This window comes from Euprymna scolopes, chromosome 14 (assembly GCF_053919585.1).
Source record: "Euprymna scolopes isolate OS-2025 chromosome 14, ASM5391958v1, whole genome shotgun sequence".
NCBI classification, from domain to species: Eukaryota; Metazoa; Mollusca; class Cephalopoda; order Sepiida; family Sepiolidae; genus Euprymna; species Euprymna scolopes.
Window position 1 is genome coordinate 44,930,323 of NC_136495.1, and position 144,179 is coordinate 45,074,501.

At 33.6% G+C, this 144,179-nt stretch overlaps 1 protein-coding gene and 1 pseudogene across 1 annotated transcript; one reads left to right on the forward strand and one right to left on the reverse strand.

Moving 5' to 3' along the window:
• The first annotated feature begins 8,666 nt into the window (after positions 1-8,666).
• On the forward strand, positions 8,667-62,726 carry LOC145292966 (dehydrogenase/reductase SDR family member 12-like). Its single transcript, XM_080139196.1, has 9 exons — positions 8,667-9,186; positions 26,068-26,201; positions 38,178-38,260; positions 51,266-51,361; positions 53,277-53,358; positions 56,185-56,246; positions 57,954-58,149; positions 58,826-58,963; positions 62,005-62,726. Exons 1-9 carry the CDS (start codon positions 9,131-9,133, stop codon positions 62,220-62,222), a joined length of 1,065 nt encoding a protein of 354 aa, XP_079995322.1. The 5' UTR covers positions 8,667-9,130; the 3' UTR covers positions 62,223-62,726.
• A 4,040-nt stretch (positions 62,727-66,766) lies between these two features.
• Positions 66,767-66,884, reverse strand: LOC145293390 (5S ribosomal RNA; annotated as a pseudogene).
• Between the last annotated feature and the right edge of the window lie 77,295 nt (positions 66,885-144,179).

A 144,179-nucleotide genomic window follows, 5' to 3' on the forward strand; every position in this document is an offset into this window, starting at 1 on the left:
GCTTCCCTGATCAGGAAGAACAACACACATCACTATTAGATCTGTTTTTGACCACAGTTCCTGATGATTGTGTAACGAAAGCCGACAGCCCACTTGGGAACGCTGATCATGCGGTAATAATGGTTGAAATCGCCCTAAACTCTAGACCCAAAACTGAAGAGCCAGTGCTCAAAACAACGAGATATTATAAAAAGGCTGACTGGGAAGCTATCAGAGATCTTATCAGAGACGCCCCATGGGGAAATATTTTTTCTCTTCCTGCTGAACAGTGTGCAACTGAGACCACTGAATGGTTCAAAACTGCAATCGAAGCGCATGTTCCCATGCGGAAATTCTATAGCAAGCCCCACTCTCCCCAATGGTTTACTTCGACTTGCGCGACTGCCATTGCTCAAAGGCAGCATGCATTCCGCAGGTTTAACCGACATAAGTCCAGTTCAAACAGACAAAAGTACATAGAAGCTAGAAGTAACGTTAAGAAAGAAATAGCGACAGCTAAGAGGGAATTTACGGAAACCACTAAAAAACGCATCGAAGCACAAAAATTAGGAACTCGTGACTTCTGGAAAATCTACAACAGTGTAGTAAATAATGGGCAATCAACAATTCCCCCACTAACCAACAATCACGAGGTTCTTTGCTCAGCAACCGAGAAGGCTAACATGCTTGCCAGTTGGTTTGCCTCCAACTCTACACTGGACCCTCTAAACCACCCCCTACCTGACTTTCCTATGCGGACAGACGCCAAGCTAGACGATCTGGAAATCACCCCTGCTCAGGTGCATGCTATCATAAAAAACCTTGACACTTCCAAAGCATGTGGACCCGACCTCATCCCAGCTGTGCTATTAAAAAAGTGCTCAGCCGAAGTAGCTCCAGTTCTCTCCAAACTCTACAACAAATGCCTTAATGAATCTTGCTTTCCGAGCTGTTGGAAAACTGCTTCTGTGGTACCAGCATTCAAGAATTCTGGCGAAAGAACTGACCCATTAAATTATCGCCCTATTAGCCTCCTCCCACTTTTTGCCAAAATATTTGAGACCTTAATTAACAATGCTCTAGTCCAGCACCTTACAGATGCTAAACTTCTGACCGACCATCAATATGGATTTAGACAAGCCCGTTCCACGGCAGACATCCTCACTGTAATCTCTGAACGCATATACCATTCACTGGACAAAGCGGGAGAGGGCAGAGCGGTAGCTCTAGATATATCTAAGGCTTTTGACAGGGTATGGCATGAGGGTCTCCTCAGGAAGATTAGATCTTACGGTATCACTGGTAGAATACTTAACATAATTAAATCCTTCTTAGATAAGAGAAAAATCCAGGTTGTCCTCGACGGTCGTACGTCTAAACAATATAATATAAATGCCGGAGTGCCCCAGGGATCTATCCTTGGTCCTCTGCTGTTCCTGATATTCATAAATGACCTCCCCGACAAAATTGCCTCTGAGATGGGTATATATGCTGATGACACCACACTCTATAGCAGGCACGACAGGAAAACAAATGAACATATATCTAAAGTAATGGCAGAAACACTAGAAGATGACCTCCAATCAGTAGTGGAATGGGGACAAAAATGGATGGTAACGTTCAATGCCACCAAGACAAAACTGGTTTCATTCAATAATTACAAGAAACCTTCTCTACCACCTATAGCAATGGCCAACAACTCTTTAGCTGAGAGTACGTCTTTCAAGCTCCTTGGCCTAACGTTTGCAGGAAACATGAGCTGGAACAATTACATCGAGGGCATTGCCAGGGCCGCTGCAAGGAAGGTGGGCTCTCTCTACCATGCTAGAAAACTTCTAACACCCGAAAGTATCCTGTACCTCTATAAGGCCACTATTCGCCCATGTATGGAGTATTGCTGTCATATTTGGGCCGGTGCATCGGCTACTAGTCTCTCGCTCCTTGACAGGGTTCAAAAGAGAGTCGCAAATCTGATAGGCCCTAAACTGGCATCTAAACTTCAGCCTCTGTCCCATCGTCGAAACGTTGCATCCCTCTGCCTGTTCTACAAGTATTATAATGGTGAATGCTCTGAAGAACTGCAAGCACTTGTGCCCCCACGACGTGAACACCCTCGACAGACCCGACAAGCTGCAAAATCCCACCCCCACACTGTAGAGATCCCTAGATGTAAAAGATCTTTCTACTCCAGTAGTTTCTTCCCCAGAACTGCTAGACTTTGGAATTCCATTCCAGGTCACTGCTTCCCCAACTGTACTGACATGCATAAGTTCAAGTGCAACGTGAACCAACATCTCGCTGCCCTAATCCCTACATAGTACCCCAGTAGATGTTTCCCCTGATAGTAGCCCCCTACACCAAAGTGGCAATGTGCCTTGTTTGGGGTGAAAATGTAATAAAAAAAAAAAAAAAAAAAAAAAAATTGTGGGGTCTGCGTTCGCGCCAAAGAATGGAAATAGGCCCAAACTTTAATAAAGACTTTTCATATCTGTCTGTGTAAGTATACTTTGATAATTATGTTTCTGTTTGAAGAAATATGGTATAATAAAATTATGGGGTGTTCGTTCGCACCTGACCTCCATAGAATGAAAATATGTCACAAAGTTTAACAAGGTTTTTTAATATAGATCCACAGAATATTGTGATAAGTGTTTCAGTGTGAACAGGTATGGTATAATAAATTATGGGGTTTATCTATTTTATTTTTACTTTCATCATATTTTGCTTTGGTTTTGATACCCCCAAATTCAACCCAAATTTACAACCTTTCCTTTTCATAACCTATCATACTTTCATAAATCAGAGTCCATTTTCTGTAGGCTGTTTTTTAACCCAGTCAACGACGGTTACTTTTTACTAGTATACATATATATATACATATATATATATGCATATATATATATATATATGCATATATATATATATACATATATCTATATACATATATATATATACATATATCTATATACACATATATATACATATATCTATATACACATATATATGCAGATATCTATATACAGACACACACATATAACATTTATACATATACTAGCATGGGTGCCCGACGTTGCCCGGGTGTTTGGAAGTGTATGCTGAGCAGCAAAAAAAACAAAAAAACAAAAACGGTCAATTTTTTTAACTTTGACCCCTATTATGCCCCCTTAACATTTATTGTTTTGGGTTCAAATCGAGTTATTAAGTTACATCCATGTCCAAGGAACCTATATCTAAAATTTCAAGTGTTTAGACCCAAAATTGTCGGAGGAGTTTGGTAGAGTTCTCAAAGGTCAAATCATTGAATTTTGACCTCTTAACAGCCAAATTTCTGGTTGAAAACCGATCACATAGATTTTCCCAAATCTCAGTACCCTGTATATCAAATTTCAAGTCTGTAGACTGAAAATTAACAGAGTTATTGCGTAGGGAAATGTCATCATCGGCGGTCACTCGTGTCCGAGTAAGACTGTCCTCCATTGTGGCTTCTGTGGGTCCTCAGGTGAGCATAGAGCCCAATCGTAGACTGAATTTTTCTTGTGCAATTTGGGCAGATAAAGGTAGTGGTGGTGGGGTGGGGTTGGGTGTGTCTGGTTGATAATCTGTCCTTTCTGTGCTTGCGTTTATCCTCAGCAGCTTGATTTAGGTCACTGCTATAAAGTGCAGCACTTCGTGGACAGCGCTCCTCCATGCCAACCTGCTCCCAGCCACGTCTTCCCATGTCTCAAGGTCCATATGAAACCGCTTTAAATTTACTTTGATGTTGTCCTTATGCCTCATCTTTTGGCCACCCTGGGCACGCTTTCCCTCAACAAGCTGAGAGTAGAAAATCTGTTTTGGGAGGCGGAGATCCGGCATTCGGACAACATGACCAGTCCATCTGAGCTGGCATTGAGCAATATGATAGTAGGAATGTCAGCCTCACTCAGGACGCTGGTGGTGTTGCGTCGGTCCTTCCAACTGATTCTGAGGATTTTTCGGAGGCATCTTTGGTAGTACGTCTCCAGGGTTTTTACGTGCCTCCCGTATGTGGTCCAGGTCTCCGATCCATAGAGAAGAGTGGGCAGCAAGACAGCTTTGTATACCATGATTTTGGTCTTTGCCAGAAGGTCACGGTTCTCAAATACTCTCTTCCTTAGCCTTGAGAAAGCCCCACTGGCACAGCTGAGACGGTGTTGTATTTCATCATCTATGTTGGCTTTTGATGATAGGATGCTGCCTAGGTATGGGAAGTGGTCCACATTTTCCAGTCTAGCGTTGTCGATGGAGATGTTTGGGGGTGAGACTGGAGTACTGTTTGGTGGTGATTGATGGAGGATTTGAGTTTTTTTTATATTGATTGTTAGTCCTAGCTGTTTGTACGCCCTCGTGAAGGCAATCAGTGTACACTGTAGGTCCTCTTCTGAGAGGGCTACAAGGGCGTTATTGTCTGCATACTGTAGCTCCATAATGGATATGGTGTTCATTCGACCTTTGGCCCTGAATCTGTTGATGTTAAAAAGTCGTCCGTCAGTTCTGTACATAATCCGAACTCCACGGGGAAGATGTTTGTCCGTGAGATGGAGGATAGCAGTAATGAAGATGGAGAACAGGGTTGGGGCAATGACACATCCCTGTTTCACTCCTGTGTCAACCCTGAAGGGGTCTGTTTCATCTCCACTACTACTGAGGACTGTAGCTGACATATTGTCATGTAGCAGTCTCAGTACACAAATGTACCTCTCTGGGCATCCAAACCTTGCAAGAACCAGCCAAAGGGCTTGACGGTTCACCGAGTCAAAGGCTTTAGTAAGGTCTATAAAAGCCATGTATGATGGTAAATTTTGCTCCCTACACTTTTCTTGGAGTTGACGAGCAGTGAAGATCATGTCTATCGTGCCTCTATTTGGCCGAAAGCCACTTTGGGACTCGGGAAGGATGGTTTCTGCAAGGGGTGTAAGCCTGTTGGCCAAAACCCGAGCTAGGGCTTTCCCTGTGATAGAGAGAAGAGAAATGCCCCGGTAGTTCCCACAGTTTGCCTTGTCTCCCTTCTTAAAGATGGAGACAACTAGGGCATCTCTAAGTTGTGCAGGGATTTTCTCTTGTTCCCATATTTTGAGAAGCAGGGCATGGATGTGTCTGAGAAGATCAGGTCCGCCTTTCTTCAGGACTTCTGCTGGGATGCCGTCAGAACCAGCCGCCTTGTTGTTTTTCATCTTCCTAATTGCATCCCGCACCTCTTCCAGACTGGGTGGTTCTCCCATGCTCTCAATTATGGGCTGTTGAGGGAGTTTTTCAAGGGCCTCTATCTCTGGAGTGGTGTCCCTGTTCAGAAGATCCTCGTAGTGCTCTTTCCATCTATTTATTATTTCTCCCTTTCCTTTCAGCAGCGTGAGCCCATCCTTAGACCGAAGGGGGGGTCAGAGAACGGTAGCTGGGGCCGTATACCACTTTTGTGGCTTCAAAGAATCCTTTGGTGTCCCCAGAGTCAGCAAACTGCTGGATCTTATGAGCCTTCTTCATCCACCAGAGGTTCTTCAGCTTCCTAACTGTCGATTGGACAGCCGCTTTAGCCTTGGCATGGGCAGCTCTTTTAACCTTGCAATTGATGTTATTCTGCCAGGTGATAAAAGTTTGCCTCTTGATGTCTATAAGCTGTTGGATTTCGGTATCGTTTTCATCGTACCAATCCTGATGTTTCCACTTTTTCTGTCCTAGGATGCTTATACTGGAGTCCATGATGGCAGAGGACAGCTTGTCCCAGTGCTCTTCAGCGTCATGCAGATACTGCTTGGGCAGGTCCGCGCTAAGAGCCGCCTGGAGGTGTTGTTGGTAGGTGATATCGCCCAACTGCTCGATGTTGAGCTTTGGTCGGCTCTGTCTTTTTTGCATCCTTTGCTTCCGCATTAAATGGATAGACATGATGGAACTAATAAGATGGTGGTCGGTCCAACAATTGTCTGTACTGGTCATTGCCCTGGTGTTCAGCACATCACAGCGGTCTTTGGCACGGACAATGACATAGTCAATGAGGTGCCTGATTTTACTTCGAGGGTGCATCCATGATGTTTTGAATGCGTTTTTTTGTCGGAAAAGTGTGTTCGTGATGATCAGGTTATGTTCTGAACACTTTGTCAGTAGGAGTGTACCATTTGAGTTAGTGTTCCCAACCCCCTCTCTTCCAAGCGTTCCTCTCCAGTGCTGATGGTCTTGTCCCACTCAGGCATTGAAGTCTCCAAGTAGGATTATCTTGTCCCCCTTGGGGGCCCCGGATAAAATGGTGTCAAGGTCAGCATAAAAGGTCTCCTTTATTTCATCATGTGCATCAAGCGTTGGAGCATACGCACTAATCACAGTGGCCATTTGGCTGCCCGCAAGCATCAGGCGCATGGTCATTCTCCCTGGATCGCGCCACCTTGTCGTGGTGGAGAACCTTGTGTGTTCCGATGAACCTGAGAGCGATGCCGTCCGGAGCCTAAGCTCCTAGTAGGGCCACCCATGGCGGTAAGGTTGAAGGGGAGGTTCCAGACAAAGAGTGATCCAAAAGACCTCAACGGCTGATGTGGCAGATGATGACAATAATGACACAACGGCACTGAAGGTGGATGAAGGCTGCAACAGAGGAGGGTCTCCAGTCGTCATGGTTCTCCATGCCATTGGAATCAGGCCCTCCTCTGCCAAGGGACTGTGTGGTGGCTGCAGGCGCATCAGTCTCCCCACGTTAAAAGACATCATGCGCAGGCATCCTCCCGAAAGGGAACACATCCTACTCTACATCATGGATGGAAAAGTCTTGTGACAGTTTTAGTCATTAAGCTCCCGGATTGAGGCAGAGAGAGCGCTCCCTTAATTCCCGGATAGAAAAAGTCCTGTGGCGACCAGGAAGTGGTGACGGGAGCAGGACAGTGTAGTCTGGCAGCTCCTAGCTACAACCTGGCACATAGGCGGTGGGTGCCAGATTCAGTCGCTAACCTCACGGACCGAGGCAGAAAGAGTTTTTCAGCAGCTGCATCCATGACTGGGCAGCCCTGTTTAGGATCCACTCTGCTCACCCCAGTAGGGGAGGGGGGTTAGAAAAGGTACCCCTAAAAATAGCCTGCCTCAAAAAAAACCCTGTCTGGACTACCGCATCCAGAAGGATCACCACCACGCGGTCGGAAAAAGAAAGAAAACCTACGCCTATATTTTGGAACCTGGAATGTGAGGACCCTCATGGACAACAAAACAAGTGATTGACCCAAAAGAAGAACTGCCATTATCTCAAGAGAGCTAAGGAGGTTCCAGATTGACATAGCTGCGCTCTCTGAAACCCGACTGGCTGAGGACGGCCAGCTGAGGGAGGAGAAAGGCGGGTACACCTTCTTTTGGAAAGGAAGGCCTGCAGAAGAGCCACATATCCATGGCATGGGCTTTGCTATAAAGAACAGCCTCATCCGCCACCTCAATCAGCCCTCTGTGGGCATCAACGAACGCCTAATGACCATGGAAATGTACACACACATACACACGCACACACACACATACACACACACACACTTTTATAGATATATAGATAACAGATATACACATATATACACACATATATATACATATATATATCCATATACATATATATATACATACATATATATAGATATATATGTATGCATACACATATATATACATATATATATATATACATATATATGTATATATATACATATATATACACATATATACACACACACATATATACACATTTATACACACACACATATATACACATTTATACACACACATATGTATACATATATATATACACATATATATACACACACACATATATACACATGTACACACACATATATACACACACACACATATACACATTTATACACACACACACACACACACACACACACACACACACACACACACACATATATATATATACTCACCTCATGCACTCCACCCAAACGTTTATCCAATTAAAAATATAGAGATTATATAACACATAACTTGTTTCGCATTTGTCAGTCTGCAATCCGGTTTTTAACGACGTCGGTTGTTTTGATTTTTGTGCCACTATCCAGTCCAGTGAGTCCACCTACATACAGCGTTTGGTATTGCCAAATGGTCAATCATCTGGCACTGACCAGGACTCGATTAATTAAGAGAACTGTAAATTCATGCCGTTATCTGTTAATTGAAATCAAAACTGTAAATAACTTATGGAAACTTATGTAACAACTTACGTAACATTGTAATTACTTTTAAAAAATCATAAGTCCGTAAACATTAAAGAAACAAAAACAAAACAATCTGATCACCTGATGACGGGATAATTATTGAGGGTTTGTATCGTTGGAAAGTTAACAAAAGTAGTTAAGTAATAGTTGCAATAGATAATTAATCTCTATAATTCTTTTAATTTAACTATTAATATTAACGTTGAACATTACAAAATTTCCAATCCGTTTCGCGCACGCTATAACAGTACGTGCTCGCTTGATTCTTAATTCGATATAACCGTATTATTATTATTATTATTATTATTATTATTATTATTATTATTATTATTATTATTATTATTATTATTATTCACATTCATTCATTAGTTTTCACACAAGTCTGTATACGTGATTGCTCACTGGCAACAACAATTGTTGTTCGTTGTCATAACAGTGACAGCAAGTCTCTCCCAATATCCATCACTCTCCGCCCCTTTCAATAACCGTTGTAAACTAATTTGCATCCTCGCAACAGCCATATTCGTTTACCATTGATACCGTCGGTTTTCTTTCGAATTTGAGTGAAAAGTATTAATATTAGTTGTAGTAGTAGTAGTAGTAGTCGTATTATCATCACCCTTAGTTTCTGTGTACAGCTTTTTCAATATTCTCGTTTTCTGAATTAAGTCATTAGAAAAGTGTTTGCTTTCTGTTTTCTTGTTTTTATTTTTAAGCTACAGTTGTGCGTTATTGTAGTCACCTGAACTACTACCATTACTATAACTACTACTACTATTCATTATTAGTCTTTCTCTGGACATAATTCGTTTTAAATCCTCACCCACGGCTTTGAAAAGGAGGATATCTTTCGAACAAAAAAGAGTCTCTCTTTCTCTCACTCGCTCTGTCTCTCTCGTCCACACCAACACGTTCTAAACCTGCACTGTCTGTCACCCCCTAAAACCATGTCTATTTACAGAAATGGGGTTTGGTTCCTTAAGGGAATTAAAGAATATACAAAGTAAGTAACAAAAAAAAAAAACTTTTATTATTTTGCATTTCTTCCGAATTTCATCGTATTTATTATTTTCAGTGCTGCACTGCACGGAAACGCCGATAAAAACGATGGATCAATTTCATCTTCAATTGTCAAAGTTGAAAGTTACGCATATTTAAAATTCCTCTCGATTTGTTTCAAGCGACATTTACTGCTTACATAACACGGTAACTGCTTTTTAAGGTAAATAAAGGTAGATAAATTAATTTTCGAACGGCGAAACCACCTTTTGAAATTATTTTCCTGTTCCACCCACGCCTGATCACAACAATCATTTTCTGCACAAAATTCTCCCGAGCAATATATAGATTAAAATAAATATGCGTCCACCCACGGAAAAGCTTTAAACATATTTTTGAATTTATATGTAATGCTACTGAAAAATGCATTCTTCTTCTTCTTCTTTTGAAGAATGCTTCTTTCGTCAGCTAAAAAATATTCATTTTCGTATTTACAAATTCGAAGAGGAAAGAAATTATATATGGACAAGTGGGTGCCTTGGGTTTCATCGCCAATCGATATTCTTGCTCTATCGCAATTCTGTTCAAGACCGGTTTCGATTTTAACCAGGAAGAAATATTGTTTACTCCTCATATGTTTTATTATTATTTTTTTCTTTTAATAATGCAACAAATTAATAAAATAGCCATCGACATGTATATTTTTGGGTCCTAAATTATTGATCTCAAGGTCAAATATCTGCAATTAAAAACAAATCTGAATAGTTATTTGGTCCCCTCTGGTCATCCATATTTACCACGAAAGCTTTAAGAAAAATAGTTGTATATAGTTTAAATTATTTTCTATTTATCTATTAATATGCAAGGAAATAACAAGTGAAAGGCTATTTAATATAGAAAATCGAAATTAAAATCGATTTAAACAGATCCATCAATTGCAGATTTCCCAGTAATCAATCTCTATATTATTATTGTAATTTTATTTCTAAGTTAAGTAATCTTCATGATTTTTTTTATTTCCTTGTTTAAATAGAAAAAAAAAATAAGCTGGAATTTTTTTTTTTTTTTTTAACTATTATCAATGTTTAGTGCGATAAGTATGGATGTCCATAGGGACCTTATTGATAAAAAAAAAAAAAAAAAAAAAAAAAAAATATGTATATATATATATATATATTTCAGAAAACACTTGATTATTGGCAAATTGCAATTAATTTTTTAGGGTATGTTTCAACGTTTAGTAAAATGTTTTTACTTCTACAGAATTTGAACTGAACTTTTTTTTTTTCATGTTTAGTTCAGCAAAAGTCTGTTTGATTCAAATTATATAGAAACACATTTTTTTAGTGTTTGGCTGTAAGAATTTCTGGTGCTTCTTCAGAACAGTGCTGGACTGCTGGACGATGTCATTTACGGAACAAGCCGGAAATGGCCGAAACAGTTTAGTTCGATTTGAAAGTTGCGAAAAAAAGAAAATGGAGAAAAAAGGCAGACGACACTAAGCATCCGTATGCAAAACCAAAAAGGTTAGGGTATAAGAAATGTTTAGCCCCCCCCCCAATAGTTTTAAAAACAACTTCCTCGAAAACAAGACATAAAGTTAATTCACTTCCAATCTCAACCTCGAGGAATGAGGGTAACGGACCCGGACCCTAACTTTAAGTCGAAAAAAAATTGTTTCATTTATTGTATGTGCTAATTGACCATTCGGTAACGCCTCGGCTATTTCTGTTCTGTTTTGTAAATCGCAAGGAAGATTTTACAATAATGAAATTACATCATTTTATACAATTGTTTTTTTTTGGGGGGGGGGGATTTTAATTCAGTAAATTTCTTAATGTATGGGCGTTAATTATTTTTATTCAGCATTATTCCATAACAAACAACTTTTTTTATATAAAATTATGATTTATAACTATGTTTATTTAGTGACTAAAGTAATACATTTAAAAAGACTAAATTTTAGTCTTTTAATTTGTTATTTTAGTGAAGTGAATTATTAAGCTAAAGTTTTAAAATTGTCTTAATTTTTTATTATATTAATTCTTTTTTTTTTCAATTCAAAATAAAAGATGCCATTTGTTTAAAACAGGCGTGTGTAAATGTTTAACCGGTCAACTCTTAAGCTACTGGTACCATAACAATGAAATTACCAAAGATGATTTATAACGAGTAAAAATTTTGTTTGGATAAATAACGCATGCAGAAACATGTAGACAAAATGTTCGTTTCAACATTTCAATTACTTTTGCGCATGCGCAAATTCAAATATAGCTTGAAATAGTTTAACTTTACATCGTTCGTATCTATCCGTCGATAGCTAAAATGGTAGGGAACGCGGTTGCAACAGTAAATGTTTTGGTTTCTATTCTAGCTGATGGCACTCAAGTCATTTTTTTTTTTTTTTTAATTTTTGAAATTAGCACTTAGGTATAAAATAATATTCAATAGAGAAATGGATCTGTAATAATAAATGCAAATAAATGCATGAATTAAAATATATTTAAGCGTATTTTACGACCGGGCAAGGCCGGGCCCTTGCTAGTTGAAATAATAATTATTAATTATTCAATAATTAATTACTATGTTTTGTATTTTTATAAGAATAACCCCAAAGCATTTATGCATTTATTGAACCGTGCTGAAATAATAACGTTATTTAGAAAGCCATTCTTGACATGGGGAGAGGAGGAGAGGCTGTTTTGTAACTATTCTGTACTTTCGCCTAACGATTTAATAAAAAAAGATATCATGAAACTTTTAATTTAACTTGAAAATACTATTTAAAAATAGCGCGGCTCAATAAATGCACAAGCACCTTTTTTTCTTCTTTTTTTTTTGTGTGTGTGTGTAGGGCGGTACCACTACCACTCTGACTTGGGATGAGCGGGAAAAAAAAAACTATAAAACCGCCCAATTAGAGACCGAAATGATTCTATAAAAATTAACTTAAAAAGAATGCAGTCACCAAACTTGAAAAAATGCTAGGAGTGACGTTTCGTTGAACATTAGCTGACCAAGAAGTGGGTACTTATTTTACGTTAAATTTATATAGGAAAGTGACTCCCCCACTCTAAAATGTTAAATTTTATTTATTTATTTGCAAAATTTCGTTTCATATTATTTTTAAAGACCGTTTAAACGTATTAGGCGAAAAAAAAAGTGTATGTATATATATATATATATATATATATATATATATATATATATTAGCGGGGGGGGGGGGGTGTAAACCACACTGGGTCGCGTTGTAAAAAAAAAAAAAAAATTTTATTTGCACTTTTTTTTTTTTTTTCGCGCTATCTTGCTCCCGTCTTTCGCACAGACACCTCGATTAATGATCGAAGAGGCAACCAGGAACGCAATATTGTTCTATTAAAAACAATAATCGATTTAATTATTATTATTATTATTATTATTATTATTATTATTATTATTATATCTTTCACCTGGTTTCAATTCAAATAAAAAAAACTTGTTCCGTTAAATTTTGTCGAGAAATGTTAAAATCGTAAGGAAGTTGTGACTCTTTTGCTGGTTGTGGGAGGGGGGGAAGAATGCGTGGGCGTTTTTATTTTTAATTTTATTATTTTTTTTATTTCGTTGAAACTAAATGAATGAAACGCGTTTCAGTTTTACTTCAAAAAAGGTTAGCAATCCGAGATATTTGTTTGCGGAAGATTTGAGTAAAATACATGTAATTGCATGTCTTTATTTTCAAAGTGATAAAATAAGTCCCTATTTACTTACCAAGACGAACTTAGATACAAGATTGGTTTTTAGTGGGGGCTAGGGATGAGGACAAAAAAGAAAAAAAAAAAAAGAGAGAGAGAGAGAGAAAACAAGCATCTTTTATATAATGTTTTATCTTGTCATAAGAATCCGAGGACAAAAGTGAGTGGGTGGGGGGTAATCAATATAATAAATACATTATTACTTTTATAAATTATAGAGAAGAATATCCGTCTATGGGCGAGTAAAATGAATTCCCCGAACTGTTTTGCACCACTCTCAGGTCCCCCCCCCACCTCTCACAAAAATTAAAGTTTAGTATCCTTATCTCTTAATTTTATGTCGAAATTTTATTCCAATTTTGATCAAAATCTACTACATAATTCTCCAAAATGTATAAAATTTAATGCTTAAGCTTAAGAGGTTTTGAGAAAAAAAAATGACATTCAGGGAATCTACGAATCAAATTTAATATAAATCTTCAATATTTGAATTTTCAAATAGGATGTTGTGCCCATATTATGCCTCCTGAAAACCGTTTAAAATACCCTAAAGAAACTAAAATATGGAGATTATTTAATAATTAATATCTAATAACTATTGTTAAATTTCCGCACAAAGTTTCCACCCTCTTTTTACCTATTTCATAAAACTAAATATATCTCATATTATGACCTCCTTATGCCTAGCGGTCCTGGATATGACCTTAAACTATATCCAGTGGTGAGGCCCCAGCTTGCGGGCTTTGGGGAGTGTGGAGCCACCCTTTAATTGCCATTGCTCCCAGGTCCACTCTGACCCGGAGTGGTAGTACCTGTTAGGGTCCCAACTATGGGTTAAATAGAAACCGACTTGAAAACAACAAATATATTAAAAAAATTTTTTCTTCAAAATCTTTGGATTCTGCATTAAATAACCTGAAAAGGGTTGATATACCGTAAAACAACCAACCAACCTCATGCCTAGCACCTGTTTTCCAAAATTCATAATTAGCCCAGAAGTGAACCTGCACATACAAGTATATAAACATATACACATACTTAATTTTATATAAATATTGATATACTCGCATTGCCCGGTCATAAAATACGCTTAAATATGATATTTTGATTAATGAAAATTTTGTATTTATTATCATATTATATTGGATCCAATATATAGTAATGATTTAAAAAGTTAAAAAAAAAAAAAAACTTGTGCGCCACCAGTGAGAATCGAAACCAAAACGTTTAGCTTACAATTTACTTTTTCCTTTGATGCTAATGCCTGAGCTATGTTCGTTGCAAGGCTAAAAATTAAAACATGCATGTATATAAAATGGTGTTCTAATTAATTATTTGTAATTAATGGTTCCCATATTGTATTTAATTCTATACTAAGTTTACTTAGGATGTCCTTGTTGACTAACATGTGTTGCTTCTTTTGACAAGTCTTCCTCTACACTGTTTCACTCCATCTAAAATTGTTACTTGGTCCCACAAGAGCAGTTGATTTCCTTCTTCCCCCTACCTAACATTTCAATATTTCCACATTTTCAGGTCTCATCTTTGTATATTTTTCCACCCTTACATAGAATGGCATACAGACAGTTCTTGATGATGTTTGCTGGAAAGAAAATCTTTACTCTACTAACTACAACCATTATATATGATTTTCCCCCACTCTCTAACTATGCCTAAATCTAAACGCAGATTCCATGAACAAAGCTTCTTTCCCAGAACTGCCTACCTGTAGAACACTGTTCTGTTGGCCTGCTTCCCGGTTGTATACAACATGGCAGCCTTCAAATCCAATATAAACAAGTTCTTGTTGAGCCGTCCCCATTAATGATCAAATTCTCCCTAATTTGCGCTATTAACGATTACTACACTACCACCTTACATTCACTAACCCTTATCCTCGAGTGGCCTTCGGATCTTAAGTGGTGACTCCCAAGTAAAAAAAAAAAACAAAACTCAGATTCTTTCAGAAAGTTAAGTTGCTCCTGAATATTGTTTGTTCTGGTGTCATATTGATATATATCCTCTAAAATTTTTTGGACAAGCTTGTCAATCATGTAGAAGCAAGGAAGGAAAACTAACCAGTATTTAAATTTAAACAAAGTGTATTATGAACAGGTATAAGGATGTATCTATTTTGATCTGTGTAGTAGGTTTGTCAGGATAGATGGTCCCTCATTGTTGACGTTCGCCATAATAAAACAATAGGCACATCCTCTTAGGGTCAAGGTTTGATATGTCTACTTGATGGGTCTTGTGTCAAGTTCTTGGTGTCATTAGAAATCAGTAATTCTCTCTTGAAACCTTTGGCACTGGAATTTAACGCAGTACGAAATAAGTGGATCTTGGGTTTACTTTCAGCAGCTGCGTAACTCTTGCTTTCCTTATTTTGTCCTTGCATTCCAGGAGTGATGTTTCTGACAAAGGGGGGGAGAATTTCTGTTTTCTGAGTTAGAATCTATTCTAGCTAACACTTATCATTAGCAAGTTTTTTACCTTGAAGTACATTTTTTTGATTCCTTACATCAAGTGGCTCCATGCTTTGTCTGGAGCAATGTGAACAAGGCATGTTTCTATAAAAATATAAATTCTATTTATTTTAATGATTGAAGATCATTTTAAAAACCGGCAAACATTGAGCTGGCATGGAACTCATCTCTTCTCTACAAAGTCGAAAGTTCTGGTTATCTCTTTCTCTTGTGATGAAGAGAAAGAGAGAAGTGCAGAGAAACGTGAATGCATACATTTTTTTTTTTATCAAATTTCAACAGATTGTTCTAAATTAACCCTTTTAGTTAAACCATGTCAGCCATGTTGAGCTGACCTTTTCACCTGTTAACCTCGATTGCATAAACAACATGACCTGCTTATGTGCGCTGACTTTTTGAGATGATAACGGCACCGATTTGATTTTACTGATCTTCCCTCGAGGACAAGGAAATATGGGTAAAATCTTTTAAATGTTGGAAACTCAAGAAAGGTCTCTTTATTGTTGGAGGACATGACGCGTAAGCATGAAATTGTGGAGGACATTACTTTTGGAGGTAATGGCACTTTATAAAATGTGGTGTAAGATATAACATTTTGAAGAAATATGCATTAGAGGAGTGTATCAAATTAAAATATCAATGAATTGTGGATTATGTGCATTGGTAATATACAAATGGTGCATGACAAAGAATTGGCACTTAACAATGTGTGTTGCATACTGGGTTTATTAAAGAGATGACGTATGTATAATATATTTGTTGTTCGTGTTAGAGTCTTAGAGTGTTCATGTTGTGTGCAGATATATTGCATATATATCAAGAGAGGGACAATTCTGTATATATAAAGAGACAGGGTACATGTTAATACAGGAGAGCCAACGGCATGTAATACACAATGAGGAGATTTGATATATAGCTAGATAGACCGAGAGATAGTGCTTTTGACATTTATACTTTTGACAGTTCTGTGAATGGGAGTGTTTCTATAACATTGACACATATTTCTTTACCTATTTTTGAAATAATGATTTTCACAAAGTATTATAATATAAATTGACAATACCTTTTCTGTTGAATAACATAACACGAAGACGCAGATACAAAAAGATGAAGCTGTTCGTTTATTCCATTTGACCAGTCAATGGCTTTGCATCAAGGAATTCAAGTCTTTACATGATTCTTTCTTCTTCTAACCTTCACTTCCAAGGTTCGATGTCAGCTCTGTCTCTGACTCACTCTTACTTGTCCCCTGACTAACTGACTGACTCTCCTGCCTGGCTGACTGACTGACTTATCTAACTAAATTCAAAACTCCTGACGTCATTGCATGACCAACACGTGCATATCAGACACATGGCATGACATGCCTCCGTGTTTAAGCATGCATTGTTACTCACATGTTTCAACCCGATTTCTCTAACCTACTTTACAAATATGTTTAATATTTTCTATTGTTCTGATCTAGATTCCTTATTTTAATTTCATTTCATTGCATTTCTATTTCAATAAACAGATATCTAACTATTTTATGTGAACCAAACAATGGTAATTCTACATTCCATTTCCAATAACATTCTGTATTTTAACTTATGATCGGAATTCTCAATTCCAAATCTAGCTTCGCAAGTTTGAATCCTTGACTATCCTATCTCTTATTTACTCACTTACAAAAACAGGCGGCTGTTCTTTAACATGTGAAGTTGATATGTTGCAAGACAGGATGCTTAATGATGCACAGACGGTGCACTGTAAGTTAAGACCAGATAAGACATAATCAGATATATATTTTCAACCTAATTTGGAGAAAGTTTCAATGTGTTTACACCAAAATGTAAACTGTGCAGTATCCTGTTTTAGTATTGTTTACAAAAGGTCAGTTATATTGGTTTTCTTTTTTTTTTTACACAGTGATCACCACCGGAAGCCACTCAGGGATAAGGGTTATTGCAAGTACATTACATTAGTGTGGAGATTTGATGAAATGTTTACTTAAGGGGGCGGTTCATTAGGAATTTGTTAACATTGGACTGGAACATATCCAAGTTGTAGTCCGGTGGGAAGCAGGCAGACGGAACAGAGTTCCACAGGCGTGCAGTTCTAAGAAAGAAACTTTGTTCATGGAATCCACGTTTGGATTTAGGCACAGATAAACTTCATGATCTTTGGATGCATCAGGGATATTTAGCCTCGAGTGATACTTATAAACATAGATATAACAAAATCATTGAAAACATTTCTCACAAAGTGGAAGTCGATGCCTTTTACCATGCATGTGACTTTTCTTTAAGCTGTTTATAAAAAAAAGAAAGAAATGACAAAGAAAGCAGAAGTGGGATTAGCTGTTTTATATCATTCATCTAGAGAAATTGAGTTATAACTAGGGCTTGGACAACAGCATATTGTTTTCATTGTTTTGACTCTCAAGTGTGTATTTGTTGATATCTTATATGCTTTTATATAGTGATGTGGTTCTCAGTTGATTAACTGTGTCGGATATATACTCGAGTCAAAACAATGGAAAGAATATGCTGTTGTCATAGCCCTAGTTATAACCATCCATTGCATATAAAACATTTTTTTGTGTTTGGTGGGACCTGTAATACCAATTAGAATAGTGTAAGGTGTATCTCTAGTTTACGTTGAGAGTTTAAATACTGATAGTCCACTGCCACTGTTCTTCTCGTTTTTCTTTTCTTTTTTTTTTTTTTTTTTTTGTTGCGATGATTACACTAGTGCTGCGCCGATAGGTAGGTGTACCAATAGACATTGGGATAAGAATGCCTCTTAACTAAAACTCTCCAGTTATTGCTCTAACATAGGAGCTCCTGTATACAGATGGTCTTGCGGTTATTACAAATTCTCCGGAGAAGTGCAATTCCAGGTTGCTAATGGAAGACAGTAATTAAAAGCAAACAGCATAAAGAAAACAAAATTTCCCTATGCGTTCCACAACAAAGATATAGGTGTAAACTTTATATGCTCCCAGTAGAAACTATAGGTTCACAAGAATTGTAGTGGTCATGGTGAGAGATTGGCTGTTGGCGTGGATTATGTTTGTTGCACTGCCAATAGATGGTCAAACAGTAGTACTTACAGATGAGGATGGAACCCCACTTAGTGTTGAAACTACTTTCTGCTACATGGGTGACATATTGAGTGCTAGTGGTGGTTGTGACCTGCTATCACTGTTAGTGTTGTTATTTGGTTAAGGTTCAATAAGGTTCAGGGCTCTGGGCAAGGTCTTTTCAACCTTTGTTCACTTTGCCATTTTGCATGGCAGTGAGACCTACGCCCCAAACGCTTCTGACTTGCTATGACTTTCACATAATGAACGTGATCAGCTGGATGTGCGACAACAAACTAGAGGAGGGAAGTCCTTCAGCTTTGCTCTATCAGAAGCTTGGTATTAGTTTTTTCTTTTCATTTTCTTATTTTGTTCTAGCTGAGGATGGGGCATCCAGTAGGATGTCAGACATCCATTCACTATCTCAAACATTCCAACAAGAGATTTTTTTAAAGATTCTGTCTCTGTAAGTGCAATTGTTTTTTTTTTTTTTTATTTCTCTTGCACTTGGTTTACCATTTGCTAGATAGTTTTTGAAATTATTTTTCATGAGTCCCCTTGCTCCTATAATTACTGGAATGATGTAAATCTTCCTAAGATTCTAGTTTCTTTTTATACCTTAAACCTTGGTATTTCTTTTATATTTACCTTCTCAGTTCTATTTAATCCAGCATCATTGGGAATTTAACTTTTGTTAGGATTATTTTTCGCCCCTTTTATCCCATATCACTGTCAGGTTTAATAGCCCCGTTTTCTTGGTGTGTAGCTGTAGGAATGGCATAGTCATAATCAATGATTATTTAAATGTTTTTTTTCTTTTACTTCAGTTGAAATTCTCAAAAATCAAGTGACCCCTTTCTAAAGGCTAATACTTGATCTCTATATAACATATATAATAATATCTATATAAGATATATATATCTTATTTGAATATTCAAATATCTATATATCTTATTTGAATATTCAAATATCTATATATCTTATTTGAATATTCAAATATCTATATATCTTATTTGAATATTCAAATATCTATATATCTTATTTGAATATTCAAATATCTATATATCTTATTTGAATATTCAAATATCTATATATCTTATTTGAATATTCAAATATCTATATATCTTATTTGAATATTCAAATATCTATATATCTTATTTGAATATTCAAATATCTATATATCTTATTTGAATATTCAAATATCTATATATCTTATTTGAATATTCAAATATCTATATATCTTATTTGAATATTCAAATATCTATATATCTTATTTGAATATTCAAATATCTATATATCTTATTTGAATATTCAAATATCTATATATCTTATTTGAATATTCAAATATCTATATATAGATATGTGAATATTCCATTAAATATCCTTTACATCTCATTTGTTAAGCATATTAATATTAATTTTCTTCTCCCCAATTAGCCCGTTAAATATTTTATAGTATATATCTTTGTGATCTTTTCATTTTACTGGATTCCAGGATAAGAATTCATTTTGTCTGCTGGGGTATTCAGCTAAGTGCTGTTAATTGAGGCAGCATCACTTGGAGAAGGTGCACCATTCCTTGTAAAAGCCAATGTGGGTTAGCCATACTGAGAAAATCTTATTTGGGCGACGAGTACTATGTGATTTTGAATATTTAGTCAGGGTTTACTTGTAGGGAAAAAGTATCCTCATGGCAGGTTGTCCTGACAACCCCCTGTACAGAGAGACTTTAGACACTCGAGGATAGTGTCTTGTAGGCATTCCAGCTCTTTCACTTCACATGTTAATGCTGAAATGGCTTTCAAACGAGCACTGTTGAATATCATTCCTAATACTCTTGGCATTTACATAGACAAACCTCTGATAATAAAGTGAGTGCAAACTCCATATGTCCATTTTCTTAGGTGCATAGCTGTAGGAAATGTATAATTGTAATGCGATTTGGAATGCCTTATGTGCTTGGTGTCTCAAATTATTTGGCCACTCATAACAGGCATCAACTCTATAATACATATGGATACTCTAGGTACAAGGGTTCATGGAAGACCAAGGAAAACCTGGTTTGAGTGTACAAAATGACTCTATTGCTTGCAACACTACTGGTATCAATCCGATGGAGAACAGGTGTGAGACATTAACTGATGTTGCCCCCCCCTCTCCCAGAGTCCAGGACACTCACAGCACCTTAAATACCAAAACCAGAGGATGATAAAGTGTGAGAAATTGAATTTTTTAAGTAATGGCCTACTTGTCTTATCAAGACTTATTGCAATTGCATCTTCCAGCCACCAGGAATGTTTAATCGAAATTAAGAACATAAAATAATTGTAAATTCTATAGTTCTGCATCTATTTACAGAGGATGGTATAAGTGTTCACATGCAAGATAGAATGCGTAACAATGTGCAATAGTAAAAGTAGCTGTTACATCACGTGTCATCCTTGAGAACCTTGAATTGAATTAAAAAAAAATGTGTTGACTTAGTTACGGCTGAACCTGATCTATAATGAATGCTCAAGAAACATGACCTTGTGCCAACATTGGCTTTGTCTGAATGTTTTAGACGTTCATTTTTATTCACCATTAAACATGTGCCAAATTTTGAACAACAGTTCCAAGATATTTGATTTTGGACCTAGTCCAAAAATACTTTTTTATATATATATATATTTATATAAAATAAAAATGACCATGGAACTTTCTACAAAGAACTAAATTAGTTTCTACAGATACTTGCTTGGAGGCTTTTTTTGTAAATTTATTTACTTTAGTCCCAAGCCTAACACTAAATTGCTAAGTTATTATTGTACCTACCCGGTATTGTTCAGTAGTGATTATTTGTGGTTTATGTATTTGTTTATTTATTTGCTTAAAGTAAACTGTGTTTTTTTTTTCTCAAAGATTAAAATTTTGTTTTCAAATAATTTTAAGTTTAATTTTTTTAGTACAGTACCGTTTGGTTATGAAATTGTTAGAAAACTTTAAGTATTGTTATTAAAAAAAATATGTGGATATCAAACCTACAATTGAAAACAGGGCCCTTACATTTACAATTTGAAACTTATGACCTATTCACTGAGCTATATATAGCTCTTTTCTAATCATGTATTTTTCAGCAACTGCCAATAACTGCTTTAAATCTTTCTTTCTCTCTCTGAAAAAGGAGATTCACAGAAAATGCAAGTAATGATTTTTTATGGCCTCCATATGTCAACATCTGTACAGATGGACTTATTATATTTATTAAAAATAAATAATGCTGTATGTATTAACATTTTTAACCTGTTTGAAGTTGATATCAGATTGCGTGGCCTTATACTAGTACATAGAAATACTGTCTCTTCTCAAATTAAATATTGATTGGACTAAGTATAGAAATCGATTGCAACCAAAATATTGTTTAATAAGGTAATCAAGATGAAATGAAATCTTTTTATCAAAACAAATTTAAATATCGCATTTGTGTTAATAAAGTTACTAATGATCAAAACAATCAAGTATTGAAAAAATAGTGTTTTTTTTTTGGGGGGGGGGACCACAAAGATATTTGAATTCAAACGATAAACTATTACACTGTTTCTTCTCGCATATTGTTTAGTGAGATTTATTTTAGGGTGTGATTAAGAAGAAAATTACAATGTACTGCCATGTACAGGTGTTATATTTCCACTTATCACTGTGTGTATAAACTATTATACACCTGTATTGTTGTTGTAACAAAAAACCAATCTGACACTGGTGTGAATTTTTCTAAAGGTTTATGTAAAAAAAAAAAAAAGACCCTCACAGAAAACATCAAAGCAATGGACTACTTGTATATGAATGAAAGAGAGAGAAATACAATCATATAACTAGATAGATAGCTTGTCTTGCTACTCCCCATTGAGGACAGCGCTAAAATACATCATTTTGCTTGAAATCTTGCCAGCCAAAGAGAAAATCTTCACCTGGAAATCACTTGGTTTGCAGCTTCTGTCTGGAGTCACCTCTGACCCTTAAGGTGTCACTCTAACTTTTCCATTTAAACACAGCCCTCGTTATGCAACATGGGCATTGTACTCAAAGACCTTATATTATAAGATTTTGGGGTGCTTATTTATAGTGAGGTACATGTGAAATAAGGCAGTTCCAAATAAATTAACAGGAAAACTTATAGATATACTTACTTATGAGGTGAAAATATTAATGTACACTAAAAATTACTGAAAATTATCAAATAGAATTTTAATGAAAAAATAACTTTATTATTTGGAGTCAACAGACTTTGAATTAGAAGACCATGTGGTGTCTTCATCTTATTCTTAGATGAGAGATAATCTTTTACAATGTGCTGATTAGATGTAAATGTTGTTTGGAGTTAAAGGATTACGAATAGTAAATTAATTTTTTACAATGTTACTAATTTTTTAATAATTTTTGGTTTGTACAAATGGAGAGAAAAGATATGATGGATGTGTAATGTGAGTTTTAAAGACGGATTTAGTTTGATAACTTCAAAGCAAAATTAAAGTATAGGGAGATGTGTATAGAACAGATTTTCATCTTATAGCCTTGTTGAAAGAATGCATAGAGTTCTTCGATTAGTAGATGTAGAATACAGGGTGGAACGATACAGCTTTATTTGCATATTCTTTTAAACATTCATTTTAATTAATTCTATATTAGTTTTTTCAATTTTCTTATGGGATGATCTTTGGTTAACTATTACGTGTAATTATATTCATGCAGATATTTTACATGATTTTATACTTTATATATCCATTTATATCCATATTTGTATATAAAGCTTATAGTAAACATAAACCTTTCTATATATATATATATATATATATATATATATATATATATATATATATATATATGCGTGTATATATTCGTTTTTAAAAAGTTGCCTACCAAACTCCTCTGTCAGGTTTTGGTTTACATACATGAAACTTAATATATAGGGTATTCGAACCCATGCAAAACTTTATATTTGGGTTTTAACCAGGGAAAATTGGTGCAAAAGAGTGAAAATTAAATGGAATTTGGTAAGTAAAAGTTGAACGACATCATTATGAATATGCATGCATAACATAATAGGTCATGTGTTGATTTTTAGCCTCGCAGCAAACATGTTTTCATAGCTCAGGCATTAACATCAAAGGAAAAAATAAATTGTAAGCTAAACGTCGCACAAGTAATTTTTTTAACTTTTTTAAATCATTACTATGTATTGGGTTCAATATAATATAATACAAAATCTGCATTAATCAAAAATATCATATTTAAGCGTATTTTATGACTGGGCAATGCCAGGTGGCCTACAAATATATATATAAGCAGAAAGTCATTATCACGGCACTTTTGATTAAATACAACAGTTTTCTTTCCTTATGTTTCTGTTTCTTTTTTTCGAGCCTCCAAGCATTTATTCTCGCTTCAGTTAATAAGTTGTGTATTAGGTTTCCGAGTGATTTTTTTTTTTTTTTTTTTTTTTTTTTTTGTCAACCATTTTCCTAGAGCGCTTTTGATGCTTGATCGTAGTTAGGAGCAATTTTGTTGTTGTTAAAGAGGCTTGTTTTCTGTTGTCTTTTATATGTAATTAATTTTATTTTGTTTTTTATTTATTGGTTAATTTTATTTAGTTATTTTGAGTTAAGTCGTCTGTTGGGAACAGGCAAAAACAGGCAACAACAAAAAAATTGCTCCTGATGACAATCAAGGATCCAAAGCGCTCGAGGGAAATGGCTGACAAAAAAATCACTTGGTAACCTAATATAATTTACCAACTGAAACGAGAAAAAATGCTCGGCAAATTGAGAAAATCAACAGAAAAATAAAGAAAGACAGAAACTGTTGTATTTAATCAAATATGCCTTGATATATATACACACACACACTTGAGTAATGAAGGCCTCTAACTTTCGGATGTCTATTTTTATGTTGGTTGTTATTTTCACAATATTTCAGTTGTAACCTCATACCTATTTGTGGCATAACAGTTAACTGTTAACAATCAGTTCTAAGTGAAAGTCTACTGAAGATTGAAGGTTCAATCTTTACTAAAGGCTGGAAATAGAAAAAAATAACACTTTTATCTGGTCATGGAAACAAAGCAACCTGAAAAAAAAAAAAAATTAATTAAATGAACAAAAACAATTCAATGTGGTTTCGATAAAGAGCTAAGTTTAAAATTTTGCCCCGGTTCTTGAGTTTGGCTGAAAATCCCCGAGTTAAAAAAATTAATCTGAAGATCAGATTACATCGGCCGAAATGTGGTGAAAATAACAACCAAGATGAAAATATTAGTGCAAATAATCCAAATAAAAAAAGTAAAAGATTAGACTACTTCAACAGAATCAATGTCTTACCTTACATAACAAGATTTATCAACAAAACATTTTCTGACATGTCAATCTATTTTTTTGGTCTGTGTTACATAACAGAAGCCATTGGTTGAATAGAGGAATGAATGGTGGATGGGAGGTCAGAATTTAACCTTTAGTTAACGGAAAATGATGAAACCTGACTTCTAAGGAAGAGGGAATTCAGTTTTTTCCTGGCAACATTACAAGCAGAATGAACGTGTAAACATGCTGTCCTTGATAAGGAGTACAATGTAGTTAAATGAAACGTGACACAAGCTATCTATCTATCCCCTCCCCCTCTCTCTCTCTCTCTCTCTGATGCGGCAGTCCACATGTTAGTCTTTGTATTTCGTTCACTCTGGATTTACGAAAGATTCAAATTATCTACATTAATAAACCTTCTTATAAACTAAAATTATCATCCGAGTGTTTTTTGTCAGACAACAGATGTATAAGCGGTTATAGCCACTAGACAACTGAAACTGTTACACTAGAATAAGTCTGCTAATTGTACTGGTTTTGTTGAGGATGCCATCATCCAAGGCATTTTGGAGACTGCAAAGGGCTTACACTCTCCGTATCTCCTCCGTGAGGTGGAGATTGATTTATTGATTGCCTGAGGCACCCCTACCAAGGAATTCAAGTAGGTCCAATTCAAGCAATTTTATGATTTATGGGTACTATGTATCGGTTAGATGCCTTTTTGGTGCATATGGTTCACCTCACATTAAGCTCAACCTGGTGTCACATCCAGTCTTCGTGGGGAAATTGTAAATCAATCTGATTTTCACAAAGTCAGAATGCATTATATCATACTCGACCCTCTCTCTATTCCCTTTGTTTCTATCTGTCCCCTCTCTCTGTCTGTCTCTCTCTCTCTGTCCCCTTCATGCTCTCTCTGTCTGTCCCCTCTATCTACTTTTTCTCTCTCTATCTATCTATATCTACCATCTTTCTCTATCTCTCTTTGTCTACTCCCTCCTCTTTTTACCTTCTCTCTCTTACCACCTCTTTTATTATTTCCTCTTGATTTAGGTCATTTGCTCTTCCTCCCACCATTTAAAGCATTCATGTATAAACAAACATTAAAATTCCTCAGTTTTAGAATCCAAAAGATGATTAATAAACGCATCATTATTTTTATGCATCTTTTGTTATCCAAAACTTATTCATGGTGGAGTGATTCTATTGAAGCATTCGTGTGTTTTCTAATTTAATTTAATACGTTTTTTTCTTTCTTTCATTTTGTAGAGGTGGATATGAAAAATCCAGTCAACATTTTAAACCAGGTGATTTGGAAGTAAACCTGAAAGACCGAATATTTATGGTCACTGGCGGCAGTAGCGGAGTTGGGAAATCGATTGTAGAGGATTTAGCTAAAAGAGGTAAGTGCCGATTCTTTACCATTTTTGTAATTCATACGAGTCATAACGTTACCATAGCATAATTTGTTGTGAATGCATAAAAATATAGTTACAAAACCGTTTTCTCTACAAAAGCTAGAATAAGGAAAAATCGAAAAATTCCATTTTTTTTTTTTTTTTTTTTTTTTTTAATTGCATTTTCACCCTAACCAAGACACATTGCCACTTTGGTGTAGGGGGCTATTATCTGAGACATAATTTGCAAGAATACTATGTAGGGGGTTGAGCAGTAGTTTACATTACACTCTAACTTCTACATGTTAGTACAGGTAGGGACCCAAAAGGGAATTCCAAAGTTTAGCAATTAAAACTATTAGCGTGGATGGCTTTCCGGCATCTAGTGTGTGTGTGTGTGTGTATATATATATATATATATATATATATTGTGTAGGTGTGGGATTCAGCTGCTTGTTGGGTTTGTCGGGGGTATTTACATCAAGGAGGAGGGACACGGACTTGAAATTCGTTGGAGCACCTTCCATTAAAAACTTGTAAAACAGATAGAGGGATGCAACATTTCGTCGATTGGACAATGGTTGAAGCCTAGCTGACAGTGTAGGACCTATTAGGTTGGCAAGTCTTTTAAGCCCTGTCTAAGTGTAACAGACTAGTAGCAGATGTACCAGTCCAAATATGACAATATTTTTTCGGACGTTGTGCCATAGACTGTTTGTGTGTGTGATTTAGGCCTATTTTCTGCCCACCTGGATTTATAACCCCGAATGACATTGGACTCCTTCCGATAATGGACTACCCAGGTTGTATCAATTTCTCTTTTTGTATAATTTTCTCCATATAATTATCCACAACCACTCAAAAAACTATTTTCAATAATTGTGCTGAAAAGCAAAATAGCATCCATTCGCAGCTGAACATTTTGCTAACTGCATTTCATTTCCTCTGATGATATGAACCATTATTGAAAATCCATGGATTAAGGAAATTAAAATAACCCTTTCTATATATTCCTTTGTAAAGCAATAAATTTTTAAGTCCAATATATGTCTCTATATGTTGTTTTGTCAGAATTTAAAATTGAACCACGAAACTTATATATTGCTCTATTCTTAAATATTGAGCTTTTCCTTTTTGGCTTGGATCTCCTTGAAAGTATTACTTCAATAATATCTATCAGGATTTTTCATCTGAATTTCTATTAGTGTCTTATCGTGCTTATTTAGTTTTTTTAGTATAGGAGAAATGATCAGTGCTAAATTACATATTTAAGAGCATGTTGTGTATTTCTGTTATAACTTTGAAGGCCCCGATATTAAGACAACATAATATATTTATAGAAGTACAAAAATAGTATGTTATGGAATGCTTGCATCTGATCCTATTTAAAGAACTATATAGTTTGATTTTTTTTTTTTTTTTTTTTTTTTTAATCCTTTTATGGGGCCAAAGATATCAAATGTAACCTTTCTTCAATTGATGTTTTGATTATATAATCCTCTCCTCCCTGTATAACTTTCTGCTTGGCAATAAAAAGATATATATATATGCATACAGTAGCCCTAGGATACGTTTTTTCAGGTTATGATGTTTTTCTGGCCCCGGTTACAGTATTTACCCTACCATTACGGTGTTATTTATAATGTTACTTTTATTATATGCATGTGTATTATATATTGTACTGTATTTTGTTACTAATTTTTAATGCCGTATGCTGGGGTTCTAGTGTATATGATTATTCTTCCTTTTCTTTATTATTAGTTATTATTAAGATTAAGTTTCCCTTGTATTTATATTAGCAGGCTACCCATTGTTGCCTGGTTGTAAAATATGCTTAAACATGATATTTTAATTTATGCAATTTTTATGTATATTATTATTAGTGTTGGGACGATTAATTGGAATAAAATTGGAACTTTTTGGGGTATCGAAATTGGTAACATTTGTGCATGGTATCCGATGCCAAAAACGGTTCCTTTTGATTATCCTTTTTGATTTTGTTTAAAACAAAATATTCCACTGCTGGTGGTAATAATAAACTAATAAATATATATTGATTTTGAATTACCATTAAAGCTAACATCTATAGATCCCCTCCAGAAGCTTGTTTTTACGTTTTCAAAAATATATGGTCATTTAACATGTGTTTTCACAGTAATCAGGGAAACATAAGTTTATAGTTAAATATTTAGAGTTTTATAAAGAATCAGAATGGGGAATTGTATTGGAATTGGGAATTTAGTACAGAATTGGTAATTGTACAAAATCTGGGAAAAATATTGAAATCGCTCCATCACTATTTATTACAGAGCCAATTCTCTTCTGATTATTATACGCAATATATAGTAATTTCAATAGTTAAAAAATGACTTGGGTGCTATCAGCTAGAACCAAAACATTTAGCTCTCTAGTGTGAAAAATTTCCCCCACTCTATATCTGTGCCTAAATCAAAACGCAGATTCCATGAACAAAGCTTCTTTCTTAGAACTGCACGCCTGTGGAACTCTGTTCCGTCTGCCTGCTTCCCTCCGGACTACAACTTGGTTGCCTTCAAGTCCAATGTTAACAAATTCCTAATGAACCGCCCCCTTAAGTAAACATATCAGCAAATCTCCTCACTAACGTAATGTACTTGCAATAACCCTTATCGCTGAGTGGCTTCCGGGCCTTGATAAGTGGTGATCACTGTGTAAAAAAAAAAAAAAAAAAAAATTTGTTACCATCTGAATTAACTACAAATGCATAGACAAACTTGACAAATTAAACATACAAATGTATATTTGCATGCAGAAAGCATACGCATTACATGAAACTATGCCTGCCAAGTTCCAGTTTTTCAATGTTGACCCCTTAACAGTTGTTTTTCCAGCTAAAAAGAACAAATTGATTATATTCCACATGTCTAAATATCCTATATATATCAAGTCTTAAATTTGTAGACCAAAAACTGACAGTAGTTTGGTAGAGATTGTTCTGCACACACAGGGTGGCTTTTATAATGTACTAGCAGGGAGACCCGATGTTGCTCGGGATTGAATGATGATCAACAAATATTTCACACTACTATATTTTTATTGTCATCAAAATCCGTTCCTCCATGCAGTAAATATGTTATTCTACATTGCACTATAGAGAACCTTCTGTTTCTTTTATAAAATTATTTTATATAAACTTCTTTCCAGTTAACAGAAAAAAAACATTAAGAAATTTACATGAGGGGTTTGAACCTACAGACCATGTCATGCAAAAAAAAAGCACATTATCGACTTGGCCACAGTAGAATTTTCACGGCCCATTGTTCTATCATTGTTGCTAAGCAACAACATGGAAAAAATGACTTCACTGATGATAAATTAAAATAATGGTTTCGATTATCGAGGCTCATGCAAAAAAAACAAAACATCCAAAATGTAAATTTTCAAGTCTTATTAAATTCTTTGTAGTTAATGAAAAAAAAAATTAAGAAATTTACGTGCAGAGTTTGAACCTATAGACCATGTCATGCAAAAAAAACAACAACAAAAAATGCTATCATCTTACCCACAGTAGAATTTTCACAGCCCATTGTTCTGTCATTGCTGTTAAGTGATGACATAGAAAAAACGGCTTTTCCGATGATCGATAAATTAAAATAACGGTTTCGATTATCGGGGGTATTCTAAGACAAAAATTAACTAAGGTCACTCCCAGACTAATGCTTTTGACCAATTCAACTAACAGCAAAATCCCACCCCTTCACTTAAGAGACCTGCAGATGCTGGAAACTTTCTACTCTAATAGCTTCTTTCTGTCAGATATATTTTTTTTTCTTTTTGGAATTCACTCCTTATGCCAACATGCAGAAATCTAAAAATAATGTGAACAAACATCTCATTATACAAGTGGGGACATTTAGAATGCCCCCTAAAAATCTGGCTCTTAATTGCAATAGCCCCTAATGAATAAAAGGAAAAAAAGGTTAGAGTAAGGAAAAATCGAAAAGTTCTATTATAAGTTTTTATAATGAATGTTGCATGTTACAGCCAGGAAGTCATCAGAGATATGTAATGGCTAAGCTGATAAAATCTCTGTCGTTTTGAAGTATGAAAGAGAGTGGTTGTGTTTGAGACAAAGAGAGGGGGGTAAGGTGAGGAGGGGGAGGAGTTTCAATTTTTAGGTTTTAAATTTTGACTGCTTTTTGCTTGTTCAGCAAGGTATATTAAGTAGATGAGAGAGAGAGGGAAAGAGAGGGAGAAAGAGGGTTAGTGTAGATGTCATGTGTTTGACAAGTACAGACACATAGGCACACACACATATGTATATGTAGACATACATGGATCTATATGCAGACATACACTCACATACATACAACTCTTATACACATACGTACTCACATATCTACACAGGCACATATATATACACACACACACATCTACACCTGTGTGTGTGCCTATGTGTCTGTATATGGATGTGTAGAAATGTACATATGTATGTATATGTATGTATGCATATTTGCGCATGAATTAGCATATGTATTAACTCTTAACTGCCTAAAAAAAACAACCCATTGTAAACTTAAATGAACAAGTTCACTTATAGCGACTACGAAAATTTTAAATGGAACCCTGTACTTGTCAAACACATGACATCTGCACTAACCCTTTCCCTCTCTCTCTCTCTCACTCATCTACTTAATATACCTGGCTGAACAAGCAAAAAGCAGTGAAAATTTAAAACCTAAAAATTGAAACTGCTCCCCCTCCTCTCCTTACCCCCCCTCTCTTTTTTCTTTACCATCCTCTCTCCATCTCCCTCTCCCTATATCCATATATCTCCACCCACGCCTACCTGAATCTGCTACCCAACACCCACAATACAATCTAATGTATTTTAACCTTCAAAACTGAAATTTTGTCAATACCCGTCTCCCTCCCCCTTATTATCTCCTACCCCCTTTTCCTTTTTTTTTTTTTCGTATTTCTTCTAAAACACTTCTTCCTAATACTAACAACCATTTCTGTAAGGTCTGACGAGGCTGTTGGATCGTAAACATGGTCCAACATCCCAAACATATGTAACCAAACAGATAAAACGGTAATAAAAAAATAAAACATATCTATAAAACATATATATATATATAAATCTCTCTCTTTCTCTCTCTCTCTCTGTCATCCTTCCTTTTCTCTCTCTCTGTCATCCCTCCTTTTCTCTCTCTCTGTCATCCCTCCTTTTCTCTCTCTCTGTCATCCCTCCTTTTCTCTCTCTCTGTCATCCCTCCTTTTCTCTCTCTCTGTCATCCCTCCTTTTCTCTCTCTCTGTCATCCCTCCTTTTCTCTCTCTCTGTCATCCCTCCTTTTCTCTCTCTCTGTCATCCCTCCTTTTCTCTCTCTCTGTCATCCCTCCTTTTCTCTCTCTCTGTCATCCTTCTTTTTCTCTCTCTGTGTCATCCCTCTTTTTCTCTCTTTCTGTCATCCCTCTTTTTCTCTCTTTCTGTCATCCCTCTTTTTCTCTCTTTCTGTCATCCCTCTTTTTCTCTCTTTCTGTCATCCCTCTTTTTCTCTCTTTCTGTCATCCCTCTTTTTCTCTCTTTCTGTCATCCCTCTTTTTCTCTCTTTCTGTCATCCCTCTTTTTCTCTCTTTCTGTCATCCCTCTTTTTCTCTCTTTCTGTCATCCCTCTTTTTCTCTCTTTCTGTCATCCCTCTTTTTCTCTCTTTCTGTCATCCCTCTTTTTCTCTCTTTCTGTCATCCCTCTTTTTCTCTCTTTCTGTCATCCCTCTTTTTCTCTCTTTCTGTCATCCCTCTTTTTCTCTCTTTCTGTCATCCCTCTTTTTCTCTCTTTCTGTCATCCCTCTTTTTCTCTCTTTCTGTCATCCCTCTTTTTCTCTCTTTCTGTCATCCCTCTTTTTCTCTCTTTCTGTCATCCCTCTTTTTCTCTCTTTCTGTCATCCCTCTTTTTCTCTCTTTCTGTCATCCCTCTTTTTCTCTCTTTCTGTGTCATCCCTCTCTCTTTCTGTGTCATCCCTCTCTCTTTCTGTGTCATCCCTCTCTCTTTCTGTGTCATCCCTCTCTCTTTCTGTGTCATCCCTCTCTCTTTCTGTGTCATCCCTCTCTCTCTCTCTGTGTCATCCCTCTCTCTCTCTGTGTCATCCCTCTCTCTCTCTGTGTCATCCCTCTCTCTCTCTGTGTCATCCCTCTCTCTCTCTCTCTGTCATCCCTCTCTCTCTCTCTCTGTGTCATCCCTCTCTCTCTCTCTGTGTCATCCCTCTCTCTCTCTCTGTGTCATCCCTCTCTCTCTCTCTGTGTCATCCCTCTCTCTCTCTCTGTGTCATCCCTCTCTCTCTCTCTGTGTCATCCCTCTCTCTCTCTCTGTGTCATCCCTCTCTCTCTCTCTGTGTCATCCCTCTCTCTCTCTCTGTGTCATCCCTCTCTCTCTCTCTGTGTCATCCCTCTCTCTCTCTCTGTGTCATCCCTCTCTCTCTCTCTGTGTCATCCCTCTCTCTCTCTCTCTGTCATCCCTCTCTCTCTCTCTCTGTCATCCCTCTCTCTCTCTCTCTGTCATCCCTCTCTCTCTCTCTCTGTCATCCCTCTCTCTCATCCCTCTGTCTTTCTTTTTTTATTCCTCTCTGTCTTTCTTTTTTTTTTTATTCCTCTCTGTCTTTCTTTTTTTTATTCATCTCTGTCTTTCTTTTTTTATTCCTTTCTTTTTATCTCTTTCTTTCTCTTCCTCATATTCTTCACTCTATCTTTTTGTCAATGCATACAAAATAACATAGCTTTCAAAATATATTGTGTATAGATTTGTATACAACTTCTACATTCAAAATAGTTCTACTCAATTCCAACCTTTTTCTAAGTATTAATCTTGTGAAATGGTTTGCCAAATACATGTGTATTTTTAATGCATAAATTAATGATTTATTTATTTAATCTACTTAATCCCCCATCCTCCAATAAAATTAAAACCACACAAAAAAAAACTTGCTTCTAAACCAAGATCGTTGCATATTTGACTGGCTGCATTTCATCATACACAGGATCACACATTGTAACAACCTCACAATTGCATAAACACTTCAGTATTACAAGATCAGTTGAATTGTTTTCTTTTTCTTTATTAGTTATAGTCATAGCTGCCTCGTTTATTCTTTGGAAAATATTATCTTATCAAACATTAAATATATCCTATCAAACATTAAGCTGTTTAATCTATTCAAATTTTGTTTCACCCTATATTTCCAATTCTTCTTTCTGGTGCTACCAGATCAGACTGTCTGAAGATATTGGCTTTCTGACTTAAATGCACTAAATATTGATGTTATTGTTTTTCCCCCTTTGCAAAACTCAATAGTTGATAACAAAAACAATTTTCCAAAAGCTAATATCGAAAACAACAATTTTTCTCTACAAAACAACCAAACCAAACACTGTAAATAAATATTTGAAAATATAAAGCACTTAAAGCATAAAACTTTATCAAAATGACCAGATTTGGCATAAAAAAGGGTTGATATGACATAAAATAGAACAGTTAAATCAAACTAAACAAATTCTTTTTTTAGGGAATGCTCCCACACGCATTGTTCTGAAATATGAGATTTTAATTTCTTTTCAGGCAACTTCTGAAAAATATAGCTTATTGTTCCAATCATTTTGCTAAATAGTAATTTCCTTAAAATTATCGATTTCAATCTGGTGGTATACAGATGTAAAATCTATTTTTGAAAAGTACTTTATCCTTGCCAATTCAAAACTCAGTGATTAGGAAATATCTCTTTGTAGAAATTTGTATGCTTTTATGTCCTTTTAGTGCTGATCACAATAAAGAGTTAAGACTAACCTGCAGTTAGTTCTATTGACATAACTGGTACTAAAAGGTAACGATGTTCAGATGTGTACCTAACATTTACTCAACTGGTATATTGGTACGTTAGATGTGAAGGAAAAACGCTCTGTGCATCTATAAAAAACTATTCTCAAACCACCCTATTCACTATAAAGCAACCATGTTTCAGATCTTCATTTTACCACAATGATTCATGCACTTAAAATCTCGGAATTTCTGTGGGGGGAAAATAGTACCAGTTTGTCTGTACACAACTTGAAACAATTTAAAAAAATTTTTTTCATTTTATCTTGATCTAGCTGGAGATGGGGCATCCTTCCAGATGTCAGACATTCATACACTTATCTCATACATTCCAACTGAGAGATCCTTTTAAAATTCTAACCCTCCTTTAGGTGCGATTGTTTATCTCTTTTGCACTTGGTTCATCAGGTATATTTGCCAGGTAGTTTTTTTTTTTTTAATTCTTTTTTTTTATGAGCCTTGTTACTCCTATAATTACTGGAATGATGGAGATCTTCCTAAGATTCCAGTTTCTTTTCGTGCTGTACATAAGACCTCATTTTATCTTTTCCCTCTCAGCTCTGAGGACACTAACTTGTATAAGGATTGTGTCTTCTTGTCCCATATCACTGACAGGTTTTAATAGCTTCATTATCTAGGTCCGTAACTGTAGCAATTACATAGTCATAGTGGATGGTGTATGGTTTATTTTCAATTATTTACAATATTCACTTCACATGTGAATGACGAAATGGCCTATGCAATTTCAGCATTTCATTCCACCAAGCTAGCACAGTCAAATACTGTTATTAGACACTCAAATGCACAACACTGATATTATTATGCATATGCACTTGCCCATGCACAAATTCGCACATAGACATTATGCAGAATACCTGTGACCCTCAGGCAGTTAGCATGAACTCTTATCAGCAATGAAGATTTTGAGATATGGTATATTTTATACATTGATTTAGTAGTCATTGACAAAGTTAAAACTTGTAGGGGACTAAGATATATAAATCCTAATCCTGTTACAAAAGAATAATGAAACGAATTGGAATTGAAGGAAACAAAAACTCAATTGATGGATAAGATAAACGTGTCGTTTATTTATTGTTGAAAGAATGAATGTTTTAGATATAACACGTGTTCATGTCCGCGCGGGTGTAACCATCGTTCGTTGCGGGACTGGTGTTGTAGAAAGAAAAGGAAATGTGTGTTCATCTCAAGTTCGGGTCACTATCGTTTGTTCGCGTGTGGGAAGAGAAGTGAGTAATGTAATAGAACGAGAAATGGCAGTCCATCGTGTAGACAAAGAAAAGGATAGAGGGTTGACGCCAGTCAGCTACGCGAAGGTGTTCTCAAGGACCAGTAGTAGATAGAGAGAGAAAAAGTGTACGTACTGTCTGTTGGCCTTTTGTCCCACATAGTAGTAAATGGCGTGAGGTACGCGCATGCATGCCGAAAAGGCACGCTGTCGGTCCGTAGACCGGACAGCTCGAAAGCTGGTCCTAAAAAAGGAAGAAGCCGGTTATTGCTCTTTGTTTTCCGGTGCTCTTTGCGCATGTGTGGATTTCCATTGAAAGGAAGTGTGTGTACGTTAGCGTGTGTGTATATACACGTGAATGTGAATGTATATACGCGAACGTGAATATATGTACGTGTGTGGACGTGTGCACGTATGTATGCGACAAGTAATATAGCTTGAAATGTGAACGTGTTTTTGTGTGAGACTAGGAAAGGCTCGCACAAACTGAAAAGGAACAAAAAGGGAACGTTTTAGAAACCCGTAAATACAAAATGAAAACAAGACAGAGACAAGGAGTTTACTAAGACCTTAAAGAAAGTTGTAGACTTGATAAACTTACAGAATAGAAAGCATTTGAGCATAAAACACTAGACGAAGATCTCCAATCTGTAGTGGAATGGGGGCAAAAATTGGTCACATTCAATGCTACTAAGACTAAGCTTGTTTCCTTCAATAATTACAAGAAACCTTCTCAACCACCAATACCTATGACTAAAGATACATTACATGAAAGTACTTCTTTCAAACTCCTTGACTTAACGTTTACAGGGAACATGAGCTGGAACAGATACATTGAGAGCATTGCCAAGATCACTGCGAAGAAGATGAACTCTCTACCGTGCTAGAAAGCTACTTACACATGAAAGTATCCTGTATGTCTACAAGGCCACCATGTATGGAGTACTGTTGTCACATCTGGGCTGGTGCATCTGGTACTGGTTTCTCCCTCCTAGACAGGGTTCAAAAGAGTCGCCAACCTGATAGATCATGAACTGTCATCTAAGCTTCAACCTCTGTCCTATTGACAAAATGTTGCATCTCTCTGCCTATTTTACAAGTATTTTAATGGTGAATGCTCTGATGAACTACAAGCCATTATACCCCTTTGATGTAAATACCCCTGACAAACCTGACAAGCAGCAAAATCCCACCCCTACACAGTAGAGATCCTGAGATGTAAGAAAGTCTTCTACTCTTAATAGTTTCTTCCCCAGAACTGCTAGACTTTGGAACTCCCTTCCAGGTTTTTGCATTCCCAACTGTACTGACATACAAAAGTTCAAGTGTAATGTGAACAGACATCTCGCTGCTCAACTCCCTACATTGTATCCCTGCAACTTATGTCCCTGATAGTAGTCCCCTACTTCAAAGTGGCACTGTGCCTTGTTTGGGGTGAAAATGGAATAAAAAAAAAAATAAAAAATACTCCCAGAAAGGAAAAAAATCCAAAATTTGCTAAGTAATAACCAAGCAACAAGAGACTATATAGAGGTCTCATAAGTGGGCAAAGGGTAAAACAAAAGTTGTTTCGATAAATCATACTTAAGAATTATGGTTACATTATTCAATTCGATAATTAAATAGAAGAAAGGCAATAATTCTTACTAATGTTGATGTTTAAGAGGATAGAAAGCTATACCATATAGTTGTGAGAAAGACAGCTAAAATAGATCAGGGACGATCAAAACAAAACAGGGACGAAAAGTTCAGCCGGTGTGAGTCAGAAAGAAACCCCTAAGCAAAATAGGGTTAGCAAAGGGAGATAAATGCTAGGTAATCTATTCTATGCTAACAAAACAGACACAATCACCCTCAACATTTCATTGACATAAATACCCTTGAATTGTACATCTATTGTATTACTGTTTGTATCTGTTGTTTTATTATTAGTATTATTTTATGATCTTTCAAGAACCCTGAAAATTTCCAGATTAGCATCCAGTAGGCAGACAAAAAGAAAACAGGTTTTATAATTCAATATAAACCCATATAAAAACCAACAGTCAACCAGAATTAAGATAATAATCTGTCTTAATTATATTTTGAGTCTACCATTCTTTTTTTTTTCTTATCGCCTCTTGCTCCAAAAGCAGCCGCGTTTTTCTTTAAAAAAAAAAAGATTGAATGTGAAACACATAAGCACAAATTTTTGCTTAGGTGATGACTCGACTTTCTTGCTACACTCTCTTCTGATCCCATGATCATATAAGTGGGAAAAGGGTCACACCTGTTTTGGTCAAGGTGATAAATCGACATATTCACTGCATTCCCTCCTGATTTCATAATCACATGTAGCAGGAGGATGGTACCCATTTTGGCCCAGGTAGTTGACTTTATATCATTACTAATAGTTCAGCCCAACTTTGCTCAGGCCCTATGTATTGTTCATAACTTTATGTGCATATATATATATTAAAGTTTGACTCCTGTCCAGGTAACCTATATCTAAAATTTCAACTGTTTAGACTCAAAATTGGTGAACGAGTTTGGTAGTCTAAAAAGGTAAACTCTTTCAACTTTAACCTATTGACAGCCAAATTTTCAGCCAAAAACCGATTAAAAAGATTTTTCCAAATCTCAATACCCCTTATGTCAAATATCGAGTCTGTAGACTAAAAATTGACAGTAGTTTGGTAGGGAAATATACACACACAGAATTTCACTTTTCTAGATATATAGATTAAACTTTTTATTTTTCTTACCCTCTCCCTTTCAGCAATACACATGGCACCTATGTTTGTGAATCTTATTGTTTAAAATTCTTAAAGATTTTCTTTGTATATAGAACCTCTACACCCCCTTCCAAAATCTGATTGTCTAAATTTTATTTTTGTATTCTGTAGGTGCTACTGTTCACTTGCTGTGCCGAAACACAGAAAGAGCCGATGCTATAAAAACTCATATTAAAGAAACCACAGGGAATGAGGTAAATTACACTTTTTCATTTTATTTTTCTCTTTGTGTTTGGGGAGGGAGTTGTTGATATTGGAATCTGAAAACGTTTCTGCCTGTAGTCTGAGCCGGAGTCGATGGTAGCAAGAATTGAGGAGCCAGAACTGAATGTACCAGAAATGGTCAATTCAGTCACTGCTTGACCCTATCATATTATGAAGCTTATCTAGCCTTCAAGCTGTAATATTTATTCTCCTCAGGGAGAAGAGTAATCCTTCTTGACAGGAAGAATTTTTATTTTTATCCATCTAGAGTGACCTTTTTTGAAGTGCTGGATAGAAATCAATTAGATTCCAAGGATCCCAAAAATAAGCAAGTTCTAGTTGATCTGCACATACTGTAAACTAATGAATAAAAAACCAGAGTTTTTTGTTGTTGTTGTTGTTTTGTTTTTTTTTGTTTTTTTTTTTTGTCACAATGTGGATGATTTTTTTAATGTAAGGAAAAGTTTATTTCAAGTAAAATAGAGCGAGAGATATTAAATATTTAGTTTTTGATGAGGTTTTATTTATTTATTTTTTTTTCATTTACCATGATTTTTGATAAACAAAAGAGCGTCCCTATTTATCAAAACAAAATATTTTATTTTTCTGGTCGTGTACATTTTCTAGTATTTGAAATTCTCATTTACTTCATTCTCTACAATTATTTTGTTTATATTCAAACTATCAGGCCACCTGATGTTACTCAGTCAGAAAATATGGTTAAATATGATACCTTAATTTATGCAGATTTTTTAATTTATCACAGAGCCAATTGTCCATTGATTATTATATTATACCCAATATACAGTAGTGATTTCAAGTTAAAAATATTTATATATGTATATATATGACTTGGGTGCCATCAGCTACAATTGAAACCAAAACCTAGTTCTCCAACGTTATTCATTACCATCTGAGCTAAGTCCATGCACATATGTTAACTTAAATAAAATCAAAGATATAAATTTATATTTACGCATGTGCAAAAGTAACATGTTTAATTGATTTATGCATTGAACATATTAAGAGAACATTATTTATCAAAAGAGAAACCGAAAATATATCACTATATACAGAACTAACGTCTCTGAAACGTTACGAGGATGAAACTATTACCGACTACGTCATAAGGGCAGAAGCAACCGCCAATGCCTTAAAACTCTCAGGTGAAATAATAAGCGATAGCGTGTTGATATCAATGACCCTCAAGGGACTTCCAGCCGATTTTAAACTATTTACAACTGTTATAACGCAAAAAGACAAACCCATAAATTTCAGCGAATTTAAAGTGGCATTACGTAGTTACGAAGAGACTAATCATATGCTCGTGGACAATAATAACTCCAGCAATATTATGAAGTTCAAAAATGCTTCTCGAAAACAGACACCACCTAATTACGCACCGCACCGCACCGCAATGTGTTCCCCAAAAGTAATTTTCCCAAGAAAAATAATAAAATTATCTGCTATAATTGTGGATGACCCAACCATAAAAGTTTCCAATGTCGATATAAATGCTCTAAAATGGACTCTGTAAAAAAACGTTGAGAACTTTGAGGAAGAACATACATTTCTATTCACATGTAACTTTGACAATACCACAAACGGTAAAAATCTCTTTGTAGACTGTGGTGCTACAGCACACGTTATCACCAAGGAATCTGATTTTATTAATTTTGATTCAAACTTTAATCCACAAAGTCATTTTGTCGAACTTGCCAACGGTAGTCAAATAAATGATATAGTCTTGAAAAGAGGCGATGCTAAAAAATCCCTAAAAAATAATAAAGGCGAAATCTGTAACTGTATTCTAAAAAATGCTCTGTTCATACCTACATTTAAGCAAGACATGTTTTCTGTGCAGACTGCAATTAAACAAGGCGCGAATATAAAGTTTGGCCAAACAAGTTAAAACTGATATACCCCAATGAAAGTGTATTTGACATTAAAGAAAATGACCGACTATATTATTTAATAAGTATGGTTCTCTCAAAAACTGCCTGTCATGACTTAGAAACCTGGCATAAAATTCTAGAACACTGCAATACAGCTGATATTAAAAAATTACCAAATGTAGTCGAAGGCATGAAAATAATACCTTCAGATGATCTCCCAAATTGTGATGTGTGTTCACAGGGGAAAATAACAGAATATATAAGCCGAATGCCAGACAAAAAAGCTACGAAAATTCTCTCACTGGTGCATGCTGAAAGAGCATGGCAAACCCTTTTTGAGATGACAAGATGCCTACTTATCGAATCGAAATTAATGCATAGTTTATGGATGTACGCTTTAATGGCAGCAGCATATATCAGAAATAGATCATTCAATAACAGACAAGAAAAACACCGTATGAAGCGTTTTGTGGTGTAAAACCTAAAATGAACAGAACGCATCTATTTGGTTCTGATTGTTTTGCATTTATAGAAAATACCAGTAAACTAAATACTAAAAGCGAAAAAGGTACTTTCGTAGGTTACGATAAAAACAGTCCATCATATTTAATCTACTTTCCAACCCAAAATGCCATAAAAAGGGTTAGATGTGTAAAATTCAATGATACATTAAATTTAAAAAATGGCGATCTAGTGGATGAAAAATATGAAATATTACATAGCATCTTAATCGATCATAATGTAAATATTAATGACAACAATTACAGTAGAACTTCTGATGAAAATATTAACCAGCTACATTGATACTCAATAAGGGAGCGAAAAAGGCCAGACTTCTTACAAATTAAAAAGATACAAGATTACACAGTGGATTACTGTTACTTGTTGAACAGCACACCGGAAAGTTATAATGAGGTGATTAATTCAGAAAATCACCAAGAATGGGAACAAGCTATGATATCCGAATTGAAAGCTTTATCTGAAAATAACACATACGAAATAATGGCAAAACCAACAGATAAAAATATAATTTCTTCACGCTGGGTTTTTTCCAAAAAAATCACAGCTTCTGGCAGTGAAACTTTTAAAGCAAGATTTGTTGCAGAAGGTTTTTCACAAATTTCTGGAGTGGAATATTTTGCAACATTTTCACCAACGACAAATTTAACAACACTTAGAATATTATTACAACTTGCCACTCAATACAATTTAAAAAAATACATCAAATGGATGTAAAAAATGCTTATTTAAATGCTCCAATTAACTGTGAAATGTATATTTACCCTCCAGAGGGATTTAAAATGAAAAATAAAAATTGCTTATGGAAATTGCATAAATCGTTATATGGACTAAAACAAAGTGCACACAATTGGAATTTAACACTTCATGATTATTTAATAGAACAGGAATTCAAGCAATGTTCCATAGACGTATGCATGTATAGCAAAAATATAGGTAATAAATTGTTGATTTTGGTTTTTTGGGTTGACGATATATTACTCGCCTCAAACTGCGACAACACTTTAAAAGATGTTAAGAATAAATTAAATAAAAAAATTTAAAATGGCCGATCTTTGACAACTGTCATGGTTCCTTGGTATAAAATTTACCTGTGAAAATGAAACTATAACTATGAACACCTGTCAATTTAGTTCTTACTTAAATAAATTCAAACATCTTTCAGTAACTCATTCTGGCTGGCCGATTTTATTTTCAAACATCTCCTCAGGGCTTCGGGTTCGATCCTACCAACTTTTACCCCCCCCCCCCACCGGTTTCTTTTTTATTTAACAGCATACACACCTCCAAACACCCGGGCAACGCCGGATACTCCCGCTAGTTTATACTAAAAAGCAGGACAAACAGTTGACAGAGCGAAATAGCACGAATCTCATAAAAGTCGACGTAAATAAATGTAGAGGCAACCCACGTTTCCAAATCCTGTATATTATTATCTAGCAGGTATTTAATAGTTCTAAGCGATCGTAACCCCCCCCCCTTCCCGGGAGCGTGTGCAAAAGGAGCCTTTGCGAGACATACATGAAATGGTCACACATATTTTGCCTTTTATATATATAGACTGGCGGGGGTACCTGGCGATGCCTGGGTGTTTTGAGGTGTGCGTGGTTTTGGGTAAATTCAAACTCTCGGGGGGGGGGGGTTTAAGTAAAAAAAATGTTTTGGTAGGTGAGTATGAGGATCGAACCCGAACCTTTGAGGCAAAGTTAGAAATTAAAATGTGAAAAAAAAAAAAGTGCAACGTTAACCATTGGGCCACCGCGACATACAACAGAGACACGTTTGAATTTATTTATTTAACTATTAAAAACAGGTGTCCACAATAAAAGTTAACTCTGCTGCTTCCATTTGATCTAATTAAAGAGGTCAAATAGAAGTCACGCAGTTAACTTTTGCTGCGAGGCAGCGTTTGTGTTTGTTTACCCAAATTTGACTGTTTTTTTTCCCCCAACAGATGTTGGGGAAGGGGAATCCAGCTCCCAATTGTCCAGATTGAATAGCTATTGTCTGATATACAACATTGATCAAAGCTGATTGCTTCTGGACGTTTCCCGGCGCGATGTCGAGAACACCTCCATTTGAATTAGTTTTGCTTTTTATACGAAAAAGCCCAATCAACACGCGAGAAGCCAAAATAGCAATAATTTTGTAAAAGTCGATGTAAATAAATCTATATGCTACACGCTTTCCCAAATCTTAGATATTATTATCTAGGGCCTATATAAACACTTCTAAGCGATCGTACCCCCCCTCCCAGGACCATGTGCGAGAAAAGCCTTTGCGAGATATACACGAAATGGTCACGCACATTTTGCCTTTTATATATATAGATTAGCGGGGGTACCCGGCGTTGACCGGGTGTTTTGAGGTGTGTGTGGTGTTAAATAAAAAAGAAATCGGGGGGGTAAAAAGTTTTGGTAAGTTGGTAGGATCGAACCCGAAGCCCTGAGGCGAAGTTGGAAAATAAAATGTGAAAAAAACATGAACCGTTAACCGTTCGGCCAGCCAGAATGAGTTACTGAAAGATGTTTGAATTTATTTAAGAACAAAATTGACAGGTGCCCGCACGGAAGTCGTAGAGTTCACATTTTGTGCGAGCGTTATGACGATGACGTAAGCAATAGCTATTCAGCAGTTAACATTTTCTGCGGGACAGTTTTTAATGAGGTTAATGACCCCAGTTTGTTTATTTTTACTTAACTTTGGGGAAAAACAACTCCCCCTCCCGTTTATTAGGGGAGTGTATCGTCTCAAAATGAAAGCAACCATCTGATATGACGCCGGTATGCCGACATTGACCAAACGTTACATCGCTTTCTGGAGACCATTAGCGCCAGTGATTAAAATCGCGTTTCGCTTTTTTTATACTGAAAAACGAAAGTAACATGCAGCGATCCCAAAATGTCGAATATTTAACGTTTCAGAGTCGGGCAAATTAAATAGACGGGCGACCTCAATTCGTAACTCGTAGATATTATGATTTCAACGTGATATAAAAAGTTTTAAAAATGAGCGACAGCTTCGAGAAGCCGCCCCAAAAAATCCTTTTGCGGACATACAGAAAAAGCGAACACACATACATACATTTTCGCTTTTATATTTATAGATGACTACTAAATTTAGGAAGTTATCCATGAACTTGAAAGTCATTAAATAATCTTTCTTTTTTTTTCTTTTTTTTTTTTTTTTTTTTTTTCAAAATTTTTCTGTTAATCTAAAGTTTAAGTCTGTAATCAATGTTAATCTCTGGAAAGTGAAAAGGAATTCAATTACAGGCATGGGGAAACTCCTTCAGATCTGTTTTTTAAAGGGCTGAATAGAAAAGTAGGTGATATAAAAATGTTTCACTTACAGAATGGGACTTCCTATTTTAGTTTGAAATAAGCAACTTGCCTACACTTAATATTTTACAGAAATATAATATTTTGCATAAATGTTTTTTTACAATAGTTTGAATCTGTTTTTAGAATTATAACACTATATGTTGTGTGTACTAGAGTGGGCAAACTGCACAGAAAATATAACAACCAAAAGTATTGTGAAATTATGCATATAGGATGCATGCACTTTTTTTTTATTATTATTACACTAAGACACAGTAACTAGTGGACGAGCTGTATATGTATAACTAATGGGGGTGCCCGGCGTTGCCCGGCATTGCCCGGGTGTTTGTAGGTGTTAAAAAAAAAAAAAAGCTGGAACCCGGACCACAAAGGAGAAAAAGGTGAAAAAAGAGTTGATAATTAACTTTTGGCCGGGTAGAGGAGACAAAATAAAATAAATTTAAAAAAAAAAAAAAGCTAGAGGGAGAGGTCTTTCTCACTAACCATTATGCTATAACAGATAGCGAAATGAATGAGTTGGTAATTAAGTTAAGAATCACGCAGATGCAGAAATGAACATCTGGCTGGAGGCCAGTTAAGCTTCCTGCTTTCTGCCGTTTTATTTGTTTCTCCACGATGTTTGGGAAAACCAGCTCCCCCCAAAAAGGAGGAACTTTGGCAGTATCAATAGCAATTGTCTGATATGAAGGGTGTTCTCCACATTGATCAAACCTAATTGCCTTCAAAACGTCCCGGCCTGGAAGGCCAGGTGGATGCCTTTGCTTTGATTAGTTTCACTTTATTTATACGAGAAAGACAAAGAAACACTTGAGACAAGGGAATTTTTTAAAACTCAATCAAAATAAAGATAGACGATGTCTGCAAATCTGAGATATTACGATCTAGGAAGTATAAAGAAACTTCTCCATAAATGTAACCACAAGGAGCCCAACGAAAAAAGCCTTTTGCGGACATACACAAACGCATGCACCTATTTTGCCTTTCATATTATAGATGTCAGCCCTTTAAGAACTCGGTTTTTATTGTTGAGCACTTTACAGTTGAAATGAAAGTTGGTTACTTAAGCTTGCATGCGCAGATCATGATGTTATAATCATTAGATCACTCTGATCAGACATCTCGACATTTAAAAAAAAAATAAATGTTTAAATTCGAACAATATTTGTCATGGTTAAAGTTGGCTGTGTGGGTTTGTTCCTTGCTAATGGAGTCAGAGATAACTTCATAGCCAGGTTCGAATATCCCAACCAGTGGTAATAGTGAAACCCTGCACTTATGATTCCCAAAAGAATGAAACAATAGTGTCTGTAGGTATTTAAAAATTATGATAATATATATATATATATATATATATATATATATATATATATATATATAATTTTTTTTTTTTTTTTTTTTTTTTTTTTTTTTTTTTTTGTAGTTTTAGTACATTTCAACTTATTTACTCAAATGCATTGAACTAAAAAACAATACTTCAAAAATGTTCCATACATATGTAAAGTTTTTTTTATAAGTAAAATTTTACTTATATATAATCTTCATTTTAATTTTTGTGTCTGTCTGTCAAAAAGCATGACGTTTAACCTTGACACTTTTTAAATGTTCTAAAATCTGGGATGCTCTAGAAAAGAGAATTGTTTTCACTGTTTATGGATTAAGCTACTTGCAAAGAGATTAAATTTACTGGACTACATTTTTTTTTGTTCGAATGTAATTAGGTCAAAGAGGCAGAGAGAAGAGTCCAACGTTTTTCATAATTAACCTAGTTAATATGGAATAAAAATCTTTTTTAGTGCAGGTGAAAAAAGAAAAGCAACAAAAGTGTTTAAACAAAGATAATTTGTTAATAGTAAATCCAATACTCAACACAAAAAAAAATGGACATGATAATTTTGCAAAGAACATGTTAATTTTTCTGAAGAATTTAACTTCATTTCAATGCAATAAATTCTTATATAGGACTAGATGGATGCCTAGTGTTGCCTGATAATACAATATGCTTAAACATGATATTTTCATTTATGCAGATTGTGTATGTATTATTATAGAATCAATCCTCTATTGATTATTATATATTATGAGAAATAATTTGCCCAGTGGACTAATTCACACAGTAATGTTTAAAAAATAATAATAATGTTGTTCATTAAATTCCATCTATGTTTGTTTATAAGATCATGTTAGCTGGTATTTCGGCTTGATAATAAAAGAATATTTACAGGGGAATATTGTATGTTACAGCGGCCAAGGTTATACTGGTGTAGCATAAAATATTCCCCTGTACAAATTCTTATTATCTATAAGAGAAGAAAGATTATTTTTAAGATCACATGAATTTCTGTACAAAATATATAAACATATCTAAGAACACTGCCAGAAATATGAATTGTGTCTGTGTGAAATTTATAAAAGATGCGCTCAGCTGTTTCGGGACCTATTAGGAAAGAACTTGCGTACACACACACACACACAAACACACAGTGACTTTTATATAATAGTAGAGAGATACTTTTAAGCCTAAAACGTTTTTGTCATCTTAAAAAATTGAATCCATCTTAAATATATATTTTTGAAATCTACATCCCTCATATGTAGGAAAAATTCTGTTTGCAGATTAAGGTCATCCTGACATGCACTAAATGTGACACTTACCAAAATTCCCACTAGCTAACATGATTGCTACTGATGTAGGGTATAGATTTCTTTTAAACCAAAAAATAATTTTATGATTTATGTTTTTAGAACTTTAACTTCAAACTATTTTGAAAGAGATTCATGAAGACATGTTTTCTTAGAAACGAATTTAGACAGTCTAGGATAGAAAGTAGGGATTAGATTGTTTTTTTATCATAAATAGTTTTCATGTTTCCTTCACTCCTACTCTTCAATTGTCTTTCTCCTAATTACCCTTCTCATCTCATTACGCTAATTTCATTGATACATTAAATTCGGTTCTCACAACAAATTCAATTAAGAGAATGTAGTTTGCTTGAAGCATTGTTTAATGTATATATAAAGGTAATTTACAATAGGCAATAGAGGTGTAATGGATCGACACAAACTGGAGCAAATTAAGGAATATAATCGTGAGAGGCTATGCAGATTAATCTTTTATTAATACAATATATATGTAAAGAAATTAAAAAAATGTAGAAGGATCGTGGAAATGATTCAAGGACAGCCTAAAGATCTCCCTAAAAGATTTTAGTCTGTATTCCAATTTGTGGGAAAACCTAGCTCAAGACAGATGTTCCTGGCATATTGCAAGCCACCATTGGGCTACAATTGTTGACTTTGCATGCAAGAGAAAATGCACTATTAATAAAGACAGAGCAGTCAACACCTCGGCTATAGGATCATCTTGCAGATGAGGTGAGGGATGCTCCAGAGCTTGAATTGAACTGACGAGCTATCTCTGTTCTCACAGAACAACTGCATGATCCTGGTCATCTTTGTAAGCAATGAATGAACATCATCTTCATATACATATTTCTTTTTTTTTTTTTTTCTTTTTTTTTTTTTAAATACTTTTAAGATTGCATTGTTTTCTTACTTGCATTAGTATGGTCTGATAGAAGTTTTGTATCGCATGATATTTCGGGAAAATTTTCCTATTTCAGATATGTGTTCGATTCTAGTTCAAATGGGCATACAATTTCCACAGCACCTCAAAAATATTTTTTTAAATCTCATTAATAAAAGGTGAATCTTCATATCTTAATGACAAAGGAAGTGGGGGAAAAAAAAAGCTTGAGAGAAAATGATAAAAAATCTAGTTGGGAAGTTAATTTCTTAAAGTAATCTAATGCATGTCTGCAAGGACCTGTGGTGTGTAACAAATTAAGTACTAAGTAAAAATTAATTTCCAAGTGACACTCTTCTGGAGGTTGAAGGTTCAATGCTGGTTGCCGACGATGCTAAGTATACAATTACGAATTGCATAAGACTTCTGCCTGGTCATGGCTGACAGAATGAGAGTATGCTAATGCCATGGATTAAATGTGTTCCATTCTGAATTCCATGCAGATTTCTGAGTTTGACAAAAGGTCAGAGGTTATATTATCCAAAATGCTTTGAGAAAAACTCAAGATGACAACAGTAGTCTGAATAATACAAATAATCCATGCCAGCATGTAAAACTAATGGTTGTCTTATTCTAACATTTTTAATTACTTTGTTTTAGGTATTTGTTCCACCAACAAAAGAAAGAGGTTATGAAAATATTTGGCATCAAAGGTTCAGAAAGATTTCCATGGCGCTGGTGAGTTGGATGTGCGCACCGCATGTCCGCATGGGTTGATATCTTAAAAGTCGAACTGCCTTGATTGTGAAATGGAAAAACTGGAAATAGTTCAGCAAAAGTACATGTGCCACACAAAATGTTTTCATTGAATAATATATTGATTCACTTTGCATTGGAACATCCATTCACATGGAAAATAATCCATGAAAATGTATAGTTACCCTCTAGTAATTATTACTTCCATGTCTACTCTGACATCAAGCGTCAGTACTTGCCAAGGTTAGCATAGCACTAAAGTATCTTGGACACTCTTATGAAAGGTGTTATAACCTATGTCACCACACCATTCAAAATACATAATTCTTGGACATTTATTACTCTTTAACTTGTCTGCCATATCCCTCGTTTTTTTTTTTTTTTTTTTTTTTTTAACCCTCATTATATCGATGAGGATGAGTCTCCTGGCTGCTTCAATTGCTTGGAGGCCTGGATAGAAAGTACCAGTCAAGAATCTGTTCTTCACAATCATGCAAACAGGTGAGGGCCCATTTATGTGGGTCAGTACTTGTCGGACTGAGGTATGCTGTCTGCGTATTACCTAGGAGGTCCACCTTTCCTGACCTTGCCACCTGGCTTTCAGGTGGGGGCAAGTTTGTTGCTTAAGGCGCCCCTATTGAGGAATACTGATAGGAATGCCCAGGCAATTTTTGCTTGGCCAGAATGCCACTCCTGTAGAGTGCTGGCTTGACATCCTCTTCTGACCTTGTCACATCTTGATGTGGTGGTCTACCCCTCTTTTTGTTTTTCTTTCTTTCATTTTTTTTCTTTTTTTTTTTTTTTTTTAACAAACAAGCTACAACTTATCAAGACCCACGAGCCATTTGAGGCTACAGGTTATTGTATTTGACAGATAGACAGTGAAACCTGAAGAGAATTAGTAACGATGCTTGTAACTCGTCAGAAATTTACTATTTAAAAGGATGGACCAACAAATTGTTTACATTATACTAGAAAACAGCAATGTTATAGCCAGCCGGGAAGCAGCCCTGTGATCTGTTTTCCATAGACAGGTATTTCTTGGAAAGAAGCTTTGCTCATCAAAGTTCCATTTAGTTCTATGTACACAAAGATAGAATGAAAAATTATTTGCAATGTTTCTGTGGATATTTCCATTTTTACCCTGATTTTTACACCATGCCATTAATGTTGCTATATAAATTTATAACCTGAAAAATATTTTTTTAAGTAATTGAAAACTTTATAAAACATAAGTTGAATTCCTATTTATTTACCTACGAATATATATATATATTCGTACAAAGGCAGAGTTAGACACAATGTTGGTTTTAATATGGAGAAAATCCAGCTCCTCCCAAAAATGTAGTTTTATAGGTTGAGACAAAAGTCCCCCCCCCCCTCAAAAAAAAAATGCCAGTTTAGAAATATCTTTCTTTCTCTGACTGAAGACAAAACAGATGAAATGTAATATCAGAAAAATGTTGTGTTTTTAAGATATATGAAAATTTTGACAAAAAAGGTTATTTTGTTTAAACATGTGGGGTCGATGAGGATATTAGCACCCTTTCTCTAAAAGAAAATCTGACTAAACACAACCAGAGTCAAAAGGCATAAGTATTATCACCAAGTTTTATTCTCTGCAAAAAAAAAAGATAATACAGGTAGTTGCTTCATTGCCTTGGTTCAAGTAGGTGTCTTCGTTTACTTTTCTGAAAAGGACAATTTATAGTGGTACGTGTGTGTAATAGTAAGATTTTATCATAAAAATACAGTTTGATAGCAGTTAAGATTTCATTTGCTTTTCTAGAGAGCTAGAATTGACTTCAACTTTTGTAATAATGATAATTATAAGTAGCTTAGACAAGTTGTTGCAAGGTAAATTGCTGGATCGACTGTAAAACTAAAAAACTAGACACGGCAAAATCCAACAAAAGACAAAGAAGAGAAAACAAACACAGATGAATAGTTGTAAAAGAACCTTCTATATCATCCTTTAGTATTTCACGATAAAGGATGATATAGAAGAACAAGCAAAACTCGAGCAATGATGATTCTGGGAACAGGAGGTTGAAGAACAGGAAATGTACCTGGACAGCAGCAGAGATTAAATAGGAACATATTTGGAGGAATAGGCTAGAAATAAGGAAACTAGATCGTGGACAGCATGGTATGATGTCCCACAGTGATTGACTTGGACATCCCTCGAGTGTGGTGAAATGTCTCTGATAGGGTCTGTCCACATGAACATTGCCAAGGGCTTGATTGACAGAACAAAGACTGCCGGTACAGTGTTGCAGGAATGAGCTGGATGCTAATAGGCACTGGAACATGGAGATGGAAGCTATAGACAGGAACCACTGGGAGGAACTGGAGCAGGAGTCAAATCAGAAACCATTGGAAAAGCTGGTGCAGGAAGGAGTTAGAACAGGTACTGCTGGATGGGCTGCTGAAAGTTGCTAAAGGATTGAACTGGAGCCAAAGAAGGATAATTTTCCAGGGTGTTTTGGCGGTGTGGCTTAATGTCTACGCTTCGGAAAAGAATATCATTTTGAATTTTGTAATGTTCTAATGTAAGCAAATGGAGTTGTGAACCAATACCATGACAGTCATTGCTGATATGAGGGTTACTATTGGTGCTTCTGTGTTCGTCACTAGGGAAGCATGCAGCAAGTGATATTGCTGGTGGTGACTGTCATACTGAAACCAGAAGTTAGGGTTTAGCACATGCCCACTTATATGGTACACAAACACATATTTTGGATTTCTTATTCCCACCACAGTATCCCATGTATAAATATTGACTGTGTTACTTCATTCTTGATAAAGTTCTGATTTATGGCAGAATATTGAATCTAACATTAAGTTAATTTTTTCTTGTTATTATTTAAATTTTTTTTTTTTTTTTTTTTTTTTTGCTTTTCCACTACCTCCATGTTTGTTACCTACCTATAACAAATATTCTTTTTGTCTTTACAGAATATAACTATCCATGCTCTAGACTTATCAAAGCCAGCAGAAGTTTACAAATGGGCTAAAAACTTTGCAGAATCACCTCATAAATTAGATGTTCTTGTGAGTATTTACTGTTATAAAATCCTTTTTCTTTTCTTTATCTTTTAAATTTTTCTCTTTTATTGTTCCTTTTTTCTTTTCTTATATATCTTAGACTATCTGTTCATTCCACTTTTTTTTTTTTCGGAAACTATTGAGCTGATCTGGCTGAAATTGTGTGTGGACCTTTATGATAAAATGCAGCAAACTAAGTATTATGGTGTCCATCGGAAGGAATTAATAGGAATTAGTCAATACCACATTTACTTTTGAAGTTTTCTTGGAAACTAATAGACCAATTTGGCTGAAATTTTGTATGGATCTTAATTATAAAGTGCAATGAACTGAAATGGTGTGCGAGTGAGTTAATGTTTGTTAACAGAACATTTAAATAAGTTTCAGTAAGTGTTAAATTCTTCAACGAATATAAAAACACATTTAAAATGTTCCTCTATTTTTATTTTATCTCATTATTATTATTAGCAGTATTCATCTGGCATTACCCATACTCAGGGTTTCTTATACTTCTAAATATACTCATTTTCGCAATTTTTGTTTAAAAGAAAAAAAAAAAAAAAGTAAAAATTAGATTTGTGATATGAAGGCAAGTATAAAAAAATGGTTTATTGATGTTTTGAAGATGTCATTTTATAATAAGGGATATTTTTCTTACTTTTCATCTTTTCTTCTATTTTGTAAAATTCTTGCAGTTAGGTGAAAATTTAAAACTCTTGAAAAAAAAAAAAAATGTTGACACTGCATTTGCTTTGTGCAGTTTTAAAAATGCAAACAGATTTACCAAATAAAAACAGATTCGTTTTTTATTTTTGATTCTTAAAAATAAAAATAAACATTTAAGTGTGTAAGATTTTTTTAAAATACATTCTTAGATGAGATATTCTTTGTTTAATTTTATTTTTGTTTTATGAAATGAAGAAAATCTATTTGAAATAGAATGAATTTCGATAATTTACATTTTAATAGAATTCAGTTGTTTTATTAACCCAACTTATAATTTCCCCTAGTAACTTCAGTTGGAATTGAAAGGAAATTTCAATAGTGTCTTTAAATTCTGTAAAAATTTTTATCCTTATTGAAATTATTTGAATGTTCTAGCTATTAACATATCGATTTCCTTAACACACAAACAAATCAATAATTAAAGAAAATTTATTGCTTTAACTACATATTGTATGTATTTTTTCACAATTATAAAATCCTCCCAGCCTCAAAAAACAAAGAAATGCAATTGAGAGAAGTATATATTTACTAGCTTAGATAAAAAAAAATGTATTCTAAATAAGAGTTTGATCACATCTTTGAAAACATTTCATAAGGTAAATTTGAAAAGTTTAGAAAACCAAATATTATAAAATATTTAATTAAATGATTAAAATCATTAGAAAAAAATATGGATACTTATAAATTTTCTTTAATTATTAAAATAATTTTCAACGCTATTCATAATGTTTAACCGTTCATTTATTTTTATAATCACTCATGTTTGAATTCATCTTTTGAAGCATAATGTAAATCATAAATCTATGATGCCATGCCAAAGCTATAATTATTTTGCTAGGGTAATGTTTTAAGCTCTATTTTATAAGAAAGTTCTAATAGGTCAGTTGATAGAACCACACTGAAGATTTGAAGCGTTAGACTTTGATTTCCGGTCATGACCTTCATTTTATTTGTTGAGAATTTATTATTTACTATTAATGCAATATTTTTCACTTCTAAAAATAGTCATTATCTTTTATAATTCCAAATGAGACAAATTCTGCAGTGTATTATGTTTTTTAAAAAAAAAATGTGACAGACAGACAAACAGTCCTTATTTAAATAAGATGGTCATGGAAATAATAAAATTAAAACTAAAATTTCTACAAATTAAATCAATTTCTAATGATGCTTACCATTTTATTTATTTTCACAGATTAACAATGCCGGCGCCATGCTAAATGTAAAAACTGTTACCTTGGATGGCTTGGATGCAGGTTTTGCTGCAAACACTCTTGGTATGTGAAGCCATTTTGTCTGTAAATTCATTGGATGGGATGCTTTGCTATAGCACAATAGTTAACATGTCTATTCTTTAAGATCTGTTTTATGATTCAGAATGCTTTTTAGATAAGGATCGATAATTTGTATTAACTAAACTACTATTCTCATTTTGGTTATTATTTTCACAACATTTCAGATAATTTAATCTCCGACCTTCATCAGTGTATCTTTACAAACTCTGAAACTTATATAGAATTTTGAACCGAACTGTTTATTTAATCTACGAGGGTATCTTGTTCTTAAAAAAATAATTTAATATTATTATCATTGTCTATTAGTTGACTATGTTACCATAGGGTTATTCCCTAAGAAATGTCACTTATGGACATTAATAAAATTTGCAATTCTTCCTACAATCCATCCACATATCTGGTACAAATAGACTTATATGCAGGGACACTTTGGTGATCATCTTATCTGTAAGAAAGGTGTGGTCATAAATGGGCTTCACGTTCACTGGAATTTTTCTCCCAGATCTTTATATAGATATAAAATAACCTCATGTAATTTTTAACTAGCAGGACCTGTGGAAATTCCCCAGCAGACTCTTATATATACTATATTGATGGTGGCATTCTGTAGATGTTCAGTGTAAATGGTGACACCTGATGTTATTGTAGCTCTTTTGTTAAAACTGCAAAAGTATTTTTCCAAGTTAGCAAGGATGCCCAACATGATCCGGTTGTAAAATATGTTTAAATATGATATTTTAATTTATGCTGATTTTGTATCTATTGAGTCAATTTTCTATCGATTCTTATATATTATAAAGTAATGATTTCAAAAGTAAAAAAATGTATCCGTATGACTTGGGTGCATCTGCTTGAATCGAAATCAAAACTTATGAAGAAAAATAAAATGGGTGTGTGTAATATATATATATATATATATATATATCACTATAAAAGTGGTGCCGGGTGTCTATTAAAATAGACATTCCGATGAGTTATTTACGGGCGTCGATTTCATGGTCGAGTGGGGGAACTGCCGACTGTCAACACGACGGTTCTAGGTTCAATCCTTGGCTTGGGAGAGATGCTAGTCTAGCGGCATTGATGAGTTGTGATACAACGAAACAGGACTGTATGTCGATTACTACAAATATATATATATATATATATATAAACTTGAGTTCTTTAATCTATAACTGAAACCAAAACTTCAGATATTTTTGCTAAAGGGTCAGTTTTGTTTTGGATACCACGTTTGTGTTATGTTATTTGTGAGGAAAATAAACAAGGACTAGTGCTGATATTACAAGCAAATGTTGCTACTGTTATTAATAGTGAAAAGAATAATTTACTCAGACCCATCTAATGTAAACAAGTGCTTGGGTTGCAATATCAAAGCATATAATCATTTGTCATCGCTTGTTTGAAGATGAGAATGAATAGTTAACCATGATTAGTAGTGAGTACTAACTAGTGGCTGTTAAGCTGTTGAACTGAAACTTTAACAAATCAGACCTGAATTAGTGTTTATTTATATTAAACATGGTTGAATTCCAGAAAAGATTATGACTTTCATTAACAATTCCATATGTGGCAGTTCTTTATCTGAAATTCTCTCAAAGATAATGTTTATCAAAAGAATCTCCAGACAATTCCTGAACTGTAGAACTGTAGCCATTACAACCGAAATCGTGACAGTGTATCTGTTATTGACAATTTTGCATGTCATATGCAATCCAAATATGTAGCCAGGTATGTTTGTCATTGAATGGGACTATAACCAAGGAAGGACAAAATTAATGACAGGAAGATTGAGGGTTTCAAATGTTTAATTTATTGGATTATTTGGATTCTTTGAACTACTGTTCTCATCTTCAATGTTATTTTCACAACGTTTTGGCCGATGTATCCTCTGACCTTCTTAAAGTGTATCTTGTTAAACTTGAAGCTTTCTGTTGATTCGGAATTGGGACCTGCAAGAACCTGTGGCGTAACAGATAAAGTGCTACAAAAATTCAGTTTTAAGTAAAACTCTTCTGTGGGTTCAGTGTTCAGTTCCCTCAGTGTGAGTGATACTCAGAATACAATTACTACCTGGTCATGGTTGATAATAAAAGAACATGTAACCTCCATGGATTAAAGAAAGGGTTCTGTTAGAAATTCTGTGCAGATTCCAGAATTCAACAGAAAGCTTAAACATTTGACCGGATACACCTGAAGGTCAGAGGTCACACTAACCGAAATTTTGTGAAAATAACTCATGATGAGAACAGTAGTCTGAATAATACAAATTATCAATCCTTATCTGAAAAATTCAACAAGATAATATCAAAGTTTCATTTCTCCTGAGATGAACACTGAACATCAATTGGGACAACTGATTCTCGACATCTTTATAACCACATTCTATTCAGCTTTCCCAGTAACATGTTTTTTTTATACATCTGGTCTTTAGTCGCAGCAGTAAGAAAAAGAGATAGTGCGCCCGCTATTATATGTGACCCCACAGCCATACATATTTTGGCCATGCTTCATTTTATTCAATCATAGGTAATATGAAAACCTAGAGTAGTTGCAACTCTTTTGTTTGTTTGTTTCATAACAACTTTCAGCTGGGTGCATGAACAGTTTACACGTTGGTTGTGGTAGCATGCATAGTCAGCATAGCAACCATAGTAATAATCATTGTGAGTATAGAATTGTTCTTTTTCTTTAGACGTTTGTACATTTTTTCGTTTCTATTTTTTTTTTTTTTTTTTTTTTTACATAATATTAATGTTTTTCTTTAAATTTTTTTTTAATTTTACTTTTATTTTTTTAATATTTCAGCTCCTCATATATTAACTACTTTACTGATACCCAAGCTGTCAGAAAGTTCCGATCCTCGAGTGGTATGTTTTGCAATTTTGTCATTTCTTTGCAGGCATCATTAATTGGTGGAAATCCGGTTTTTGAAATGTAAAATAGCGAATTTCCACTAACAATTTTTCTAGCTGTAGCTCCTCTGCCTTTTCTATTTGGCTGAAATCTGTTTTTATTTTCTCTCTGTATACCCATCTTGCATTCCTCCAATTTATCACCAGTTGTAAGACTTACCAGTAGCACAAATGACAAATGCCTGATTTCTTTGAAATTGAAAAAATAATTTTTTATGATTTTTGTTTCTAGAATTTTGACCTCAAACTATTCTGCAAGAGATTCATGAAGACATATTTTCTTAGAAATAAATATAGATTGCTTGAGTTGTTTATCATAGAAAGTTTCTGTATTTCTTTCACTCAGTCTTTCTCCTGATTATTCTTTCCTTAATATAAGACTAGTTTCATTAACGCAGTAAAATATAGACCTCTCTTTCACAGACATGATGTTGCTAGTCTCAGTCATTTTTATAAATGCTACTATGGCATATATTCTATAGAATTGTCTGATCTATTTTCTGCTTCCTTTTTCCAACTCGGTTGACTTGTTTGTTTAGTGGTCTTCATCAATTATTGTTTTGATGCCTCATTGTAATACAGCTTCTTATTCCAGCAGCTTATTTGCAAAACTGCAAGCTTGCGAAACTCTTTATGTTGAATGTGTTTCTCCTACCTATAACCTTGGTCTTTTCAAGACTAAGGCCAATGAACATCTCCTGTCTTTGCAATAATGATCTTTCATTCTTGTTAGTTCCTTACACCAATTTGCCTCATGCTTTAACTGAAGCAATTTCTATAAAATAAATAAAAGTAAATAAAAAAAAAAGTAACATAATCTCAATAATATTGTAAAACTTAAGGGGAAAATTATTATTTTATGGATAGACTTTATCATTTTTTTTTTTCATTTGGTAATATCTTTTCTACAGAAGAGAGAAGCCAAACAGCAGAAACAGAAAATATTTGAAATAAAAACCAACAAAATATGCACGAGATACCTCATCTCAACAATAGTAACAGAACTTAAAAAGGAAAATAAAGGGAGATAATTTACTAAAAATCAGTGCTTATTTAGAATTATATTTTTATATAAAAAAAACTACAGAAAAATCCTTATAATTACATACTCATCACAGAACGAAGATGTCATATTTAAAAAATCTCATAAATTAATTCTTTGATTTTTTTTTTGATTTTTTTTAAAAAATTTTTTTTAATTTTTTTTAAGAAAATCAAATTTTACCATCAGGTGACTAGAAGATTTGCTGGGCGCCATGTTTTAAATTTTGCCAAAATTCAATTCAGCTACAGAGATTTTGTTAGTGTTCAAAATAATTGAAACTTTTTAATTGCTAAAGATTTGATTTTATTGTTTCAAAATTATAAAAATTGTCGAATTTTGAAATCAATCAGTTCGCCGTCAAGTACGCCACGGACTGCATTTGATTCTTGGCCGCCATCTTGGTTACTGGTTTGAACTACGCCACCATCTTTGTTCAACACAATGTCTGAAAACTTAACAAAAGAAAAAAACTTGATCAATGTGATTTTTGGGATATGACATTTTTTAATCAAGTGTAATTCTAAATAAACACCTATAAATCCAATAAGCTTTTATTAGTTCTTTTAAATGTTTTTTTCTTATTTCTCTCTCTTTCATCTGATACATTTATTTTGTAGGTAATGGTAAGTTCTGGTGGCATGCTGGTACAGAAATTAAATGCAGCCGATATGCAATGTGATCTGGGAGAATATGATGGCACCATGGCTTATGCCCAGAACAAGCGTCAACAAGTCATTATGATTGAACAGTATGCAAGAAAACATCCTAAGATTTACTTTTGTTCAATGCACCCAGGTTGGGCTGATACTCCTGGTAAGACATTTTCTTCTGTCAGATGTGGGACCCTTTCATGAGCCTCATGTAGTTTCATAGGTGATGGGGGAAGGAGAGGCTCATTGTTGGCTGTTTTGTTTTTAATGGTATAGCAACTAAAATTATCTCCCTTTGAGAAATTATTTTATGTTAAATTATCCCCTTTGGTAAAAACGGTTTAGAGTCCTTTGGTTTAAAAAAAAACAAAACATGTAGGTACAAGTCCTAAAATACAAGCTAATTAAAAAATAAAAGTACAGAAATTTTTTATGATGTATATACCCATCACGGAATGTAAATAGCATATTCCAAAAATAATATTAATTGATCAAGTATTTTTTTTTTATGTAGAAAATAAGTTTTTAATAACTGTTAGCAATTTACTATTAATTGTAGCTATTACAAGACTGAACCCAAAAAGAGTTGATATGCCATGAATAAATAAATTTGAAGATTTGAAGCATGAAACCTTTTTTTCAAAATTACTGTATTGAGCATTAAATAATCTGCAAAGGGTGGATCTGCCATCAAACAAAACAACCAAAAGAACCACAATGATTGGGTCGTCTAAGTATTTTATAAATATTAAAAAAAAATGGTTTCAGGATATCTCTGCTGGTATTTGCTCTCCAACTGCTTTCGTTTTATCTCCATACATGTTTTTGTTTATTTGTAGGAGTTGAACAAGCTATGCCTGGATTTTACGCTAAAATGAAGGACCGCCTTCGCACTCCTCAACAAGGAGCAGACACCGCACTATGGTTGTCAATTTCAGATGCAGCTAAGAAGTTTGTCAGCGGACAATTTTTTCAAGGTGAGTCCTGTCACATTTTTCTACTCATCATTTTCAGATGGAACACTTTGATGATCGTCTTATCAGTAAAAGATGAAATCCTAAATAGTCTTTATACTCTTAATCCCTGCCCCTGCTACTCACCAGATTCTTATATATGAAGTTATAGTATCTACCAAAACAATCCCAGAATATTGCGAGAGAAGGTCGTCATGGTGTAAATAAAAACAGTATGTCAGGAGTTTATATTACTTGTTTTGATCAGATTATTGTTCTCATCTTGACCCCCCCCTCTACCCCACTGTGTCAATGTCGAAAAGTCAGGACTAGCTGATCACATATGGAAAGAAAAAGGAACACCCTTCCCTTTATAGAACGAGGTCAAAATAATTGACAGGGATGCAAGATGGAGAGTCAGGCAACTGATAGAAGCAGCACATATGCTAAAAAAAGAAAAAATACTAAGCAGACCAAGCTTAGAAATTAATAACATTTGGGAACCTCATTGTAGGAAAAGAAAAATTGTACACCCTTAAAACTTTGGTGATGGAAGGGAAATAATCCCCTGTCAAAGTTTTCTTCCCTTTGTCAACCAATTTTTTTCACACATACAAAACTGCAGCCATAAAACAGAGACCAACTCCAAGAATACGAAAATATCTACAGAGCCAGTAACTTTTCTCCTTTCTTTTCCAAGACAACAACCAACATGCATGAAGATGGTTGAAGATCAAACTGACCAAAACAATATTTAGAACTAATGTCAATAATTGACAATTTTCCAGATATCCTTACCATTGTACTAAATATTCTCGGGTTGCAGAAAGAACTGTGAATTTTATTAACAATTACATGAGATTTCTTTTTTTGGGAGGGTAGGAGGTCTCCCTGTATATATTTTAAATAATTGTGATCTGATCCTGAATGGTCTTCACACATTTCGAACATATTATTGAACAGTGATAAAACTAGATGGGATGATTTCAATATTTTTTCCGATTCTGTACTAAATTCTTGATTCTGATTCTTTATAAATCTCTAAATATTTAGAGTTATTTTTTGTTTGATTATCATAAAAACATCTGTTAAATGTACATATATTTTCTCAATTGTAAAAACATACTTGTAAGGGGTGATCTATAGATTTTAGTTTTAGTGGAAGTTTAGAATCAATAAATATTTATTTTATTATTGCTACCAGCAGGGGAAGATTTTGTCTTAAACAAAATCAAATAAAAAAGCAATTAAAAGAATCGTTTTATGGCATTAGGTACAAATTTTTCCATTTCTGATGCGCCTAAAAGTTCCAATGTTTTTAATTCCGAATAATCGTCCTAACACTAAATAAAAGAAAAGCTGTTAAACTTAAGTTTATTGTTAGCAAATATGTTTGAATTGCAGAAAGAATTATGAATTTAATGATTTCATGGGTGGCAGATATTTATTTGTGAAGTTCTCAAAATAATATCTACCATTACAGCTCAAATTAGGACAATGCCAAGAATGAAGTGTGTCAATTATTGACAATTATTGACAATTTGTGCTTGTCATTGAACGGTGATAGAACAAAAACTAATTTAATTTATGGCAAATCGGGTTAGATTGCAGAAAGAATTGTGAATTTTTTTTTTTAAACAACTAGGCCGTTTAGCCCTCTAAAAACAGCAGACAAGAGTTATAGCACATGGACTCAGAATGAATGCTTTATGCGAAGTTGATGGTTGAATATGATTAAATTTGTGCTTATTTTTGCATTAAATGTTAATCCCTATTCATTCCTAAGTATGAATTAAGATCGAGATGAAACAACACTGAAAAAAGTCACTGAGTTTACATAACTGGGCAGCAACATAGGTTCCACATTCACATTACAGAAGAATAGGCTGCATTGGATAAGCTGCGGTAGTATGGACTTCAAGGCTAACTGACAAACTGAAAAGGCAATTCTTCAGAGCAGTAACAGTCTGTCCTTGTTTACAATGCTACAATGTGGACACTCATCAGAAGATTTGAAAACAGCTAGACGTGTATGCTATGCACAGTGTTAAATATATCTTTGCAAGATCATCCCATGAAGCAGCAACTTTATGGCAACCTATCTGCCATATCTACTACTATCAGGAAGTGACGTCTAAAATTTGCTAGTCACTGCCAGAGGAGCAAGTAAGAGCTGGTGAGAAATGTATTGCTGTGAACTCCACGGCATAAGCATACACATACATACAGCAAATTGAAAAGGACGCCAACTGTGATCTAGAAGCTGATGGAAGACAGAAGTCTAGAGAAATTCACATTGGTCATGACAAAAAATGAAACTTTATATATATTATATATGTATATATTATATATGTATATATTATATATGTATATATTATATATGTATATATTATATATGTATATATTATATATGTATATATTATATATGTATATATTATATATTATATATGTATATATTATATATTATATATGTATATATGTATATATTATATATGTATATATGTATATATTATATATGTATATATGTATATATTATATATGTATATATGTATATATTATATATGTATATATTATATATGTATATATGTATATATTATATATGTATATATTATATATTATATATGTATATATTATATATGTATATATGTATATATTATATATGTATATATTATATATGTATATATTATATATGTATATATTATATATGTATATATGTATATATTATATATGTATATATGTATATATTATATATGTATATATTATATATGTATATGTGTATATATTATATATGTGTATATTTTATATATGTATATATATATTATATATATATGTTATATATATATGACACCTATCCTTTTCAATTCATTCTTCATTCATTATTCTCCTCAATGCCACATGTATATAAAGAATCTATCTACAAGCATAAGTAGATTTTTTTTGTCTTTGTCCTTCCTCGATCCTGTCACCTAACAGGGCAAATAGATATGCAACCACTTGTGTGAGTAGTATTTTCTATTACAATAGTCAATAAATTAAGTGTTCTTTTCTTTTTTTTTTCTTTCTAGATCGGCAACCAAGTCCCACTCATCTGCCTCTTGCCAGAACAAAATGCACTCCTGAGGAAGAAGTTATTTTCATGAACAAGTTGGATGACCTTATGAAAAAATATATGCAGAAAGCAAACGAGAGTGGCAGCGATGCTCCTCAAGGACTCCCAGGACCTGGAGAAGATGCGGAGTATGCGTCTTCCAGCTCCTCCTCTACTCCAAAATACAGTCCTTAAGCGAGCATCAACCTGGATTTCATATCTTCTAAATCTTGATCCCCCTCTCTTTGTGTCTCATTCTCCCACGGACCCTCATACTAATGACAATTTATGAAAAATAAGTTGCAATCCTTCAGGTCTTCTTTCCTAGTAAGAAGGCATTGAAGTCGATGCTGCTGATTTGTGTCGGGGTTAACGCTAAAAAGATTGAAAATCTAATTTGGACATATAGCCTTATTGTGAACGAGATAGCAGTTATCTCCCCCTATTTTCTGTTTTTCCCTTCTAATTGGGTAATAAGAGTGCGTTTTGTTTTGTTTTTTTTGTAGATTGATTGTTACCGTGGTGACGCTATTGGAGATCATGTTACTAATAAATGTCTTTTGGGTGCGAGTAATACAAAAGATATTGGGTTAAAATACAGAACAAAATATTTTACATGCGTTACAAAATTTTGAATACATGTTAAAGAAAGACAAATGTTTAGTTGTAATAAAATTGAATTTCATCAATAAGAGCAAATATGAAAGAGCGGGAAATGACTTTATTTCCCTTTTTTTTTTTTTTTTTTAAATACTATTAATATACATTTCTTCTTTTTCATGTTTAATTTTGGATTTTAATTCTTCCTATTTATTCTTAGTTTAGCTATTACCACAATTTTAGCTCAAATCAGTGAAAATTGTTGGGTCAGCTCTTATTAGCCCTTTATTGGTGACATTTGTTTTTTTATAAATAAATATTTGTTCTTTTTGAAAGTGTTTTTAAATGACGATAAAATGTTATAATCAATGTAACTTTGTACGTATGTGCAGTAATTAATAACTTAGTAAATTGTTAAAAAAAAAGTTTTATATCAGCACCCTTAATTTTTTTTTTTTTTTTTTTTTAATTCAAAGACTTTTTTGATTCTTAAAACATTCCTTCTGAATTATATTTGAATAAAAAAGAAACTTAAAATTCGAAAATAATTTTTTAGAATTTAAAAAGGTTTTTGGAATTCAAAGCGAAATGTTTTTTTGTTTTTTTTTTTTAAATAAATCTTATCCACCCCACTCCACTCCACTTCGAAATATAAGTAAAATCGTGTCATTTTCCCTAAAATATAAAAAAATTTTATTTTTGTTTTTAAATTAAAAAAAGAGATTTTAGTATGAAAAAAAAGTTATATTCGAAAAATAAACTTGTTAGAATAATTTAAAAATTACTTTCTAGTTTAAAGGAATGAGGTTTTTGAAATTAAAAAAAAATATATATTTCTAGAATTAAAAATCGAATAGTTTCAACTAAAAACGTTTCTGTTTTGGTTTTAAATGGATTTAACATAAACGCAATGTTTTCCTTTTTGTTAATTATTTATTTATTTATTTATTTTTTTTTTTTCCTGTCTTAAAAAAATTATTTTCTCAAAGTTTAGAATTAAAAAAAAAAATGCTTTGGAATTTACAGTAAAACAAACATTTTCAGTGTTTAAAAATATTAATGAATATCTTTACTTTTGAATTTAAGTGAAAAGAAAAAATCAAATTAAAAATAAATTCATTCAAATTGTTTTTATTTTAATAATTTCAACTTAGAAAAGATGTATTTATACAAAAAAGGTTATTTAGGTGCTTGTGCAGTAAAATTCAATTTCAAAAAATGCATTTAGGTAAAAATGCTATTACATACTTATGTGCCATGTTGAAATTAGTAAAAAAAACTTTTAAAAATTATTGCAAATGATTGACTAAAAGATCTGCTAGGACTGTTTTAGAAAAAATCATTAGCGATCTGCTATTTTGAAATGACAGATTTTAATATTCTGTCAAAATCATAGACTGCAATTACCATCCATAAATTTTAAGAACTCTTCATTAACAATTACAATAAATATATAATTCAATCCATTTTATTTTTACTTGTAATTATTTTTCTATTCAATCATTTTTTTGTAATTTTTGGAACTTTTACTAATTTCGACAGGACACATAAGTACACAATGTTTTTATTTGAAATCCAATTATATTGCACAAGCACCATTATTTAAATTTAATTACATTTCAGCATTTACATTTCCAATATGATCTGTTTGTTTCTTAATAAAAAAAAAAATGTTAATTCAATCAGCTTTGTTTTTAAATTTTAAAAATTAAATCTCGTAGATTTGGAAATCTTGGTCAAGTAAAAATATATTTTATTTTCTCTCAAATTTCTTTGTGTGTTGCATTTTTAATGTGTGTATGAATCTAATATTCATTGTTTTGTTTTTTATCGCTTTTTAACTTTACATTAAATAAAAACATTAGCTAAGGTATGAACCACAATATTTCGCCTTCTAAAATCTAGATTTTTAAAAGTTAAAATTTTCTGTTTAATAAATATTAAGCATCAATTGCCCCCCCCCCCCCAAATCAAATTTTTTTTTTGTTCAGGTTTACAAGTAGTTCTGTTTTTCATATAAAATACTTCATTAAAATTTTAAGATGAATTAAGAAAATGAACAAATCATCAAATTTGTTTCAATAAAGATCCAGAAGACTTACATTATCTTGTGTTTTTTGCCTCTACATAATTTGAACATTATCATATTTCTATTTTGTTTGAATTTTTTAGATGAGGATTTATAATTTGTATTATTTGGACTACTGTTCTTATCTTGAGTGTTATTTTCAACAAGACACACTTGAAGATCAGAGGTTATATCAACCGAAATGTGAAAATGACACATAATGAGACCAGTAGTCAGAATAATCAATATTTGAAAAAAAAAAAAAAAAAAAAAAATGTAATAGTGCAAAACATGAAAATTTTCAAAAATAAGTTTGAATTAAAAAATAAAATCCACCAGGATGCATTTTTTTCTTCATAAAAAAAAAGATTTCTAATCTTGTATATTGCTACTTAATCTTTTATAATTCAAGAATTTTTTTGTAATCTTTAAAATCTAGATTTTTGAGAAGTGGTTACATTGTAGAATACCTTAGCCAAAATCATTCCTAAAAGACTAATAAAAAAATGATTTGTAAATGATAATTATATGAATGTGGCAAATAATATTTAACATGCTTTTTATATATATATAAAAGAAATGAGTATAAAGTTAAATAATTTTAAGTTTTATTTAGCCAATCAAAAAATCTATAATATTTCAACTTTTTTCAAGATGGCCGTTCTTACAAAGCTTTTTATACAAAGTAAATGCATAATGTTTTTGTTTTTTTATATCAAAATGTTTTCGTATTATTTACTCAATGATTTTTGACCAATATAAAACTGAATATAACTTAAATTTGTGTTATACGGTTGACATAATTGAAAATTTATCTTTGAAAAATCTACAAATTTTTTTTTTTTTTTTTGGTTGTACTTATTAATTGTGCAAAAAAGGAACATTGGACATATCATGTTGAAAGGCAAAAATATAAAAGGACAAATTGGGTCCTTCAATGTTTTTATCTCTCTTAGCAATAAAACTATGAAATATTGAATGTAGAAGTTTTCTATTATTATATACAGAATGAGTACAAGAAACACCCCTGGATTTCTGATAGATAATCAATTTCATTAAAGAAAAAATGGCAAAATGCAACAAGTTATGTAAAAAAGACGGATATAAAATATTGCATCTATTTACTGTCTGAATTATTCAGATTATTTGGACTACTGTTTTTGTCATGCTACTCTCATGGAATCAAAGGGTTCTGTTCGAAATTCTATGCAAATGCCTGAGTTTGACAGAAAGATGCTCAAGTTAGACAGAAAGATTCCTGAATTCAACAAGATGGAGGTCGAAGGTTACATTGATTGATCCTGAAGGTTGAAGGTTACATTGATTGAAACCTTGTGTGAATAACACTTAAAAATAAATAAATAAAACCAAAGAAAAAATTGAAATCAAAGCAGATAAGGATATAAGCTACTATATTTGATTTCAGGAAAAAGTTATATTCATATTTGTGAGATTTCATATTTAGGTTCTAATTAAAAATAAAAGAAACTGACAAAACTCTAGGAAATACTATTTCTAAAATATTTGTTATAAAAATAATTTAAAATCTAAATAGATCCATTAACCAATCAGAAGTTCTACAAAAAAAAATTATGAAACTAAGAAACAGACAAAAACAAATTGTTATAAAACACATATTCTGCTTTCCATTAGATTTTTAATTTTCATATAATTTTTTATGTATTTATTATTTTATTAACCAAGATAAAAGAAATATTAGTAATTAAAATCTCATTTTCAAGATTAACCCATGCAAAATCAAACAATTCAAGATTGATAACTCAAATGTTTTCATAGAAACTATATAAGTTATATATAAGAATATTTCCATTTCAGTACATACAGATATCTAAAAAAATGCACAGAAAACTAGATTTAACTATACAAGTTAGAATTCAATGTCTGTTTAGTCTGGAAAGACAATGGATACCCTCTGTAAGGTTAGCTGTACATGTAATTGTGAGGCAGGGGTTGCGGAATCCTCAACTATACCTCTCCTGTATTAGCACTGCTTGAGTTCAGTGGCAAGAAGTGCTAGATGACTGTAAACAATGCCGAGATAACTGGAGAGCACATACAGCACCTGGAATTCCCAAATGGTTACCCATTTTAGTACTGACCAGGTTCAATGATGCTTAACTGCGGTGATTCAATGAGAACTGGTGTGTCAACATGATTATGCCGTATATTATTTAGAATTTGCTACTTCTAACTTATGAAATTATTTATTTTAACCCTATTTTATTATTATTCCAATCTCTGATATCTTTTGAGGGATGTCAGTCACTAACTGTCCCAAATTGAAAAACTTGTAAAACTAACTCTGACTCCTAAATTTATTGATTCAAAATTGGAAATCCTATTTCTGGTCTTTTGTCTACGAGTGATCAGTAAGCTAAACAGAAAATAACTTGATCCTATTTCTGACTGCCTTTGTATCCCTTTGTGAATCCCTTCTAACTATTGTTTTCAACAGCTTTTTTTTTTTTTTTTAAATTTTTTTTCTTAATCGCTTCCTAACTCTCTGAAGGTGGGAGAGGGCGTGTCCATAGCATCACAATGATGCTGTCCCCCTCATACTCTCTGCTGCTCAAGTGAGGACAGGTTTAGTTTTTGAAGCTTTAAATATGGATTTATTGCTTGGATGGCATAGTCAAAAGGAGGCTTTATCAGCATTATGCATAGAAAACAAAATGCATCTGTAATCAGGCTTAGAGAAGGGATAAATGTTTGCTATTAAAATGTTGAATGGTTGAGGTGAAATTATTAGGTCTAGAAAGGATCTCTAAATCATCTACAGAACCTGCCTGGATTTGCTTGTCATCTCAATACAATGACATTAGTTTGAAGGAATTGTCCACAACTGCACAAAGTCCTTTGCTTTAACAATGGTGTTGAATAGTTGAGGTAGAAAACCGATGGTCAGCGAACTAGTAGGCAGAAAACTCCATTAGTATGCTAGTAGATTTGTAGAGATAGAGAATAGCCTCATGTGTGAGAAAATATTTAGAGTGATAGAAAAAACTGACAGTACAAAAGGCAGAAAAAGCAATGGATCTAACATCAAATTCTAAGAAAGATTTGATGAGAAAGAAAAACCAAGAAGTTTCAAAGTCGATTTTTCCTTTAGAGCAGAGGCGGTCATGAAAATTTTGGAGAAAAAGCACAAGCTAAATCTTAATAAGATTAAGTGAAACAAGCCATTTTGTAATGTTACAACTCCAATGACCGGGCCTGACTTAATGCTATGATTTCCAGGTGAAAGAAGCCCTGTTTTTGGATGCTACACAGAAACACAAACTGATCAAAGAAAAAACAAATGAGTAGTTAAAATTTTAACTAATCAAATTTATTCAATGTATTTAGGAGAATAAATATATATATATATATATATATATATATATATATAAGTGAATTATGGATTGAGAGCAACAAAATGAATGAAAAGATTTTTTTCAAAGTGATAAAAATTAATTGAATTACGAAAAAAAAAAAAAAGAAAATGTGTACAATTCCTTACATGTCGTAGTCATCATTAGTTTAATGTCTGTTTTACATGCTTACATGTTTTGATGGGTTTAAAAAATTGACTTCCAAACTAACCTATCTTTGACTAGGTTTTTATTTATCTATATTTCGTTCAAGTCCGTCCTTATCATTTCCTTCCATGTTTTACTTAGTCTTTAACTAACCCTGCAACCTCAACTGTTCTACATCTATTAACCCCAAAACTTGCACTTATCTATTCTTATTCAGTTTTTTATATTTTTTTTACTTGGGAATCACGGAAGGCCACTCAAGGGTAAGGGTTAATGCATGTAAGGTTGTAGTGTAGTAATTGTTAATGGTATAAATTGGGGAGAATTTGATTGTTTATGGGACAACTCAACAAGAACTTGTTTACATTGGACTTGAAGGTTACCATGTTGTATTCAACGGGGAAGCAGACCAGCAGAACAGTGTTCCACAGGTGGGCAGTTCTGGGAAAGAAGCTTTGTTCATGGAATCTGCGTTTAGATTTAGGCACAGAAGTGGGGGAAATCGTAGTGGTTGTGTTTTTTTGTGAAAGTTTGGCAAGGGGGGGGGGTCGTATAAATTGGAGTTTAGTTGAGCACTGTTTTACATGCTGGGATGTGTTGGCTGGATTTTAGAAATTGACTTCCAAACTATCCAATCTGTGGCCAGCCTCATAACCCCCCCCCTGTTGTCCTTTAGTCCTCACATTTCATGAGTGGCGTTTCTAATAAAGGTGGAAGAATTGCTATTTCTGGGCTGACCGTTCTTTTGAGTGAGTGGAATTTTGATATTTCCAAGCTTTTCATAGTATTCATCATCATTCAACTGTCAACCTATCACTTTCAATTAACTTTTATCCTCAAGTGTTTATAGCCTTTCCTTCAAAGCTATCTTTATTACTTCCTGTTTTCTTTGGCCTTTCGCTGACAAAACTAACAAAGTCTCCTGTTCTACACACATTTCCTGATACTGGCCAGATTTAATTTTCCTCTGAGGTCATGTTTCTACTGCCTCTAAGTTTTAATAAAGGAATGAATATAAAAGTTATCTCTATCTCTCTCTCTCTCTCTCTCTCTTATATATATAATTATATATATATATATATATATATATATAATTAAAATATGAGAAGATTATCAAAAATTAATCAGTTGAAATGCACAGCAGCTTTAAAGACAAGGGAGTAAATTCTGGCTTCCTTAATACATAGTCGCTTCCCTTGGTTATGAAAAGCAAACAAATATATATTTTTAAACATGATTTTCCTTAAAACAACTTCAATAAATATTTTGTTCTAATTTTAAAAAGAACATTAGAAAATTGATAATTTATTTCGAAATTTTTTTTTAACTTATGATAAATAATAGTTGAACTTGGCATAATCAGATGGATGAAAATCTATCCTTATCACTTTCTCCCATGTTTTCCTTACCCCCCCCTCTAATAAGTGACCCTGCTATCTCAATTGTTCTACATCTAATTCAAGAATTCTTACTCAACCACTGTCAACTCCCTGATGATGATAAAAGAATGGCTAAGTGGTTAACGACACAGGCTGACAATCTGGGTGCGCCAAGTTTAAAATAAAATGTCTTTTGCGAAAATATGCAAGTTTTATCAGATATCCTGCTGGCTTGGCAGGCAAGAGCAAACTTGAGGCATTTCCTAAAAAATTAGCAATGAAGAGGCGCAATAAACAGTTGAAAAAGTCATGGTCAAATAGTGTCTCTAAATTAACAAAAAGTTCTGTTTCAAATTCTTTTACAACACCCGTGTCTTTCTTTCCTTTTTTTTCTTTTTTAAGGCTGTTGTGTAAAAAAACAAAAACAATGGAAGTAAACGGTTGGATTTAACTCTTTGCCCCCGCTTCTAAATGACCATATCTAGTATATTTTCTCATTAATAAAACAAAATCGTTTTTAGAGGCGATGTGACAAGGTTGCATTCTTATCTAACACATTGATATATTAATACAAGTTAGAAAAGCATTTCATCCAAGGCATGAAAATTGTTAAACAATGTTTTTACTATAGGCTTTAAAAATAAAGGTACAAGATTCAATTTGAAATTTATCTTCAAAGTGCACTTTTATAAATTTTATAAAGTAAGGTATAAAAATTTTAGGGGACTGGACGACACATGCCGAGAATCCAGAGAAATAAGAGTCCAGCCACCTCCTTGAGGGAGGCGTTACACAAAGTAAGGTATAAAAATTTAATTTAAATTGAATCAAAAAATTACCTTGGATTTATTTTATGTAATGTACATTCTGTTGCACTTAAAAAAAATAATTGCAAATTTTATATCTATATCATTAATTGCTAGATGAAAGATAATATTTTTAAAGTGCAACAAAATGTACATTACATAAAATAAATCCAAGGTAATTTTTTGATTCAATTTAAATTAAATTTTTATACCTTACTTTGTAAAATTTATAAAAGTGCACTTTGAAGATAAAAAAATTTCAAATTGAATCTTGTACCTTTATTTTTAAAGCCTTTAGTAAAAACATTTTGTTTAACAATTTTTATGCCTTGGATGAAATTATATCTTTTTAAGATTATATTTTATTTAATTTATTATATTATGTAAGAGAGAAGGAGAGTTTTAAAACTCTCCTTCTCTCTATTTCAGTTTGTTTTTCTCCTCAGACCACTACTCATTTTTGCAGCCCCCTCTTTGTATTATTACAGGCCTGAATATTCTGTTTCAGTTTGTATTTCTCTTCACACCATAACTCATTTTTTGCAACCCCCTCTTTGTAATACAGGTCTGAATGAGAAAATCTGAATTCGTTTTAACAAAAACTTTAAAACAACTTTTTTAGATTAATTTTTTTTAAACTTTCAGAATAGAAAATCTTTAAAATTTAATAAGGAACATATTTTATATAGGTTTCATTAACAAATAGCCAGTACATGACGAGAAAATAGAGATAAAAATTTCCAAAGGGCTGTATAACTGGTTACGGTCAATAGTAGTCCTTGCCAGCGAAAGTCTTTGTTATTCTATTATTGTTTAAAACATTTTGTGTCCTGCGCTTTCACGCGAGGACTCATTTTTTTAATTTCAATTGAAGATGAAAAATGTAATTGTTGATGGCAAACTTAATATTTTGGCCATTTTTCTTTAAATTAATATTTAAAAAAAAGATAAATTATTTTATCTACATGTGTATAATTTATATATATATATATATATATATATATATTACGAAAATTATTTCTAATATCTACAGATACTTTCAAGAATCATCAGTACAGGGAGTTACAATTACAGCAAGTCAAACCCGGACACGAAACCATCTCTGACTATTAGCAAGGAACAAACCACACAGCCAATGTTAACCATAGCAATACAGTTGAAATTAATATTTCTGTAAATGTCAAGACTGCAAAAGTGATCTGATGTGTATAACATCATGGTCTGCGCATGTGAGCTTAAGTGACTGACTTTAATTTCAACTTAGAGTGCTCAACAATAAGAACAATCTCTCCCCTCCTCTAAAACCACTTGAACACACCAACGTCATCTATTGCGAGAATGTTACTCCTATAACAATGCAACTAATAGTTATGTTGGACATACCACTACTACATTAACCCGTCGCCTTACCTGCCATAATGTTGAATCTAGTGCCATATTCCAACACTTATATAAAATACATTACTGCCCTACCCCTTGAGTTTCTGAGTAATTTTAATCAACAACACAAAAATACTACACCACGAAACAAATGTTTAGAAGCTAAAAATACTTGAAGTTATTTATATAGAAATGCAAAAACCTACTCTGAATCAGGTCGCATTCTGAAATAGTACTAACACACTTAAATGCCTTGGATAACTGCCTCCCCACACACCTAACACTAACCCTAGAACTGACATGCTCTCCTGTTCCCCATGATACTAACCCCCCACTGCTGCCAGCAGACCCACTGACCCTCACTCCCACCTTTGCTTGCAACCCAACTACTATTTAAATAAATCTACACATAACTCCAACCGAGCCTCACACAAATTCCTGAAGATGTGTAGATGAGTACACGAAAAGTTAAAGTTAATAAAAACCACTGACACAAGAAGAAAAATTGCTTGGACCACACATCAATACCTTTGATGTATAAACAAAAAAGATAATATGAAAAAAACAAAAAAGGTATTACAAAACAGAAGCTTTCTGTTGCCTTTAACAATGCCTGTTATATATGGGGTGGGGGAATCGTCCTTTCCTAGAGTTAGTTATGTGAATTAAAAATCCGTTTTGCAAACCTACAATTGGTTAAAGAGTAAATTTTCTGGCTTGCACATATTCTTTATCTATTAGTCAGATACAGAGCTATTATCATATAAAAACTTCAAAGACTCCAACTGCTTGGCCTTGTTTCCTGACTAGGACAATGAATACCTTTTCACTCTCTTTCTCTGGATAACATGTGTCATGTGACAGTTTCAAGTGACTAGCCTGGGTTGCTCTTGTTCTGATAGGTTAATTGTACAGGTCTAGTAAGGTTGTTTGGCTGCTGTTGTTGTTATTGTTGAGCATTAGTTATTCATTTCAAATGTATCAGAGATTATTATTGGCATTTGCTTCCCTAATATCTTTCTAAATAGATATTGGGTACTTACGGGAGGCACCATGTAAAAGTTGCCAACAAGTGTTTCTGTGGGATGAACTAGATTTGAACTTGCTGCTCCCAGATTGTCAATTCCTGTCATTAACCTCTTAGCAACCATCATCTTTCTCTGCTTGCTGTTTCTATCTGGTAGTACAAAAGCTCTAACTCTTAGGTAGAGCTAAGAGTGGCTGTTCTTTCAACAGTTGTATTTTATTGTGATGTCACACATGGAAAGCAAACTTGGCACTTATTTCCTCTATGTAAAATCCCCAGATATATTACCATTATGCAAACAAATCTAAACTCCTAAATCCATAATTATTGTTATATTTCATGATACCTCCCACTCTGCCATAAAGACTTGTGAAGAGGAGAATATGAGAATACCAACTCACGCAACAGTAGTGGCATCTAATGTTGAAACCAAATTATCTTCAAGGGAGATAACTCTGATTCTAATCTCGATATATGGAAAATATATATATATATATATATATATATATATACACACACACACACACACTAACTGCTAACTAATTGAGACAATTGTTTAATTGGCCAAATAAATGACAGATATCTTAATCCATTTTGTGTAATCCCTATTGTTAATATAATGACTATTATTAGTTTATCAATAGCAGTTTTGTTTAGTTTCATCTATCGACAATCAGCCCAGCTAGATGATCTGCTGTGACATCAGATGTGCTGATCTATCAGATTGAGATATTGTTCTGTATAGTACTAGGAGGGGTACACCTCCTTCGGGCTTTGCCATCTAGGCTTGAGAAGAGATTGGATTATTGCCAATGGGGCCGCCCAAACATATTTTGGATTACTACTGGTGCGCTAGTCTTTCTATTTCTACCTTCTGTCTTTGAAAGGCCCCAACCCCCTCCAGAACCAAGACCATAAGTAAATGATTCACTAAAAAGGAAAGGCGATCGAGGAGTAGTCAGCCAAAAGTAGCTGAGTCATTTCCACTTATCAGTCACTGAGACAAAAGACGAGACTTTTAGGATTTCCAGTTGTAAGTTAAGATATTGAAGGTTAACAAAGAATGGAAGTGAGCAGAGTTTGGCAGATTTAGAAAACGATAAGAAGAGTTGATCACCCGAACAACAATGATGGACTTGAGAAACAAATTATTTCAGTTGGGTCTTAGTTAATACTATAATAAGGGTGTGGAGAGCCACAGCAATAAGTGCCCATGGTTGGCATGTGCCCTCTGTAGAGAAGCACTACCACTTGAACCTGAAACCAGTTGGATATGAAAAATAATACAAAAATAAGATAAATGCAAATATAGGTGCTACCAAGGTTGAAATTGGAAGTATAAAATTACCGTTTATTTTGTTCCATGGCAGTGACATTATCTCGCTCATGTTAGTCGGGGAAAAGGACGAAAAGAGAAAATATGACAAATGGTTGGGAAGAAGCAAACAAGTGAAAGAGAAAAGATCTCTTAAGTACAAGACATAAGAGTTTCAACTTTTTTTAAATTTATTTCTCTACTTTGAGAATAAGCCAACGTTTTGTCAAACATGAACACAACGTCAAAACAATATACATGGCTAAAATAGGGATTCCCCCCCCCCCCAAAAAAAAACTATAGGCAATTTTTCATCAACTGGAAAATATGTATAGTATCAAGACTTGTACCATCTCATGCCAGCTGAAAGTCACAGGTCTGGTTGTTAGAAAAGTTCTTTAGTTTGGTTTGGTTTGTTTTAAAGCAAATTCACCATCTATGAGTTACATAATTCCAAATAAAATTGTCAAATATAATTCAAGAAATAGAAAAATTCTTTTATATTCCTAGAAATACATTACTCTTTTAATCTTAGAAAACAATGAATAATTTCCCTCTCATTGTCGGGTGGTGGTCTTGGCTCTGAGAGGGGGGGGGTGATCATAGTGTTACATTTTTCTAAAAACAAAAATCTCGCGTTCTTTTTTTCCTTGATTTTCTGTCTGGATTAACTCCCAATGGCAAAGTTAGATACAGACTCATATTTATATGGGCTCAAAATTAAAACTGTCGCAGGATTTTTCCTCTGCTGAGGACAATAGACATTTTGAATTATTTATTTGTAGAAAAATATAGATTTTGACAAATTAGGCATAAGACCATCAAAATGTAGGGGGAAATGGGTCATTCTTTATCTGACCTAATGTATTTGTCTATCTTACTCTTATGAACATGCTCTTGTGTATTCATTACACAGGCTGTGATCATCCCACTCGTTGTGCCAGGAAAATTCTCCCTCCAAAATAAAAATCACAAGCTCAATTTATGAACAAATAACATTTATTTATTTTTTTGGACATAAAACGAAAGTTTTTTTGTTTTTTTTTGGAATTCCAGCAAACTGAAAAATATTAGTCCAACTTAACACAAAAAAACCTCTGTTCTTAAGGACCATCAAAAGTCAACTGCCTCTGTCAGGCATTCAACTCCTCTTACTCTGCTAGAAGGCTGGCTATGACCACTTCCCCTTGTTTATCAAGGCCATCATTGTTGTTAAAAATTTTAGAGAAGGTAGGGGCAATTACTCCCAGAAAAAATTACTCTTTAAAGACATTACTCTTTGGCATTAGTAATCTTGTTTTGCACACCATTGATCTCACTCACCATCTTCTAGTATTTGAGAAAAAAATAAAAAGGTGTTGATTTTTTTTGTTTTGTTTTTTGAAAGATCAGATGGAAAAGTATGATTAGGAATGAACTTATAGATACTAGATTATGATGTGATTGGATTGAGGCTTTCCAACCTCTTTTTATAGTCAAAGTAAGGGCTGAAGTGGAAGAATGTTTCAGCCACCAGGATCCCACCCTAAGGCATCACAGGTTGCCACCCACAACCTACAGGTGGCCCCATTCTTTTTTACCTCCGAGCACGGGGTTACAGTTGACAAATTTGTGGCCCTGCAGACAAGGTCAGAGAACCTCTTTACACCTAGCTTCCGAATTCATTTAACGTCTTTGTAAGATTAATTGTTTCCATTACAAAATGAAAGAGCGTCATGATCACCAAGAGAGTGCAAAAGACCTGTGGTTGATTTCAAGATTGGTTTCAGAAGATTGTCAGCAAAGAAAATAGCAGGTTTGTTGAGTATAATTGGAGAAAAACTGACTTTACTGAATTGAAATCACTTTTTTTTTTTTTTATCATCTTTGTGGTTGTAATAAAACACAAGATGAGCTTTTGATATAACTCAAGTTTGTGTTTTTAATATTGTCACATAGCATAGAAAAGAGGAACCACAAACATACATTGATAGTTATCTGGTTGCGGTGGTTCCCAGTGATTAGTGTTCTCAGCTCAACCTACTCTCACCCAACTTTGACTTCAATCTCTCTCAGGGAACCTTCGATCTGTCAGCTGTCCTCAACTGAAAAACTGTCCAAATTAACTGACTGCTAAATTTATTGACTCAAAATCGGAAATGCTATGTCCAGTTTGTTGTCTTAGATACCGCCACACCTGATTAATAGAAACTGATTACTTGTTCTATCAGCCACACCTAGCTGACTATATGGAAAATGATCACTGACTGCGAGACATCTTCCTGTTTTGAAAGTTTAAAAAAACCTTGGAGGCCTGTCTTTTTACATATCTCACTTATACTTTTGGTCTACTAATGAATTATTTCGTCCCATTGCTGGGGATCTTGGCTTTGGGCAGAGGGATGGGGCGTTTATAGTATTACGTTTTTCTACAAACAAATCTCACCTTTTCTTTATTTTCTGTCTGGATTAACAGAATCTTAGTTCCTATTTTCTTGGCTCATCCCAATGGCAAAGTTAAACACAGGGTCATATTTTTCCTTGGGAGATATACAAAACTTCGGAATTATCTCCCTATTTCCCCGGTCGTACTAACATGCAGAAATTTAAATATAATGTAAATAGATCTCGCTGCTCAACTCCCTATTTAGAGGGTCACAATAGCCTCTTATGTCTCAGTGGCAATGTGCCTTGTTTGGGGGTGAACCCCTGTGCTAAAAAAAACAAAAAAACTTTCGCTTATACTCTCCAGAAGTGAGTAACTTCCCTTGAACTTTCTTCCTGTTATTAAATCAATGGCAGTATTCATTGTGACTCGTCCCTGCAATCTGCATAGTTCTCAGTAAAATAAAGCTTCTTTCAAGATCCTCAAACTGGAGCTTTTCATTAAAACCCTCTACTTTTTATTCCTGTAATACAAGTTTTCTGGATATATATATATATTTTATCATTATTTGGAGTAAACAGTTACATATGGTCGTTACAAATAGCCATCTGTTTCAGTCAAAGAGACTTCATCAGGCGACCTAGAACCTCTTGATGTCAAAAAGAAAAGTGAACAATGGGACAGATTAGAGAGAAATTAAAGAAAAATGGAGCGCTTCAAAAAAAGTATAAAAAGTTCATAAAAAGTTTATAATAAATTGCGAGCTCTCTAAAAAGAGGATAGAAAAAAAGAAAACGGAAAGATTGCATTAGGAACTATTGGAAGATATTCAAAACATTTCACAACAGAATGTAAATTTGAAATAAAATTAAAAATGGGTCATATTTTTATTGGGGCTGTGAGTTGTACAGAAAGGTGGTGTGGGAGGGGTTTTACTTATATTGAACGGGTCATGGAAAGAAAAGGACTTTGCATTTGTGTGATCTTACTCCAAGAGTTATGTGTTGTTATGCGTTAAGTTAGGGGTGGGGGGATTGACTAATGCAGACATGTTCATGCTGAGGCATATATTTGCATACATACATACGTACTAAATATACAAATACCCACACATGTGCAAAAGTAACACAAACATACACATGTAAATCTATATATCTATAAAAGTGTGTGTGTGTGTATGTACACAGTCGAAATTTGATATGCAGGGTACTGAGATTTGGGAAAATCTATGTGATTGGTTTTCGGCCAGAAATTTGGCTATTAAGGGGTCAAAGTTCAACAATTTGACCTTTGAGAACTCTACCAAACTCTGACAATTTTGGGTCTAAATACTTGAAATTTTAGATATAGGTTCCTTGGACATGGATCTAACTTAATAACTTCATTTGAGCCCAAAACAATAAATGGTAAGAGGTCATAACAGGGGTCAAATTTAAAAGAATTGACCGTTTTTTTTTTTGTTTTTTTTTGCTCAGCATACACCTTCAAACACCCGGGCAACGCTGGGCACCCATGCTAGTATATACATAAAAGAACATACGCACACACAAGAATACAGCTATATGTATAGATACACAGATAATCACATGTATCCAAATACGTACAAATATACAGGCATACACACACATATCCATACATATATACACACATATACAAATACAGATACACAAACACACACACATAAATACATCAGCAAATATATGAACATCTAAATATATACACAATAAATATACACAGATGGGCATCTAGCGAAATAAACCTACGTACAGAGGTACTGTTATACAGACATAAGAATATATTTAGTTGAATAGTATCAGGATATTAAAAATTAAAATGAAATATATTTAAGATAAAATTTTCGATTAGAAACTATTATGGAATTATTAAAAAATTATTAAGAAAATTAAATATAAATATGAAAATATATGCATATTGCTAATAATAAGCAGTTATTAGTATCATCATTATAATGAGTTCTAAAAGGTGTTAAATTCCACCAAATTATTATGCGTTATGTAAAGTATTAATTTTACAAGTTATTAATTAAAGTTTATAATATTTATTTTATTTTATTATGAGTAGATTAGAGTTAGGTGGTACATGTGTTAAACCATGGAATTGGAAATCCTATATGAATAGTAAGAAGGATAATAAAGGATGTATAAATATAGAGATGCAAACACAAGTAGGTATGGATATAAAGTATGCATACAAAAGAATATACATTTATGCATGTACAGGTATATAATAAGGGGATAAAGAAGGAGTTAAATATATGGTCATTTGCGAAACGTCATTGGGTGTCAGGCTCTTTTCTTCATTTAAATTATACGTAGTAAAATTTAGTTATTCAAGAATTGAAACATACTAAAATGAGGTTGTGGGGGGGGGAGGGAATAAGACATATCTGTATATATATATATATATATATATATATATATATATATATACATATACAAGTGCGAAATTATATATATATATATATATATATATATATTATAAAAAAATATTTACTATAATAATTATTAAATACCTACAGACACTAGTGTTCCATTAGTCTTTCTAAAAACAAACTTGTTTATTTTTTATTTTTAATATTTTTAACAAAAAAAAAAACAACAAAAACGGAATAAAAGTAACACACAGAATTGGAAAAAATATTTAAAAAAAAAAAAAAAATTGTTGTGAATACTTTTTATATGAATTAAAAAAATTTGCCAAAAGTAACCTCTCGATTGAAATTTGTGAATAAAATCATTTTATTGTTTATTTTCATAATACCACAGATTTTTATATTTTGCGCTGACAAACCCAGTGGAAGTTTGTGTAAAAGTTGCTTTAATAGCAAAACAGCAGGAGCAAATAATCATACATAATTAGTCATACAATTTTAGTAAACCGCCTTATGTATGATCAAAACTTGGCACGACTATATGTCCGATTCAGCTGCTGATGATTCAAGCAACTTTACACGTTGTTTCTATATGACAAACAGCAGAAACAGTCTGTCGTACAATGATGGCAAATAATTTGGTTGTACATATTTAGTAAAACTGTTTAGAAATGTTATTCAGTTGTAATTTCATTTTCCCATATACATATTTTGTTGATATTAAAGTGATTTAATAGTAAAAAAAAATAAATTACTAAAATCTTTCTTAAAATATTTGCTGACTAAGTCATTTAAATGAAAGTAACTCAAAAGAAAAATATACTGACAAGGAAAGGAAGAGATCAGAAAGAGGAGAGGTTGACTAACTGCTGGCAATATCTACCTTCGATTAGCAATGCCATATTTATTTATTTATTTTTTTTACTGTTTTTAAATTCAGTGAAAAAAAACATAACAAACAAAACAAAAAAAAACAGACTCCTCACTCACACAGAATTGCTCAGGCGAATTAATTTCTTTTCTTCCTTTTATTTTATAGTCTTATTTAATGAAGAAGTCAACTATTATAATGTATATCTATACAAGTATAGATGCAGATTTATTTTTAGGTTTGTCTTTTATGACACATGAGCCATTTTTAATAATGAAAATACCGATCGCAATCAAACTTATTTTGTGGAGGGAATTAGACGATTTAAAATACGAAACCAAAAAATACTAGATTAAAAAAAATAAAATCAAAATTTTTTTCAAACTAATTTGTGTTATTCTGATTACCTTTCTCATCTTGAATGTTATTTTCACAATGTTGCAGTTTATATAACCTGCAACCTTCAGATGTGTTTTATCAAACTCAGAAATCTGTATGAAAGTTTTAAATAGTACTGTTTAATTAACAGGGATAGCTTGCTCTTGTTCTGTTAGCCAAAACAAAACATACATAATGAGAACAGTAATCCAAATAATTCAAATTATCAATCTTCATCTAAAAAATTCCGAAACATTTTTAATTAAAAACAAAAATTAAAAAACAAATAACACAATTTATTGAATAATGCATTTGTATTTTAGATGTTAATAAATTAAAGATGAAAACAAATTTAAAATATGTATTTTTTGTCCTTAAAAGGAAAACTGAAAAATAAAAAATGCATATTATGACGTTCAGATTATTTACAGACGGCCTGCAACCAAGCGAAGGACACTAGTGTGAATGTAAAAAAAAAAAAAAAAAAGAGAGAAAAAAAAAAAGAAAAAAAAAAGGTGCTTATTTACTTAACTGTCCCCGCTAAGATAAGCAAATACAACACTAATTTCTGTGATACAAACTTATATAGAAAGAAAAATTTAACTTGTTTTGTATATTGAGAGGGTGAGTATTTCAGCTAACGATAGTTATTTGCATTCAAGGACAGACGGAACAATGGATTGTCTGGCAAAGTAATATGGTTATATGTGACGAAAACGTGAGAACAGAAAACCTGGAACTGAGAAAAGAGTGAGGAATGATGACATTGAAAAAGTTAGTGTTTCTAAATAAGAAGTAACAGAGTCGAGTAGACATAAAAAGCCGTCTTAAAACCGAGTCACCCCCGATACATGTTTACAAAGAAAGCTGCATTATCACTACTATAGTATCGAGTTTGGATGAATACAAGAGTATAAAAAAAAATGGACCACTGGTTTACTTTCAACAGCCTTGTCACTCTCACTTCCCTTATTTTGTCCTTTAGTCCTCACATTCCATGAGTGATGTTTCTGATAAAGAGGGAAGAATTGCTGTTTTCTATGTAGGAATCAACATATGTATTCGACATTTACTGTTGGCTAGTTTTTGATCTTGAAAAATTTTTAAGCTCCTTACATTAAATGGTTTTATACCTGCTCTGGAAGGATTTCCATATTAAAGAAAAAAAAAAATGCAAACTTGTTATGTAGAACTATTCAAACTCATTTTATATACTGAAGAATACGTATTTCAGTTAACATAATATGACAATTATTTTCTGTTCAAAGTTTCTTAGATGCATTAAGGACAGATAGAGGCAAAGGATTGTCTGGCAAGGTTAGGTTATATTTCACAAATCCTATAGGTTCTTTAATATTTCAGCATTAACTCCAGGGAAAAAAGTATAATTTCCTCACACTTCACTCTTGGGCTTTCTTCACATCTTGGACAGCTTTTAGAAATAAAGTTGAAATATTATTTTTCTAAAAAACAAGTAGATTTATCGCCCCCCCCCCTCATCACCATATCATGATATTGAGACATCTCATTTGTTTGAACGTTAAAAAAAACAAAAAGAAAACATTAACATTAAATTAAAATCATGTTTACAAATGTTATCTGGGTTATTAAGAAGCACAATAATAAATGATGGAAATTATAATTCCTAATTTTAAAAAAGCACCCCAGAATTCTTATCTTATTAACTTAGATCATCATCATCATCATATTCTGTTTAACCTCTGTTTTACATGCTGGCATGTATTGGATGGTTTTTAGAAATAGACTTCCAAACTAACCCATCCCTGGCCAGGTCTTTATTAATCTTCATTTCCCTCAAATCCATTTTAATCATTTCCTCCCACGTTTTCCTTGGCATTTTCCTGTAAACTGAACCCGTTACCTCAACTGCTCTATATCTACTAACCTAAGAACTCAAGTATTCTTTCAACATGGCCGCACCATCAAAATCTCCTAGTCTGCATACATCATCTTATATCATCAGAGCTAAGCCTGTCTTTAAGATTCATATTACATGCTCATCATAGTCTATCACTTCTCTCATTGTAACGCATAAACTTCACTGGCCTAGTTTCACTGCCATACATCATTGCACTCTATACATGCTGAATAGACTCTTCCCTTGGTCGACAGTAATAACACTTCTAGTTAATAACTTACTCAACCCACTCCTAAATTTTGCAAAGTCCTCCATGTACTCCAATAATATCATTGTAAAATATATATATATTATTAACTCTTATGAAATATCCACATATTACAGCAATTTAAAACGTTTGGTATCACCAAAACATGATCCCATTTTCAAAATAGAAAGTTATATTTAGGCAAAGGTCCTTATTTTTGCAAAATATTTGAAAAGTGAAAACCTGTTAGAAAGGGCGAGAAAAATGGAATTAAGTTAATTTTAAATTATAATTAATTTAATCAAAATAAAATTTTTTTTTGGTGTTTATCCAGTTTTAGTTCAATATTGGAAAATTATAATTGCACAAAAACTTCACCATGTACATACCTATTAGATTAAAAAAAAAAAGGTTGTACACCAAAATTTAAGCAAATTCATCCAGTATTTTTATTTTTGTTTTTATAAAATAAAATAAAATTTGATCGTAAACTATTTCTAGCTGGCATTATTATGATGAATGTGTGTTGAATTATGCCCTTGATTATTGACTTTAATATAAGCAAAAAGTTCTGAATGAGACATTTTACCATTAAAATGTGTTTTTTCTTGTTTTAGAAAAATACTGGATGAAATTTGCATCATCTTTTGGTATACTGCTCTTTTTTTGTTTTTTAACTTAAAAAGTACATAAAAGTTTTTGTGCTATTTTTTTTCTTTTTACGGGCATTTTTTTTAATATTGAAGTAAAACTGGATAAGTAGCTTGGGTTCCTGTTCAGAATTCCCCCTATATTAAAAAACAAAACAAAACAAATAATCTGTACCATGTACATACCCATAACAAAATAAAAGTATCATATTCCAAAATGATGTAAATTGATCTTGTAGTTTTATTTTTAAATGAAATCATTTGTAAGTGATTAATGGGAATTTATAGGCATTACAACATAAAAGTTGCAGTTTTGAACCATTGAGTTATCTCCCTTGTTATTTATGTTTTCGAAATGGCAAACAAAACAGCCCCTTTTTGGTTACTTATAAAATTTGATTTTCTTATTTAAAAATAAAACTACTTGATCAATTTACAAGATTTTTGGAATATGATGTTTACGTTTCATCATCACAAGTACATGCATCATACAATTTTTTTTTTATTTTTGTTTTTTAATATAGGGAGAATTTTGGCCAAGAACCATACTTTAATTTTAAACATAACTCAATCCCAAAACGAAAGAATATTTTGTGATGTATCTTGTCTGACTAAAATATGAGAAAATAAAAAGCTTAAGGAAAACAAACGTTGATGAACTCAGCTTTAGAATATAATTATATGTTGTATATTATATACTTATTCATAATAAAATTTATATAATTATATATTGTATAGTAACTCTTATGCCATACCTACACAAAAGGGAAGTTGGTTCTTATCCAGAATTCAACCTAATTAAAAAAAAAAAAATGCCGAAAAATCTTTATGATGTACATCAAAGAATGAAAATGTCATATTCCAAAACTCACGTAAATTGGTCAAGTAGTTTTTGCTTTTTTTTTTAATTAAGAAAATGAAATTTTACAATTTTTAGTAATTAATATTTCAGTCATTACAAGGTTGATTAAAACAAACAAAAAAATCTTTGGTAGTCAAATTGAGTTATCTTCCTTGATTACTAAAACATAAACTTTGATTTTTAGTTAAAAAAAAACAAAACAAAAAAAAACGTACATGATAAATTTGCGTGATATTTGGAATATGTACAAAGACTTTTCTGTATATTTTAATGTTTTTTTTAATTAGGTTGATTTCTGGACAAGCACCGGAAAATCTTACTTTTTTCCGTCATATCCAAGAAAGGATCCTTATTTTGTACAACTGAAATGTGAATATAAATAATAAAATGACAAAACTAGTTCAATACGAATTGAAAAAAAAAAAAAATCCTTAGGTATTGTCAAAAATAAGGATGACTTGACTACAATTCCAGATTATTCTTCCATGGAGATTCCAAGATAAAACCATCTCATCATCCATTATCTTTTTAAATATTTGTTTAATTTTTGCTCGTGTGTTTAATACAAAATTTGTTCAGGTTTTAAACCGGCGCCAACTCCATAGTTTCGCGAAGAGGCACTGAGAGCTTTGCTTGTGAGAACAAGTTCCATTTCCTGGAAATCAACGAGTCTCTTGACGTCCTTGTCCTTCCGAATAATCGTGTCCGGTAATTTCCTGATTTTTTGTACAAGGCGTTTGTCGATACACAACTCATGACACATCAAGTTCAACAAGGCATCAAAGGTCAAAGAAGAGCGGTCCAATTCTATCTCGACGTAATCCTTCTCCTCAACATTAGCAACTCTGGCTTTAAGGACCATTTCTAAAAATAGAAATAAAATAAGGATTTATTTCATGTTATAGTACAATGGTCATATCAAATTTATCCATCTTTGAAGTAATTTTCTTTGAAGAAATTTTTGGTATCAAATCTGAATAAAATTTTTTTGATATTATTAGGAATTACAAATTGGGTAATTTTTTTTTTGTTTTTTTTTTTTACTTGGGAACCACCACTCATCAAAGCCTGCAGGCCACTCGAGGATAAGGGTTAATGAATGTAAATTGGTAGTTTAGTAATCACTAATGATGTAAATTGGGTAGAATTAGCAGTACCACACCATTTTTTCTTTACATCGAATAAACTCAAATCAAGTATTATTGAAAAGAAGCATAAAAGAGCATAAATAACAAAGAAATATTATCTTTATTTTTTTTACAAAAGGCCCATTAGAACTGGAGTTATGAAAATTAAAACTATCAAAAACTGTGTGGGCCACTGGACATTTTGTCAGTCCTATTCAAATGCATATAAGCTCGTGACTGAAAATGGTATGAAATTTACAGACTAACCCATCTTTAAAAAGCTGTATCTTCAGATCTTTTTAAGGTATTATGATGAAATTTTAAGCATATTATAATACCATGAAGGTTCAATTAGCTGTATTTATAACAATCTTACTTGGTAACTTATGGACTAATTAGCATATTTCAGTTTCATTTCAACAGCTTCAAGTAGAAACATCATAGAAACAGCTAAGAAAAATGGTAAGCAAGACTTTATCATTATAAGAAGTATTATTCTATATGGACATTATCATTGTCATCATTAAATCGTGAAAAATCCAAGATGGCGACCAAGAAATTCAAGATGACCACCACAACACGATTCAAAGAAATTAACAAAATATGGCTTGTAGCATATCAAATTAAAGGAAATTTTTGTACAAATTACAATTATGTTTATAAGTACATTAAACTAATTAGCATGATTAAGTTTCATTTTAATGAATTCAAGTTGCCGTGACAATTATTGGGTAGGTTTTTACTACTATTTTGTATAATTTTTTATTTTTAAGTCATTGTCAAGACTTCAAAGATTTCAAGAGACATCGCGGTCATTTGTTCTGGTCCCATGTAACGCTCGACACTACTTGTTTTTCGGCAGAATAAACATTTACAACACTAAAAATTTATTACTGTAGGTAGAAGAGTAACTTATCTTGCTATTGGTAACATTTATTTGTTATATGTTTGTTTTTTGACCACTTTTTCTTACCTCTGTGGAGTGCAAACCCAAAGTTTTGGTGCTGTGTGCTTTTTGCATATATTTTTTCGAAGAGGGGGGGGGTAATAGGATTTTGTCAAACATTTTATCTAATGATCATTACTTTCAAAATAATCAATTTTCATTTACCACAAAATGACCCGATATATTTGTATGAATGTTTCACTTGTTTGAAACCTAAATTGTTAGTTATACACTGTAAAAATTGGCTTGTGGGTAATAGCACACAAGGAAACAAATTTTCTGATTTTGGACGGTCATAATTCCATGGCTAATTCAACTACTGAAATAACTTTAGCACCATTGTTTATATTATATATATATTGTTTTTTATATATATTGTTTATATTATACGAAAATCTGTGTTGACATAAATTTGTTTTAGATATAATGAAAATAAAATTTTGGTTTGGAACTATTATTAGAGTATGTGGCAATTCTTCTGAAAATAGAAATGTAATTCTACTTTTTTTCTTTTTTTTTTTTTTAGTAATTCCATGTATGCAATCTCAAAAACATGGACGGAAAAAGTTTATTTTAGACTTGATAATTGGGTGATCACTTTACTAGATAAATTTAATTATCATGCACTTCTGGACCAGGTAGCATTTTTAAGGATATGTCCTTAAAAACATGACTAAAATATTAACATTTTTTTTTTTTTACCGCCCGTTTACATGTTTTTCTTGTTTTTTTTACCGCCCGTTTACATGTTTTCTTTTTTTTTAACCGCCCGTTTACATGTTTTTCTTTTACCGCCTGTTTACATATTTTTCTTTTACTGCCCGTTTACATATTTTTCTTTTCTTTTTTTTACCGCCCGTTTACATGGTTTTCTTTTTTTACTCATGTTTACCCTTCACAAGGCAAATCGTTACTTGAACGTAAACAGCTACTATTTGGGACCATGCCTAGAAAAGATTAATAAGAAGTTGGTTAACGTTACATTTAAAATTCTGCATATCAGTACAGTCAAGGAAGCAGATAACAGGAAATGAATTCCAAAATCTAGCTGTTCGAGGGAAGAAACTATTAGAGTAGAAATTTTTCTGGCATTTAGGGACCTCAACAATGAAGGGATGTGATTTTGTTGCTAAGTGCGTTTGTCGGGTATATGTATGTTGAGGAGGAACAAGTGCAACAAGTTCGTCAGAGCACATTCCATTAAAATATTTGTATAACAAGCATAGAGATGCAACATTGCAATGATGAGACAGGAGTCTTCAATCTAAAATGTCTCACTTTCACAACTAAACTCCTTAGTTGTCAAAGTGGAACCTCTTTTTTGAACCCTATTCAAGAGTGAGAAACTAGTGGTAGATGCACCAGCCGAAATGTGGCAACAATACTCCATGCATGGGAGAATGGTGGCCTTGTAGAGGTATAGGGTACTCTCAGGTGTGTGTTTTTTAAAAATTGATTAATAACAGATGCTGCTTTTAACGCCCTATAATTAAGGGATGCAAAAGAGAAATTGATTTGGTTGAATTCGTGGCTTGCAAATGTCAAACTCTTGTTTAAGCTTGGGTAACAAATGATTTATGATAAAAAGCTACAGAATTAAGATTTAAATGAAAAGGCATAACAACCCCTTTTAAAAAAAAAAAAAAAAAAAAAAAAAAAAAAAAGAAAAGTTTTTCTCAAAGAACTTCCTATTCATGAGAATGAATTTGACAAACTACAACAGTCGTTTTCAAGTCCTATATAAACAAACATCTGCAGAGTTATCCTGTGAATAAATCATAATTCTCAATTCTTTCATAGTATTGTACCATCATCCAATTGAAAATCTCATTAACCCTTATCCTCGAGTGACTTTTGCGCTTTGGTAGGTGGTGAACCATTAATATACTTTCCCTGCAAAACCTCAAAATGAAATATATATATATATACACACACATACTAGCGGGGGTACCCGGCGTTGTCCGGGTGTTTGGAGGCGTGTGTGCTCTTAAATAAAAAAGAAACCGGGGGGGATGGGGGGGAAAGTTGGTAGGATCGAACCCGAAGCCCTGAGGCGAAGTTGGAAAATAAAATGTGAAAAAAACATGAACCATTTGGCCAGCCAGAACGAGTTACTGTAAGATGTTTGAATTTATTTAAGTAAGAACCAAATTGACAGGTGCGCGCACGGAAGTCGTAGAGCGTTATGACGACAACGTAAGCAATAGCTATTCAGCAAATGGTCAATGACCAGGTTTGTTTGTTATAAACAGAGTAAAAAAAGAAAACATAAAAATGAACGTTAAAACTTAAGTGGGTGGGGGGTGGGGTAATCAAAACATCGAAAATAAAACAAAAAAAAACTAACGTAAGGCAAACGAATGATGTTAAATGTAAAAATCGCAAAAACAAAAAAGAAAATAGAAAAACGAACACGTGAAAAATGGCTTAAATAAGCCTGTTTCGATATTAAAATTAAAAAAAAAAAAAAATCGGTGGGTACCTGGGTGTTTTTGGGTGTGTGGTCGGGGGTGGATAAGTGAAGTAAAACAGAAAAACGAACATTACGTGAAAAATGGCTTAAATAACACTGGTTCAAGATTTAAATTAAAAAAAAAAAAAAAAAAGCAGACATCTCACACCACGATTCGAACCCAAAACATTTAGATAACGAACCAATGCGCTAACCAACTGAGCTAACGTGACGTACATGAAATTTAGTCAGTTCTTCAACTATTTAAAGCAAATCAGGTCATGACGTCATCTGACGCATGCGTAGAACCGGTTGTTGTCACGAGGGGACGGTTTTTGCGATGTATGAAGAGAAAAGATTTTGAGAGAGAAAGAATGGTTGCGAGAGAGAGGAAAAGATAAGTACTGACCCAGAATCTGACTAAAACTTGTGTTGACATCTCCCGTCAGTTTACAATAAACTACTGGAAAAAGTCCACATGATTATCAGCAAACAAGTTTACAATTTCAATAAAATAGATTCATTGCAACAAGAAAATTTTACATTAAAAACAATGAACACAGCACGATATATGAAATGGAGTAATCTTTTTCCGTGAATAAATAAGAAATGTAAAGACTGCGAAAGTCTCTGTAAGATGACCAAAGGAAACATTATTACAGACAAATTTGCACATAGGTGGGTGTGCAAACAAAATGTAGAACATGGATATTCATCCTAAAACACTTTTCTCATACTCTTCCTTAAAAAAAAAAAAAAAAAAATTAAAAAAAAATTGTTTTCTATCATAGTTGTTTCTATTAAAAAAAAAAAAAAATTGATACTTTCTATGAAAAAAAAAAAAGTTTTCATTCATATTTGTGTCCATGTTTTCGTCTTAAATAAAATTAAAAAACAAAAAAAAACATTTTTAACATACTTTTCTTGAAAAAAAAATTTTTTTTTTCTTTCATATAATTAAACTTACAGTTAGTTTTATCTTGTGTCAAGATTTTGTGTCTGAAGATGCCACTGTGATTTTGGCTCAGGTTCTGGATTAGTATTGAAAGATAAATAACAGACAAAAGATCTCATTTTGTGATGCATCTTGTATTTAAGACTCCTCCCCTCTGACCAACTTTTTAGAGAGAGAGAGAGAGAGAGTGTGTTATAGAGGAGATTAAGCAATACTAACCATTATCACTATTGGAGAATATAAATGGACTGGGATGTACATTTCTCGGTGGTAGTGGTTGTGGAGGAGGAAGAGGTGGTGGTGGTGGAGCACTGTTGGCATTCGATTGGTGGGAATTCATGTATGGAACGGACGGGTACTTCAAATAGTTAGCTGTGATTGGCAGTTTGATTTCTTTCACCTTCAAATTAGCCGCATCAGAAACTGGAAAAAAAATAGAAAAGAAAAATATAAATAGGCATAGATATCAGAGGGAGGCAGATGTGGAATCAGAGATCAGAAAGAGAATAAAAAGAAAACACAAAGAAACAAAAAGGCGAGAGAAAAAAAAAAACAAACAAACAAGAAGGGTGGAAAATGAGAAAAACAAAGCAATCTATATATATAAAAATCTTTGTCCAGTATTTGTATTGCAAAGCATTAGGTTTAAAGAATTTCAAACTAAAACATTATTTCAGAAAACATTTCTTTCAGAAGATATATATATAGATATATATATATATATATATATACATACACACACACACACACACACACACACGCTAGTCATAACGATATCAGCAAAATAAAAATAAACAAACCTGCCCTGAGTGTTTTAATATTCAACCATGAACTCTGAGAGGCGTCACATAGACGTTTAACAAATAGTGTGAAAAGAAATATGAACATTTCAAAATGTTTGATAAAAGAACAGGTGTAAATGAACTTTATTCAGCATCATTTTTCAAGCAAGAAGAGTCAATACTAAATCTGGGAATGGTTCTTCCTGTGATCCTTCGTTTTACGCTGTAAATAAACAATTTTATTATAATAATACATTGTATTTGTTTCACTTTTTTATTGTAAAAAAAAATTTTTTGAAATTGTTTTTGAACTTAGAATAAAGCTCAAATTTTTCTGATTTAGATATGCGAAAAAATTACGATTTTTCTGATTCTTAAAACTAGATGAAAACAAAAACAATAAAAAAAATTGTCAACATCTTTGTTATTAAGTGGTTATTGTATTTCAACTCTTTTCCCTTCACACATTCTCAAAGATGACCACTACCTACGAGTTAGAGTTGATCAATTTTTACCCAAACTGACAGCAATGAATCAACAATCCTGGTATTAAGTGCCTGTTATTTCCCCCCATGCAACACGTCCTCAACATTCACAGGTTTTACTTCTATGCATCATTATACTGCATACACAGCCGTCCATTGGTCAACAGTGGTAATACTCTGCTGGAAGTCAATAACATGAATAGTGCGATTAATGCGGGATGGCATTGAGTGTGATGGTGTTCAAAAAGTTAAGACTCATCAAACCAGATGGCATTGCTCTGACGTGCTGTGGACATGTTGATTCTAAGTTAGCCAGCGATTGCATGAGAGATTAACAATTGCGACAGGTCAGTGAGTATATTTTCAGTGCAAGCGAGTTAAATCTACGTATGATAACAGATTGGAATGCAACATGACAGAACTCATGAAAATAATTCATGAACTTCACTGATGATTGCAAACTAAAATTCCTGAAGCCATGGCATAAAGTTACCTGATATAAGGAGATAACGAACGAAAGCTCTTCCCTTCAATCTCCTCCACAGAAGAGACATTGTGAGCTTGTCTCTACTCTATCATTATTTTTGTGGCATTCATGGCAAGTGCTTGTCTGAGCTCCAATCTATGGTACCCTCCTTGTCGAACTTCCACAAACATTATCAACTAGATACAACCACTATCAGCAATTTCCCCCAATCTATAACTGTTCCTAAATCTAAATGCAGATTCCTTGAACAAAGCTACTTTCCTAGAGCTGCTCACCTGTGAAACTGTTTTGTTAGCCTGCTTTCCGGCTGACTACAACACAGCATCTTCAAGTCTAATGTAAACAAGTTCTTGTTAAACCGTCCCCTTAAATAATCAAATTATACCCAACTAGCAGGGAGACCTGATGTTGCCTGGGATTGAATGATAGTCAACAAATGTTTCACACACCAATCCTATAATCGTGGAGGAATTGCTAAATCTGTTTTCTAAGATATTTGCTTCCTTTGTCCATTCTGCAGTTGAGGAATATAAGAAATGTATTCCAGAAATATTTTTTTTTTGCATAAAAATACAGCTGCCTTGGCATCATTATTTGTTCATTATAGGGTTGCTTGCAGGCTGGCTTTTGCTGCTAACCTTTTTACAGTGCCACCCAATCCACCACATGGTCCTTTCCCATGAGAAGTAGCAAAAAAGTGCCACTCTGTATCAAAACGAAAATCAGATTTATGGTTGCACAGATTTATAAAGTTTTTAAAATTTTTATAATGTGTAACAGCCCCATCAGAGAAATATATCATTTTTTGTACATTAAAATTTATTATTTCTTTTAATTTTTTATAACCTTTCTTTGAAATAAATGGACAGCTACTGCATCATGCTCAAGACAATCAGATATTATAACAAAATTAATATACTCAAAGTCAATTCTATTTCCATAGTAGCAGATGAATGGGTGCAATGTAGCTTGATGATTGTTCCAGTGAAATCCTTGAGCTGAATCTTGCAAAATAAATTAATAATTCTCAGAAAAATCTGCTATTGCTAAGACTTCAAACTTTAAAGAACCTTTTCTATCAGAACAAAATTTTGATTGTGCTTTGGCAATGAAATTATGCTTCTTCAATTTTTGAAGGCCTGCATGGAAAGTTTCAATAAATTCCTCTGTAGATTGTGATAGTTTGTAGAATGGTTCTATCAGTTGATAACCACTGTTTGTATATAAAATCATCAATTGAGTTTTTTGAAAAATTTCTTGCATAACGAAATCATCCATCAGCTTGTTGCAAGATGAGCAGTCACCCAAGTAACAATTTGTCAATGCTTCATTGCATGTAACAGCAAGTATGCATTGGTTGTAAACTGTTAAATGATGACTTTCTCCTTCAGTCAGCTTAGCCAGATGAGATCCTGTAATCATCAACTTTATATTCTGATGGATTGTGCAAATGCAAACAGTACGAGTCCCGGCACCACCTGATAGCATGCATTCTTTTGGCCTAAGCTCAGTGAATTTATAGAAGCCTATTTTCTCTTGGTGCTTTGATGTGAATAATTTAAATGCCTCTTTCAGGTTACAGAGAACAAGATATTTTTTTTCCTGAACCCGTTCCCCATCCTTTAAAACCAGTCTTGTAATCATTTTTCTCAGGGATCACTCGACTGACTTCTTCACTTTTGTAAAACTGCTTTACTTTATTAATTACCTTTATTAATTGTGGAAATCTAATGTTTCGTGTATTTGGCAAAGATAAGATTCCTTCCTCATTCACAAGTTTAACGAAATATATTTAAATTGATCAGAATTACTATTTATTATGAAAGATAAGAGTTCCATTAAATACAAAATATTTATTTTTTTTACATTTTAAATGCACAAATTGGACAAAAACTTACCTTGAATTTGGAATTAAAAAATTAATCCTTTTTTAAAAAAACGTTTTTTTCTCCCGTTGAATTGCGAAGAAAAAAAAAACTTCCTAAAAGTTAATTTAAAAAAAATTAAAACTCCATTATTTCAAAATGTTCCATTACAAGATGGATTAAAAAAAAAAATGTTTAAATTTTATTTTAATATTAAGTTATAATATAAACACGACTCTTGCCATCTATTTCATCACCAGATTAAAAACGATTGAAAAATATTATTGTGTAAAAAATTAACTATTTCAAAGATCACTACAGTTTCTAGTTTGTCCCTTTTTACCAAAGTATGGAAATCCATAATTAACCAAAGGAACAATCGTAAATATTTAGTAAAACCGTATTTTATAGTTAATATATAAATGTTTATAATATTACTAATCATTAAACTGTGTAAAACTTAAAACCTAACAAAATTATAACAAAGATTATTTATTAGTTGCCATTTTAAAAAAAACATTAAGTCGCTTCTGCCGTTCCATATTTCATAAAGTAAACACAAGTCTGACGTCACGGGATTATGTACAAAATTCTTCACAAACGTTTAAAGGTCCCTACAAAACAACCTCCCCTCTCCATGTTAAGAATGGCTTTCAAAATAATAACATTATTTCAGCACAGTACCTAAAATACATAAGTACAAAAAATAGGCAATAGAAACAAATTCATTTCCTTGTTTACAAAATAGGGTATCGATTTACTATATAACGTCGTAACTAAAAAGTGAGCACCCCTTACAAATGTCGAAATATTAACTTTTAACTTTTTTTTCTTTAATAATCTTGCATATAAGTGTCCATTCAATAATAATCCACTGAAAAATAGCAATAAACCAAACACAAACATATTTTTAGTAGGAGTGACGCTCCTACAGGTTCACCATTTTAATAAAAATATCTACTAAAATTCTACATAAAATTAATGAAAATAGAACTTACATTTTTATGTTGACCGGCAAAATGTCAATCTTGTAGCATGATTTTTTGTGTATTATCTGTTCAAAGTCAAACTCAACTGGCAAAATGATTTCAATAATATTTTTTTTTCATAATTTTTATTGCTTTTCATCTTCACCAATCCCTCTACTACATATATTGAGAACTTATTTTTACAACAGGCAGTAGTCTCAAGTAAAGGGACAGTGACTTCAAAAATTAAAAGATGTCTAACATTGAGGTGATAAAAAGTTTCACTTAGTGAAAAACCAAAGTATTTTAATATCTTTTAGCACTTTCTTGTCAGATTGGTTAATGCTGAAGGACTGGGCAGGAAAAAGGTCATGTTTTATGGGTTTATCCACACTGCTAAAATAAATCCACATCATATTTTTATGTTCTTAGCTTTTATTTTCACTAGTAGCTTAAAAATAAATGTTCTACAGATTATCTTCTAATACAAGCAAAAGAAATGTTTAACATTTTTTGGAATCGTTTTGTCACATAAGTTTGAAATACTTCTTTTCATTGGTTTGTCACATAAGTTTTCTGATTCTGATACCTAAAAAAGTTCTAGATGTTCTAGAGTGATTAACTGCCTCAACACTAATTATATCACTATTTTCCATAACAAAATCTGTGTTGCATTAAAAAACAAAAACAAAACAAAACAAAACAAATGAAGAAAATTCAGTTTCATCAACAATTTTTTTTAAATTTTTAAAAAACTTTTTGACCATGGTCTTTATGTAAATATTAATCAGCATCAAAATAGCTTTGCAAAGATATCAAACTTGACCATATTGGGAAATATCAAAATGTTTTATATGAAGTCGCAGGTACTATGTTCCACCATTTTGAATTTGCCCACTTCTTTAAAACGCCTGTAATGATAGTTCTAGTGAAAGGCCCATCATGAAATTTGGAATATATACTGTCATAAGATAGCGAAATCTTCTGTCAAAATTGAAAAGAAATTGAAAGAACGGTTTTTGAGATAATTCAGGTTAAAAGTTAAGGTCAAGGCCAACTTTTTTAATTTGACCTTGTAAAAAAAATATTCCCAGATAAAATTATAGATCTATCCAAGTACTTTAAAATGATATATGAATGAACTTTGTAGGCCCATAAACAGTAGAGATAACATCTTTTAAAGTTGGTCACTTCATAAAAATTCACATTTTTGTAAAAAGTCATGGTCATATCTCAGGAACCCCTTGACCTTGAGATGTTTAACAAGTGCCATTCAATTCCTTTCATGGAGATCTATAAGTGTAGCAAATTTGTAGGACATGGTTTCACCCCCTGCTGATTTGACATGGAATGAGCCATATATTATATATATATATATATATATATATATATATATATATATATATATACACACATACTTAGACAAATAAATATACATTGGTTTTTAATGGAAGATATTAACCTACTTTCATTTACCTCACTCAACCATACTTCAGCCTAATTTTAAATGTCTCTCCTCTTGAATCACAGTTATGACTTAACAATATCATCCCACACTTTTCCAGTTAAAATCATCTTGAATCAATTAGACACTCCTTTTCTTTTAGTCATAACTTTTTAAAGACAAACTGATTTAAGAAATTCTTGTATGGCAGTCTATAAATAACATTTTGCCATAAACCGTCATCAAATTTGATTCATCATATTCAATTCTCACATAATATTCTATTGCTCCAGACAAAGCATGAAGTCACTTGACGTAAAAAAAAAAGTAAATAAAAACACTAGTTCAGGATTCAAGACTAACAATAAGTATTAGATGGATAGATAACAGGAATTCTTCCCCCTTTGTTAGAAATATTGCTGGGATGTGAGGATTAAATACTTACAGATGTTTAAGCATTTCTTAAAGGAGAATTGCTTCCCAACACCCTGGAAAACCTCATCAGTATGTCCCATATTAATTCAGGTGATCGCTCATCTCCCTCAGTACAGACCAGTAAGTCTCCTGTGCGTCATGAGTAAGTTCTGCAATCTGTGTTAAATAGAGTAGTAGTCAAACACCTCAGCAAAAATAACCTCCTCAGTGACATACAATCTGGTTTCCGTCCTGCTAGATCTACAGCAAGGTTATATCTCACAGGATTAGTGATCTCTCAATGGACACTTCCTTTCTAGGGCAATTTCTCCTGACATACCTAAGACCTTTGATAGTACGTGGCATACAGATCTACTTCACAAAATCTCCAGCTACATTATAGCTGGTAATGTCTTAATTATTAAATCATTTCTTTCTGATAGGTTTATAAAAGTAATAGTTTATTGGCAGAAATTAGAGGCTCACAGTATTAATGCTGGAGTCTCCCAGGGATCCATTCTGGACCCAACTCTCTTCCTGATCTACATCAATGATCTCCCAAATCACACCCTAAGATCATTTGTAAACATTTATATTAATGACACTACCATCTATGGCAACACTTCAAAGGGCGTAAATGACCAAGTCTTCCTGATTCTCTCTCTCCTCTGACTTTGAGCACATGGTACAATGGGGAAAACGTTGCTAGTTAATTTTATTACATCTAAAACCAAGCTTTTATCTTTACATTATCAATGCTCTGGATCCCCATCTGGCATCAATTGAAATGAATGGCTCTTGTCTTGGGAAGACTTCATGCTTTGACAAGCTTCTGGGTCAGACCTTTACTCCTGATCTAAAATGGAACATGTACATCAAATCTGTTGCCAAGGTCGCTGGAAAAATGGTGAAATCATTCTGCCACTCCAGTAGATATCTCACTGCTGATGCAATTCTCTATCTACATAAAAGCCAAGTACATCCAAGGATGGAGTACTGTTGCCACATCTGGACAGGAGCTGCTAGAAAGACCTTAGCCTACCTTGAATTCAAAATAGACTTTGTAGCCTAGTGAGGGATGCCCTTTTCTTTTCCCTGCAACATCTTTCCCACATGGCAAGTGCTCGTCTGAGATCCAATCTATGGTCCCCTCTGTTCTGACTTTCACAAAGAAAAAACAAATAAACACTCGCTGAAACCACTATCAATAATTTCCCCTACTCTTTATCTGTGCCTAAACCTAAACGTAGATTTCATGAACAAAGCTTCTTTCTTAGAACTGCAGGTCTGTGGAACTCTCTTCCATTTCCCTGCTTTCCAACTGACTACAATCACGGCCACCGAGAGTAAGAAGAAAGCCTGTTAACTGAAAAATGTCTGCAGGCAATGTAGTTAAGATTTGTCAGACTGTCAGTACTATATGAGGGCCATTTGAAAAAGAGCAAAATAACATTTTTAAAAAGAAAAAGGAACACAGTTTGATTACTACTTAAACTGAACTTTATTCAATATAAAATATAAACATTATCTATGTAAAATTAAGTAATTTTAAAGCAATATACAATTTAATACCGATAAAACTGAATTATGAATTTAGGGAACAAACAATTAAAGAAACATTAAACAAATATTTTTGGCCTTCGGAACAAGATCAGTGTAGTATCTGTTTTGATGCTACACTTTACCTTTTCTGTCTTTGGTCGGTGGAGGAGAAATCTTTCATGACTGAGATTATTTTTGTTCCTATCCAGAGTGACCCTTATTGGGAAGCTGGATTTTGCCCACACGATTATATGTTGAAATATTTAAATAACTATTACTTTAAATACAGAAATTATATTTTAAGTTTTGGTTTTCTGTTCTTCTATGTCCATTTTTTTTCCCATGTTTTTCATCAAAATGTGTAGCGTATTAGTTGTCTCACAAGCCATCATCAGTGATTGCTCACTGGCAGTAACCTGTGGTGTTCCCTGGAGACCAAGTGACAAGTCTCCCCAGATTTCCAGTGTTCTCCACCTTTTGACCACTTGTGCAGATGATTGCATGTTATCGCAACAGTCGTTGTCACTGATTTCGTGTTGGTATCGGCCACTGGTGTTTCCTGGGGTTTGGGTGACAAAATGTCTCCCCAAGGTACCAAATTTGAACTGCACACTTCCAGTGGAGATTTTGTCAGTACTCTCTCACCTCGGTCTTTCTATCCTCCCTGACCCTTCACAACTAGTTCGTGTGGTGTGGCGCCAGTCGATGTCATCTACACCAGTTTTTTTTTATTATTATTACTATTATTATTATGATAATAATAAGGGTGCTTGTGTCGTGTATGCACGTGTATTTTAAATATTTTCAAGTTAAATTAAATTTTAGGTTTGTATTACTGTACACATAGATTCGAAAAAGTTGTCAAAAAACAAATATATCACAAATAAATGTTATCAAAGGCAAGATAAGTTACTCTTCTACCTATCTGGGAAGGTTTTTAGTGGTTTTACTCACTTTAAAACGTGTAATCGCTTTGAAAATCATACAATGTTTATCAATATATTTTAAAAAGAAAAATGTTAGCATGTTTGTAACTTATCTTGCCTTTGATAACATTTATTTGTTATATATTTGTTTTTTGACAACTTTTTCGAATCTATGTGTACAGTAAAACAAACTCGTTATGTAAATTATTTACAGTTAAAATGTTATAAAAAACAAAAAATTGAAGTTTTAAATATATTTCAAAGAAATGAATTATGCCCCATGCTAAAATATTGATAATTCACCAATCGTAAAAAAAACAAAGCAAAAAAAAAAAAAACACTGCCGTGAAAAATGCTTACTTTAAAATATTTGAAAATACTCAGTGAAAAGTTTTATTTATTATTAAAAGAACGGACTGAAAAATATATAAAAATTGGGGTTTGTATTACCGTACACAGATTCGAAAAAGTTGTCAAAAAACAAATATGTAACAAATAAATGTTATCAAAGGCAAGATAAGTTACTTTTCTACCTAACTGGATATGTTTTCAGTGTTTTTATTTAATGTAACATGTTTATTCAGCTCGAAAAACATACTGCGTTTACTGATGTATTGGAAAATTCAAAATGGCGCCCGACTCTCTCTCTCTTTAACATGGTAAGTTTGGGAAAAGGTGCTATAAATATAAAACTAAACAAAATACTGTTAGAAACTCGCTCAATATATATTACCGTGACATAGGTTGACATATATTCGGTGGTTTTTTAATAGTATTTTGTCTAGTTTATTATTTATAATACCTTTTCCCGAACTTACCATGTTAAAGAGAGAGAGAGTTGGGCGCCATTTTGAATTTTCCAATACATCGATAAACACAGTATGTTTTTCGAGCTGAATAAACATGTTACATTGAATAAAAACACAAAAAATATATCCAGTTTAGTAGAAAAGTAACTTATCTTGTTTTTGATAACATTATATATATTTGTTTTTTGAAAACTTTTTCGAATCTATGTGTACAGTAATACAAACTCAAAAATTGTTTGTTTTGCAGTAAACAAAAAATGAATAAATAAAATGAAATATTCGACTTTCTCCAATAAAACTAAAAGTTCAAACACGAACCCAATTACGATATTTTTTTTGATTAAAATTATCCCAAATGTGCAATTATAATAATTATTTTCCGAATGGAGAATTGATTTTTCTTTAGAACATACATGGACAATCGGTAACACATATTGGTAGCCATATTTTTTTATGTCTGTTAGCATGACCACGTGGTTGAATACCAGAAGCTGTCTATACCTACAACTTAATTAGGAAGTGACGTTACGCTGTCATATGCATCGGCCTTCTTTCTCGGTAGCCACGCTACAATATCTTCAATATATATATATATCTTTAAGTCAATGTAAACAAGTTCTTGATGAGCCATCCCCTTAAGTAATCCAATTTACCAAATTTCCACTACTAACGATTACTATGATATTGTCCCATTGACTACTGTACACTTCTTAACCCTTATCCTTAAGTGGCTTCCGGGCCTTGATAAGTGGTGACTCCCTTTAAAAAAAGGGCAAAATAAAGGAAGCAAAAAGTTGTCGCTTAAGATTGTATTTTGCATTTGTCTGAGTTCACTTTCATTTCCCATTACTTGTAAAAGCTTTCAGTTTACCAACGACAGCAATAATTTTGATGTAATTAAAACATTCCTTTGATTTATTCACAGAATCTTTAGCTGAGAATTATCTTTATGGTAACAAGATTGGTTATCTTATTTTATGGCATATCAACCCTTTTCAGATTATTTGATGCCAGTACTAGTATTTTTGGTAAAAGTTTTTCTACTTTAAGTTCTTTATAATTTGAAATATTTATTCATAGTGTTTGATTTGGTTTTTGTTTTAGAGAAAAATTGTTTTTGTTTTTAGTTTTGCAGAATACAATTGAATTTTGGAAAGAGAAAGAAAAAAAAACGTTTTGAGCATTTTAGATTAGGAAACTGGAATATATACTGAAGTGAATATATATATATATATTTTTTTAAATAATTGAAATTGTTAGTTTTCATTAAATAAAATTTTATTAATTTCATTTATTTAAAGAATAGCTGACAAGAACTCATTTGATGGAAAAAAGTAAGAAAATGTGTTCTTAACATTATTTAAACCATATGGACATTTGTTATTTCAAGAGGAATATTATCATTAACAGTAAACTATTGACGAAAAATAAAAATGTTAATATTTTAGATGTGGATAAAAAAAATATAGAAAAAAGAATTAGCTTGAAATTCTGTGAATTTATAACCACAGGCATTATATTTTTAGTCTGTCATGAGATTCGACTTAATAGTCGTAATATTTTTTTCTGCTCTCAAAATTAACCAATCCTTTTAATGAAAAGTTAAATAAACTTTCTGTATTGTATTAACAATAAAATTATTCAACCTGCACAGTTTTAAAAGTATTGATAAATTCAATGTAATCATAAAAAATAAAAGAAGTTCTTTAAACAGATAAGAAAGAAAAAGAAAAAAAAAAAAAGAAGGATATTACCGACCTTAAGAAATATCCACTATTGACAATGAACACTAGTGTTGCCAGCAGGATTATTGATATGGTTATAATCAAGTTTGAATCAATGATCCACTCAATATTTTAACATGACACAGCTGCATATGAGTGGGTCACATCTGGTGCTTTCTTTGTGGAAATGATTAGAATCATAAACCAGAAAGTGAATGAGGATATTAGAAATATTAACAGGTACAAAATAAACAAACACACAACTTTTTAAAATTTCAATGTGGCAACATAAGATGTTTTCTGAAGTGTGGTTTGAACTCAATAATTTTTTTTTTGGGGGGGGGGGGGGCTATAAACACTAGAATAAGTGTTTTTTTTTTTTTTAATGTTTATGTTTTTGCTGACTTTGCATATCACTATTTTCTTTTTTCTTCTCCAAATTCTTTTGCATTCCATATAAAATCTTTCTAACATTTTTTGAGGAACACAAATGTGTCTCCGAGGAATTGCTTTTTTTTTTTTTTTTTTTTTTTTTATTAAGGAGTCACTGCTCATAAAGGCTCAAAAGCTACTTGAGGACAAGGATTAATGGTTTGTATCAGGTGGATGGTGACAAACACTTAGAGGGTTGGAGACAATGGTTAGATCTGAGCAAAATTAGAATATTTAAGAGGACAGCTCAACAAGGATCCATTTACATCAGACTTGAAAATGAACATGGTATACTCAACTGGGAAGCAGTCCTGTGGTAATATGTTCCACAAACGAACTATTTAAAAAAATATTTTTTTACAGTGGCTGTAGCTAATTATTGTATCACATTGTTATGAAGTTATAACTAATTTTGTTAATCTCTCTCTCTCTCTCTCAATAACTCCCAAATTGGGATTCCACAAGTAGCAACACGTTTTATCTCAGCATTTGCTTTTACATTTCATATGCTAATCAATCACACATGGTTGAGAAGTTTTGCTTTTTGTTTGTTTAGAAGAGAATATTTTGCTTTATTATTTTGTTTGATTTGCTGTGAATGAATCGATAATCTTCAGTGGTTTATGTGAAACTAGTTGGTTGTATCTACTCAACGTTGTCCAGGAGTCTTTTAATTTTTGTTATTTTTGAAAATTATTCTTAAAAGAGTATAGTAATTTGCTTGAAGCATTGCTTGTAGATAAATGGATAAATATTTAATAAAGATGTATGCAATGTGGAAAAGTTAAGATAGTGTATGATGAACAAAAATGAATAATTATAATTAATTCTTATTGTAATATTTTTGTCTTATTAACTAGTAACAGATTTAAATGGCTCACTAGTTTATGAAGAACCCGAAGTGGAATTAATTTAATAATTACTGCATTGTTGTGCTCTACAGAGATCCACTCTCTGCTTTCTTCCAGCAAAACATTCACAGCAAAAACTCGTCTAACTACAACCACTGTAAATAATTTTCATTTCTTCCTGTGTAACCTAAAACCTAAAACTTCCATAAAAGTTTTTTTTTTTCTAACAAAAAAAAAAAAATAAATAAATAAAATAAAATCCATCTGGAACACAATACCACAGAGCTGCATCCCAGTTTACAACAACGTGGTCATTTTCAAGTCAAATGTAAGCAAATTTTAATTGAACTGTCCCATTAAGTAATCACTTTCAATATATATCCAATCATAGTCTACAATACTCAAGGTGTTAGTCTTGCCATCCATATAACACAAATCCATTAATCCTTGGTATCCTCGAGTGGTTTTTGGGCCTTAAGTGATGACTCATTAGCAAACAAAACAGGAAAAAATAGTTTTTAATAGGATTTTTTTTTTAAAAGTTTTATTTAGTATTTTGTTATTGCATTTTTGATTTCAATGAATAATTTGCTGTTTCTGAATTTTTTTAGATGAGGATTAATTATTTGTATTATTTGGGCTACTGTTCTCATCTTGAAAGAACCTGTGGTGTAATCGATAAAGTACTTGGTAAAATTCAGTTGTAAGTTACACTTTTCTGGAGTGCAATCCTCAGTGCAGGCGACACTCCAAATACAATTGCAATTTACTTAGGACTTCTACCCCGTCTTCGTTGATGGAACAAGAGCATGTGGATTAAATAAAGGATTCTGTTTCCAATTCGATTTCAGAGTTCAACAGGGGACTCGTTCATATGTAATATATTGATGTTGGCATTCTGTAGATGTTCAGCGTAAATGGAGACGTTCTCATATTATTGCAGCTTTTTTGTTAAAACTGCAAAAGTATTTATCTAAGCTAGCAGGGACGCCCAGCATAGCCCTGTCGTAAAGTACGCTTAAATATGGCATATCAATTCTTGCAGATTTCATAAATATCATTATAGAGTTAATGTTCTATCGATTTTTGGAGATTATAAAGTTGCGATTTCAAAAATAAAATATATATCCATATGATTTGGATGCGTCAGCTTGAATAAAAACTGAAACCAAAATTTATGAAAAAAATATATGTATATACAACTTGAGTTCTTTCAGCTATCATTGAAACCAAAATTTATGAAAAAAATATATGTATATACAACTTGAGTTCTTTCAGCTATCATTGAAACCAAAATTTATGAAAAAAATATATGTATATACAACTTGAGTTCTTTCAGCTATCATTGAAACCAAAATTTATGAAAAAAATATATGTATATACAACTTGAGTTCTTTCAGCTATCATTGAAACCAAAATTTATGAAGAATTCTTGATAAAATTATTTATTACAAGAAATGGAAGTCCATAACAATTAAATGACAGTCACCCTGATGTAAGCGTGACACACAAAATAAATAACACTTACACTATTCTATTAATATGACTAATGTAAGGAATACAGCATTCACTTTATTGTTTATAAGCATAAAGACAATTATTTCAATCTACTGAATATGGATTTTAGAACTTCTGAACCAACTTTCTAAGAAAATGAAACTAAACTGCTCCATTTGGTGATTGAACTTTCAACCTTTAAATTAGAAGTTTAATAACTGCTTCCCTATGTGGTCACCTGGGGGTGATTTTTATCCTGAAATAAAATTCGCTTTTTGCATGTCAGAAAGTAGAAATAATCCCTGTGAATAGGCGCTGAAATTTGAAATGGAAGCAACAGATTTTGAAGAGCAGGAAGAATGACCGTTTATATTAAGTTCACAATTTTACTTTGGCAAATAAAAGAAATACACTTTAACCTGTTAAAAATGGAAAAAGTTATAGCACATTGATTAGACTATGTGTTTTATCTAAAACTGATTATTGAATATGGTTAAATTTGGTCTCATTTTTAGCATTAAATACTAATCACTATTAAACCCTAATTGTGCATCGGGCAGATACCATAATACTTAATTCACTGCCTCTTATAAGAAAGGTCTATACGAAATCTCAGCCAGATCTAGTAGTTTACGACAAGTGAAATGGACAGACAGAAAATGTGAAATATAATATAGATTAGCCTGGGTTCCTGGCATTGCCCGGGTGTTTGGAGGTGTGTGTTGAGCAAAAAAAGAAAAAGTGATAGTAGGCAGGCTCAAACGTACTGTGAAGGAGGAAAAGAATGTGGAAAAAAAAAAAAAGGTGACGTTTTTGCCATTGCAGTCATCGCCAAACCGGAAGTGGCGAAGGTTTAAATTAAGGCTAGTTAATCGAAAAGACTTTAAAAAATATCAGCGAAAAAAGTGACCCCTCCTTGTAGAAAAGTACCCAGTTAAGGGTGAAGGAATTATGTTTTTAGCCAATTTTTCGATATTTGTCGTCTGAAGAGCCGAGCTTCAAAACAATATCAATTTCATGAAAATCCATCGCCTCTGTGGAAAGTTTTAGGCAGACATACAAACATACATATATACATACATTTAAACAGACAGGTGAGATTTATATTATAGATGATATACAAAAGAAATTGGTGACTGTTCAGCATGAAATGTTTTGTCAAGACATGTTTTCACAAAAACTTATTTCAGATAAACTTGAATAACTGCATTTATGCTTACATTCATTAGTTCTGGCTCTTTTCATCATGGAGGAAATGACTTTTGCTTGAAAACTGCCTTCAGTGGGTTTTTGTTCCAAATTCAATTAAGCCAATGTTAATCAAAGGAGAAATGGTTATTTGATGCTCACCCCCACCCCCCTCCATTCCCAAGTGCTAGAGAGAAAAGAAAAAGGAAATATAACTAAAGAAAAGGAAATAAGTTTATCAGGCAATAAAAGAAATAAGAATTGGGGGTTGATGAACAAACAATAGTTTGAAAGTTGTCTCTAGGGTAAACAAAAGAATGTTAACATGGGATTATTGATCAGGGTGTGGCAATGACAGTAACAAAAGGACGGAACAATGGATGTAGATATATTTAAATTTGGTTTGCAAGCACTTTGGACAGTAGTTATAAGTTAATAACAGTGGGAACAGTTTGGAAATGGTTTAGAGTTAATGACAGTAGCAATGGTTAACAAATGACAGAGTTCAGTGGAAGACAGTTGTGAATGGGATCAGATTGACAGACCTTGGACAGATAGAGACACCTCGGACAGACAGGGTATTGACAGAACGTACATGTGGACTTTAGCATGTAGAAGGTAGTCTTCCAGATTGGGGTGGGGGCGAGGGTCACACATGTATTCAGAGTCCAACAAATAAATACATTTTCAGAGTTTGTGTTTTCCTATGGAATTGTATTATGTACTTTTTATATTCACTTGTGAACCCGTGCGTTTCTCTCGACGGCCACCAATACGCAAGAAACGTCAACATGGCCATGATAAGAAAAGAAGATGAAGGAGAACAAATCCACAGCACATCATGTTAGGGTCGGCAAGTTGTCGAGTGGGGGCAACGTGGTCTCATCACAGCTACCCGTGAACTGCCTTCTGTACATTTTTGTTGCAGTGCAATCAAATTTTGTTCAAGATAGTGAATAATGGAGAAAGTGAAGTTGTTTGTCAGTGAATGTCTTCATCGGTTTCTGTCGTTAAGTAGTCAACCAATGTCAGACTGGTAAAAAAGAAAATAATGTTAGAGTTTTTTTCGTTTTAATTTAATCATTTGGTTTTTCATGGGGATGGTGCATCCTACCAGATGTCAGACAATTGTTCAATTTCAGTCCCTCCAACTGAAAGATCTTTTAAAGATTCTAACCATTCCTTTGAATACAATTGTTTGTATTTCTCTTGCACTTGGTTTATCGGGTACATTCGACAAGTAGTTTTTGAAATTCTTTTTCATGAGTCCGGTTACTCCTATAATTACTGGAATGATAGATCTTCCTAAGATTCCAATTTCTTTTCTATATCTTTTCTTTTGTGCCTTCAAAAGACTTTCAAAAATTACCTATCGACTTCATGATGCTTACAAATGATAGCATTATATTATTTCTATGCATAGCCTATGCAATCTTCCACAAGGCAGGGGAGGTTGCAATCTTCCACAAGGCAGGGGAGGTTTGGAATAAGGATTTACTTTCCCATAGATAGACTGCCTTCCAAGGCTTGTTGAGCTCCATTTGCCCGACACACTTAATACCACATGGTAAACTGAATATCCAATAGCAAAACTGGAGAAAAAAAAAAGAAGTTTTGTATTCAATCTTATTTGAAAAAGAGATTTACTTTGAAATATCATTGAAACATATACTAATGACTAGTTTATTGTCATGTTCAGTTTAATGTCCATTATACATGATGGCATGTGCTGGATGGGTTTTAAAAAATTAGTCTATGTATTTCTGGCCATGTCTTTATTTAACACTGTTTTTTCAGTGGAATCATTAATCAATTTCGCCCATATTTTCTTTGACATTCCCCCTCCCAACTAACCCTACCATCTCAACATCTATTAAGCCAAACACTTATCGATTCTTTTAATGTAACCAAACTAACAAAGCATCCTTTTTTGCATACATCTGAAACTTTTCAAATTTAATCTTCCCCTAAGGTTATCAGAACTAAACCAATGTTATCATTACGGTAAAAACAAACAAACAAAAAAAAAACTTCTGGATAACCACAATATACTTTGTCCACATCTAAGTTCTCATCCATTTCTATTGTTTTATATTTCTTGCATACTAATATGGGTGCCCGGCATTGCCCGGGTGTTTGTAGGTGTATATTGAGCAGATGAAAAAAAAAAAATGTGGTAGTAGGAAGGCAGGCTCGAACCCGTACCGCAAAGGAGGAAAAGAACGGAGAAAAAACTGACATCTTTGCTGTTATGACCACTGCCAAACCGGAAGTGATGTAGGTTTTAATTAAGGCTAGACAATAGAAAGGAGAGGATGACTTTCGAAAATATTGGCAAAAAAAGCGACCCCCCCCCTCGCCGTAGAAAAGTGTCCAGTTGAAGGTGAATATATTAATGTTTTTAGTCAATTTTTCAATATTTGTCATCTAAAAAGTCGAACTTCAAAACGATACTGATCTTGTAAAAATCAGTCGCCTCCATCGGAAGTTTTAAGCAGATATGCAAACATACATACATACATTTATATATTGGTAACTCAAATTTTCAAACCAAACCGATTAAAAAGGTTGCCCTATCTCTGAATACCCTTTATGTAAAATTTCAATGTTTAGACCAGAAATTGTCTGAGTAATTTGGCAGAGAGCCCAGAGGTCAAATATTTTTAATTTTGACCCCTAAACATTTATTGTTTTGGACTCAAATCAAGTTATTAAGTTAGATTCATGCCCAAGGAACCTATATCTAAAATTTTAATTGTTTATACCCAAAATTGTGGGAGGAGTTTGGTAGAGTTCTCAAAGGTTAAATCGTTAAACTTTGACCCCTTAACAGTCAAATTTCTGGCCGAAAACGAAGATTTTCCCAAATCTCAATACCATATATATCAAATTTTGAGTCTGTAGACTGAAAATTGACCGAGTTATTGTGTTGGGGAAATGTACAGACAGACACAGACACTTTCACTTTTATAGATACACTAGCATTTCAGCCTGGCGTTGCCTGGGTGTTTGGGTGTGTGTGTTGAGAAAAAAAAAAAAAAAAGTGGTAGTAGAAAGGCTGGCTCGAACTCGTACCGCGAAGGATGAAAAGAACGGAAAAAAACCTCGACGTCTTTGTCGTTACAACCACCGCCAAACTGGAAGTGACGTAGGTTTTAATTAAGGCTAGACAATAGAAAAGAGAGGATGACTTTCAAAAATATTGGCGAAAAAATTTTGTGTTTACTGTAAACTTTTTACGCAAATATTATGCAAATATAAATCATGTAGAATATCTGCATGAATATAATTACACTTAATAGTTAACTAAAGATGATCATCCCATAAGAAAACCGAAAAAACTAATAGGGAATTAATTAAAATGAATGTTTAAAAAAATATGCAAATTAGTTAGATCTTTTGCTAGTGAATGCAACCCCACAACCTATATATAAGAAAATTGTATTTTCTTTTTAAATAAATAGAAGAGTGTTTTTAATATGAATATCTATACACACAAAAGAAAAACGAATTTATAGGAATATAGATAGATAAACTGGTTATATTCTCTCAACCAGTAATTCAACTGCATTTCTTGTGTACCCAAGTATATATATATATATATATATATATATATATATATATATATATAATATTAAAGTATGACAGAATATTGAATTGCACGTGACTCCCTTTCCATAAACTGATTGGAGGAATTTTCCTCTTTTGGAGTGCTTTCCAATGCTACAATCACTCATCATCACTTTGGTCTTGGTAACATTTGCTTCCAGATGTTTACTTTCCAGAGCATTCCTTCAAGTTTTTAACATAATAAGTAGGTCTACCATTGTTTCATAGGCACATACTAAATTATGAGCTTATAGTACCACTTACTGCACAAAACTACCTATCCCACTGCTTCTAAAACACAAACGTAATAGACTTAATCCATTTCTATTCAAGCAATTAATTTTACCCATCTTAGGATTGGTGTTTTTCTAATTTCTAAATAATATATTAGTTCAGTTAACTACATAAGAAACAAAAATCAATCACTTTTATTGCCTCCTTTGTGTACCCAATGCTTATTACAAGTATGACAAAAAAAAACTGTCTACAACTCCTTTTCCACAAACAGAACAGGAGAACTTTCCTCTTTCTGAAGAATTTCTAATACTACGAATAGCGATCATCAGTATATTTGTTTATCATATTTGATCATCACCTTTAGTTTTTTTTACAATTTTTTTTTTTGCTGGGAATGAGGTATGCCCCTTTAAGTGAAATTGTTTATGTTTCTCTTGCACTTGGTTCACTGGGTATATTCACTAGAAATTTTTTAAAATTCTTTTTTCACAAGTCCAGTTGCTCATCTAATTACTGGAATGATGGAGATTTTCTTGTACACAAATCACTTAAGGATTTTGCTTTTATTTTGATACAACCATAACTATGATGAGGACCTACGTTATTTTCATCAAAATAGGAAATATTTTTAAATTTGAAACAGCTCTGGGAAAATAGCTCCACTGCCTTGTGGGTGCCCTGGGAAAGGCAACGGCTAAGGGAATAAACCCAACAAAAATCTAGTTTGGAGTCCCGATAGCTAAATGGTGAAGCACTGCAACATCTTTCAGGCAACTCTTACAGCTCCGACAGTATTGGCCTACCTTTCCGTTGGACCTTGTCTGCAACGCCGAGAGGGAGAACCCTCATAACTGGGTAAATCTAGGTCTCCTTATCACCCGCCCAAGCCTGCATTTAGAGAGACAACTGCATCTTCGACTGTATAGCCACAGCAGATGCTGCATTACACCAGACTAGATGCAGAATGCCATTGTCTTACAAGGTTTCCATCATCATCATCATGTACACAAAACCTTGACATTTTTCATCTTCCTCTCTATTGACTTTAACTAGGGTTGCTACTTTCTCCCTCTTGTCCCATATCACTATTTCAGATTTAGCAACTCCATTTTCTAGGTACACAACTGCATAGTGATAGTGGATGGTGTACGACTTATTTCCAATTGTTCTTTCCAGTATATATCCAGTATATATTCCCACGAATTGCTGCTACACTGGATATTCAACCTTTTACAGATGGTCCAGTAGAGATATTTACACAGTATTGCGTTGTATAATGGTCAACTACAGCAGAACTTTACAACTGGATATTGCTACTTCTGTGTGGAAAAACCTACACTTGTTACCATTGCTGAGACCAGTTTGTTATTGTATTTTAAAATGTGCATTGCTAAGCATTTTAAAACTACAGAATAACCCAAAATACTATAATTTATGGAATTGTTAATTCACATTCAACCAGATTTGGAGCAAATAAACTTCACTCTATGCAGACTTGTCCACCAAGTTTTCATCATGAATGTCCAACAGTTTTTATTCTGAATTAATTTTATCTGTCCTGGGACGAGCATTCTTCTAGTTCACTATTAAAAATAAATGTTTGTGGGTATTAATGAACAACCTTTCCGAAATGGTTAACTTACCGCCTAGTATTTTGTGGATGGTCGTATCTCTCGTCAGCTGAGCTGGTACATCACCATCATGATTTTTTATTGTCTTATCAGCACCTTGAGTCAACAAGTAGGCAACAATTGACGGATGGTTCCGCACAACTGCCCAATGCAACGCCGTCCTGCAAGTAGAAATAAAACACATTTATCATGATTGAAAGGAGAAAAAAAAAAAAAAAAAAAAAAAAAAGCAGAATCGGACAGAATTTTCACTATGCAAACAGATGGAATGCATATGTCTTGTTTCGGTCATTGTTTCCGAATTTGTTATGTCACAATAGTAGTAATGTAATGAGATTACCCTACGATGCTTAAAAAAAAAAAAAAAAAAAAAAAAAGATTAGTAAATAAGGATTATAACTTAAACTTTTTAACCTGGTAAAATCATGCAAAAGTTATAGCCTGTTGATTTAGAATGAGTGCTTTATGCTAAATCGATGGTTGAATATGGCTACATTTGTGCTAATTTTTACATTAAATATCTAAATATTATAAAATACTTATTGAATACGTTTGAAACCAAAACTGCAGTTTTGACTTCAAACATATTCAATACATATTTTAGTATTATAGTGCTTCTAACTGATATATATATATATATATAAAAAAAAAAATACCCAGATCTAAATATTAATTTACTTGTTTGACGTCTGGTGTCACAAAAAAGAAAGAAAAAAAAAAGGACATTGCCAACATTAATGAGAAACAAATTACCTCCCTTTTATAGTCCCTCTTTATCAGTTAAAAATCATTAAAACCTGTTTATCTCCAAAACTTAAAAAAATTAAAAGAAAAATACATGATTATCTTTTTACAGTTTTAAATTGGCCATTTTATTTTATAATTAAAAAAAAAAAAATCATGCTGAAAGGAGACTAAGCTTTTTATAGATTCTTTTTAAAATTCAAAAAAAAAAAAAAAAATGTACAAGTGAATTGACATCAGTTCCTTTATAATTTATATTAAAAAATTATTCAGAAAAAAAAAAAAAAGTGTTGTGTATTGAATTTTCATTAAAAAAAAAAATGGAATTTCCACGGATTCTGCTAGTAAATACTAATCCCTAACTCTGCATCAAACAAATACCATAATACTTAGTTCACTGCACTTCATCATAACAAAGACCAATATCAAATTTCTGTCAGACTTACCTCGTAGTTTCTGAGACAAAGTGAAATTATGGGAACTGAGTTTTCCACACGCGGACACAAACAGAGGACCTTAAGCTAAACACGATTATCACCCTTCAACTCTGGCAACACTATGCTTTGTCACCAGGGAGCGATGCAGCAACATTCACTCCCCTTTTGTATCTTTCTTCCTCTTTTTGCTGGACCTCAGGACAATGCAGATGTGATGGAAACAACTTCCCGGTTCTGGTGATAGTCAGGCCGCGTTCGAACTCAAACAATATTGAGGCCTAAACGCAAGTAACGTTACTCATTCATCTTTCGCTACAAACTCTTACAATCTTGATTTGTAATTAAATGTAAATAAATCTACATTTATTTGTTATTGTATATCCGTGTACTTTGTGTCTTCATTATGTGACCTTTGCTTCTTTCACCAACCATACACACATGATGGGATCCCCAACCACAATAACAGGCTATCCTGTCTTCCACAAAACAGACAGACTACGGAAAATATAATACAGAAATTGTAACAAAATGTAGATTAAGAGGTAAACATCGTGTTTCAAATGTGATTGATTATTTTGATTATTTCAGGGTTGAGATGAAGATGAAAGTACAAACATTTTATTACTTTTATTTTAAAGTATGTGAGGGAGCAACTTCAGAATTGTTACTACTCTAGAGATGATTGTAAAAATTTCAGAGCAAGAATTATGATCAAAGTGAGCAAATGTTCTGCCTTTTGCTTCCTCCAACTTAGTCTGAGGAGTTAATTGCATCTATAAAGCAGGAGTATATCAAGGGAATATCGACATTCTACAGCAAGAAATTGTAAGCTATAAAAATTAAAAAACAAACAAACAGGTTTCGCTTCTTTATTTCAACTGCAACACATTTTGCATTTTAGGGATCAATAAAAGAATGGGATAACTTTACAGTAGTATTAACTGTAGAGTTGTCTCTTTTATTGGTAGCAGCAGCTGTAATTTTTCTTTTGTTTACAGGTTATCATCAAGCATATAATAACAGTTCATATTTTAGGTTTTGATAATTTTATTAGTCTTTATCCATATCTATCCTGTATAGAGGAGAGGGAAAAACCTTTGAAAATGCATCTGTTTTGTTTCGCAGGCAAAACAAAAGAGCATTAACTCCTCCTGATATCTTTGAAAATATGTCAATCATTTGAGAGAGACTTGCCATTTTCTAAGTCATGTCTTTTCTCTAATTGTCCTCTTTAATAGAGGATACCTTTAAAAATGTATTGTCTATATTTTCACAAACTTTTCAACGTTTTTTTTCTAATCAAGTTGCCACCATTATATTACACATTCCGAATTAAGATACGCCTTCTACAAAAATTTTAAACAGTTCCATATAAGTTATCAAATTTACCAAATTTTCATTACTAATGATTACTATATTGTCCAATTTCTACTGTACACTCTTTAACCCTTATCCTTGAGTGGCCTCTTGGCCTTGATAATGTGGTGATGCCTATGTAAAAAAAAAAAAAAAGTTTAAAAATGGCTGTATTTCAAGGATACAAAATGTCATTATAATTATTGGTTAACCTTCACATGACTTGGTTTTATATGGCCTAGGTGACAGAAAGAAGGAAACAGAAACCCGTTACGTTTAAATTCAAATTTACAGTTAATAGGAGAGATAGAGAGATAGATAGATATGTATCTATGTATGTATTATATTTTTGGGAGCTTTTTCATCCAATTTACAATGGCATTTCTACAATAAAAATAATAAAAAGGGGAATTAAGTGGACAATAAAGCTGATTATTGTTAGTCTTGTTTAAATATTTAACCATTAATTAAATTTATTCATTAAAAATATTTATCAAGATATTATCTTTAGATGATTGCCTATCAAGGCTAAAGGATGCTTTAGCTACCCTTTTAGCATTAAAAAATTAAAAATATTTGTTCATAAAAAAAGTAAAATTATTTATTAATTCTATGCTTTGTCATCCACCTCATTGTGTAGAGAAAAAAATTATATGAGAATGATATGATGGATATTTAATGCGAGTCTTAAAGACAGGATGATGAAGATTAAATAAGGACAGTATAAAGAGATGTGTGCAAAACAGGAGACTTTGATTGTATGGTCACATTGAAAGAATGGACGAAAGTTTTTCAGTTAATAAATATAGAACAGTTGAGGTAACAGGTCCAGTTCAAAGATGAAAGCCAAGGAAAACGGGGGAGGGGAAGTGATATGAATAGACTTTGGATGAAAGGGGCGGGATAAATAAAGACCTGGTTAGAGATAGCTGAATTTAGAAGTCAATTTTTTTAAAACTGTCTAATACATGCCAGTATGCAAAACGATGATCATCGATATATTAATAGTGTGTGTTATTTATTTTGTGTGTCACGCTTACATCTGAGTGATTGTAGTTTTATTGTTATGGACTTCCATTTCTTGTAATAAACATTTTCGCCAAAAATTCTTCATAAGTTTTGGTTTCGGTTATAGCTGAAGGAACTCTCTCTCTCTCTCTCTCTCTCTATATATATATATATATATATACATACATATATATATATATATATATAAATTTTTTTTTTTTTGGATCCGACAAAAAGAGAGTGGTATTGTAAATTCATCCTTGTCCATTCGTCCGCACTTTTCTTAAAAACTACAGCTTGGAATTTTTTGAAATTTTGCAAACATTAAACATGATATGAGTAACAAAGTAATAGAACGGATTTTCCAGGAAAACTCCTGTTGCCCCTTTATGGGTGCCTTTCGGGTTAAAATGGTTAAAATTAATACTTTTGTGCTTATTAAAAAAAAAAAAAAAAAAAAAAAAAAAAATTGATGCCTTAGATTTTTATAAAACTTTCTGAAAAGTTGTAACTGATTTCTATATAATTTTGTTTGTCTATACTTCGCGATAACTCTTGGGTGTGCCCCAGGGGCTCTGTTATGGCTAATAAAAACTCCATTTTTGGAACTATTTTACCATATTTGTCCCAAAATTTTCTGTGTATGCCTATTTAGCAGTTTTGCATGGTGCTGAACACAAATTTAAATATGTTAAGCCCTTGGGGACTTTTGGGACTAAAGGGGGGGGGGAAGCAAATGATTTCTTTTTTTTTGCATGGTGCAAAACTCAAATTTACATAGGTTAAGGCCTTAAACTGCACGGTTTGTTCATTTTCACCAGGATTTGACATCCCCTGGGGACTTTTGAGGCTAACTGGGTGGGTGGTTGGGAAGAAAATGCTGAACTTAGTCATTTTTTTTATGTTTCATTCACTGTGCACTCATGGGGGAGCATGCATGCTTTACTTGTTTTTCATAAGTTTTGGTTTCAATTCAAGCTGATGCATCAAAGTCATATGGATATATTTTTTGATTTTTGAAATCGCAACTTTATAATATATCAAAATTCATAGAACATTAACTCTATAATAATATATACAAAACCTGCAAGAATTAAAATATATTTAAGCGTACTTTACGACTGGGCTATGCTAGGCGTCCCTGCTAGCTTAGATAAATACTTTTGCAGTTAAAACAAAAGAGCTAAAATAATATCAGAGAGTCTCCATTTGCACTGAATATCTACAGAATGCCAACATCAATATATTACATATGAATGAGTCCCCTTTTTCAACAGAATGCTAAGAGTTAGAGACAGAAAAGTAGCAAGTATATTGCAGGATTTTTAAGTGTAAAATTTTTATTAATACCAGTTGACAAAAGTGATACAAGCTTGCTATATACATATATTATTTCTAAAATTAGTTATTGCAAACCCACCGTACCAAATTAAAGGAGGTGGTGGTAAAATGTAGGGGAGGAAATGAATTAAGGTCAAATTATTGAGAGGATGGCTACCATGTTAAATTTAGGTCATTTAGCCCCGTTTTAGATTAAGCTTATAAATTGTGGAGGGTGTGTGTGTGCAGGGAATACAATTTTAGATTTCTTTGTTCAGGAGAAATAGAACAGATTCAGATAAGAAACAAAACAAAACAAAAAAACCTTGGTTACTAATTTATTTATTTAGTAAATTAAAAAGTAGACCAGCTCTGTATCTTGTGCTAATTCTCCTAAAAAGAGAAACACTGCTATTATTTGGATTATTTCGACTACTGTTCCCATCTTGAGTGTTATTTGCACAACGATTTGGTTGATGTAACCTTCAACCTTCTTCAGGTTAATCTTGTAGAACTCTGGAAACTAAATTTTACCAAGTACTTTATCCACTATGCCACAGGCTCTTACTGACAATTCTAGTAAGACTTTAGGAGCCTTAAACCTATTTCTGTTTTTAGACGTACATTCTTGCTACTATGGTATTCAGTTGTTGTAACAGAATGCCTATGCAAATGCATGTAAAATTACATCACCAGTAAAATAAAAGACTATAAAAAAAGAAAGAGCACGCTAGGGAAGACGATCACATTAGAGATATGGATGACGTTCAAGAGCTCGTTAGAGACATGGATGACTTCACAGCTGTAACAATAAGTCATACGTGATGGGAAAATAAGGAAATAAATGTTGTTACCATAGGGAAAAAGCGATTTGAAGTTCTTTCCTATTCTTTGTCAACTTTGCGACTGAGGCTACGTGTTGGGCACTGTTACATTATAAGTTATACTCTTCTCAAGATTGCAGGTTCAATCTTCATTGCAGGTAACACTAAAACTACAATTCGGAATTACTTAGGACTTCTACCCAGTCATGGCTAACAGAATGAAAGCATCTTACTACCATGGATTAAATAAAGGGTTTCATTCAAAATTCCGTGCAGATTCCAGAGTTCGACAGAAAGATTCCTGAATTTTACAAAATACACTTGAAAAATCGGAGGTTACACTGACCCAAACATTGTGCAAATAACACTCAAAATGAGAACTGTCATCTGAATCATCCAAATAATACAAATTATCAATCTACATCTAAAAAATTCAGAGACAAAAGTTGTTTTTTATTTTTTATTTTTTTACTTCTATTTGCAGCAAACAAGGCACACTACAGAGTCAGAAAGGGCTATTGTAAATTAGGGCATAGAATTACAGGAAGCATCCTTAGTGGGGAGTTGCGCAGCAAGTTTGTTACCATTACATTCATATTTTTGCTTTTTTGGTACAGTTGGGGAATCAGGACGGGAATTCTCAAGTCCAAGAAAAAAGCTATTAGAGAAGAAAGCCTTCTGGCTTAGTCAGGGACATTTACATTGAGGAGGACAAGTGCAGCAAGTTTGCACATTGATCCCAGCCTTAAAAAAGTTGTTTTTTGTACAAATAATCTAAATGCTTATTTTTCTTGTGTAAAAAAAGTTTCATGTTTTTGTTATAAAATAATTTAAACAAAAATAATAATAAAGACATCAGTTGGTTGCTAAACAAACATTCCTTAGTTTTTTTTTTTTTAAATGATTTTTACAATTTTTTTTTTAGTATAAATAAAAATGTACAATCTAAACCAGAGTGTCCAACTGTCAACATTCCATCCAGCATTTTTTTTTTATGCACGAATTAGGAACCATCATATAATCTGTAGTGTAGCCGAGACAACCAATAAATTGCTCACTGATAACAATCACTTACGCGGTTGAAACACCACCAACTTATAATATGTTAAGTCTGTAGTGGTAAAGAGACAGTCGCTATTGCAAACAAGCTGTTGTTGCAGAAAAAGACATCGAGACAGAAAGTCACGTCCACTTATGCAAATGATTTGTTTGCTGACCAATCAATTTTAGGTTTGTTTACATCGACATTGACTGAATAAATTGTTGATCTTAAATTGCATTTTTAGTTTGAAAATAAAATTGTAATTTACTTTAAATCTGTTTCCTGCCTTTCAACGAAAAGAAAAAATAGTGATAAAATTCCTGTTTGTTTTGCAAGCATTTCCACAGAATGAGCTCCCATGATCTTACTGCACTTGTACGTGACCCCTACCCCCTGATCAACAGGAATAGCAGCATACCTTCACTATAGAGAGGTTCTCTGAATACTGGAAAACTTTGTACTCTAATAGTGTTTTTTTTTTTTTTTTACCTCAGACTGATTGTCTTTGGAATTACCTCTTCCATTCCTGTTTCCTGACTGCATCAACATGCAGAAATTTAAATCTAAAACAGGCACCGTGTGACAACTGACTTAGGATGCTTCTTAGAAATGCAGCCTCAAATCAGAATAGCCTCTTAAGTCTCAATGTTTTGTTTGGAGTGAAAAAAAAAAAAAAAAAAAAAAAAGTTTTTAATTAAATTTTTTTTTTTTTAATAAAAGCATTTAAACAGGGTTGTTTTGTAATTTTGGCAGCTAATTATATCAAAACAAAAAACAATTTCCTTATTTCGATTTTTTTTTAACAGACGTTTAAATCAACTGAAGGTTAAATTTTTATTTAAAAGAAACAAAAATTCCAATCCAATTACGATATTTAATTAAAACAGAAAACTTTCTTTCATTTTTTAACATCTTTTTTTTCTTTTGCATTTAAACATGGTTAAAAGATTTAAAATATTTTCTTGTTTTGTACTTTGTATTATTCATTTGGCATTTTTTATTGGCAGTTAATTAAATTAAAACAAAACATTTTTCTTATTGCGAGGGTTTTGTAAATAACATTTTTTTTCTTTTAATAACACAATAAGTCACAAGTAATCATTTTTAACATAAAAACGCTTATTTCAGTTAAAAACAGTTCTATTTATTTCCAGTACAGACTATAAAGTTACACATGCGTATTAAACTATATTTAAAACACTTATTTTACAAAGTTATGACGTCATAAGCACTCATCGCCATGTGAGCAAAAGCGTTTGCCCGTAAGTTTTAGCCTTCTTCCCCTCTTTCGTGTTTGAGCCCAGCCATCGCAGCTCATTTTTGCTTTTCAGTCGTACAAGCACTCTCTGCTATTTTGATTAACAGAAGAGTTGTTTTGATTGGGGGGGGGCACAGGCAATGCTGGGCACCCACCTGCTGGTAAATAGTCATAAAAAGTGTTCAATATCCGCAGTATATCTTCTCTTCATATCCTTTCTGCCAAAATCTCTGATGACAAGGTTGTCACGTACTTCATTTTTGGACGATTACATTTTCGTGTTTTTATTTGCTTTTAAGTAGGATTACCGTATCTTTTATTTTTGATATTGTTGTGGGAGCATCGACATTACCTATGATGATATTTATTTTATATTGATATTTTGGTGCGGGCAGTAATGGCAGTAAAATGATAGTTTTGAAAGCTGGTTTATCATAATTTTTTTGTAGGTTTCCGACAACTTTTTGATTGTTTTTGAAAGATTAAAGCCTAAAGTTAATTTCCAAAAGAAAAAACAATATTTATACATGTGAAAAAAAAAAAGTTATAATAAAAATGTTTTCACGGTGACATTTGGAAACTGACGAATTCAGCTAAATTTTGAAATTAAATAAATTCATTGCAAAAATCCCTTGAAAAGATAATTAGTTTTCTGGGTCTATTTCAAAGATAATCAGTAAAGTCCTAAGATATTGAATTAAAAAAAAAAAATCTTGTTTGTACAAAAATATAGCTTAATTAGTCCCCAAAAGCAAGAGATTCTATCTAGCTTTGCACAAAGAAAAAGAAATGATGTCGTCTAAGAATGGGTTCTATGGAAGCCCAAAATGTCAGAAAGTCAAAAAGCTGTTAAAAATGATGTCAGATATTTGGAGGGAGGTAGCGAGTGCTGATTTTCTCTCCCTCAGCCAGCTGTGCATCCATACATTCCTATCGTGAACGTTTGTGTAATTTTTACCATTTTTTAATTTAATTTTTCTGTGTTTCTGCTTTTAAATAAAAAAGCATTTTATTTTTAAAGATTATACAAAAACTATGTTATGTTGAAAGTTACACGTTCATTCAAGCAGGGAAAATATTTGAATCTTACATATAAAAGTCATGCAAAACATGTAATATTAAAAAAAAAGAAAAAAAAGGGGGGGGGGGCAGAAATATCTTTACCAATTATTTTTTTGTGTGAAAATATTGAATAAACACTGCTTAATACAATGATAATATTGGTAGTTCGAGAAATTAATTTTTCTTCAAATTGTATTGATTTCGTTAATACAAACTTTTAGGGGCTTTTTTTTTCAAAATGTTCCTGAAAAAAAAAATAAATAAAAAATAAAAAAATAAAGAAATTTTTTTATTATTACAATTTACGATGCTTTATTTTCATAAAAAAGCAAAAATTAATTTTTTTATTACTGAAAACCATAACTTTAGTAAACGCGTTTTGTTTAAACAAAATAATACATTTCCACTAAGATTCAAATAAAAATAACGGGCTAATTTTATTCTGTGATCATTATTTGATAAAAACTGAAAATTTCATTAAAATTGGTTAATTTCCTGATTTTTGGTAAATTTTTAAGCAAAGGGAGGAGTCAAAAGGTTTATACATTTTGAGCATCGGCATTCATTTTGCATGTACCTAGAAAAAGTGTACAATATCCTTAGTATAGAGGTTGTGTCCAAACGGAACTTCAAGTAGACCCAGGTGACACCGGGTATCCCTGCTAGCCAACTAAGAATAAAAGTCAGCAAGGGGGATAACTCATTTTAAAATTGAAGAATATAATAGGAGTTATCTCCATTAAGTTTAAAAATTGTACAAACGAGTAAAACGTAAAAACTAAAATTACTTCTCTGCATCCTGGACAACGCTGGGTAGGCACAGCTAGTTGTATAGATTTTTTTTTTTTTTTTTTTTTACTCCTATTTCTTTTGTCAAGTTGATTATTTCATTCCTGTCCGGCTTTCAGGCTAGGGTCAAAGTGTTCTGTTCTCAGTCAGAAGAGGAGAAATCCTTCTGGACTGAGGTAATTATTTTAGAGTGCCCCCCCCCCTCCTCTAATTAAAATCTGACCTTGTGCCTGTGATGCAGATGGGTGTGTGTGTGGGGGGGGGCAATTAAGTAGGTACTTGACAATGGGTAGAAATGTAATAATTCAAATCAGCTATATAAGTAAATCAAAAAAAGTAGGTAAGAAAAACAATAGACTGCATTGTATAAGCTGGCTGCTAGGATACACACTCACACGTGCCCACCTCCTTCTCATTGTGTTTGAAACCCCCTCCCATCCTTTGACAACTAAACAAAAAAGAAAGAAAAAAAAAATCATTATTACTCATGTTAACCCAAGTCACGTGATGAAACTACCACTTAAACTGGTGGGATAACACGTTTATTTCTTCATCTTAAAGAAAAACAAATAGAATGATAACCCCCCCCCAAAAAAAAAAACAGGTGCATATGCATAAAGTATTCTTGTCCTTCAAGCTTTTATATAATGACTAGCAAGGCTAACCATTATTTTCCAGAATCGAATGAGGAACTGATGTATTTTGTAGTTGTCATTACCAAAACACTTCTTTTTTTTCTTTTTTTTTTGTGGGCGTAGCATATTTATAAAAATGGGGAAAGAAAAAATAAAACAAAGTGCTGGAGAATTTAAGCAAAATCTCATGAATGACAAAGTGACAATAAACAAAAAGGGAGGCAAAATATAAAAACGTAGTCAAGTTTCATTGAAAGAAATGCTGAATTGCTTTTATTTCCCAAAGCAAGGGTTAACAATCAACCTTAAAATAGAACATACAAAAAAGGGGGTCTCTAGTTGAGAGTATTTCTAGAATTCTATTGAATGGAATGACAAAGTTAAATTTATCGCCCAAACGATTGTAACAAAGTAAAAACGATAAAATATACTTTATCCTTTAAAATAATGCAAAAAAGTCTTACTTGATATGTAAAACCTGAAAGGAAAGAAACATGCAAAAAGGGGTCTTGTAAAAATGTTCTCTCTCTTTCAGTCCTTTTGAAAGGCACTATCTCAATCTTCCAGAACCTTCTAGTTCTAATGTAGTTTTTTTCTCTTTTAAAATAAAAAATGTCCTGATGAGAAGGGAATTTTGGAAGAATTGGCTTTCAAGACAGTCTCTTGACTTAATTCCTTTCATGGAGAACATGTGCACCGATGCCCTCTTGTCTCAGAAGCCAGCAAATTTAATTTCTGTTTCTTACAGAAAAAAATCTCAAAAACTAAACGGTTCTTCTTCTGTTAGTCATTTGAGACTAATAGTTTCCCCAGTCGATAAGACCTTGCTGCCTTGCCTTTTAATTAACTTGGAATGAAATTGAAAATGTTTTTCCGTAAAGGAAAAAAATACAGAACATAATATTCAACGTCCAAACTTTTTTCTTGACGGAGTTACTGTCAGCTCGTTCTTCTTAGATACCTGCGAAACTCAACACTAAGGAAAATGGGCAAAAGAGCTCTAAAAAGGCATGTTTTTTTAGCACTAAAAGTCCCAGAGGAATGCGAACTAGAATTTTGCCAGGGTCACCCATACTGAATTTATATTAAGAACAATGGGCTCTATATTTGGCCAAGTTTCAGAAAAATCTAATGGATGGATCAAAAGTTATGGAGCAAAATGTGTAATTTTTGGCCATTTTGGGGCAATTTTTACCTCTTTTGAGCCCCTGGGTACGCAACAGGAATTTTTGCAAAAAAAAAATTTTTTTTTTTTTATACTGTGCACATCTATTTATTGAAATACAATTTGTGGGAAAATTTCAGGAAAAATTAATGGACGGTTATCTGGCAATCGTCCGGACACACGGACGCCATTGAAAACATAGGTGCTGCTCCGATAAATTGGGGGGACCAACATTACATTTTTGAAGGATTGGTGGCATAGCTCAACCATGGCTCTACTAGATCACCATTTTTTGAGCGGTTCTGACTTGACAGGTTTTACACTACTTTTATTTTTGAGTAAAATAACATTTTAAAATAAGTTAAAATACAAAAAACAAAAAAAAAAAACCCAGACAGGTAAAAGAGTAACTTAGCTTGCCTTTAGTAACATTTAAATGTTGTATATATTTTTTCACGGCTTTTTTTGCTTTATTGACTAAATGTCCAATATATTTTAATTTTATTTTCATTTCGATGAGTTCCGAGGATGTAATGGAAAAGGGTATAAGTAAAAGGAAATAAGTTTCAATAGTCATATTTAACTTCCTCGTCACACCTGACGTTTCTCAAAGAACGAACGAGAGACCCCGGATTATGCCCGTTATAAGCCCTAAATCCTTTAGCATTTCTCTCTCTCTCTCTCTCTCTATATATATATATTTGGTATTTGTTTAGTTTAATGAAGACATTAAAAATGAAAATATTACAAAAAAATTAAATTATATTGTACGTACCCGTTATGGAATAAAATTCTTTAAAAAAAAAAAATAAATAAATAAAATAATAATAAAACTTTTTGCACTTAATTTGATCAAGTAGTTTTTTTTTATTTGTTTTTTTTTTTTAGAGGAAAATCAAATTTTAATGAGATCAATCGTATCCCGACCATCTTGCCTATTTAATTTTTTTTAATTTTTTTTTTTTACAAGGTTGTCACCATTTATCAAGGCTCAGAGGCCACTCGAGGATAAGGGTTAATAGGTATACATTAGTCATTGTGATTTTAGCATAGTAAACAGTGGGAATTTTGTAACTTGGATTACTTAGGGGGACGATTCAATTAGAACTTGTTCACATTGGACTTTTTCTTTTTTTTTTTTTTTCATAGGTATCAACTCATTATCAAGGCCAAGAGGCCACTCAAGGATAAGGGTTAAAGAGTGTACAGTAGAAATTGGACAATATAATAATCATTAGTAATGAAAATTTGTTAAATTTGATAACTTATATGGAACGGCTCATCAAGAACTTATTTACGTTAGACTTGAAGACAACCATATTGTAGTCAGCCGGGAAGCAGGAAAACGGAAGACAATTCCACAGGCGTGCAGTTCTAATAAAAAAGCTTTGTTCATGGAATCTACGTTTAGGTTTAGGCACAGATAAAGAGTGGGGGGAATTATTGATAGTGTTTACAGCTAGACGAGTGTTTCTTGTGAAAGTTTGGCGAGGGGGGGACCATAGATTGAAGCTCAGTCGAACACTTTCCATGAAAATAACGATACATCAGAGACAAACTCGCAACATCTCTTCTGTGAGATAGAGGTTGCAAGGAAGAGAAAAGGACATCTCCTACGAGGCTACGAAGTCTATTTTGAACTCTATCAAGGCAGGACAAGTCCTTTCTAGCAGCTCCTGGCCAGATGTGGCAACAGTATTCCATCCTTGGACGTACCTGGCTCTTATATAGATAGAGAATTGCATCAGCAGTGAGATATCTACTGGATCGATAGAAAGATCCCACCATTTTTCCAGCGGCCTTGGCAACAGATTTGATGTATGTGTTCCATTTAAGATCAGGAGTAATGGTCAAGTCCAGAAGCTTGTCAAAACTTGAGGCCTCCTGAAGACGAGAGCCATTCATTTCAATTGATGCCAGATGTGGATCAGAATGTTGATGTAAAGAGAGAAGCTTGGTTTTAGATGCATTAAAAGTAACCAGCCACTCTTTTCCCCATTGTACTACATGCTCAAGATCAGAGGAGAGAGAATTGGAGAGAACTTGGTCGTTTACTGTCTTAGATGTGCTACCATAAATGGTAGTGTCGTCAGCATAAATGTCTACAAATGATGTAAGGATGTGATTTGGAAGATCATTAATGTAGATCAGAAAAAGAGTTGGGCCCAGGATGGACCCCTGAGGGACACCGGCATTAATACTGTGGGCTTCTGATTTTTGCCCCTCAACTACTACTCTTATGAACCTATCAGAAAGAAATGATTTAATAATTGAGAAGACATTTCCAGCTATACCATAGCTAGAGATCTTATGAAGTAAACCTTTATGCCATACCCTATCAAAGGCCTTAGATATGTCAAGAGCAATTGCCCTAGAAAGGTTGCCTCCGTCGAGAGATTTGCTAATTCTATGAGATATAACTGTAAGCACATCTGCTGTAGATCTAGCAGAACGGAAACCATATTGAGTGTCACTAAGGTTATTTTTGTTGAGATGGTTGATTACTTCTGTATTTAACACAGATTCCAGCAACTTACTCATGACGCACAGGAGACTTATTGGCCTGTACGAAACATATATTTAAATTTCTATAATTTTCAAGTTTTAAATCAAATTAAAAACGCCGCATTTATTTTTAAGTGGATGCCAAGCGTGAACGCAGACCCCATGAAATTAAATTTTCAACTTTTTACACGCCATTTTAAAGCCCGACGAATACGGCAAGCACCTGGTTCACGAGACAATGCAGACAATCAAATATCCCCCCCCTAAAAAAAAAAACAAAAAAACAAAGTCAAAAACTTTTTTCTTTTTTTTTTTTTGTTACGATTGTCTGAGAATTACGCTTTTCGAGTATTTCTAATAAAAGTCAAGAAAACAAGTGAGAAAAACATTCGGGGATTTTTTTTTTTTTTTTTTTTTAGGTAAGGATTTATAATATTTGAATTATTTGGACTACTAAAATTTTTTATTTTGAGTGTTATTTTTACAGCGTTGCGGCCGATGTAACCTTTACAGATCCCGGGTTCGAAAAAATGCACCGGAAGAAGATCTTCCGGTACATTTTTTCGAACCCGGGAATCTGTAAATGTTCATAAATATTTTTAATGAAGGCTAGAAGTTACATCGGTCGGAACGTTGGGATTAAAACAATCACGTTAACAATAGTTAAAAATACAAATGGAAGGGGAGAGAATTTAACAGACGCCAACGAAGGGGGGGGGGGAAATTAAATATATAACAAATACCAGAGGCAAGATGATTACTCTTCTACCTACTTCGATTTGTGTTTTAACGTATTTTAAAGCTTTTATTCGTTTTGAAAAAGTAGTATCCTGCCCTTGATAACATTTTTTATATATTAAAATTTTTTTTTTTTTTCTCGTTTGTTGGCTTCTCTGCTAAATGGGTTTTACCAGATAAAATAAATAACAGAATTTGCATTGCATAATGTTAGAGTTAAAGGGAGAATAAGAGATTGCAAATGGACAATTGTACAGAATAGGGTCCGAATAAAAATAAATTTTAGAGGGGAGATAACTTTCAAAGTAATTTAACACGTAAAACATTAACTATACCAGGATTTTTGGCTTCCTCAACAAAATCGTAAAAAACAAAAAATAAAATAGTTTAAATGTAAACTAATTATAATAGTTAAATTCGTTACCCCCCCCCCCCTTGTTTTGGTATTATTATACAAACACCGTGACAGCGTTAGGGTTAGGGTTAGGATTAGGGTTAGGTTTAGGGTTAGGTTTAGGGTTAGGGGTAGGGTTAATTCGCTGTCACGGTGTTTGTATAGTTTTACCCTTGTTTTATATATAAAAAATAAAAACAATTAGGACTCGGATCCCAAGACGGATAAAGATAACAGAAATATAGCCGCATTTAAACTTAAAACGGAAATAATTATACAAATCGAGAAACGTTATTATTGGCGACAAATTATTAAAAAAAATTTACAGTTGGGAAATTAGTCAAAAATATTTGAAATGGATTTGCTTAAATTAAAAACAAACAAAAATAACAGAAGTTATAAACATTTTATTAAGTTTCGTAATTATTGGTTGTGAGTAAAGTTTAAGTAATCAGATACCTTACTCAATGATCAAGATAGCTGAATTCTTATTACTTTGTCCACAACCGGTAAACACGGAACTTAAAATGCTTATAACTTCAATTGGTGCTTATGCACTTATGTTACCGTGCTTTATAAATCGCATTTTCGAGTTTTACGATATCTTCTTTTTTTATTATTAAATTGTTAGGTAAAAATACAGAATAGTTACAAAAATCCTCATGTTAAGAATGGCTTTCTAAATAACATTATTTTAGCACGATAACATGAAACGCAAATACGTCACAAATTTCCCAACTGTATTCCTATTCCTTTAAAATAATTTATGTCGCCAATAGTACGTTTACAATAAATTCTATATAAATAAATACTTGCCTTAATGTTGAAAAGTTTTAGTAAAATTAAAAATAAAGGGTTGAACTATAAAGTAAAAAAAATAAAATAAAAATAAAGCACTTATGTTCTCAAAGAAAAAAAAACTTGTGATCCAAATGTCGGCACCGCCTTTGGATATTGGCACCAGAAGTTGTAGTAGTTGCAAAGGAAGATCCTTTTTCTCCTTCGAAAATCGATAATAAATGATTTTTGGTAGTAATAGTAGTATTAGTAGCAGTGATCCGAAGAATCATAGAACTATTCGAAGAACGACAAAAGTCGCACCTCCTTTTCTTAAACAGTAGATGTAAAAAAAAGGGGGGGTTTTCATTGTCTTACGGGACTCCGTAGTTTAAAAGAAACGATCGTAATAACGAACAACAACTTAGAAATTAAACAAAGATTAAACCAAGCACAAAATCGAATATATTTGGATTTTTTTAGTTTTAAGACGTAGATTCTTTTTTTTTTAATTAGATTAAAAAAAATTTAAACAAAAAACGTAAAAAGCCTGATTAATTTAAGAAGAAAAGAAAAAAAAATTAGGCTCATATTAATATTAAACTCTCGTCTTATCTACCTGGGGGAAAAAGTGATTAAAAGGTATTTAGAAAAAAAAATGCTTACCATCCATTTATCGCATTTTGGGAATTAATCTCGACATGCCTTTCTTCAATCAACTTTTTCAACTTGTCCAAATCGCCTGTCGCCACGGCTTCCCTTAATTCTTCCTGTTCACCCCGGTTCGTCGGCGTCACCGTCGACTCCATGTTGTTGCACAGACGATAAAACAGAAACGCGCACCCAACAGGAAGTAAGGAGGCCCACACGATCACAACAACCACGTTGACTTTTACCTAACTTCTATTAACTCAAGTTAACTATATTTTAGGCTTTCAAAAAAAAAAAAAAAAGTAATCCTCGAACATTCTCGGGTACTTAAGTCGAGAAGGTACCGTGCTGAAATAAAAACCTAAATTATTCAAAAACCTATTCTTAACATGAGGAGACCGAAGGTATTTTGCAACTATTCTGTACTTTCACCTAACAATTTAATAAACAAAATATCCGCAACAGTACTTGAATTCAACTTGAAAATAGTACGGTACCTTCTCTGCATAAATACCCATTAAAATTTATTTTATATTGTTCTATCTTAAATTTAATCTTAAAAATGTTCCTATTTTGTGATATTAAATCTTTATTCAGGCAAAAATTTACAAGAATAAAAAACTTAAGCACAAGGCCAACTCAAAAGGAGGAAAATGGGGGATCGTTGGTCATCCTTATCAATCCAGAACTAAACAAAAGTTTCTCTTAGATAGTATCTTCTTCCACCATAATACCGCATTCACCCTTTCGTACTGGGCGACGTCCTACTTAGCACCCAATTGTTCAAAACATTTTTTATTAACGTGTAAAAACAAAAAAGATAACAATAAAAGTAATACAATAATTCATTTGTGTCGAGGGTGGGGGAAGAAAAAAAAATACAACAGTGGTTAGTAGGACCCACCCAACCAACTAGTTCATAGACCGCCCATTCCCCTTTGGTTTGTAAAGGAACCTGAACTTCTGCAGGACAGTCTCTAAATGGGGAAGCCCTCTAGATGGGACGAAATGGAGAAAAGAAAATTTTGTGGGTGAGGGATGAGGGTTAGTGATTGATTTCTTTCTTTCTAAGATGGGTGAAATTTAGAGAGAGGGGCGAAAAGAAAAAATTGCAGTTAGGAGGGGTAGGAATCTTGGAGGCTTCCTAGTCAGGGAGGGATGGAGCACTCACTCGGCTAGCTAAGAGGCTAAAGATGAAGTTACACTTGACGGAACTGCGTGTTCTACACCTAGGCGGAGAACACATATTCAAATTTGGCTCCTTTTCGTACACACACAAACTTGCTACATGTATCCATCTTCTGTCAAATGCTGCTTGATGCAGCCTTCTTCTATCACATCTGATCTTCACCCGTAGTTGGTGTTTAAAGAAAACGGTCAGATCCTGATCAGAAAAAGACAACACCCCTGGCAGCCTTGCAGACGCGATGTCAAAATCACCATTCTCGCCACGGCCAGGATCGTAATGTAGACCATTTGTCTTTCCTGGTCCCACAGCGGCCTCACGTTGTCAACGACATTGAATATGGTAATCGGGTGAGGATGCTCGAGATCAATGCAAGCCGTCACCTTGCCAACATACGAGCAGTACCGGCGGAGTTCACGGCAATCAAAGGAAGCATGATCAGTCGTTTCTACAGGCGTTGTTTCGTTGTTCGGACAAGCAGGCGACTCCGAAAACCTGGAACTGCATTGTATGTTGTTGAGTGGAAGTGCATTTCAGGCCAATTGCCAGGTCAGATAGAACTTCGAATGATTCAGATGACTCAAACCTGGCGCCCAACTCTATGCGGAGTGGATCTTACTCTGCTGCCAACCCAAATGCATGTACAGCAGGTCGTCGGCAGCCCCCCCTCACTAGATCCCTGTGGAGTTCCCTACGGGTAGCAGTCACAAGGTCGCTGGACCTTGGTAATCATTTTAGTGTGGCTCAGCACTCTTTTAGGAGGGCAGATTCTCCCCGCGGCCTGCGACGACTCTCGACAGAGGGGTTGAGAATGAGATCGGGAAAGGTAGCAGTAACTGCAGGGTGGCACAGTTGATCATCTTGCATATAGTGGCTCAGGAAGGCCAACCTCTCAGTGTCTCAGTGACGCTTCAAGTCCTGCATTCCCAAGTCTCTCTCACATGGACGTTGAATACAGACCTGTCTGCTCACCCAGTGTCTTCCTCTGTCCCAAAGGAGTGAGGACAAGAGTTCAATGAGAGCTTTTAGGAGTTGTGCAGGCAAGGGAAGTACAACCAGTCGGTAAAGGATGAGAGGAAAGATGTACGTGGCGCACACCTCAGCTCTACCCTTTATGGAAAGTTTCCTGGGAAGCCACAAGTTGACCGCAACTTTCACCTTTGACCGTACCTCCGACCAATTTTTGTCAAGCTGGAGACCCAGTCCAAACCACACGCCGAGGATCCAAACCAGGCCATCCATCCAGCTGAAGGTCGCTGGGAGGCTTGCGTTGCTGTTCCAGGCACCCAACCGCAGTCCAACCGACTTGCTGAAGTTTATCTTGGCTACTTTAATTCTTTCGTACTGAGCGAGCGCCTCTGACATGATCTCAATATCTTGGAAGCTCAACACAAAGACTGTGACATCATCAGTGAATGTGGATACCTTGGTGGCTGAGCCACCAGGTAGAGCAATTCCGTGCAGGGCTTCAATGGCTTCCATGTCTCAGTTTGCAAAGCAGAGGCTCCAACGTCAGGATGTAGAGCAGGGGCGACAGTAGACAACCCTGACAAACTGACTAAGAGATAACAAAGGATTTCGAGTGCTTTCCGTTGACTTGCACGACAGCTGTGGACTGGCGATACATCACGGAGATCCACTTGCAGAAGTCTGGTTTAAAACCGGCGGCCTCTAAGACAGATGCCAGGAAGCAATGGTCGACCCGATCAAAAGCTTTGGACTGATTTAAATTGGTCAGCGTGCCTTCTGAGTCGTCTTCTATTCCTCCCCCCCTCTAGGATCATGTAGATCAGGTGCAAGTTGTTCTGAATCGATCTCCCCTTCACAGCGTAGTTCTGCTCTGGTTCGATCAAGTCGCCGATAACAACCTGCAGTCAATTCGATAAGATTTTGGCCAAAATCTTCAACTCTGTGTTTAGCAGAGTTATGAGCCTGTAGCCATCTAATTCTTTCCTGACATGCCTGCCACCTTTTCTCAGCAATGTGATCACTCCTTTGGTGACTTGTCCTGGGATGGATCCCTGAGCAAACTAATGATTGAACACATCCGTTAGAAGAGGCAAAAACATGGGCGATACCATTGAGTCCCGGCAATCTGTCACAGCTGATCTGCTTCAGCACAGTAAAAACCTCCTGCTCCGTCACCCAGCCCTTGCAACTAGCCGCTCTAGCCACCAACTGGGAGAGTCAACCAAATAGTCGCTAAACTCAAGGATCGGAAGATCAGGCTGCTGTGTAAAACCCTCTTCAAAATGTTCTCGAAACCCCTCGCAGATCTCCCGAGTAGATTCCAAAGTGCATTCATCCGGATGTTTCACTTTGCCAATGAATTTGTCCGAGTCATGCCAGGAAACCTCATGATGCATGTCCACATCAGAATTGACTGCTTCGTTGCCTAACTTTCTAAGCCTAGCTCTTACTACTTGGTCTTCGTAATGCTCGTTAGTCTCACGTAGAAGGTCCTGCTTAGCTAGTCCTTGACTAACCCTATCACCCTCCCCCATAGCCCGGGCTAGTTTCTGCTCTAGCTGCTTCTTCATCTTGGCCTTCTCTAGTGCAAGGCGCTGGGCATACTTAATGGAGAAGCTTCTAATCTTGGCTTTAAGACTTAACCACCACTTACTCCCGATAACTGCTCCCACTAGTGCCTTTTTAATTAATTCTCTTAACTTATCTTGGAAATCTTGTATCTCCAGAAGGGAGGTATTTAACTTCCAGTACCCTGCTAACTTAGACCTATTTCCTAGCTTCAGCTGGGTCATAACTAGTTTATGGTCTATCTGGCCTAGCCAAGTGAACATGGGACAGGATAGGAAGTCTACTTCGCCTCTCCTAACTAAGATCCTGTCCAGATAGGTATTTGGATAGGAGGAAACACTATTGGTCCACATTCATATCTCCCGCCCCAGATGCTCGACCGAAAACCTGTTGACCAGACCGCATCTAGCCATCAGATCAGCTAGGCTGGACTCTCACCTCTTTAACCCTCTAGCTTCGCCTCCTACCTTGTCTATCTCACAGTCTAAGATGGCGTTCCAATCCCCCATTAGCACTACCCGCTTCTGACACACTATGAACGCATCGAGCTGACTGAAGAATGAGGCCCTCTCACGAGCATTATTGGCACATGAACCATGATCACCTGAAACATCGAATCTTTTACGGCAACATCGGCCACAACCAGCCTGACCTCTGCATCCCTATAAACAATGTTGACCATCGCGGACAGGGAACGTTTAACCGCGGATTGCCATATGCTGAAAACCCTCAAAATCCTGGGCCAGCATCTGATAGTCCACAGAAGAAACAAAATGCATCTCCTGAATCGCAGCCACATCCACTTCCAGGTCATGCCGGAGGCGAGCCGACCAACCTGATGATCTCAAGCCCCTCACATTCAGACTAGTCAAATTTAAAGGCATGGTACATACCTTAAGGTGTGTCACACTCAGCTCCAAAGTCAGCTAGGGAAAGGACGCTGACGTTATATGCAATGCTGAAGATGGTCAGTCTAGAAGTGTAAGCCATTTTGAGTTTCAGAACAGTTTCAGATGGTTCGCTGTTACACACAAATCCTGGGAGGTGACTTGTTTGTAGAAGGCAGTTCCACAGAACAAAATATTCTTACCGTGTCGAAACCCGGGAAAAGAACATGTGAAATTGCTCCAGAAAAGGTTTAATATTTATGAAGCAATTCTGGTTTCTGATTGGTTGGTAGCAGAACGTGAATTAATTTGATTCGTCAGTTCTTAGCAGCATCGTTTATAAATAGAATCGTCCGACTGTGTTGGATCATACCCCATTATAAGCCTCTTATGATGGGATGTATCTCCTAGCGGCTTCGGCTGCAGGGAGACAGGGTAGTACCAGTCAAGGATTCGTCACTTGACACTCAGCCCAACAGGTGAGGGGCCGGGAACCGGCCCAGCACCTGTTGGACTGAGGTACACCGCCTGGGTAATACCTAGGAGGTCCACCCTCCCAGGCCTTGCCACCGGGCTTTCCGGTGGGGCAAGTTTATTGCTTGCTGCCTGAGGTGCCCCGACTGGGGAATGCCGACGGGGCTACTCAGGCAATTTTTAAAATTGCAGGAGTGCCCCTCCTTTAGGGGAGCTTGCGGGTATCCCACTTTCCAGGCCTTGTGCCAAATATTGCCGATGTGGGCGGCAATTAAATATATACCCCATTATAAGCCCAAAATATTGCAACAGTCAGGTTTTTCATGTCCTAACCTTCTCTCACAATGCTGCCGATGTCCAAAGGAAAAGTCAATTTAAGGGCCCTATAGAGTGATGGATGAACCAATACTGGGACCCTTCCCTGGCATTGTTTTGACAATTTGTCCAGGGAAGGGTAATTTTTCCTAATGAGTTCAATTCCCGGAACAGCCCCTTCAGCGGCCTCCAGCATTGTCCACAAGTTGGTCTTGCAGGCTTCTGGAAGCCTGACAAAAGTTGTTAGTAGTGAGGCGTCCGGGGAAATTGGAGGGGACATTAACGTCTTTTCCCCCTGTCTGTTGGCAATCCAGCAGAGGTTTAAAATTTTTTCTCTGCTGGTGTTGTAAATCCATTGCCACAGACAGGGAGTCTACAAAACACAGTTCCTCCCTCGTTTCAAGGGCGAAGGTCCCTATTGGAGTAAGTCTGTGAGTGGAAGAAGCTGAAGGGTCTCTCCCCCTCCCGGGTTCATTTTTTTCTTTTTGGGGTGGTGGCTCAGTTTGCATTGGTGTGGGGACAAGTGTTTGTGTGGTGTCTGGTGTTGGTGTTGGTGTGGTGTCTGGTGTTGGTGTGGTAACTAAAAACTAAAATATCTTTCCCCCTCATGGATCTGTAGGATTGCTATTTATTTATTTATTGTTATTTTTTAATTTCTCGGCAAAATTGACTTTAACAGTACAATTGCTTTATTATAAGCGATTTTCATAATTCCATTCCTTTAACTCTAAAAAAATATGGCACTTCTGCATTTTAGCATCCCTGACAAAACAGCGCAATGGTTTGGGCGGCATCAGGATAAATACACGAGATATCATAAAATGGAATGTTGTGGAGAAAGGATGTGTGAAAAAGACAAAAAGAAAAATAAATCACACGGGAAGAAATCGTAAAAAAAAAAAAACAATTTCTGCGGATTAATGACACACATAGGTGTATCAGAATTTTTGTAGGAATTTTTGACACCCCTAACACAAAACTGCAAATAAAATATAAAAAAACTCGTAATTTCTCTTTTAAAAGTGGGTTGTTTATTTTCTTTATGTATTATACTTCCAAAATAAACTTTTAAAGTTGTTTTAAAAGTAATAGAAATATTTTTTTAATTTTTTTTAAAAAACAGTAATGAATTTTACGAACTCAATATTTTTCAATTTTTAAACTTTAAAAATCTATCAAAATTTTTCTATTGATTCTATTTTTACGATATTTTCAGGGACAATGTGAAATGTTATGCTCTTTCCAATAAACCGAATATAATATTTTAGACAAACGTTTTTTTTTAATTCACGCCCCCCCCCCATTTTCAAGTATCTATTAAAAAGTAAATTTTATATATCACAAATTGAAGAGAAAAGGTCAATAAATAATATATTCAAATTAAAAAAAAACAAAAAACAGTAGTGTTTTTTAGAAATTTACCTGTAAAGTTCGAAGTTTAAAACCTTTTTTTTAAACCACATTGTTTGTTTTTTCTTTTTTTTTTTTTTTTTAATGAAACCTTGGTCCTTGCTCCTTTAATTGAAAAAAAAATTAGGGCTTGAATTACATTTTTCGAGTAGTTATAAGTTTGGAAAGACAAGGGGGCGAATAATTCACACCTCCAATTTTGAAATGTCTATTAAAAAGTAAATAATTAATTTACTCACCAAAGTGTTATATATCACAAATTGAAGAGAAAAGGTCAATAAATAATATATTCAAATTTAAAACAAAAAAAGTAGTGTTTTTTAGAAATTTACCTGTAAAGTCCGAAGTTTAAAACCTTTTTTAAAAAAACCACGTTGTTTGTTTTTTTTTAATTTTTTTTTTAATGAAACCTTGATCCTTGCTCCTTTAATTGAAAAAAAAAAAAAAATTAGGGCTTGAATGACATTTTTCGAGGAGCTTGGAAAGACGGGGTGGAATTATTCACTATTTTTCACAAAATTTCTGACACACAACATCATATGTTTCCATAAAAGTTATAAAGTCATGCAATTTTTATGGAAAATTCATTTGTAATAAAAACAGAATATTAAAATAAAAAAATATACAACATGCCTTTATGTTTATAATAACACTGATTTTTATTTGTCAAAAATGGGAATAAATTTTGTAAATTTTAGACAAGAAATACATGTGTGTGTGTGTGTGTGTGTGTGTGTGTGTGTGTGTGTGTGCTTATCTTAAATGATTTAGAGTGAAATGTGTTTCGTCATGATTCCTAAGCAAATTATTATTTTTTTATTTTCGCTATGTTAATAAACAAAAACAACAAAAACATTAAAAACACAAAATAATAAGTTATAGCAAAGTTTATCGCGTACACGTTAAACACTAAACTGAAAAGTCAGTTGGAAAAAAGTAATCGTTATTTACAAACCCAAAGGGGGGTAACTTATATTAATAATTTTTTGTTAAGAACAAGGGGACCTATTCTATCTATCTATCTATCTATCTATCTATCTATCTATCTATTATATAGAAGGAACTCTGTGTGTGTGTGTGTGTGTGTGTGTGTGTGTGTGTGTGTGTGTGTGAGTTCGTTCGGTATGGACTCGTAAACGGCTGGGCTGATATTTTTAGAAATTTCACATGAAGATACTTGATGTGTCTGGGAGTGTTCTTTGTAGGGAGAAAGAAATTTAATGGAAATTAAACTCCTCAGCCCCAAACAAAATAATAATGTTTAAAAAGGATGTGTCCTCTATAGTATCAGACCTGACCGAATGGTTAATTGTAAGTATAGACCGTTTCATACCCTCAAAAAAGTTCCAGCAAAATCCTAACAGCCAGCCATGGTTCTCTCCAAAATGTGCTGCTGCCATTGCGCACAGAAATCACTTTTTCCACTGCTTCCAACGTAATAGATGTATGGAAACTAAAGCCGCTTTCAGGACTGCCAGCAACTATTGTAAGAAAGTAATAAAGAACGCAAGAGAGTTGTATGCTCAATCCGTTAAGTCCAAAGTAGCTGAGCAGCGGCTTGGTTCCCATCAGTTTTGGCAAATAGTAAACAGAATCCTGAACAGAAGCGTGTGCTCTATCCCAACTACCATCAATGGACCTGAGGTAATCTCGTCAGCATCAGACAAAGCCAAACTCTTTGCCAAGAACTTTGCAGCTAATTCTACCCTTTGCGACCAAGGCCGCCAACCCCCAATATTTCCTCCTGTATCAGAAAACACGCTATGTGATATATGTATATCTGTACGTGATGTTGCCAAGTTAATCAAAAACCTTGATTCCAGTAAAGCAACTGGCCCTGACGGTATTCCAATTATAGTACTCAAAAAACTTCAACCTGAACTAGCGTCCATACTTACAAAACTGTTTAAACGTTGTCTTAAGGAGAATAGTTTTCCATCACCCTGGAAAATCTCATCAGTATGCCCTGTATTTAAGAATTCAGGTGATCGCTCATCCCCCTCTCAGTACAGGCCAATAAGTCTTCTGTGCATCATGAATAAGTTGCTGGAATTTGTGTTAAATACAGAAGTAATCAACCATCTCAACAAAAATAACCTTCTTAGTGACACTCAATATGGTTTCCGTTCTGCTAGATCTACAGCAGATGTGCTTACAGTTATATCTCATAGGATTAGCAAATCTCTCGACGGAGGCTCCCTTTCCAGGGCAATTGCTCTTGACATATCTAAGGCCTTTGATAGGGTATGGCATAAAGGTTTACTTCACAAGATCTCTAGCTATGGTATAGCTGGAAATGTCTTCTCAATTATTAAATCATTTCTTTCTGATAGGTTCATAAGTGTAGTAGTTGAGGGACAAAAATCAGAAGCTTACAGTATTCATGCTGGTGTCCCTCAGGGGTCCATCCTGGGCCCAACTCTTTTCCTGATCTACATTGATGATCTTCCAAATCACATCCTTACATCATTTGTAGACATTTATGCTGACGACACTACCATTTATGGTAGCACATCTAAGACAGTAAACGACCAAGTTCTCTCCAATTCTCTCTCCTCTGATCTTGAGCATGTAGTACAATGGGGAAAGGAGTGGCTGGTTACTTTTAATGCATCTAAAACCAAGCTTCTCTCTTTACAGCATCAACATTCTGATCCACATCTGGCATCAATTGAAATGAATGGCTCTCGTCTTCAGGAGGCCTCAAATTTTGACAAGCTTCTGGGCTTGACCTTTACTCCTGGTCTTAAATGGAACACGTACATCAAATCTGTTGCCAAGGCTGCTGGAAAAATGGTGGGATCTTTCTATCGATCCAGTAGATATCTCACTGCTGATGCAATTCTCTATCTATATAAGAGCCAGGTACGTCCAAGGATGGAATACTGTTGCCACATCTGGATAGGAGCTGCTAGAAAGGACTTGTCCTGCCTTGATAGAGTTCAAAATAGACTTCGTAGCCTCGTAGGAGATGTCCTTTTCTCTTCCCTGCAACCTCTATCTCACAGAAGACATGTTGCGAGTTTGTCTCTGATGTATTGTTACTTTCATGGAAAGTGTTCGACTGAGCTTAAGTCTATGGTCCCCCCTCGCCAAACTTTCACAAGAAACACTCGTCTAGCTGAAAACGCTATCAATAATTCCCCCCACTCTTTATCTGTGCCTAAACCTAAACGTAGATTCCATGAACAAAGCTTCTTTCTTAGAACTGCACGCCTGTAGAATTGTCTTCCGTTTTCCTGCTTTTCGGCTGACTACAATATGGTTGTGTTCAAGTCTAACGTAAATAAGTTCTTGATGAGCCGTTCCATATAAGTTATCAAATTTACCGAATTTTCATTACTAATGATTACTATATTGTCAAATTTCTACTGTACACTCTTTAACCCTTATCCTTGAGTGGCCTCTTGGCCTTGATAATGTGGTGATTCCTGTGTAAAAAAAAAAAAAAGAAATAAAACACAATGACACCTTCTTCTCGTTTGAATTGCGCCACATTCATTTTTCAACAAAATAACAAGGTGAACGAGCAAAGTCCGATCAGTAAGAGTTCTTGTGAAATCATTAAGGTTAGAATATTCAAAGTAGGTGAAAATCCTTTATGGAATTACTAAGACTAAAAGTAATGTTAGATGAAAGTCCTTCGTTAAACTAATAAGATTGGAAGGTGAAAGTATTTTGTGAAAATGATGTCCTTACTTCAAGGTTTTTATTTTAACTGGCGAAGTTTGCCTTATTCAAAAGTCCCATGAGGAAAGTAATTGTTAGTAATTCTTATAGAAAATGTACGGAATGGGTGTGTGTGTGCATAAGTGTGTTTTTTTTGGATGCCCACGTGGTGTGTGTTATTATGGTTTCGACAGATTTAAAAATGACGATGAAAACAAGAGACATGTTCTCGTGTCAAGTTGGAGTGAAAAGAGAGAGAGGGAAAGAATGCTTGTTGTGTTTAAATACTTTTTGAATCGGATTCCAGCACAAGATTGCTGCTGCTGATATTTGGTTTGGGAAAGCGTTAAAAAACAATCTTCTAAAATTTCTCATTGGTCGATATTGTCACGTGGTCTTGTTTTCGCCTACGTCCATTTTGTTTTTTGTTGTTGTGAAAAAAGTGCATGGGCGTGTTTGAAATTATGTCATTGCTTGAAGAACTTATTTTTGTGCAAATGCGCTGGGAAATTAAAATCAATGACCGTTCGTGTATTTGTGCACGAGCATGTGTGTGTGTGTGTGTGTGTGTGTGTGTGTGTGTGTGTGTGTGTGAGTGACAGCACATCTTACACAGGTTTTGTATCGGAATGCATCCAATAAGTATCGAAAATCGATAATCGAAAAATTTGATTAAAGAAGGAAGTCCGCTTTTGACCAAAGTTAACGCTTTTATACAGCCTAACATCAGAAATGTATTTGAGAAGTGTCATCACTTCACAAACAGAAAAGCCTAGTGTATAAAATCAACAATAGATTCTTTGATACGACAGAGGCGCATTCTAAATGGATATTTCTGCTTAGAGCACAATTGAACCATGATACTTGAGTTTTGTATTTGAAAATTTTATTCAAGCCATTGTATATAAAAATAATTTTATAAAATCAGCAGTAGATTCTCTACAGTGCAATATAGACTACAATGTTTTGTTACTCTGGGGTGCATGTGAAGGTACAGTGCAGTGATTTCCCAAGTAGAGCAGGCAATCAATAGATTTGATTAAAAAATGGGCAATTTCACCAATTTCGATGACCAGAAAAGTATTGGAGGTTGGAAAATTTGTTGATACCCATTCAATCCCGGACAACAGTTTCCCTGCTAGTATATATCTACATTGTAACAGATCATATCGTTCTCTAATATCAGGGTTACAGTTATCTAGATGTTTCTTATATCCGGGTTACAATGTACATTTAACACAGGCTCTAATTTGCGACCAGAGAAAATCTTTTATATCCGTTTTTATGTTATATTCGAGTTTCTTATATCCGGGCTACACTATCTATCTATCTATCTATCTATCTATCTATATCTATCTATCTATCTATCTATCTATCTATCTATCTATATATAATAAAATAAAATATGTCTTTAACTCTTTTTCAAAGTGTTTTTTAACATGTTTTATTAACTATTTGCTCTTATATATATATATATATATATATATATATATATATATATATATATATATATATATATATATATATATATATATATATACTAGCAAAAGTACCCGTCGTTGACTGGGTTCAAAAACAGCCTACAGAAAATGGAAATGAAAGTATGATAGGTTATGAAAAGGAAGGGTTGTAAAAAGATAGCTTCGAATTTGGGGGTATCAAAACCAAAGCAAAATATGATGAAAGTAAAAATAAAATAGATAAACCCCATAATTTATTATACCATACCTGTTCATACTGAAACACTTATCACAATATTCTGTGGATCTATATTAAAAAACCTTGTTAAACTTTGTGACATATTTCCATTCTATGGAGGTCAGGCGCGAACGAACACACAATAATTTTATTATACCATATTTCTTCAAATTGAAACATAATTATCAAAGTATACTTACGCAGATAGATATGAAAAGTCTTTATTAAAGTTTGTGCCTATTTCAATTTTATGGAGGCCAGGCGCGAACGCAGACCTCATAATTTTATTATACCATCCCTATTTAAGTTAAAACATACTTATCAAAGTATTATTATGTACATCTATATCAAAAACACTTGTAAACGTTTTCTTTTTAATTTTTTAATTTTTTATTTCCATACTTTATGGACCAGGCACGTACGCAGACCTCACAATTTTAATGAATCATCATTATGCCAGATCAAACATACCCATTCCTGTGTCTCGATACATCTATCATTATATGTGATCAGTTTTCTATAATAGTCAACCATATAGGAGCCTATTCGTGACCAGACACACGCACAGATGTTCAGCTTTATATTATCTCTCTCTCTCTCTCTCTCTCTCTCTCTCTCTCTCTCTCTCTCTCTATATATATATATATATATATATATATATATATATATATATATATATATATCATCACCACTATCATCACAATAATAATAATAATAATAATAATAATAATAATAATAATAATAATACTCCCTCAATAATCAATAATCCCGAAGAACAGAAAGATGCTGAAAAGGACAAAGAGAAACACATGATCTACTTTACATAGACCAAAATATTCCGAAAGAGGTAACAAGTAGAAAAACAACATAGAAATAGCATGGGTTGAATACAAGAAAGCATACAACAGGAGCCCCGAAACATGGATAACAGAATGCCTGAAAATATACAAAATACCAAGCAAGATTATCAATTTGATTGAAAATGCAATAAAAATTTGAATTGACAACTGATGGACAATGCATAACTAAGATAAAAATACAAAGAGGTATCTTCCAAGGAGATTCCCTATCATCACTTCTGTTCATCATAACCATGTTGTTGTAACACAATGAAGAACCTCCCTTTGGGGGGGAGCTGGGGCATCTGCATAAACAAACCTTGTAGCAAACTTGTTCTGTACTTATGAGAGAGATATGCAGATACAGGCAGAGGCAAGCACATATCTTAGTGAGTTCACATTTTAAAGGTTGATGCTATCAACCTGGGACATTGACAGATGTTTAGTCTAGCTGAGTGCAGAGAGGTGAAAAGGTCACACTTGCTGGCTAACGACAGCTCGGACAACAAAATAATATTTCATTTTGAGCTTGTGTCAAATTCTATACATGTCTCTCTTTCTTTCTTTCTTTCTTTCTTTCTTTCACTCTCTTTAATGAAGAAAGAGAGGAGAATTAAATTGTATTCTTCTATACAGTTGAAGGTGAGACGCCGAGTAGACAGGACATGTGCCTCAGCGCTCATAGCAGTATTTTGGTCTGGTCACAGGTGACAACAGACATGGGTCTACAATCACCGATTTTAAAATGTTCCTTAAATATAAAATATATAATTCTATATTATTATAAAATCAATGCTAGTGTTAAATGCAAGTGTTAAATTTCAGCAAGTGGTCTCTGCCATCAACGATGATAGAATGCTACCTATTATGATGCTTATCAAAAAGATCAAAGACTAGACCCACCAGCAAATGCAGAACGACTCCACAACAAACCAAATAACTCTTCCTGGCAAACGATTGTATTACAATGTCCCTTGACAATATACTAAGAAAATGCAAAGCCGGATACGCATTCGCTAATAGAGATGAAAAATGGATCACCTAATGTATATGGATGACCTGAAACGTTTTGCAAAGACCAAAAAAGAACTAGAGATGCTAATAAACACAACCAGACTCTCCAGTCAGGATATCCGAATAGAATTCAGTATAAAAAAAGTGTGTACTGATAGTTAAGGTATGGAGCTACCTAACCAAGTGGAGATGAGGGCACTAGGTGAATGTGATACCTACAAATATTCGAAAGTTTTTTAATTTTTTTTTTATCTATGTTTAATTCTTAATAAGTACCAATATATATATATATATATATATATATATATATATATATATATATATATATATATATATATATATATATATATAAACACTTTTTGAACATTCAAAAATAATGATAAAATATTTTTCTTTGCCTATCCTTAAAAAATTATGAACTTGAATTATTGTTCTTGAATGTGTTTATAAAGATGGTAACTATATTTTCTGTGCATATTTTTATTTCTGCATTTCATGTGTATAATAAAATTAACCATAACTTCCTTTTGCCTAAAAACAAAATGTAGTATCTGTCCTCAGTTAGTGAAAGAGAATTCCTAGACTATGGCAATTAAAATTTTTCTTCTAATCATGAATGTCTCCATTTTGGGAAGCTCTATTTTCTTCACAATAAAATGCGACCTATATAGGAACTATAACTTGCTGTTCTTATGTTTTTTTTTCTACTAAAACATGGTTTAGATAAAAATAGATTGCTTGAGAGTAATGTCTGAACACATTTCACTTAAATAATCTACGTGACAGAAATAATCTACGTGATTAATAAACAGTAGATTTAAGGAAAACGAACAGAGCCATAGCAATAATGAAATGTATCCATTTTAATCTGACTGGTCTCTAACGTACACACAAATAAAAATCGCAGGTACACGTTTAATGAATGGTAATGCCATAAAACTGTAGTAAAAAATTGAGATATTTTACTGTCATTTATTATTATGATAATGTACAGATGAATTTGATAATCTGTATTATATTTCTCTCAGTATGTTTGTCTGTCTGTCGTTCCACTTTTGCTCATAAATTATTGGGCCGAAGTAGCTGAAATTTTGCATGATTCTTTTGTGAACTGAATATTATGGAATTCGTTTGATACACACTTAACTGGAATTAAATAATTAATAGGGATTAATATGGATTAGTCACTACGATATTAAAAGAAAAATATTTTTTAAGGACATTCTTTGGTCCCTTTTCTTTTGAAAAAGAGATGAATTTCTCGAAATATTAAACCATCCCGGTTATATCAAACAGTAAGTTCATGTTTACTGATTATATTATGATTATCTTGAAAAATAAATGGATATACTAAGTTAAATAAAATAACAAAACAAATAAGGCCTTCTTTCATTTGTTCATACGTCACACCAATACAACAGCCGGTTCCGTGCATTGCTCTAGCTTTCTTATACTCCTCCATATCTATTTACCAGCAATGCTTCAAGCAAACTATCTTTCTCTATTATATATATATATATATATATATATATATATATATATATATATATATATATATATATATGGGGTCCCGATTTCGAATCTCGCTAGATTCAGCCACTCTGATGAGTCGTAGACGATGAAACACGTGTCAGTGGATAATTATATTTTAAAAACAATATATGGGGGTACCAAATTGGTTAAAGGGGAAATTATTCCCAACTCGCATTTAGGAAAAAAATGCACTTTCGTAAATAATTTAATTTGTTCAAAATGTATCGCAAAAACAAATCACTAAACTATCCATTCATGTGAAATCACCTTCTTCTTCACCATATTTCCTCTGCTTCACTTTTTGTTATCAAGTAAGATCTTTGACTTACTTGCAGTTTCATCAAATACTTTTGTATGCAAAATCCGATCCCGTATTTTGCTAATTCTTACTCTCTGATGAGAAGGAAAATATTTCTTCGAAACTCCGTGGATTAAGGACTATCCACTTATTAAGTGTTTCCTTTTCAGATTAAATATGTTTTTAATTCTTTTTCAAAGTGTTTTTTTTCATGTTTTATTAACTATTTTCTCTTATATATATATATATATATATATATATATATATAGTTTTTAAAATATAATTATCCACTGACACGTGTTTCATCGTCTATGACTCATCAGAGTGGTTGAATCTAGCGAGATTCGAAATCAGGACCCCACAGTAATGAGCCTAAATTCTTAACCCGCTTGTTCATCTCGCATGACTGTCTCGATATATCGCGGTTTACTTAAATGTTATTTGTTTTTGTTTTTGCGATATGTTTTGAACGAATTCAATTATTTACGAATATGCATTTTTACCTAAATGCGAGTTGGGAATAATTTTCCCTTTAACCAATTTGGTACCCCCGTATGGAGAGCAGCATAATATATTGTTTTTAAAATATAATTATCCACTGACACGTGTTTCGTCGTCTACGAATCATATTAACATTTTTGTTTATCCTAAATGAGGCATATTGCCACTGAAGCATAATGGCTATTGTGATAAGGGCCAGATTTATTGGATGGTAATCTTGATAGGTAGTTGGGCAGCAAGATTTTTGTTTAAATTACATTTAAATTTCTGTGTGTGAGTATGACTGGGAAAACAGGGAGTCAGGAGATATTCCAAAGGCAAGCGTTCCGAGAAAAGAAGCTAATTAGAGTAGGAAGGTCTCTGGCATCTAGGGACTTTTAGAGTGAAGGGTTAGGATTTCCTTGCTAGTCAGGTGAGTCAGGGGTATTTACATTGGGGAAGGTACACGTTCACTTGTATAACAGGCACAAGGATACAACATTGCAGCAATGTGACAGACTGGAGCTTGACAGACAGTGCAAAACCTATACTCTAGTGGTTGGTGCACCAGCCCAGATGTGGCTCTTTGGTTTTCTTCAGCAATGAACAACTAGTTTTCTTCTTAGTCCCCCCTCTACTTTCTTTGTGTTGACTCAAGTAAATAATCTGTCAGACTTTATGGCTCATCATTCTTCAAACGAACTTCCTCATTCTTCTTTTTTGGAGCCGATGATCATCTAATTTACATACAAACGGTGAGAATTTGCTTTACTTTCATGTGATCGTTGAGGATAAAATTAGCTGCATATCGACATTTTAGTTTTTTATTGTTAATAACTAGATTTTACAAACTTTGCAGACACATAGGCGTTTTTGGGGTAAGTCATTCTTGCAATCATTACTATTTCACCTACAGACAAGAATGCTACATGTACAGACAAATGGTGACTTTATACAGATATAAAATAGTGGCAGGT

Coding starts and splice junctions, on each gene's coding strand:
- LOC145292966 (XM_080139196.1), top strand. CDS start 9,131: ATGTCTATTTACAGAAATGGGGTTTGGTTCCTTAAGGGAATTAAAGAA. Junction 53,359..56,184: donor TTTTGCTGCAAACACTCTTG/GTATGTGAAGCC, acceptor TTAATATTTCAG/CTCCTCATATATTAACTACT. Junction 58,964..62,004: donor CAGCGGACAATTTTTTCAAG/GTGAGTCCTGTC, acceptor TTTTCTTTCTAG/ATCGGCAACCAAGTCCCACT.